The following is a 144,179-nucleotide window of genomic DNA, read 5'->3' as shown; positions in this document are numbered from 1 at the left end:
GATGATATTGAGGAATGCATGTCAAATGGAATCCATGCCTTGCATGGAGACTTGACAAAAGATTGCAGCAAGTTTGCAACAGCTACTAAAATAAATGGTCAGGACATTGCAATTAGTGCAGATACTACAGCAAATCACTCAGTAAAAGGGCGAGGTACCCTGAGGAATCACTTTGCACAAGTCCGGCTAATGAAGGGAAGGATCCTGTTCTACACACACTCGGGAGAGGTGGAGTGAACACAGTGGGGAATGAAGTGCACTGTGGTTAAAGGAAATCAGGAAACAGAGTTGTCAATAATTGCAAAAGGCTGTACCCAGAGGCTGACAGTGCTAGGATTAGGTTGGGTGAGGAAACTCTGTCTGAGAGCATATGTCTTCCATCTAATTACTATGCAAAGTAGAGCAGAGAGAGCCTGATTCTGATGACTACAGGACTCACTTGTGAATCCACTCAGTCAAATGGGAGAGAAAGGTGGAGACACAAGAGACTGCAGATGCTGGAATCTGGAGCGACACACTGCTGTTGAACTCAACAGGTCAGGCAGCATCCGTGAAGGGAAATGGACAGTTGATGTTTTGGTTTGAGACCCTTCATCTGGAAAGGGCCAGTATAAAAAGGTGGAGGGAAGGGGCGGAGCAGTGCTAGCAAGCGATATGTGGGTCCAGGTGAGGAGGAGGGATAGGCAGATGGAGGAGCAGAGAGTGGGAATAGAGACAGAAGCTGGGAGGCGAAAGATGGAAGCGGCAAAGAGCTGAAGCTGATGGAATCCGATAGGAAAGAAAGGTGGACCACGGAATCAAATAAAGGAGGTGAAGTGGGTAGATGGGACCAGTGGAGGGAGGGGGACCAGTGGGGGGAGGGGGACCAGTGGGGGGAGGGGGACCAGTGGGGGGGTCATAGGCAGATGGAGTTGGTGGAGGAGGGGCGAGTGTAGAAAGAACTGGGCAGATCAGGAGGAGAGAGAAAAGGGAGCAGAGGGGGAGCAGCTTACCTGAAACTGGAGAATTCAGTGTTCATGCCATCAAAGGGAGCAAGGTGCTAGGCAGTCCTGAGCTAGTGGATGCCGTAACACAGTTCACGGATGGAGCAGCAACAACAGATCAGTGACCAAGAATAGTTTGCACTGTTCATGACAAAGCTGGCCAAGCACAAGCAGCTGGAGGTAGAGGACACCCATTCTGACTGTAGACATTCACAGAAATTATGGGAAGTAAGAGAACTTGACTGTACAACAAGGAAGCTGACTCACTGGACCACTCAAATAGAGGGTGAGGCCGCAGAAGAACTGTGAGAGATTGAAGCAATAGCAAGTACCACAGCAGCATACGTGCAAGGAAGTGGGGAACACATGCGGAAACTTGGTGAATGTAGAGCACTTAATGCACTGGCACCAGAAACAAAGAAAGCCCAATTATGTCAGGCAGAGGAATTTGCTGAGGTTGTGGATACATTGACTGCTAAGCAGTTTGATGAGTTTGTTTAAGGTATGGACACATTGTGTGGCAGATGATTTGGTGCTAGCCCTATCAATGTAAGATGAACAAGTGACTTGCAGTGAGAATTGGTAATATGGGAGAGGTGTTCAGATTTAAAGTTTGAAGCATTAAAAGAATACTCTGACGGCAAAGGACTTATAGTTCTGGCTGTCAGAATTCCAGCCAACAAAACATGAGGGTATATTTACATTGGAACAATGGGTTGTTAACTAATGTAATACAGTTACAATGGCAGCAAGGAATAAGGATGGGAATCACGATACCCAAGCCATCAACAAGGAACTCAGGCAACGGGTCTAAGGTAACTAACATGACCAAAGAATGGAACCATGTAAAATGGGGGCAGGTGTAGAGATCACCCAATCAATGGAATCCTGAGACTGGAAACAGGACAGTGAAGTAGGAAAAGAGAGAGTTTTCATGACTAGAAGCTCATCCTGAAAGCACGAGTTCTGACAATATCAGATAGCTGGGATCATTTGCCAGCATCTGTGGAAAGTTGTTTCTCAGAGGAATCTGTGGTAAATTTGTCAACCTGTCAAACTTTTATCAATGCACCATAGAAAGCATTCTATCTGAATGCATAACGGCTTGGTGTGGCAACTGCTCTGCCCGGGACCGCAAGAAACTGCAGAGTTGTGGACACAGCCCAGCACATCATGGAAACCAGCCTCCCCTCCGTGGACACTGTCTATACTTCTCACTACCTCGGTAAAGCAGCCAGCATAATCAAAGACCCCACCCACCCGGGACATTCTCCCCTCTCCCATCAGGCAAAAGATACAAAAGCCTGAAAGCACGTACCACCAGGTTCAAGGACAGCTTCTATCCCACTGTTATAAGACTGTTGATTCCCTAGTACAATAAGGTGGACTCTGGACCTCACAATCTACTTCATTATGACCTTATTGTCTACCTGCACTGTACTTCCTCTGTAGCTGTGACACTTTACTCTGCATTCTGTATTGTTTTACCTTGTACTGCCTCAATGCACTGTGTAATGAATTGATCTGTATGAAAGGTATGCAAGACAAGTTTTTCACTGCAAAGTGACAATAATAAACCAATTCCAATTCCAGGTGTGGCTAGACAACAAAGATCCAGCAGTCTTGTCTAATTCAGAAGTCCCAGCAGATTCAGTGGAAATCAAAGTGTAGATTATGGATGATGTAACAAATGGAGCAGCTGAGGCCAAGCTGGCACAAGACTCAACTGTCTGTGGAAGGAGTGAACCAACTTTACCCAGAAAAGGATAAGTCGCAGGAAGAATGTATAGTGTCAGAGAAACAACTTGCAGACAGAGCCTGGTTGTGTTGAAGTCACAGAAATGGGCATCTGCATAGTGCAATGTGGCCAAAGAGCTGAAGTGAAGGACAAGTTTGCAATTTAAAAAGATGAAGCAGAAGGGGGAGAGGAGGAGCCCAAAAGGGTTCAAAACATAGACAGAGAGAAGAGGAGACGCGAAGCACAGCACAGCACTTGGAGAGAAAAGAGGAACCCAAAGTCAAGGCAGCACAGACTGAGATGCAGATGATCTGGAACGTCAAGAGACCAAAGAGTGAAGAGTTGCCTGCAGAAGAAGTGGTCGGTTTTCAGGTGATCCAAGTGTTCATAAGGATGAGAGTTTGTTACAAATCTCAAATGCTTTTGTGATTATGTTATAAAGGGACTCTCTTCTCCTTGTTAGAAGACCCCAGAATCATACCTCTTGTGCGCATGACCCTTTGAAGATTGTGCATTCATAAAAATTACTCCCCCATAGCCCTGAATGAAAGTAGATTGGGTTCCCCCAAAAAGAGCCACTTTTGCACATTTCTACATGGTTTACAATTTCTAGGGCATTACAATCCTCATCACAGCTGGATAGGAAAAGTTTAGAGGGATATGGGCCAAATGCAAGCAAATGGAACCAGCTCAAGTTAGGCAACTTGATTGGCATGAACGAGTTGGGCTGAAGGGCCTGTTTCTGTGCTGTATAGCTCTATGAGCTCACAAAGCCACCTAGGTTTATATTCTTAGCAAGTCTGGTTACATTACACACTGTTCTTTTCATCTAAGCTATTGATATGGATTGGAAATAACAGAGGGCCCTGTACTGATTCTGTGGCATCCCACTATTACCAGCCTGCCATCCTGAATATGGTACATTTATTTTTACTTTATGCTTTATGGCTTCAATCAATCTATAGTCGATATTTCTAAAATATCCTCAACCCTGTAAGCTATCACAACTTTCTGGTATCTTTATTGGCTATAGACAGACGGTAGTTGTGGGCATGCTATGTTGGTGCCAGAAGTGTGGCGACACTTGTGGGCTGCCCCCAGAACACTCTACGCAAAAAAATGCATTTCACTGTGTGCTTCGACGTACATTTGACTAATAAAGACATCTTATCGTAAAGTCCATACTGACTCTCTGTGGAACAATTCAGTCAGTCCCAATCCCCTGCTCTTTCCCCAAAGCTCTGTAAAATAATTTTCCCTCAAGTGCCTTTTTGATTCCCTTTTGAAAGCCCTAATTAGTTCTGTTTCTACTACCTTTGCTGGTAGTGAGTTCCAGATAATAACTATTCTCAGCTCAAAAAAGGCCTTTCTTCATCTCACCCCCTGTATCTTTTACCTATCACTTTGAATTTGCATCCCATGGTACTCGAATCGTCTGCTAATGCGATCAGCATCTTTCACTTCATCTAAACCCATCAGTATCTCTGTTATAGTTTCCAGAGCTAAACAAGATACCTATTTCCTATTCAGTGAGCAATGGCTCTTCTTCACTCTCTTTCTTCTTTGTCATTATTCCTGTTATACTTGTACCTTGCTTCAGCACCCATGTACTCAGTGGCCTGTTTATCCAGATCCCTGTTTCATGAGCTCTTTACATCATTAGTTTTCCCTCCTGGCTGTTAACCTGCCTGAAACTAAAGACATCCATTCTCACCTTGTCTCTTTTCTTAATTCAACTAGCTGTGAGGATGTGGTTCTCAGGAGCAAACATCAACTCTTCCTGTTGTTTTGTCCTGTTATTCTGCTGGTATGTGACAAATCCACAGCTTCAACATATGTTGACATAAGTATATTTCCATTAAGTATCTTGATTAACGCAGCCAACCAATGCAGAGGATCTCGCAATAAGTAACAGCAGGGCTTGCAATTTGTATTCACTGCAACATGTTTTAGGTATTTCTTAGATCTCACAGTATTGATTATATATCACTATGGTTTACTAAGAGTCACAGATCATGAAACTCTCAGTTTATAACAGGAACAAAACCCATCAAAACTGACACATGGATGGCATATTTTGGAATACACAAGGAGAAAGCATGTGGAAAAGATTTATGGATTTTGTCTTTGAAAGAGCAGGTTCAATTTACTATCCAATTCTTTTGTAAAATAGTAACAGTAATTCAATAGATACCAAGATGTTTTATTAAGATAGCTCGAACTTGGGATCATTCACAGGCCAACTGGGAATCCCAAAGTCACGTCAAGAGGGGAAAGTTCTTTTTCTATTTTTGTTGCACAAAATTTGTGCTGGGAAATAATGTAATTTTGTGCTAATTATTCCTGTTTGAAATTATAGATGGCACACATTACAAGATATAATGGGTTAAACCACTAACAATATTGCCAGCATTATCTTCAAAAGTAAATAGTCGTACAATGACCAGAAATGTAACTAAATTTCATTTTAGGTAGACATTCTCATTTTCTAGTTGATCCTAATATCAGAATTTTTTCAGCACTAAAGAAGATCATTTATTTAAAATGTTATTAACAAAAGATTTTTTTTACTTATTTAAATACTTTATTTAAGGAGTAAAATGTTAGCTTGACATTTAGAATGTCTAAGGGAACCATTTTTAACCTAAAAGGGTTAACCTGCTGAGTGAGAAACAAATAGAATCAGATCGGGTGCTGGTTTCATATCCCACTCAATCGTATTCGCCTTTGGCTTCATAGTTGGGGCAAGCCCTCCTGAATGTCAGCCTGCTTTGGAGGATAGGTGGGTTGCTGCTGCTGCTAGCCCATTTTCCAATAGGGAAGCAGTGTTAATTTCAACTAGTTGGTTTAACTTCTGCTAATTAATTTTTAATTAAAGATGGAATGACTAAGAATCTAAATGAAGAAAATGATTAATCTGGTCAATGGGATATGCAATAGATGTCACACTAAGTGAAAATTGAGGGAAAGGAAGTGGACTAAATTGAAGTAATGCTGATTAGAAGTGAGGAAAAGAAGAGCAGGAGTTAAGGAACATTTGCCAGATTAGTTTAGGTTGGCTGAAGAGTCTGTAACCAAAGGCCTTATATTTACCTTGGCTAGCAAAAGAACCAGAGATGACATGCGGAAAGGCTTTTTGCATAATTTGTATTTAGGATCCGAGACACTGAATGATATGTTGGAGAAAGGAGATCCAACAGTAACTTTTAAAAGGAAATAGGACAGAATCTCAAAAGAGGAAACATACATGAATATGGGAAAAGGGCAGGAGATCAGGACCACATGAATCATTCAGCCACAGAGCCTGTATAGAGGTGAGAAAGAATCCACCTTCTTTACCTTTTCCAAGTGATTAAAATGATGTCACAAGGTTCTGCTCAGAGACTATAATTGTTCACTGTGTGCATCAATGTTTTAGATATAGGGCTGGAATGTTTGATATCCAAATTTGGTTTTATTAGTCATTTACTGCACACAGACACCACAGGCAAATCTAAGCATGATCAAATGCAGAAGTCTGAGATGAGCTGGAGGTCAGTCACAGATATGACCGAGCTCCTACTCCACCACTGGGCATAGTGTTGATGAGTAGAGCAGAGAGGCTGAATATACTTCACATCAACTTTACACCCTGGAAGGCTGATGTACAAACTGTAGAACTGAAGACCACGTAGAACAGCTAATTCCAATAATACTTTGAATTACTTCACTGTATTTTAATGTTTTAATTATTAATATTTTAGCTCAAAGGCCATCAGGGGTGGTGCCTCAGGATTTACCCCCTCCCGCTCCACCTCATTCGGCACCTCTCAGTGTCTGCTTATCCAGCCCTTCACATCCAGTAAACGTAAGAGCAAGCAGGAGGAGACCAGGGTAGCGAGTCCAAGCAATGGGTTGGACTCACTACCTCATTAATTTTTTAATGCTGAAGATGAGTAGAAACTATTGTAGAATATACATTAATGGAAAAGTCTCATTGCCACTGTAAGAATCAATAAATGTTCTTGAGATAAACTAATAAAACAGCACTTTCAACTTTGTGGAGTAGAATTTGATTATTTACACATTTTAAAACAGAGCTGCAAATGATCATAGTAGCAGGGTTGTGCCCCTTGTCCAAAGAATGCCTGAGAATTATCCAAAAGTATGTTGTCCATAGACAATATTGAGGTGAACACCACTAGTGGTAGGGTACTTACCTACACCAATGATCGGAATAACATGTTTTGGGATTCTCCCATGGAAATTAGCTTTCCTCGAGTGAAGCAGTTCTGAGTTTTGCCTGATGTGATGTGGTCAAGAAAGCAGCTTACATCAAACTGGAAAATAATTTTAGTTTGGAGCAAGGAGATGCATGGATTCTCCACAGACATAGCTGCCGGGGGTGTCCACATGCCTGCTATTAGGTCCATATTAGTCCCACCTAATAGAAACCCAAGGCAAGGTAGCAGGAAGTCACAGAGCCCCTCAGGCATGTTCTGACATTCAATAATTTCATGACTGATCTGACTTTTGGCCTTAGCTCCACTTCCTGCCTGATCTCTATAATCCTTGTAGTTCACCTCTCTCAGCCTTGAACATATTCAATGACAACCTTCATATCTGTTAGGGTAGAGAATTCCAAAGTTTTATGACCCTCTGAAGGAAGAAATTCCTCTTCATCCCAATGGTCAACCCTCATCCAGAGACTAGTTCTATGTGCACCTACCTCCCTCCCACCCCCCATTAGGAGAAGCATTCTCTCAGCAGCTACCCTTTCAAGCCTGCCCATATGTTTCAATGAGTTCATTCTTCTAAATACCAGTGTAGGTCAATTCTGCTCCAAATTTCCTCAAGATAACCCCTTCATCCACTGGAACTCAGCTCAAGCCTCTGCCTACAGAATTGTAGCACGTACGAGGAGTTCACCCAGAATGTTTTGAGGATGTCAGAGGCCAAGTTCTGTAAGCTTCAAACCTCTGGCTACAAGTGCACAATATCAGGCCTATGCTCGGACAAATTCCTACCACAGTCAGGAGTATGTTCCAAAATTAATAAGGAGTTAGGGATCACTCAGTCAGATAATATCACACTGCATAATGCAGAGTTTATAAGAGAGTAGGAAATCAAATTAAATATGGAGAAAATAGTTAAAATATGCCTATAAACCACATAAAAACTAAAATCATGTTTTTCAAAAAGACATATAGAAGTTGGCAATGTACATTATAAAATATGGCAATGTAATTACTGTGGAACTGATACAGTGAGCCAAAGCTGCTTCTGTGATTCAAGAGGAATCATAAGCAGGGTTGACATAACACCATAAATCATCTCCCTGGGATATTATTAAACTAAGATAACACTTTTATTGTCATGGCAAGTACATATTCACATGTATAAATGGACTGCCAAATGTTAACGGTATGTTCTGTAAGACAAAAAGGGTTCCCAAAAATTCCTCATAGATGTAAGTCAATATTATTGAAGGCTTCGTCTTACCAATGGCACTGTGGTGCCACAGCAGTTAAATTATGTGGCTACTAATCCAGAGGCCCACTAGTGGTAGGGATCATTTCAGATCATTTAGTAATCTAGGAATTTAAAAAAACTAGTTAATAATAACAATGGCCACAAAACTATTGGATTATTGTAACAACACATCTGTTTTACTAATGCCCTTCAGAGGAAGAAATCAGCCATCCTTAGCCTGTCTGGTCTATATACAACTCCAATCATACCAATGTGGTTGACTCTTAAATAATCTCTGAAGGTAAACCACTCTGTCCAGGGCAAATTGGGGATGGGCAATGAGTGCCGGCCTTGCCAGCGATATACTGATCCTGACAAAAGTGTACAAGTACTGTTTCCCCCTTTCCTTCAAATCTGATCCTCAAAACAAAAATAAATGTTAATCTCTCTGTACCTCTGGACTATCTTTGCTCTGCAAAGTCCTTGAACTGACTCTTTCCTGTTCCAACTCCATCATTTCCCAGGTCTTTCAATTATGTTTGCATCTGCATGACAACTCTTATTAAAGTCAGACCTGATATCACATCCAAATTTCAACTTGGTAAACCATCTCTGCTTGTATCTCCTGTCCTATCCATTGCCTTTAACATAGTTGACCACATCACCTTATGCTTTGCACCCCACCACTACCCATGTTTCCTCGCACTGACTTAGAATGCTGCCCATCTGGTCAATACCTGTCGCTGTCAAACTTGATATAAGGTTTTTTGTTACATCATCTGTACTGGCAGTTTAGGCTTTGCTTAATGTAGTTTTGGTACCAATGTACATGATAGCTTAATGTTTTGTGATGTAACATAATAGTAATTTATCCCAAGTGATTTGGCTATTAATTTTGCATTAAGGTATCTTTATCAGTCACATGTACATCGAAACACACAGTGAAATGCACCTTTTGCGTAGAATGCTCTGGGTGTAGCCCGCAAGTGTCACCACGCTTCCTGCGCCAACATAGCATGCCCACAACTTCCTAACCCGTACATCTTTGGAATGTGGGAGGAAACTGGACACCTGGAGGAAACCCACGCAGACACGGGGAAAACATACAAACTCCTTACAAAACAGTGGCCAGAATTGAACCCAGGTCACTGGGGCTGTAATAGCATTACGCTAACCGCTACACTGCCGTACCTAACTTTTGTTAGAATGGAAATCTCCAGCTAAATCCAGGTAACATATCCTTCAACATTCCATGCACAAAGTAGTCAAGTACTGCACATGTGAGCAATAGTGATTAAAAATGCACTTAATTAAAATACTTCAGTTATCATGGAGTTAAAAGTGAAATGCAACCAAACAGGATTTCATGAAATTATTTTCTTTCAATGGCACATCCTGATGACACGCTTTAATGAGTATGCTGTTTATGTTTTTAACAGAGTTTAAATACATTTTTAAAGACCCACAAGGACAAAAGGATATGATATCCTTTCTCTGTTATGAACAATGCTTGTACTCAGTCAATCGAACAATGTGTGTACTGGCTCCACAAATAACATGTAAAGTATGGTCATGTGGAATGGAAAATACAAAAGCCAAAAAAATCTTTTGAACAATATTAATATTAAAATTAAAACATGTCTATACATGAAAATAGGTTAAATCTACATAGTCTTTAGAAAAGCTGAATATTCTTCTGTTTAGAAGTCTGTGGCTGTTATAGTGATCTGGTCAATAAGGACCATTCTAAGATTCCAATACCCTTATGGCATCTTGAACAAACTACATATCTCCCTTTTATTATAGATTGACAAGCTCTCATGGACCAAGGGCGACTATCCTGATCACAATGATATCCATTTTCACTCTCCTTTTCTTTAGGACATATTGATCGTACATTTAAAAAACAAAATCATCCCAGTCTGATAGAGGTTTTCAAGAACATAGTCCTTCAGGTGAAAGAAAAAGCAGCAAGTATTTGACAGGTTGCTTTATGTCAACCCCAGTGACTGCCTAGAGTGTAGAACTCTCTGTGGAAATAAGTGATTGAAATAAATGGCAAGTTTGAACCTTATGTGTAAAATTGTTTTTTTTAAGCCCACCATCTTGCTGTTAGCCTCTAGGATTTAAAATTGCAAGGGATCAAAACTAAATATCTGGATAAAAGAACAGTTATTATGACATTAGTAGAATAATTGCATTGACTGGAGTAAAATCATGAAAATTCTTGTAAGAACCACTCAGAAACACATACCAACATTGAGAGACTTATTTAGTGCCCTGAAAGCACATTGTGAATTAGGTGCCATGATTTGATGCCAACAATGACTAATGAAGCACTATCATGCTAATGAAAGTTACATTGCAATGTATTAAGTTATTATTATGCATGTCTTATTAAAATAATTTATTCAGAGTCCTTGGTTACTTAAAGCACACCATGACAAATTAACATTAAAATTGTGCTACAGAACTATGAAATTCCCTGAAAACAATGTGCCAAACATCTTTGGAATTGTTTCAGACAAAGTCAGCAAAGGGTCCAACCATTATTAGGGCTGACCACGTCTGCTCACTATAGATAGTCAATCCGATCAGGTATATCAGCTATATGACAGATTTCACAATCAATAACTGAATAATATACTGGTTGAACACATTTGATTATCTGTGAGGACACCGGTAGACAACTATCCCCAAAATTCATAAGGCCATAAGAATCTTAATAGGCCATTTGGCCCCTTCTACCTGTTCTGCCATTTTGTGACATCAAGGCTGATCTTTTACCTCAGAGCCATTTTCCTGCACTAATCCCATATCCCTGGAGCCCCTTCACAACTAAAGATCTATTGCTATTTCTGCTGAGCCTCTACAGTCCTCTAGAGTAAAGTACTTCAAAGATTCACTGTCCTCTAGCTGAAGAAATTTCCTGTCACCTCAATACCATTCTGAATCCTGAACACCAAAACCATTCAGACATCGACCATTTATAAAATATGCTACATTTCTAAAAGTTCTTTTCCCTTCCATATTCTGTGCATTGGCACACCATGCAAAAAAAGTGTTTCGAATGAAATGAGCATATTGTCACAGTGGTGGAGCTAGTAGAGCCACTGCCTCCTAGTGCCAGAGACCTGGGTTCAATTCTGATTTTGGGAGGCTGTCTGAGTGGAGTTTGCACCTTCTCCCTGAGATTAACGTAGGAATCATGTAACTGGGTAGGTCAAAGGGCCTGTTTCCATATTGTATGATTCTGTGGTAAGTTACTGGTATGTTACTGCAGTTTTATACAAAGGGCAGCAGAGTGCAAAGCATCTTTACATATGGAACCTGCGTGAGTGAGAACAATGGCACGTATAGAAGCTGTTTATGAAGGGGACATATGGCATTATTTAAGCAAAGTGTTAGTGGTAGATAAACAGATGGGGCTGCCATTAAAGATATGCTGGAAAGGTAACGGTGTGTGGAATAGTTCTTTCTACATCCTTGCTTTACTTGTTAGCACGTTGAAGTTCTTCCCACATGAAAATCTAGTCCTAGAGAATGAGGTGGGAGGTGAGGAGTAAACTTGGGTCATGACACTAGCATTGACCCTCCAGTTCTGCTGAAACATGAAGCTGGAAGTCTCCTACAGTTGCTAGGAGAAAAGAAGAAAGACAGACTTACATTACTTGAAACTAGCCCAACCCCCCAAAATGAAGTTACTTACCTTTAGCATATGGGCTTTAGCATATGTCCAGCAGACTGTCTTTCTGCCATTATATGAAGCTGATGGTTTCCATTCTGTATTCATACAAATGAGTCTTTCAATTAGTTTTAACTTTCAATCCACAACAGGTTTCTGCTCTCAGCTGGTGGATTTGCTATCCATATGTGGGCCTTTTCAAAATTATGATGATCTATTCACAGGATGCTTTGTACAAGCAGCTTAATTCACTTTAGGGGAGTTTTGCACTCATTTCACACCATTATGGAGCTGAGTGTAACATGGTGTCAACAAAAGAAGTTGGGAAAGAAGTTCCAACAGTGACTGTCTATTAGTTCCTTTTATTAGTAGAGGAGGAAATCGTTACCTATCCCCAGGTGATGTTTTAGGAATCCTTTGAGAAAGAGCAAATATATATATCTAAAGAAGTTAGAGATTTATTTACAAAATAGTGCACTAATTACCTACAAGTTAGATTTCTAAGTGATTGGTGCAAGCTGGAAGTCTGTAAACCAGCTACATTGTTTGACAAGTAAATACCACATGACTCTGTTATCCAATAGGATCACAATGTCTTCTCACAATTACAGAGAAAACAGCAAGTTCCATGCTTAAAGATACATCACACTCTGCTGCCCCTTTTATTTAAAATATCAGCATAGACCAGTAACCACCGAAATACTCATTTTATAAGCAACAACTATAAAATTAATCTAGCAACCAGTTTTTCAGTGAATTCCTGTTCTCCACAGTTTGATGTTGCGCGAACTTCTAGACTGTTTAGTTCTGGTTTGAACACAAAGGAGGTTTTTTTCCTTTGTCAGACTTGCTTGGATCTGCTACCTCACTTCCTGAAGTCTGCCTTGGATCCAAGTCAGATGCAACTTCATGATCGTGTGGTTCATCATCTGGACGATTCATCTCCAGCAGAGATTGTTTGATCTAAATGGACACTTAAGATTCTGTGACTAACGTCAATCAAGTGTTTCTTGGTTTCAGAGATGGTTTCTATTTGTGGGAGCACAAACTGCTGGGTGTGCTAAGAACAGGAAACTGCATTTTATGTGATCAGTGTCAAAAAGACACTCTTGATTCAACAACTTTTGTTCAATTCTAGATATCAAATTTGGCTCAACAAAGCTCAAACTTGTCTTCCCATCAAAAGTTCAGTTGGTGTGAATCCCATGGTAATGTGCAGAGTTGTTCTGTGGTTCAGCAAGAAGTTGGCTGAGTGAAATTTCATGCTGATTTTTCAATACCCAGCAACACTTGCTTCTTGTGAGCTTCCCAAATTCTTCTGATCAACTGCTTAGATGCTTTATTTGAAGCTGTATGGTGTAAAGGAAGGAAAGTGTGCTATTCTGTTTTATAAACCTTGTCAACAGATTAGATCAAAACTCAGGTAGACCATGTCATGCACATATAGACCTCAAGTCATCAATGCTACATTAATTCAATCAACCTTGACTCACCATCAGTTAGAACTGAGAAATTGCCATTCACCTTTTCACCAAAGTCCACAGGTATTCTTTGATGAGGTCCAGGATGCCATGACTATGAACATAGAAGGATCTTGATGGCTTGTTCCTACAATTTTGACCAATATTCCAAAGATGTACAGGTTAGGAAATTGTGGGCATGCTATGTTGGCACCGGAAGTGTGGCGACACTTGCAGGCTGCCCTCAGAACACTATGCAAAAGATTCATTTCACAGTGTGTTTCGATGTACATGTGACTAATAAAGATATCTTATCTTAACTTACTGCATTCAAGGTCATAGTTAAAATGCAGCCAAGCTTCTTGCAATTGCTGTCATGCTGATTATTTCTATATGTTCAGAATGAATCCAATCAAAACCTTTTCTCTCAAAATATTACCACCTTACAGCCCTACCATGTGCATCCTACTCACATGGTAACTCTTTTCAACAATTGTGAAATAGTTCCTCATCTGCACACTAGTCAAATTCTGCCCTTTTCAGCATCAGGCCTCTCTTGGTCTTGTCTGCAATTTCAAATGCAGTCACTAGAAAGTCCTCAGTAACCACATTTAATTTTGCAACATATTTTCACTTCAAGCCTCAGAGTTCTCTAGTGATAGCTGAGAATCCAAATGGTGTTCAGAATTCCTGTACTTGGTTGCATTTTTGGATTGCAGTAGAAGAATTGCCCATCTTCATATCCTTGTCACCACAATGGTAGATATTTTTGATTTGGGACCCTATATTGCTAGTAATGGCTTATGATCTCTTCATAGGGTAAAGCAGATGCAGGTAAAAACTAATGAAATTTCTTGATTCCAAGCAATGTTCCAAGTGCTTCATTTGTGCATACTTGTGCTCACAATTGTGCAAGCACAAGAAAAAAAACTGTAATGTGCCTTGCGATATATCATGGGCAAGAGAAATCCACCATGATATCACAAGGAATAATACAGTTTCTTCAACTTAACCTGATGCATCGCATGCCAATATAGTATTGACATAGTATTGACATATAGACATAGCAGAGCTTTACTTGCTGGTCCAGCATTCACAATGTGCACTTCATTGCTCCTTGCTCCACATCCACTTAACATCCTTTTTCAACAGCTGATACAATGGTACTCAAGATCTGAAAGGAATAATGCATAGTACAACACAATCCTTAGAAACAACCTTAACTCTGTCATTTTTAAGTATACTATTGGTGATGACCTCTACTTTTTCCCTCACTAGATGTGGGTCATTGACATCAGCCTTCAAATCAAGGTACAGTATTTCTCATTGCTAAAAAACACATCTGTTTCACTTTAGCTTGATGTTATGCTGCTGTGTTCTCCTGGACACTTCCTCTAAAATCACATTGCCTTGCTCTAAGCTCTTGGCAATCAACAAATCAACTTGGTGACACAATGATTCGCTCTTTGCAAAATGTCATCAGTGGTGTCCTGGAAAACCTTGGGCCACTGTCTCTATGAGGCAATGTGATGTATGAGTAGAGCCCTTAGTGCATTTTGACAGTTAGGTACTGTTTGCTGCCTTTGTCAACTTTAAATTGCATGTAGTCATAATCCAATTTTGCAACTGCCTTTGATTTTGCCAAGTCGGCATACAACTGTAAAGAAATGAATAGCTGATAGTGTCAGCTCCTTTTAGTGATACATTCTTTTCTCTATATACCTGCACTGTTTTGTCTGCCTTAGGCACAACCACTATTGGCATGGTCCACTCACTATTTGGTTTTCATAAGTACACTGTTTTGTTCTAGCCTATCCAATTCCTTTTCAGCTTTACTCTTTAGAGGATGGTCTCGGCTTACAATAGACTGGCTGTGCATCAAATCTGATGCACATGTGCATATTGGACCTGTTTGGCCTGTGGAAATGTCTTTGAACATATATTCATCAAATGACGCCCTCTATTTGTTCTAATGGCTATAGATGTCTGCCAGAGCAGGTTTTCAGTTTGATGGTGTTTTCTGACAGTGGTATTGATGAATCTGCTAAAATAGGTATTTTAACTCATTACCAGGCTATGGAAGGATCAATTTGCGCATCAATACACTGGTTGTTCAGAACATTGTTGTTTAGAACATAGAATATTTAGAGCACAGGAACAGGCCCCTCAGCCCACCATGCCTGTGCTGAACATGAATCCAACCTAAAATGATTTCACCTGCCTGTACATGGTCTGTATCCTGCTATTCCTTGTCTGTTCATATGTCTGTCTAAATGCCTCTTAAGCGTTGTTATCTATCATCTCCCCTGGCAGCGCATTCCAGCCACCGTGTATAAAAACCGTGCCTCATAAATCTCCTTAAACTTTGGTATTGGTTTATTATTGTCACTTGTACCGAGGTACAGTGAAAAACTTGTCTTGCATGCCGATTGTACAGGTCATTTCATTACACAGTGCAGTTACATTGAGTTAGTACACAGTGCATTGAGGTAGTAAAATAATAACAGTACAGAGGTAAAAACAATAACAGTACAGAGTAAAGTGTCACAGCCTCACAGAAAATGCAGTACAATAAGGTGCAAGGTCACAACAAGATAGATTGTGAGGTCAGAGTCCCTCTCATCGTATAAGGGAACCATTCAATAGTCTTATCACAGTGGGATAGAAGCTGTCCTTAAGCCTGGTGGTATGTGCCCTCAGGCTCCTGTATCTTCTACCTGATGGAAGAGGAGAGCAGAGAGAATGACCCAGATGGGTGGGGTCTTTGATTATGCTGGCTGCTTCACCAAGGCAGCGAGAGGTAAAGCCAGAGTCCAAAGAGGGGAGGCTGGTGTCCGTGATGCACTGGGCTGTGTCCACCACTCACTGCAGTTTCTTGCAGTCCTGAGCAGAGTAGTTGCTGTACCAAGCCATGATGCATCCAGATAGGATGCTTTCTATGGTGCATTGATAAAAGTTGGTGAATGTCAAAGGGGACATACTGAATTTCTTTAGCCTCCTGAGGAAGTAGAGGCTTTCTTGGCCGTGGCATCTACATGATTTGACCAGGACAGGCTATTGGTGATGTTCACTCCCAGGAACTTGAAGCTCTCAACCCTCTCGACCTCAGGACCGTTGATGTAGACAGGTGCATCTACACCGCCCCCTTATCTCAAGTCAATGACCAGCTCTTTTGTTTTGTTGACATTGAGGGAAAGCTTGTTGTCATGACACCATGCCACTAAGCTCCCTATCTCCTTCCTGTACTCTGACTCATCATTGTTTGAGATACGGCCCACTACTGTAGTATCATCTGCAAACTTGAAGATGGAGTTAGAGCAGGATCAGGCCACACAGTCATGAGTGTATAGGGAGTAGAGTAGAGGGCTGAGGATGCAGCCTTGTGGGGCACCAGTGTTGAGAATAATCGTGCTGGATGTATTGCTGCCTATCCTCACTGATTGCGGTCTGTTGGTTAGAAAGTCAAGGATCCAGTTACAGAGGGAGATGTTGAGTCCTAGGTCTCGGAGTTTGGTGATGAGTTTGCTTGGAATTATAGTATTGAAGGCAGAGCTGTAGTCAATAAACAATAGTCTAACATAGGTGTCCTTACTGTCCAGATGCTCCAGAGCTGAGTGTAGGGCCAGGGAGATGGTGTCTGCTGTAGACCTGTTTCGGCGATAGATGAATTGCAGTGAGTTGAGATCGTCTGGTAGGCTGGAGTTGATGTGTGCCATGACCAGCCTCTGAAAACACTTCATGATGGTGGATGTCAGAGCCACTGGTCGGTAGTCATTGCGGCATGTTAACTAGCTTTTCTTCGGTACCGGGATGATAGTGGTCTTCTTAAAACAGGTGGAAACCTGAGACTGAAGCAGGGAGAGGTTAAATATGTCTGAAAATACCCCCGCCAGCTGATCAGCACAAGATCTGAGCACATGGCCAGGGACACCATCTGGGCCAGATGCTTTCTCACATCTCTGCCCTCCGGTATTTGAATTTTCCACCTTTGGAAGAAAGACTCTGACTATCTACCCTATCAATGCCTTTCATAATTTTATATTCTTCTATCAGCCTCCAATACTCCAGAGGAAACAATCCAAGTTTGTCCAACCTCTCCTAATCGTTCATGTGCTCTAATCCAGGCAATATCCTGGTGAACCTCTTCTGTCTCCTTTCCTAAGCTTCCATATCCTTCCTGTAGTGTGGTAACCAGAACTGCACACAATACTCCAAATATGGCCTAATCAGTTTTATACAGCTGCAACATGACTCTTCAACTTTTATAATCAATGCCCCAAATGATGAAGGAAAGCATGTTGTCTGCCTTCTTTATCACATTGTGTTGCCATTTGTGTTGCCATTTTCAGGGAGCTATGGACTTCCATCCCAAGATCCGTCTGTACATCAAATTTTTTAAGGGTCCTACTATTTATTGTATACTTCCCTCTTGCATTTGACCTCCCAAAAGGCAACACTTCAGACTTGTCCAGATTAAACTCCATCTGCCATTTCTCCACCCAAACTTCCAACTGACCTATATCCTGCTGTATCCTTTGACAACCTGCATCATTATCCAAAACTACACCAATTTTCACGACATCTGCAAATTTCCATATAATGAATGTATATAAGAAACAACAGAGAGCCCAGCACTGAGCCCCTGTCAGAATAATACCCTTCCATCACAACCCTCTGTCTTTTATGATCAAACCAATTTTGGATCCAATTTCCCAACTCACTGTGGATGCTAAGTGACCTAACCTTCTGGACCAGCCTACCATGAGGTACCTTGTTAAATGCTTTACTTAGTGCATGTAGACAACATTCACTGCCCTACCCTCATCATTCATCCTCGTCACTTCTGCAAAAAACCCAGTCAAATTTGTGAGACAGACCCCCCTCACAAAGCCATGCTGACTATCCCTAACAAGTCCATGTTTTTCCAATAAGTCCCTGCTTTTATACAGTCATAAAGGACCGAAGCAAGCCCTTTAGCCCAACCTGTCCATGTTGATCATCTAGAAGCCATCTCTACCATCCCATTTACCAGCAGTTGGCCCATAGCCTTCTACGCCTTCTCATGGACTTGGACACAGGAAGGAGATAAAGAGCTTAGTGACATGGTGTCATGACAACAACCTTTCCCTCAACGTCAGCAAAACAAAAGAGCTGGTCATTGACTTGAGGAAAGGGGGCAGTGTACGTGCACCTGTCTACATCAATGGTGCTGAGGTCAAGAGAGTTGAGAGCTTCAAGTTCCTGGGAGTGAACATCACCAATAGCCTGTTTTGGTCTAAGCACGTCGATGCTACGGCCAAGAAAGCTCACCAGCGCCTCTACTTGCTCAAGAAGCTAAAGAAATTTGGCATGTCCCCTTTGACACTCACCAATTTTTATTGATGCACCATAGAAAGCATCCTGTCTGGATGCATCATGGCTTGGTATGGCAACTTGTCTGCCCAGAACTGTAAGAAACTGCAAAGAGTTGTGGACACAGCCCAGCGCATCAAGGAAACCAGTCTTCCTTCCATGGACTCTGTCTATACCTCTCACTACCTTGTTGAAGCAGCCAGCATTATCAAAGACCCCACCCACCCGGGTCATTCTCTCGTCTCCCTCTCCCATCAGGCAGAAGATACAGGAGCCTGAGGGCAGATACCACCAGGCTCAAGGACAGCTTCTATCCCATGAGTGATAAGACAATTGAACAGTTCCTTTAGACAATGAGATGGACTCTTGACCTCACAATCTACCTTGTTATGACCTTGTACCTTATTGTCTACCTGCAAAGCGCTTCCCTGTAGCTGTGACACTTTACTCTGTTTCCTGTTATTGTTTTTACCCTGTACTACCTCAATGCACTCTGTACTACCTCAATGCACTATGTAATGAACTGATCTGTACGAATGGTATGCAAGACAAGTTTTTCACTGTACCTCAGTATGAGTGACAATAATAAAAATACCAATACCAATACATCGCTATAGCTTGCCAACTATGGGCTGCAGCTTTACCGGTTGCTTGCGATGGACCAAATTATCTCATATTCTTGAATGTCATTGCCACGGACCCAGCAATTTTACATGCAAAGTCAAATGTCATGTTTTGCCCACTTAATAGCTTTCAACTAAGTCATTCATTCCCAGTCCACACATAAACCTGTCACTTAAGCCATACCGAAAATGCACCAAAATTGAAATGCGAGAACTATTCTTTTAATGAAACAATAGTTCATGAGCTCACTCATGTGTGCTGAGGCTCCTGACGTAGCCTGTCAGGAGAGCCTTCTATTTTCATTCCTTTTCAATAGTGACATGGCTAAATTTAGTGCGTATGATAGTCTAGTGATAAGTCAACACCATTGCTCCTCAACATTGTGGCTTGCTGTTCAATGCCTTGTCTGTGGGTACACAAGGAGGCCTTTGACAAACATGCTTCCATGAAATTGCAAATAGGAAAACTGTGAAAAATCAATTTTGGTGCTACAACCTTACCTAAAATTTGTGATGCAGGAGTCATCAATGTCATTCAAACAATCCTTCAACATCTTTCTCACCAATTTGTAATATCTTCAGAAGGCATTGAGATACAGCATGTATATATCTCCAAAGCTGTAGAGATCTATTTAAAAGCAGTGCATCATCTAATTATACCTTGAGTCTTGAAGCTCTTGGTGAAAACGATTGTGAAGCTGTTACATTGTTTGAGATGCAGCCACACTACATGAGTCTTCCATCCGAGAGAGTCAAATACGAACACACACAGAGAAAACAGCATGTCCTATGATTAAAGATATATCCCCATTCTCAATACTGCTAAACTGGTCCACTTAAACTTACAGTCATTGCTGGTGCTTTTTGGCTGTGAATGTTTGAGCGGTATCTCAAAGTGTGTGATCATGCCTAATAAGCTCTTTTGATGGTTAATTGAAGTGTAATTTACTGAGTATGTTTGGGAAATAGGTTCATTCTTAGAAAATATTAAATGAACTTTCTGGATATGGGGTGAATCAGGGAGTTAATGACATCCCACCGCTCAACCAACTCCATGAAACACATAAACTTAGCAGAACTTACTTAATTATATGCAATCCATTGTGCCCTCAGTAAGATATTTTCACATCATTAGAATTTCTATCTGCATCTGTGTAAACAATTCCCTACTGAATTCCCACCTACAGCTTGCCTGAACTGAACATATTTGCATATTACTGAATATTCCTTCATTTACGCCCACTAGGAAAACAATAAAATTGCATTTCAGCAGTCAGAGTGACAACTAATGGGGATTCCCTACAAAAATAATAAGCTTGTGAACTATAGAAGTAATTAGGCTGTCTGCTGCAGATGACAGTTCACAATAGTGACTGAGAGCTGGGCTGCAGTAATAACCACACACATATTGTCAAGCTAAACTGTAATAATTTTAAATGTACAGCAATAACAAACAAAAGGCAATAAGAAAATAATTGTTTTCAAACACAGAAATCCTTCCATAACAAGTAAGGAATTCCACCTCTCTTCACCACATGGCTGCCTTTGATTTGTCGTTCTGCTTATCCGACACCAATAGTGGAAGAGCATAAGTTTTATTCAAATAATTGTCCGGAAGACCAAAGTCATGGGGTCAAATCAAGCCGACAGTTTGCTGGCCGTCCCATAGGGAACCACCAGTAATCGTTTGTTCAAGGTTCAGCATGAATTAGACTTCGGCAGGAGCACAATGGAAGGGAAAAGTCTGATCTCCCACTGGTGGAGCACCAGCTCCTTGTCGAGGGGTCTAGATACACCTCACATCTGTTCCTCAACTTTCTATCAGGAAGGGCAGGCATTGGAATATTGACCCCATTATTCAAATAGGGTCACTGGCCCTGTAAAATAAGGGAAGTGCCGGTAAGTGTATTACTTATTTCATATCATCTTTGTTTTTTCTTATTTTTCTAAGTCATTTAAATGTATCTATGACATTTAAAAACTCATAAAAAGCTTTTGATAGCTGCTGAGATGTCAAAGGGCATCAGAGCATTCTGATGGTGAGGCCAGAACTTAACACCAGAACCCTACTCACCGTTTGGAGCTCATAGCCTGGCACTGGAACAGTAGTCAGATTGCCCAGAGAATGTGCTGGGAAATAAGATAAAAGATATTTATTTATTAGTCACATGTACATCGAAACACACAGTGAAATGCATCTTTATGTGTTACTGAGAATGTGCTGGGGGCAGCCCGCAAGTGTCGCCACTCTTCCGGCGCCAACATAGCATGCCCACAGCTCCTAACCTGTACGTCTTTGGAATGTGGGAGGAAGCCGGAGCACCTGGAGGAAACCCACCCAAACACACGGGGAGAATATACAATCTCCTTACAGACAGCGGTGGGAATTGAACCCAGGTCGCTAATGCTATAATAGCGTTACGCTAACCGCTACACTACCATGCCACCCTGTAGAAGTTCACTCTCTTCAATTGGACTTCAGATGCAATCAAGAAATTCCTGGTGACCAGCTATGCAGAAGTTTGGGACATCTGCCTTGGTACAGGAATCCCAAACCTCAGTAATGTTATGGAGGCAACAAAACTACATGTAATACATGGAATTGACATCAGGCCATGCACTGAACTGTCAGTATTTCTGCAGAAGTTTTAGGCTCATGATTATAGAACAAGAGAACTTTAGTATTATTAGGCCAATCACATAAAGCAAATGAAAGTTGGGGCTGGATTTTCCCAGGAAATTTGTGTCTTGATCTCCATCTGTCATCTTGACTTTGGCCCAGTTATTATTAGTGAGGGCCATTGACCTGATTTGAAATGTTTCAGTTGAGCACGTGTAATTAACTATTTTACAGGAAATTTTGATCTTTTTAAGGGGCATGTTGTAAAGTTCACTGTGAACAAAATCTTTTACTGAAGTGGTCTGACATCTAATCAGAAAGAAGTTTTGTTAGCATAACCTTGCTGGGTGACCTTTGAATACGACTGAGACAAAGATTTAAAATAATTGATAGAAAGATCAGATGGGAAATAAGGAGAAAAAGGATGGCAGGGCTCTGAAACTCACTGCACTACCATGTAGGCACGGTAGTGTAGCAGTTAGCGCAACACTATTACAGCGCCAGCGACCCGGGTTCAATTACGGCCACTGTCTGTAAGGAATTTGTACGTTCTCCCCGTGTCTGTGTGGGTTTCCTCCGGGTGCCCCGGTTTCCTCCCACATTCCAAAGACGTACGGGTTAGGAAGTTGTAGACATGCTATGTTGGCACTGAAAGCATGGCGACACTTGCGAGCTGCCCCCAGAACATTCTACACAAAAGATGCATTTCACTGTGTGTTTCGATGTACGTGTGACTAATGAAGATCTTATCTTATCACTGCCTAGAAGAGAGGTAGAGGGAGAAACCCCCATCATACTTAAACAGTGCCCAGTTCTGAACTTGAAGAGCCATGACTTGCAAGATTATAAGAGTAGCTGCTGGAAGGTGGCAGCTCTTTTTTGACCAGCACACACATGATGGGTTGAATGGAGGGCTACCATTGTTGTAAATAATGATTCTAAATTAGATTCCCTCGTATTAATTAGACAAAATTACATTGGGGACCTTCTAAATGCAAAAACTAAACTTAAAATGAAGCTACTTTATTGATGGAACTGCAAGACTGTTCATAAACATGAAGTTTATTTACTTTATTTATTCAGATGGAGATGTGGACACAGCTGGAAAGGCTGGTATTTGTTTTCCATTTGCAATTGCCATTATAATATCATGGGAAGCGGCCTTCTTTAACTGCTCCAGTGGTGAAGTACTGTCGCAGCCAAGAGGCGAATTTCAGGATTTTGATCCAGCAAATACAGATCATCAATATCTGCCAAGTCAAGAAGGTGGGTGGCTTGGAGGGAAACTTTGGGGTGGTGGATCTCCCATATGCCTGTTGCTCTTGACAGTGCATTCTTTTAAAGAAATCTTGGCAAGTTACTACAGTGCTTCTTGTAGATGGTACACAGGGCAACCATGGACTACCAGAGAAGGAAGGAGTGAATGTTTAAGTGGAAGGGTGCTGGAGGTGGATTGAGTGGATTGGTTTGTTCTTTGATTTGCTTCAGCAGTTTTGGAGCTGCACTCATCTAGGAAAGTGGAACATGTTCCATCACACTCACGACTAGTGCAAAGACTTCGGGGAGTTACAAGGTGAGTCACCCCTCCTCTGGAAATGTAACCTCTGAGCTCTGACCTGCTCTTGGAACCAGTCTATATGGCTGCTGCAATTAAGCTTCTAACTGTGGTGATGACCCCAAACCCACCCCAAGAATTTGATGGTGAGAAACTTGACGATAATACTGAACACCAAGGGGAGGATTTTAGACATCCTCTTGCTAGAGATGGTCACAAATATTACTAGCCACTTATCAGCCCGTGCCCTCATATTTTCTGTGTCTTGATGCATGCAGGCATGAAATTCTTCCTTATCTTTGTTGCTGCAAATGGAATGGAACATTATTCAATTATCAGTAAGTATCCCAATTGCTGACATGGCCATGACTGGTTGATCATTGATCCAAAACTAAAATAAAGGGCAATGCAGTGGTGCAGCTAGTGGAGCTACTGCCCCATAGATGCGGGTTCAATCCTAATCTTGGGTGCTGTCCGCATGGAGTTTCATTTTCTCCCTGTGACAGCAGGGGTTTCCTCTGGGTGCTCTGGTTTCCTAACACAAGTGGATTGGTAGGTTAATTAGCAACTGTGTGTAGGTAATTGATAGAATCTGGGGATAGTTGATAAGAATGTCTGGAGAATAAAAAAATGGGAGTAATGTAGAATTAGAGTAAATGGGTGGTTGATGGTCAGCACAGATTCGGCAGGCCAAAGATCGTAGCGATATGTTGACATAACTAACCTCCGACAACCACAGGACTTTTCCTTTGTGCTTGGTATGACTTCAGTCAGGAGAAAGTTTCCTTTTTAATCCCCATTCGCTTCACTTTATCCCAGGCTGTTCATGCAGTTCCACTGTTGAAGGCGTCACTGTCCCTTCACCACCGGGAATTCAGCTCTTTTGCCTATGTTTAGACCAAAAGTTTAAGGAGGCTGGGAATTGAGACAGTTTAGAAGCAATCAAGATGAGCATTGGTTAGTAATCGTCACTTGATAATATTCTGGATATGATAAGATGCCTTTATTAGTCACATGTACATCGAAACACACAGTGAAACACATCTTTCTCACAGAAAGTGTGAGAACACTTTACATCGGTTTATTAATGATTGAGAATCGCCTCATTATAGAAAGGATGTGGAAGCTTCAGAGAGGGTGCAGAGGAGATTTACCAGGATGCTGCCTGAATTGGAGAGCATGTCTTAAGAGGATAGGTTGAGTGAGCTAGGGCTTTTCTCTTTGGAGAGAAGGAGGATGAGAAGTGACTTGACAGAGGTGTACAAGATGATAAGAGGCATAGATCGAGTGGACAGTCAGAGACTTTTCCCAGGATGACAATGGCTAACATGAGGGGACATAATTTTAAAGTGATTGGAGGAAGATATAAGGGGGATGTCAGGGGTAAATTCTTTACACAGAGTGGTGGGTGCATGGAACACACTGCCAGCAGAGGTGGTGGGGGCGGATACATTAGGGAGATATAAGAGACTCTTAGATTACACATGAATGATAGAGAAATGGAGGGCTATGTGGGAGGGAAGAGTTAGATTGATCTTAGAGCAGGATAAAATGTCGGCACAACACTGTGGGCCGAAGGGCCTGTACTGTGCTGTAATGTTCTATGTTCTATGACTGACATGAGGGTGATTGGCTGTCATGCTTTTTGTGGGCTGGTCATGCCTTGATAAATTTCACTTTGTTTGGTAGATGCTGGATTTTTGTTGCTTTTTTGGAGCAGCTTGACTTAAGGTGCAGGTAGATTTGGAGCACCAGTCTTCAGTGCCACAGTTAGGATGTTGTCAGACCCTTGACAGGCCGTAGCCTTTGCAGTATCCAATACTTCTGCCATATTCTTGATATCATGAAGAGTGAATTGGATGGGTTGAAGACTGCCTTCTGTGATGTCAGGACGAAGCTAAGATGAATCGTTCACTTTGGCACTTCCAATTCAAAATGGCTGCAAATGCTTCAGCTTTGTCTTTTGGGTTCACATGCTGTGCTCTCCCATCACTGAGGACAGGGTGATGGTGGACATACCGCTTCCCATCAGTTGTTTCATTATCTGTAATCATTCACAACTGGATGTGACAGGACAGCAGAGCTCTGACCTATTGGTTGTGGGATTGCAGAGATCAGCTTCTGCCTTGTCTTGTCTGATGCTTAAAATGCAGTTTATTCTTCTTTTTATTTTGTTTAACATTTTCATACAACTGAATGTTTTGTAAGGCCATTTCAACCACATTGATTTGGGTTACCAGTCTCATATAGTCCAGACCATTATGTACATCAACTTTCCTTCCCTAAAGGATATTTTTGAACCAAATCGGGCTGCTAGTTTCACGATCACCATAATGATATTTTCCATTACTTGTTTATTTAATTAAGTGAATTTAATGCCCACTGCTGTTCTGCAGGGCTTTAAATGATGTCTCCCGATCATTAGGCCTGGTCTCTGGTTATTAGACCAATAACTTAGCTTTTTTGCCACTGTGTTCACATTTTTATCAAGTTAAAGTTTAACATGGAATGAGTTGGCCTACAAGATAACATAGGCAGAAAACAGAGCTAAATTTGAGCATGGTTCATGCAACATTAAGATGAAAGTGCAGACAGTTTATTCAATTACAGATATTTAACTGATTCCCTTTGAAGGCCCATTATACTCGTGACAATAACATGACTGCACATTTTTCTACATGAATAGAGCTCTGCTTTGCTCTAATCATACCCCGACCGGGTTAGTCACATGTTAAGTGGATGGCTACAGCAGTAAGCAATAATATCCTTGAACATTGAACACTTCAGCCATTGCATAAGTATATTTGTTCTTGGCCCCATCTAATAGTTGCAGTTCCTTTCCCATTGGATTAAAAAGGAAGGGGAGCAGAGGGAAAGGAAGCAAAGAGAAGGAAGGAAAGGACCGATGGAAGTGAAGGGAAAGAGGGAGGGAGGGAGGGAGGGAGGGAGGAAAGGAAGGAGGGCTGTCAACCTATTTTTTTAACTGCATGTCTCCAGAAGGAAGTTGTACATCTCCACTTCACTCCCACCCCTTACTTCCCTCCCAGACAACCTTAAAAGGTGGTAAGTAGATTGGCTGCATGTTCATGAGCTTTGGGAGGTAAACAAAACCCTTGGTCTGTCTTCTGCCCAATGAGTGTGCTCTTTATTGAACAGTAACCCTGTTCTCCAAATTAGGTTCCACTTCCTACAACAGGGCCTCCAAATCCTAATTATCAATAGGCCCCTGGTGCCTAAAACAAGTGAGCAGCCATATAAGAGCTGCTGCTAATGGAAATGCTGCTTCACGTGGTCACTGCTGTAGTGTTCTGATAGTTGGTTACATGCGAAAATGAGCAACTATTTAATCCAGTTCTAAATTCTCCAAGATTGATCTGGAGTCATAGAGTCATTGAGTTGTACAGCATGGAAGCAGCCCTTTGGCCCAACTCCAGGAATTAAAACTTAAACTCTAGGTCATTGATGCAAGAAACTTAGAAAGAAACATAGAAAAACATAGAAAACCTACAGCACAATTCAGGCCCTTTGGCCCACAAAGCTGTGCTGAACATGTCCCTACCTTAGAAATTACTAGGCTTATAGAAATTAGGGGAAATAACATTCAAAAGAGCTGGAGATAAACATGTTTTATTTTCTTTCCTCATGTATAGGTTGGAGATGTCCAGGCAAGATTAATGCAAATAGTATAAAAATGATCTGTTTCCTTGCCAATTAAAATGAGATGGGTGAACCAGCATTGGAGTTTGGGCTTGAGTCTGAGTCAACAGGTCACGTGACCAACAAACCAGAGTTGCAAGCCTCAGTAACAGACTGAGAAGTGGCAGTTCTCCCCACTCACCTTGCCCTCCTCCTTAAACTTCCTGCCCACTCCCAACTCTGATCCTTATCAGTACTCTGCCAAGACTGCTTCGTCAGCCTATAACCTGGGTACTTATCAACAGAGTAAAGAGAGGAGGACACCTGTAAGAAAGGAGCCTTGAACTAATATTCAGGAATTTTGAGGCAATATACAAAGGAATGTTTTCCTTTTAAGTTAATGCTCCTAATCATACTTTATAAAATGAACACATTCATATTTGTCTTTCTGTTAATGATACCGGTTTGTATTAGAAATGTAAATAATTTACTGAATTTATGCTGTCAGGGGAGAGGTTGAACTTGGGTCTGATTAGGACAGCTTTCTAAACTATCAGATCAGTAATGTGACTACTATGCTGCTGTAACCACAGTTTCATCAAGGTAAAGTTCAACATTGAATTAGTTGGCCCACATGATAATATAGTCATGGAGCAGAGTTGAATTTGATTGTGGTTCGGGTAACAGTTGGAGATGAAAACACAGTCTATTCAATTACACACAATTAACTGATTCTCTTTGAAGATCCACTACACTCGTGGCAATAACATTGGCATATACATTGCTCCACTTCAGTCAACCTCCACCCAGCTTATTCATACTGTAGCACAAAACAACAGTCATCCTTGAACTTTGGATACCTCAGCCATTAAATTCCTTCTCCCGTTGGAAAGAAGGAAGGAGGGGAAGGAGGGGGAAGGGAAGGACATGCAGGGTAAGGACTGCCTGTCTGTTCTTTTCTGGCATTTTATCACATGGAGCCAGTGGAAAGGCACAAAATCCTCAAATGACATTATAGAGCCTGGAAATGGACCCTTCGGCCCACCATATCTGTGCTGACCATCAAGCACCTATCTATACTAATTCTATTTTTCTTTTCACATCCCCCATCTTTCAAACCCCTTCCATAATTCTCCCACCACCTGCCTGTACTTCGGGCAATTTAAGTAACCCACCAACAAGTAAATCTGTAGCATTTGGGAGCACCCAAGAGAAACGCACAAGGTCACGGGGAGAATGTGCAAGCTCCACACAAACAGCACCCAAGGTCAGGATTGAACCTGGGTCTCTGGACCTATGAGGCAGTAGCTCAAACCACTGCACTATTTTCACCCAGCAATATTTCTGCGAAAGACGCATCCCACAAACAACATTGAGAAACAAGAAGAATAGTTAATGCATCCAGGTATAGCTTGGTTGAGAGAGGAATCTCAGATAAAAAAACAAGAACCATCCTTGTTCTATAAGAAATAGTTCTATAGATTCTTTTACCTTATTCCAGGCAGAGCTTTAGTTTAAGACTTTCAGAGAGCACAGTCCAATAGTGCAACATGGTACTGAAAGGTGTAGATTTTCCTCATTTCTTCATTCACATCAGTGGACATCATTGGCTTGGCCAATATTAATTATCCAACCTTAATTACCCCACTCTGTTGTCCTGAATGGTTTGCTACGCTAAGAATGGCAGATTTCCCTTCCAGATGCTTAGAACCAACCAGTCGTTTCTCAGTTGCCATTACTGATAGAGTCATGGAGTCATACAACGTGAAAACAGGCCATTTGGCCCACCACATCCATGCCAACCAGTGGGCACACATCTGTCTCTTCCATCTTGGCCCATAGCATTCTATGCCTAGGTGATTTAAGTGCTCATCGAGACGCTGATTAATTGCTGTCAGCAACTCTGCTTCCACCATTCCCTCCAGCAATGCATTTCACCACTCTCTGGGTGAAAAGGCCCCTTCAGATCCCCTCTAAATCTTTTTCTCCTTGCCCTATATCTATGTCCTTTCATCTTATCTACCTCTGATATGGGGGAGTTCCTTGCAGTCTACCCTAGTTATACCCTTCATAATTTTATATATCTCAGTCATGTCATTTCTTTACCTCCTCCACTCCAGACAAACAGGCTAGCCTCTCCAGCTTCTCCTTATAACAAAATACTTCATCCCAGGCAACATTCTGGTGAATCTACACTGCACCCTCTCCAGCACTATCACATCTTTCCTGTAGTGTAGTGACCAGAACTACATGCAGTGATCGAGCTGAAGTCTGACCAATGTTTTATAAAGTTGGAGCAAAATCTCCCAGCTCTTGTATTCAGTACCTCGACTAATGAAGGCCAGCATCCCATATGCCTCTCAATCACATTATCTACCAGCATCACTCCAGTCAATCAGGTTCCTCACTTATGGCCAGCAAAGATTTAATAATCTCAGTCAGAGCCCCAGAAATCTCTTCCCTTGCCTCCCATAACAACCTGGGATAAATCTCATCAGCCCTAGGGATGTATCTACCTTTTAAGCCCACTAAGGCATCGATAACCTCCTCTTCATTTACTAAACTTTTTTTTAAATTCCAGATTTATGTAGCTATCTATACATAAATTCCCCCAATACCATGGTGGGATTTGAACCTATGCCCCCAGGTCAATAATCCAAGCCTTTTGATATTAATTCAGTAATTCAGTCACTACATACAAGTCTTTGAATCCACAACATTTAGAACCAAATGGCTATGTTACAACAATGATCTCAAAAATATTTTATTGACTGTAAAGTGCTTTGGGATGTTCTGAAAGGGGTTATATAAATGGAAGTCTATTTTAAAAGTCGTTTGTGCTGAAAGCTGACTCAGTCTATGCTTCCCAGAATCAGGGATGAAAGATGTGTGTACACAAGGTTTTGACAGAATAAGTTAGTAGAAACTCCTTCACTGGCAGCATGGCCCTGAGCCAGAGGATGCTGATTTAAGATAATTGGCCAAAATACCAAAAAAAAGTATATACACTCAACAAGTAGTTAAGATCGGAAATTCTCTGTCTGAAATTGTAATTCAAGCAGCTTCACTGGAAACTTTCAAAGGGACATCAGATAAATGTTCAAAAATGAAACATCAGGGGACTGGAAAAATTAGTTGAATAGGTGAGACATCACTATATAATGTATTTGATTATGTGTGTATAGAGATGCATATGTCAGAGAAGAACCTCAAATAAACCAGCTTCACCCTTTAGAGCTCTCTGTTTCCCTTTTATTACTCTGGGCACTTGGCACATTACTTTGTCGATGACAAGACCACAACACTGGCAATGAGGAAGGGATGATAAAGAATGAAAGTTGCCTTAAGTAACAAAGATATCAAATGCATCAAGTGTTAGAGTGAGTCTGAATGATCACAATTAATCACAGAAGCTTCAACATGCAGGCTGGAAGCATTGCCACTCAAGTTCAGTCTCAACCACAGGAGGTGGAAAGGGTAGTACATGCTGGTCATTTAATGTGGCAAGACGGCAGCTCAGAACCAATCCAGTTATATTAGGAACCTTGGCATTTATAACAAAACACAGGCGCCCTTCATTCTTCTGCAGAACAGATGGGCTTGTTCTTCCAGACAAACAATATTGTCAAAAATTGAGAACGTGGGTTCAAGTGTGACTCGTTAAAACAGAGAGATGCAAGAGTGTAAGAAAACATTCTTACTGACAGAGAGAGACTTGGATACATTTGTCTCTTTGGCAGACCTCCTGGAGCTTCTCAGGACAAAAGATGAAGTGTTAGATTGAATAGCTACATTACTTTCACAGAGAGCTACAAATCTGATATGAAGAAGCAAAGGTCAGGAAAGATCAGTTGTGCATTGAAGAATCTGCTCCCAAACCATAATTTTGGCATTTCCTGAATCAAGCAGTGCTGGAGAGCAAATGATATGTTAGCATTCATAACGAGAGGATTTGATACAGGAATAAGGAAGTCTTATTGCAGTTGCCTGGGGCCTCAGTGAGACCACACCTGTATATAGTTTTGGTCCCCTTTCCCAAGGAAGGATGTATTTCCTGTGTGGGGAGTGTAGTGGAGATTCGTTAAGTTAGTGCCAGGGTTGGCAGGCTTGCCATATGAAGAGAGATTGAGTGGACTAGACCTGTATTCTCCAAAGTTTAAGATTAAGATTAAGATGATTAAGATATCTTTATTAGTCACATGTACATCGAAACACACAGTGAAATGCATCTTTTGTGTAGAGTGTTCTGGGGGCAGCCCGCAAGTGTTGCCATCCTTCCGGCCCCAACATAGCGTGCCCACAACTTCCCAACCCATACATCTTTGGAATGTGGGAGGAAACCGGAGCACCCAGAGGAAACCCACGCAGGCACGGGGAGAATGCACAAGCTCCTTACAGGCAGCGGCTGGAATTGAACCCGGGTCGCTGTCGCTGTAATAGCGTTACGCTAACTGCTACACTACCACGTGAGAGGTGATCTCCTGGAAACTTATGAAATTCTTGAAGGGCATGACAAGCTAGATGCAGGGAAGATGTTTCCACTCTTTGAAGATTCTAGGAGCAGGGGCACAGTTTCAAAATAAGGGGTAGGCCATTTAAGACTGAGACGAAGAAAAATTTCTTCACCTAGACCATGGTTAAGCTTTACAATTCTCTATCCAAGAGGGCTCAGGGGACTCATGTTCATTCAAAACACAGACTGATAAATTTCCAGACTTAAAGGGAATCAAGGTGTATGGGGACAGTGGTAGGAAATGCTGCTGAAGGAGATCAGCCAGATCTTAGTTAGTGGAAGCACAAGAGACTGCAGTTGCTGGAATCTGGAGCAACACACAAAGCACTGGAGGAACTCAGCAGGTCAGGCAGCATCTATGGAGGAAAACAGACAGTGGGCGTTTCGGGTCGAGACCCTTCATCTGGACCCATGTTAATGAAAAGTGGAGCAAGCCTGAAAGGTTGGATGGCCTATTCCTACTTCTGTTTCTTATTTGCGTATGAGGGCAGGGTTGTATGTTATATCAACACCTATTGAGTCTCGACGACCAACACAAAACAGTTTAAAGGTTGAAGAGGACAAAACCCAGTAAATCAGTTAAACTTCTTGAATTTGTAAACATCTTTAAACTACTTTCAGGCTTTCATTTCCTTTAAAGTGGGAAAGCAATATAGTCCATGTAAAATTGTGACATGAGTTTGGGAACCACAGGAGGAAAAACATTACAGATAATTTTTTACAAAATTGAATTGTATTAAGATGGCAAAATGGCCTCCTACACTGCGCAATATTATCATCAGATGCCTACTTAAGAGAATAAATTTCTTCTTTTTAGAATGCTCTGATCAGGCTTAGCTAGTTTTCAAACGTTAATACATGGAGCCAGCAGAGAAATTGGAAAGAGCTTCTCTCCTGCCACTGACATGTTTCTATAAAGAGTAACAGGTTCTTGAGAGAGATTTCGAAGTGGTAATCTAATCACGGTGTTCAAATAACATCATAAACCGCAAGAGCAAAACCCCAGTGGTTGTAACACTCATCCCATGATGAGACTGCAACTTTGGAGTTGTTTCGATTTCTATTACTCTTTAAAATATGTTGTTTCAATTTCAAGTAGGGAGTTCAGTCCATTTGTGGTCAATTTTTATGCTGTAGTTGCTCCTTGTCCTTGATGGCTGAATTTAATTTCTTTTATTGATTGAGGTGGCTTAGCAATAAAAGGACCTGAGCCAGTTGTGACAAGAATAGTTGCAGTGTGTTTGTCCACTGTGTTTGCAAATCAGAAACTTGAGCAAATATTTTCTGCCCATCTTCTGTTGATTTCCTCTCCTAAGTTCTTCCTTGCCTATCCATAGTCTCTCCTTATGGCCTCTCCCTTCTGATTTTGCCCTTCCCTTTCTTCACCCAGAGCTAGCACTTCTGCAGGATATTCTTACATACTGACTACCATGGGTCGACTCTGGATCCAGCCCTTTATTGGACTGGAGGCCTGTGACTAGTGGTGTACGACAGAGGTCGGTGCTGGGACCTTTGTTGTTTGTTGTTTATATAAATGATTTGGATGAGAATACACAAGGCATGGACAGTAAATTTGTGGATGATACTAAAATAGGTGATATCATAGACAGTGAAGAAAGTTATCAAAAGTTACAACGGGACAAGCTTAGGTGGTCACCTTGGTCAGCATGGATGAGTTGGGCCAAAAGGCCTGTTTCTGTGCTGTATTACTCCACGATTCTATCTTGAACAACCAACAATAGGAAGGAAGCACAGGTAGTCTGAACACCACCTACATTGGACTGGATCTGTCCAGACCTTGCCTGCAACTTGAATTCACCACCCATCTATCTATCTGCAGCCAATTTTGGGGGAGACAATTCCCAGTGCATTCCTGCATTTCTGGAGAACCCAAGCAAGACTAGGGTTTGTCGCTGAACTCCCTTGGAGTGCAGCAACAGAGCATAGTGACAGATACAGTGGAAGCTGCCACTCTGAATGTCTGGAACTCACAGCTTTCTTGACCTTCCTCAATTTAGCGGGCTGGATACCAAGGGCTTCCTTTAGAAACATAAGCCACAGTCAGTAAGTTTACCCAACAGAAGAATTGCACATGAAGATCTGCGCAGATCTACCTGAGGAATTCCCAGCCAAGTGCCAATACCGAGCATTGTGCGTGGGCAGTTTAATTTGCAGCTATGAAGAAGCAATAATGACTTATTGGATAAACCAAAAAGGCACAGAAAAACAATATTGAATCTAATGAAATCGATGGGAAAAATCTACAAAAGCATCAAGCACATCAGCAAATTTAGGTTTTACCTATGGTACTTCAATACATCAAAAAGACTGAAGAGTGTAGGGAGAACAAAAATGGATTAGTGTAAGATTAACGTAATGGGTGTTTGGTTAGTGTGGAATTGATGGAGCTTGGTTAGCATGGATGAGATGGGCTGAAAAGCCTGTTTTCCTGCTGTATCACCCTGTGACTCTATGACTCTAATCCTTCAAAGCCGTATTGCTTTCAATGAGACCTTGTACATCCTCAGAACATCTCTGATATGATACACATGAAATGCAACTTTACAATGCATGTACATCATTTTGCAAAGTCCTAATCTCAGAAGCTGCAACTTGGTGCCATCTAAGAATAGGCAGGTCCCCTCCTGTGGGATGCATGACCAACACATGCGAAGATGCTGATTCCAGTATCATAATAGATCCTTTGTGCAAGTTTGAGCTATGAAGGAAATTGGAAGCGATGTGCACACAGAGATCCAGTCCCTCTCTTGTGTGCTGAGTCAGTGGTATATTGTGGTTGAAAATTATGGGGAAACTCTGTTGACTGTTCTAATCCACCATTCTCCTTTCACTTCTGAGCTTGTGACCTAAATTAGGTCCTGGCTCCCAAAACCTCCACTATAAAATTACTGTCTTTGTTTTTAATATTTCACATAGACATCAGAGAATCACACAGCACAGTAACAGATCCTTCTGTTACCGTCAACCCTGTCTATGCTGGCCTCCATCGAGCACCCATTTATAATTATCCCATATTAATCCCAATTTATTTTCCCCACATTCCCCTCAACTTCTACCACTCACCTACACATTAAGGGCTATTTACAGCAGCCAATTAACCGACCAACCCCCACGACTTTGGGACATGGGAGGTAGTGGTTAGAGTAATGCTATTACAGCGCCAACGACCCAGGTTCAATTCCAGCCACTGTCTGTAAGGAGTTTGTACATCCTTCCCGTGTCTGCGTGGGTTTCCTTCGGGTGCTCTGGTATCCTCCCACATTCCAAAGATGTATGGGTTAGGAAGTTGTGGGCATGCTATGTTGGCGCCAGAAGAGTGGCGACACTTGAGGGCTGCCCCCAGAACACTCTCTGCAAAAAATGCATTTCACTGTGTGTTTCAATGTATATGTGACTGATAAAGATCTTAAAAAAGCCAAAACATCTAAAGGAAATACACACAGTCATAGGAAGAACATGCAAGCTCCACACAGACAGCACTGGAGGGCAGGATTGAAGCCTGAGCACTGGAGTCTATGAGGTAGCAGCTCTACAAGCTGTGCTACGATGTTGTCCTTATCTCTGATACCCCATCCAAGTTTACAGTCATCTGAAAAGATGTAGTAGAAGTTTAATCATTCCCGAAACCATATGTCAATGTGCAGGGGACCTGCAAAAATAGGTCTCAATGCCTTGGGCACAAGATTTCTGTCTGCATGCTTCATGTAATGATTTGTAAGTTTAAGCAACAGCATCCAGGGTTCTTTTTCGAGTTAGGATATATTAAGCATGAGTAATTTCAGGAGACCAGCACACCAGCTGAAACTGACCAACGCTAACATGTCTGCACCTCTTAAGAGAAATTGATCATTGGGCTGAAAGTACTGCTGGAAGTCATCACAATGCTTTATGTGAACTGTTTATGCAGTTCGATACAGACATGGGAGCAGACATCTCTGGAGGAAGTGGACACCCGGAGAGAGGTCCAATATGCTCAGGCACCTAGGACCTTTTCCAGGACAGAATTGAAGAGACAATGAGAGGTGGCCTTGGAGGTTAATGAACTCCTAAGATTAGTGCCAGTGCTACAATATGTTTCCTATCCTCTATTGTGCAATCAAGATCAATGTAAGCAGCAACAAATGTCATCCATCGGCACCTGCAAACCTTCACTCATGCACAGAGAGATATTAGCATGGGAATTCCACAGGGATTACCAGAGGGAATTGGATTTGCATTAATCCTTTATCAGTTGTGGGTAGCGATGCTACAAGCCAGTCAACATTTATTGACCATCTCTAATTGCCTTTGAAGGTGGTGACAAATTGCCTTCCTGCTCAGCTGTATTGAAGGAGTAGCCACAGATCTGTTGAGTGAGCAGCACCAACATTGTGAATGAGTGAGCACAAAGGATAAAAATTTATACTTCTGGATGAGAACAGTACATGCCTTCACAGGTTTATCTGTGCCAAATGACAGCTGCCCTTGTCTCTCTAACTGATGCAGATCACAGCTTTTCCTTGTCTTGGGGAGGAAGACTAACGCTGGACTGCATTTGAAGTTATTGTTGGTTAATGGGAGCTGACAATGCTTTGGACTGAATGAGTTAATGCTTCTTCGGTATCAATAAAACTCTATTCTCCCTCCAGTGCATGAAGAATCTTTTCAATCAATGCATTTACCATAGAGACAGTGCAGTGAAGATTCACTAGATTGGCTCCAGGATTGAGGGCGTGGAGGTGGGGGGCTTGCCATTTGAGGAAAGATCTCGTGGACTTGGACCGCACTCTATAGAAGTTAGAAGAATGGGAGGAAATCTTATTGAAACAGACAGAAGTCTTAAGGGGCTTGACAGGCTAGTTGGAGGATGTTTCTCTTGGCTGAGAAACCTGAGATCATGGGGCACAGTTTCAGAATGAAGGGATAGACCATTTAGGACTGAGATGAAGGAAAATATCTTCACTCAGAAGGCAGTGAACCTTTGGAGTTCTTTATCCCAGAGGTCCGGCAAGGCTTAAAAAAACAAATAAATAGATTTCTGGAGCTTAAGGGAATCAAGGAATATGATGATACTGCTGGAAAGTGGCACTGGGTGAGAAGATTTCCCATGATCTTGATGAAGACAGAGCAGACTCAATGGGCCAGATGACCTACTTCTAATCCTTTTTTTCTTCTTCTTACATTTAGTCGCTCCCTTCCCCAATTTCCTGGAGGCTCTCACTTTCCCCTACCCCACTTATCCTCCTGCACCTACTTCACAGAAATACTTTCCCTCCCCGACCACCCAATTCGTCTTTACTAATTTATATACTTCAGCTCCCGTCTGAAAAAGCTGCCTTGGTCGGGAATTGAACTCCAGCATAGCTTCCCAGTAGAAATTTCTGGCTTCCTAAACAATCAAAACTTCAGGAGTTCTATGAAAAACAAGTAGTAGAACAAAGAAGCAACACCAGGCCCAAGCTCTGGAAGTAACATCAGGGAGAAGGAAATCATTTTTAAAGGAGGTTGGAGGTAGATATCCACAAATCAGGCAAAATAATAAACATTGGAATGATCTTCTGGTGCCTTTGCCTCTGTGTGTTTTCACAATTCAGCTGAGCATTGTAAATTAAGTGATGAGGTATTCTAGTATCCTCATTAGGAAACATTTTTGGAAACTGTGAGTAAAGTCCATAATTTGCCATCCATTAAATTTAATTGCAATCAATAGATGGAAAATCAGTTTCTTTTACCACACTTGGCATATCCTATTCACATTTTGACTAGGCAGCCTTCTCCCAGACCTCTGCCTATGCAGAGGGTACAGTTTCAAAACAGAGATGAGGAAAAATTTCTTTAGCCGGAGGGTAGTGAATTTGTGGAACTCCTTGCCACGTACAGCAGTGGAGGCCAGATCAGTGGGGGCGTTCAAGGAGGAGATAGATAGATATCTAAATAGTCAGGATATCAAGGGATATGGGGATAAGGCCGGTAATTGGGACTAGAATAGTGTTTTTTTTTCTTCTTCTTCTTCTTCCCCCATTCCCCATTTCTCATTTCTATTTCCTTTTCCTTGGAGAAGACTCGATGGGCTGAATGGCTTGCTTCTGCTCCCTTGTCTTGTGATCTTTATAACGTCATGTATGTGGGAGGACTGGGCTAAGACTCTGATAGATTACTTCCAGCTCTCTATGGTGAAATGCTTGGCTTCCATCAGCTGCCTCCACCTGACAGCATGGTCGGATGAACGAGAATTCACTCCTGATGTTGCCAGCTTCCAACCCATAACTCTTCCGGCACTAAAAGAGTTTCCTTCTGTGATTAAATTGTTCAGTATTTTAATTCTCCCACAATGGGTAAGGGACCACTGGTTAAAGGGAAGTCTATACTGTACTTCCTCATTCATGGTCCATCTGGAAATGAACCCTCGCAGGGAAAGTGGCAGACTGAAATATTCCTTAAGTTCTTTTCTTTGATAGGTAGTTGCATTTCGGCTCTAAGGGGCAGGAGTTTTCACTTGGATGCATTGGATCTCATAGAAAATATTGCTGAAATCAGCCAACCATCAGAAAAGATTTGGAATTCCAAGTTCAAGTCACATTCACTGTACTTTAATGACCTAAAATGCAGCTTAAGAAGTATCACCCCAGAAGTAGGCATATCCACAAAACTGGCCTTCCCATAGTCTGAATTAATTGCCATTGAGAGTTTCCAGTAACAGCCAGTTTGCTGGCCTTCAAGGAAACTCCAAGAATTGAATTTTTTTTTAGCCACAAGGAGACTAACAGGATTAATTTCAAATTAAGAAACTCATTACTGCATTCCAATATAATTAACACAATTCAGTATTTTGTAAGTTGTTCTCTTTATTACACAGAGATTGTGGATTGACACTGATTAAAACTGTATATTTTGGTGATAATTATTTTCCAGCTCAAACAATCAAACTATCCTTACCACGCTTTGAACAATGTATTTTCAGTTTCCTTTTGAAAAATACCACCCCAGTAGCACCGCTTCAATAAGGCACAAATGAGTTTGGGCAGAATCTTAAGGACAAGAACAATTTCCACCTGGATCATTGATTCCACCCAACTCAGAAACACTTGGACAGAATGTTTGAAATTGCCTTTGTTCATTTAGGTTGAGAGGTGATTAGTCTGTGATGGTGTGGCACAGGGTGGGAGGGGAGAAGGGTATTATACATACCACAATTAGTCTGGGATGAGCCAATAATGAGTCAGACCCCAAGCCTTTGGATGGGTAAGAAAAGAGGGGTTGGAGAGCAGACATTTTTATTGCAATAAAGCTCAGAAGAAACAGTGAGTTTAACTTAAAATAAACTTGATATCCTTGCAATGCCCCTTTATACATTTTACTGCTTTCAGCATTGAACTGAGTGCTAATAATAAAGGCTTTTTGATCCAATTTCCAATTTTAAATACATGAAACATTCTGCATGTGTTGTACACAAAATACAGTGAAGAAATTACATTGGCAACAGGCTGATACCAGTGGCTGGAACCTTACCTGGCCAGAAGCACATTTTATGTACTATCAATCCTTAAAAATGGGTGCAATCGAATTTTTTTCCAATTTCATTTCTAGGCAGAAGTATTTGGATTTACACTTGACTGTAGTAATTAGAGAAATTATGCACATTAAGTCCCCTCAGACAGCAATGGTCCTTTCTAAATAGTGCAACCAAACCTCTCGTGCCTATTGAGAGTGCAGATGAGTTTATTGGTGTTTGGAACATTTGATAGTATTCCATCAGTACAGCTAATTATGGAAACTTGAAAGACAGTACATCATGACAGCAATCTTCTGTAGGGAAACATGACTGACCTTGAACCAAGTAATTATAGATTTGTAACTGCCTCATCCTGCTGATCATAATACTGCATGCTGACTGCAAGGTGGGTTGGGAATGGCAGGGTAGCAAGGAGTCTGTGAACCATAGGTCAGGTGCTTTGACCTGATACTCAGTCAGTTTTCTTCAGAAGTAATCCCATTATGACATGTCAAATCATTAATTGGACCAGCTCAATGTTAGTGAGGGCAAAACATTTAGAAATTAAGGCCATTTGTTCTGGGTGCTCCATTCTGACCTTCTTTGCATTATAAGGTGAACTTCTACATCCAGAGATCTCTCTGCAAGTTTTTTTTCCCCAGGTATTAAGTTTTGCATCCTAAAAGTGCTACATTAAGTTAAACCACATATAATCCATACAGATAAAGACTCGCAAATTTTGAAGTGCATGTTGAGTACTATATTCTTTTAAATGCATTGATATTGTAAATTTGTATCTTACAATAAATACATTCTGCAGCATATTTATACTAAATGTCTGATTATATAAGAACTTGAGAAATTGAGGAAGGAGTCAGCCTTGTGGTCCCTTGAGCCTGCTCCACCACTCAGATGGATCATAACCGATTCTGAGCCTCGTTCACTTTCCCACCTAATTCCCATTACTTCCTGACTCCCTTGGTGTTGAAAAATTAACAAGTTCAGCCTTAAATATACAGAAAAACATCCTCAGCTCTCTGAGGTAGAGCATATAATGGCTAATTTGGACAGATTTAGAATGAGGAATCAATACTATTTCTAATGTATATTCCAGTGGTGCAATTTATTCAAATGGTTATCTTTCCATCCACAAAAAGAGGAGACAAGTCTGCAAAAGTTGACATTGCAAATAAAGTGGGTTGAGAGAGAAGCCTAACTTGTAATTCTACTGCTTTTCTGCAGCTTTTATACTGGGTCTTCAACCCAAAATGTTAACTCTCCTTCTCTCTTCATAGGTGCTGCCCAACCTGCTGTGCGTTTCCAGCATGTTTTGTTTTCATTTTAGGTTTCCAGCATCCGCAGATTTTTTTTTTTATTTTCATTTTCTGTGGCTTTTAGCATTTCCTTAACAAGTGCTAAAGGAACACATGTTTACGGCAGAATTACATTTTCACTCAATGCATATTCACTACAATATTTTGAAATACATTCACCTATAGACCTGATAAATTTAAGGGAAGCATAATTTAAAGAATGTTATGATTGATTTGAAGGACAGTTTTGTTTGGGTAAGTTGATGTTTTTGATAAAATAAGTGCATTTCACAACACGTCAGGATAACATTTCTCAGTTATTACCAAAAGAACAAACAATCAAGACCCTTTGTAGTAGATTTAGCTGTTCAATATATGGCAAGGCTGATTTAAATGAACCCACAGCACAACAATCCGCAAAAAGAGACATTTCTTCCCACTGCCCTTGTCAATGACAAATACAGACTGTTAATCAATATACTGAGTGTATCTTTCAGGACACAGTTCAATAAATTACACCCAGTTCATTAGTAACTGTGCTGATAGAATGATGCAGGTAAGGTTATTATTCCTGCTTTGTTTGTTATATGTGCTGCTACAAGGAAGACACAATAGATTAACGTACTTTGATTTACCAGTACACTTAAATGGGTCATAGCTACAGAGTATGCTACATCAATTATACTGCAATATTGCATAACACGCAAAATGCAGAGGGCAGCCTAGCTGTAAAACGCCAGATGTGTTTACTGCAAATAACCATTGACTCAACAGTATTACATATGGACGCAGATTATATTCTTTCTGGCTTCACGTGGCATACCATGTATTGTCCCTTGTGTCAGCTACTTGACTTATCTTACATCTGACCATTAAATACACAACAATTTTTGATGAATAGGCTCCCAGAGGCTAAATTAGTTTTCTTGACATGATCTCAAAGGAAATCACAGACATTGTTTCAGTGTGTTATTTGTTGCTGAGGAGACTGGAAAATGAAAAAAAACAAGCACCTACATATCCACAGCCAGTCATTATTAGTGTTTCATAGAAGGGTTTAAGCTTGCATGATGTTTCGACTGAACAAACTGTACTCACAATGAATCCTTCTTCTTTAATGTAGTGCACTCTTTATTTGTAATTAATTCATGAAATGACCTTTTGCATCTTACCGTAGATGTTCAAGTTGTTTCAAGAATCTGCTCCAGATGAGGAGAAAAATGTCAAAAAGTATGAATTATTTATAAATTAAAAATTTATTATATTAAATTCCAGGGTGAATTTCATAGTGGTGCATGCAAAAACACATGCACATTATCTGAGTATACTTCATTGAATCTGACAACTAGAATCAATTATATAAATTACAAGACACTAAAAAGTATAAACTTTTTTATACATTCTAGAAACCTCAGACACTAGCATTACTATTGAAGAGGCTGATTTTAGTCAGGATAGTTGATTAAAATCCAATTGGATTGCTTTATTGGCCTTCCACTATCCCAGCAAACTACCCCTGAACAACTTTCACATTTTAGCTTGCCTTCCAGAAATGTCAAGGATTGTTTCTCCCAGTTCCTGCAAACTTCTTAATCACTACAACCTCCTGTGAATTCCCCATTCCTTCCTCATTTAGGCCCTACATTCTGAAAGTTTCACCACAAAAACCTCCACCTCTCTATTCCTTTAAAATTTCCCTTGAAACCCACTTCTGAGGTCAAACTTTCAGTTGCATAAATTCTTTCAATAAGCTTCAGTGAAGTGCAGCAGATTGTTTAAGTTTGAGGTAAAGGCTCTACGTAAGTAAATGTAGTTATACATTTAAATGATGTAACTCTCGCAGAAAAAATTAATTGGTCAAGAAAGCAGTAGAAGTGAGCAATGTAGCTGCTAAAGGGAGTGCCACCTTATAGCATGGTCTATACATGCTCGCAGTTCAGTTCAAGATCAATGGCCACAAATAAGCATTCTGTCTGCTCGAAGCCCCATGTCTAAGTGACTGAATAGTGACTTCCATACTCAGCTACAGGGCCATTTCAAAAGAACCTGCAATAGGGAAAGCACATTTGTTGCTTTATCAGGTACTTATCCCAGCGAAGCAAGCTAGATGAGCCTGATGAAGATTCTGTGAGGTGCGCAGCCAAACACTAGCTCTCCACCCAATTCTCCCACCATCCCCATCCGCTTCCTCCATGTCTCCAACATTGATCTTGGAAGAAAAAGCATAATGTTTGCTGTCAGGGAGAATCATCAATAATATTTTAAATTACTATGGAGTTGTTTGAATTATTTTTATTACTTTATGGAATATTTAGAAAAAACTTGCATTTATAGACATGGCATCCTGCATGGGCTCCAACAGCCAATGAAGAACTTTTAAATCTAGGCACTGTTGTAATGTAGGAAACACAGCAACTAATTAGTGCAAACAAGCTTCACAAACAAAAATCTGATAATGACCAGATAATCTATTTCAGTAATATTATTTGAGGGATAAGTACTGACCAGTCCCCCAGGAGGTCTCCTATTATCCTCCTAATCCTGATATGCAGTCTTTTTTCCACAAGATAACAGACGTTTCATCCTAAAGTTGACACATCTATCATCGTTGCAATCTTTTCTGCGGCACTGATGTCAGCCTGGAGTTTGTGCTGGAAATTCTGCAGTAGGACATTGAAATTAATTATGAAATAGGGATCTAACTTATTGCTACATGTGTGATATGGTTGAGATATTGTAATTATCTACAAGTTTGCAGATGATACCACCGTAGTAAGCCGTATCTCAAATAATGATGAGTCGGAGTACAGGAAGGAGAAAGAGAGCTTAGTGACATGGTGTCATGACAACAACCTTTCCCTCAATGTCAGCAAAACAAAAGAGCTGGTCATTGACTTGAGGAAAGGGGGCAGTGTACATGCACCTGTCTACATCAATGGTCCTGAGGTCTTGAGGGTTGAGAGCTTCAAGTTCCTAGGAGTGAACATCACCAATAGCCTGTCCTGGTCCAATCACATAGATACCAAGGCCAAGAAAGCTCACCAGTGCCTCCACTTCCTCAGGAGGATAAAGAAATTTGGCATGTCCCCTTTGACACTCACCAATTTTTATTGATGCACCATAGAAAGCATCCTATCTGGATGCATCACAGCTTGGTATGGCAACTACTCTTCCCAGGACTGTAAGAAACTGCAAAGAGTTGTGGACACAGCCCAGTGCATCAAGGAAACGAGCCTTCCCTCCATGGACTCTCTATACCTCTCACTGCCTTGGTGAAGCAGCCAGCGTAATGAAAGAACACACCTACCTAGGTCATTTTCTCTTCTCTCCTCTCCCATCAGGCAGAAGATACAGGAGCCTGAGGGCACATAGCACCAGGCTCAAGGACAGCTTCTATCCCACAGTGATACGACTATTGAACAGTTCCCTTACACGATGAGATGGACTTGTTTGACCTTGCACCTTATTGTCTACCTGCAATGCACTTCCCTGTAGCTGTGACACTTTACTCTGTACTGTTATTGTTTTTACCCTGTACCACCTCAATGCACTGTGTAATGAATTGATCTGTATGAACGGTATGCAAGATAAGTTTTTCACTGTACCTCGGTACAAGTGACCATAATAAACTAGTACCAATACCAATTTAACTAGCCCACGGGTACCAATTTGAACTAATTTAAATTTATTTATATAGGTTAATCTAAATTTAATTAATTTTTACTCATAAAACCAAAAGTCAGTATTGAGTTATTTTCAAATAAGCATTTATAGGACACAACTTTGTGGCCACTGATCCAGGATAACAAAATCTCTGTTATTTTCTATAAGGTTTTGCAGGTCTTCCACTGTGCCATGATCTTGATCAATAAAGTCCCGATGATTTTTGAGACACGTGCCTAGACCTTCCTGGTTTTGATGAATTTGTAAAATTCCTCAATCTTTTTCTCTGTTTTGTGATCTCCATCACAACTCCAACCAGAGAAGTAAGCAGGCTTTCAAACAGTGCATACATCAATTGCATAATCCCACAGCTGAGAAAACAGTTGCCAAGCAACAATTTATGAAGCACTTATCAACTGATTGTTTTTATCAGAGTCTGGAGACTTGAACTGCACAGGCGCATTGCTATACCATGAGAAATTGCTATTTCAAAAGCTCGAAAGCCATTTATAATCAGAATAAAATTATAATTGAATTTTCTTCGGATTTAAATTTGACTTCAGCTTTGAGGTTGCAAATGCTTATGAAAAGCTAAATTCAAATTTTAATCTTATATAATCCAATAGCTTGTTGGTTATTACAATGATTTAATTAGTAATAGCTAAAATGATAAACATCACATTTTTCAGTTGATTTCAATGGACTATATGTTCATAACATTTATACTAGGCAAGAACTTGTCAGCTGTGAACCATCTGCTCCCATTGCTGAGCTGCATGATAAGTGCATATTTACCTTTGTTATCCAAAGCTATCCTGATCCTAAATGGTTGGGCCCTGCATGGCAGCAGGATTTTATACAACCTAAAGCACACAAAACAATTTTTAAAAATATTTTGCCAGTCAGCTGAAACATGCCCTGGCTTAGTTTACTGTCAAATCCATTAATGACTTAATTGTCTCAGCCTGTTAGAAACATTGCAAACTATTCAAAAACTATTGAAAAATCAATGAAACAATTGAAAAATATACATTCCAAGTGTTTAAAATATTAAAAATATGCCAAACATTTAAAAAAATTAAAGGCTATCAAGTAGAATCAATTATTTAAAATAAAGGCAAATTATCTAATTCCTCAGTCCCTCACTGTCATTACTTTCCATTGAAATAAATAGACTCACAGTTCCTGTGCCAGGTATAACCTATCACAGGTTCAGTGGATTTCCTAGTGTATGTGACAGGTAACTGATGCATGTGTGCTCCATCCCTGGGTTCAATATGGAGCCCAGCTATGGAGCACAGTCATGCATAATCCAGGGGAAAATGCCCAGCAAATTTCCAATCCTTCATTCAACTTTTGACAGAGACACAAAAAATTCTGCAGATGCTGTAATCTGGAGCAATACACAAAAAGCGCTGGAGGAACTCAGCAGGTCAGGCAGCATCCATGGAGGGAAATAAACAGTTGCCGTTTCGGGCCAAGACCCTTCATCGGGACCGGAAAGGAAGATGGCAGAAACCAGACTAAGAAGGTGTGGGGAGGGGGAAGAGCACACACAGGCAGGGGATAGGTGAGTTCAGGTGATGGGTGAGTCCAGGTGAAAGGGGGAAGGTAGGTGGGTGGGGGAGGGGGAGAAGATGTAATAAGCTGAGAGGTGATAGGTAGAAGAGGCAAAGGGCTGGAGGAGGAGGATCCAGTATGAGAGGGTAGTGGACCATGAAATAAAGAATGTGGGAATGGAGGAGAGGAGATGGGCAGGTCATCAAGGCAGGGGAAGGGAGCCATAGGAATAAGGGAAGACAAAGGAGTCGGGGGGTGGAGAAAAAGAAAGGGTGGAGTTATCGTAAATTAGAGAAAGCAATGTTGAGGCTATCAGGTTGGAAACTCCCAAGGCGGAATATGAGGTGTTGTTCCTCCAACCTGCACCTGGCCTCAACGTGGCAGTAGAGGAGGCCATGGATAGACATGTCAGTATGGGAATGGGATGTGGAATTGAAGTGGGTGGCCACCTGCAGGTCCTGGCTGTTGTGGCAGACAGAGCGAAGGTGCTCGATAAAGCACCTTCCCCAGCTTTTATTCCTCAGCTGACTCAAGCCTACCTGATTTTGGGGGTTAAAACTACACTCATGATTCTCCTGTTTAGACTTGAGCAAGTTTTCCATCAAGAATGTTTGTTTCCATCATGTTCATTTTCCCCAAACTACAGTTTACATCTGTATATCAAGGGTTAACTCTTGGCACGTATATAGACATGGAATTGGTGCAGGTATCTCAATGGGCACTTGTCAGGCTTCTAAGGTTCCAACTTTTATTAAAGGAACTAGGGATAAGAAGAGACGACTACAAAATGTTCTTAATCTTTATATAATAGAAAATGCCAGAAATACTCAGCAGGTTTGACAGCAACTGTGGAGAAAGCAACTGTGGAGAAAGCAACTGTGTTAATACTTCAGTCAACGACCCTTCATCAGAACTGGAAGGTAAGACACAAAATGTAGCAGTTGTTGGAAATCTGAAGCAAAAGAGAATTATGCAGGAGATCAGGCAGCATCTGTGGAAAGAGAAAACTTGAGTGGGATGTCACTGTATATAATATGAATTGTTCCATGATTCTTGCAAGAAGGTTTGCAAGTGTATTGACTGCTTCTGATGTTCTAAATGGGGGGAAAAAAACAATCATTGAAGGTTTTCTGTCAAGTGCATTCCTGACTGAAACCTTCTCTACATTTCTAGCTCTGACTGTTTAGCTCCCTTCCTCAGCAGGATGTGATAGCAACAATTCACAGAGGAAGACAACAAGCATGGCAGCTCAATGATGCTCTAACCTGTGGAGAGCTGAAGGGCCACAATGCACCTGTATCAGACATAAGGGATATCTGAAACAGCTGGTCACAGGACAGACCAGGAAAGACTGCAGGGAACTGGCCAATACATGTGAATGCAGTGCAAATAAGAGATGACTAACTTTGGTGAATTGTATGGCATGTTTATTATTGTGAAATAAACACCTATGGTGGACACGTCCATAATTATACCAGACAAAAATAACCATCTGGACTTGTATAATGTGTTTAATAGGTGAATCTCTATGCGATGGGATTTGTGAACTTAAATTCTAATTAACGAAACCAGTGCAGTTGTACATTTTGTCACTCAAAAACAATCTTTTCCAGCTCTGACAAATTATTATGGCTCCAATTACTCTAAGTAAATTAGTAAAATATTACATTTTGTAAATCCATTTAGTAATTCTCAAAATAAAAGCAGGCAGTGGAAAACACTGATCTGTGAAGAATGAAGCAGAGTTAAAAGTTCTGATGAAAAGATTTTATGTCTTTGCATTGTACTGCTGCCGCAAAACAACATATTTCACATCATATGTCAGAGATAATAAATCTGATTCTGATTGCTTATCTTTCCACAGATGTTCATTGACCTACTGCATTTTTCCAACATATTCCACTTTTATTTCAGGTGTTGGTATTTTTGTCATCCTTAGTAATTTTGAAAAAGTAACAAAGAATGCATCACATATATAAAAGCTCATCAAATACAAAGCATCAAAGGCTAGTTCTGTGATTATGTGTGCTTGTAACAGTTGGCCCTAACCAAGTGACCAGATCATACGCTAAGATACTGAAAAGCTGAAGACCTCTCATCCACCCCACATGCCCTCTGTACAACTTGCAACCAGAAGGAATACCATAGATTATGCATTCCACAATTGATGGCTTAAGAATCCAGAAGTTTTGATTTGTTAATGGTGCCGTTTTGTTTGCATCATTGAAGTCTTTCAGAGTCCATTTAAATGAATATTTTCAAAATATTGTCAGCAACTTTTGAAATTGAACTTCTAAAGTGGAATATCACTGTTAAAGATAGAAATATGTTTTAGTGTACTACTTGCAAATTCTGCTTTTTTCCATTCTCACATTCCTTCTAAAAGTTCTGGTGTATTTTATGGAGATATTTTTGCGATTCTATGATGACACATTATTGTCTGTGTGTTTGCTGCAAATATCTACAATCAAATCTGCCTGAAATACAATTTCCACCCATGGATGAGCATTGTACTGGATTGACTGTTCCACTTTACTTGGCAGTTTTGTAACTAGGAAAGGATCTGGTTAGATGAACGATGTGTATTTATACCTGAGGTTGTTCATCACACCTACTGTTACTAAGCTTCTGTATCTCTGAACATAGGACTACTGAGACATGTCCAATTTCCCTTATGTTTCATTGAGGAAAATCTTATAAAAAGTTCTAATCTCTCAAATTAGACCACTAGGCAAGTTCCATCAAAAAAAAGGCTCTGATATTTACTTCCCAGGTAGCAAGAAGCTCAACTCCTATAGTAGAACCATCAAGCATTAACTGTAACAGGAACAACTTGTAAAAATATTTTCTTTAACATGGTCAAATGTCCCAAGTTATTACACAGAACTATAAAAAGGTTTGGGTATTCCATGGTGGTCAGTTGAAGAAAAATGTGTTTTGAAGAAAGCTTCTCCCAGCATTTAAAATAAGCAGCAGAAGACTAGTTCCAATTGCAAATTAGCTGACGCATTTTTAATTCCTGGAGCTCACCTGAGCAAAACAAATCAAACTGGTCTGAATTATTTAGGACAAATCTTCATGTTAACTGCCCCACTTCACCAGTGATTGTTATCATGTCCCATTGAAAATATAGGCCGCGACGTCCTTGGATAATGCCATGTCAATTAAAATAGTTAAGGGATGAAGCACACAATCTCTCCAGTCTCTGGGTTCTTTAAGAAAAGGATTCTTTATGCTTAACAAATTGGATTTCCAATAAGCGTGGACTAGAAGTGCTAAGGCCTGTTACTCTATTAGAACTTATGATAGTGTACGATTCTCAAGGCTTTAGATATTACAGATTAATACAGGATTTGTGCAGGAACTTAAATATGATCATTTTAGAGGGACACTTTACAGATGCATATTATACACATTTGTGTGTCCTTAATTTCATTAATGATTCTTGGTCCAGGATGTATTACATGGAGTGAGGGGAGGTATAGGCTAGTGGTACAACAGCAAGAGCATGTCCCTTCTGTTCCCCAAACCACCCCACATTCACCTCCCACCACACAAACCAACCGTACTAGTAAAGTCTAAATGAACACAATCTCTGCACCAAGTATTGTTTCCAACTGTCTCACTACAGTGCATTTTAAAAGGATATTGCTGCATTAGTTAAATTTGCAGTATTTCTTACTGTTAGTCCACCTCCAGCACCATTTGGTTGTGGTATCATCATCCGTTCTTCTAAGGAACCTCGGGAACATCCACATTGCATCTTTGGGAGTCATTTGGACCAGCCACCCTGCTATCACCATTAGCTGAGTAAGGCAATACCATAGTGGTCACCAGTAAACCCACATAGAACTTTGTTGGACAGTAATGAGAAAAAGGATCAACATTGTCAAGGACAAGAGTGATGTGGATATAACCCTCCTCAGTTACTCTGTACCCTGATCAGTTCAGTGAAAGGGCAGATCTGGCTAGGAAAAGAAAGTAATCATTACGTTCTTCAGCAAGTCCACACATGCCATTGTGGATCCAGCAACCTTCACTTCCCTATGTACAGTGGTCACCACTGTAGCAACAAGAACTCTCTGTACAGAAGGGGACAATGGCTTCCACTTTAGTCATCCCCTCTCCTGGCTACACCATATCCCCCCATATACTAAGGCAAGTTCCATTTGAAATATCAGGGAACTTAATGTTAGTGGCCATTCACAATTTTTCCTGGGAGAATCACTAGCAAAAAATCTGGACTTCAAGTGCAATCTGAAAATGCAGCAATCTGATATAACAGCTCTGATGAAATGTCTTTGGTCTAAATACATTAACTATTTCTCTTTTCACAGATGTGGCCTGACTTACTCTGTATTTCCTACGTTTTCTGCTTTTAATCCATTCATTTCACAGCCAAGTTTTTTGGGGGCATTTTCTTTTCATGCCATTCAGTTCATATTGCCCCTCACTTTTCTGCTTTTATATTTCATCCACATCTGTCCATGTTACCAACTACCCATGTCCTCCTAGTACCAAACTACTTGTTAATTGCGTTTCCAAGTTTCTTGTCATCTGCAGACTTTTAAAGTATGCTACAGGTCAATAATACATATGAAGGAAGAGTGTTACTGACACTGATCCCTGGTACGCACCACTACACACTTCCATCCAGTCTATGAAACTAGTGTTCACCCCTACTCTGCTTTCTATCCCTTAGCCAAATCCACATCCATACATACTGGGTGTCCTCTTCACCCCACAGATGTAATTTTGCCTCATGTCTATCATGTGCCACTTTAGTTTATATATAATTTTGTAATCTAAGTTATTTCTAAAATCACCTTGTAAACATGGGTTACGTTTGGAACACTTCAAGATGGAAAGATATCAAAGCACATCTAAAGAAAACCGCAGCTTCAGGGGGCACTTTGCACCCACATATGGATGAACCTAATTCCTATGTTTAGACAGTCTTGAGCTTTATTATTTTAAATCCTTAACAGTCACATGCTTCACATTTACATTAAGTTGTTGCAATGACTGTTTAGAAAAGGCACAAATAAATTGAAGTGATAACAATGCATTGAACATGGGGAAACATCAGATGCATTAGTGCTGATTAGATATACAACAGAATATTTTTTAAGTACTGTTATTAACAGCCTTCTCTGATTAATGTATATAATACAGGTATTATTTCCCAAAGGTGAAACAGTGCCATCTTTTGCAGATTTAGGTGAAATGCAATGTATCACATCATTCAGTCCATATCACTCAACTATACCATATATCCTAATTCTGTCTTAATCCGTAGTGTAACTTAAAATTGCTTATAATCCTGGTAAAACTACATTTTATGTCTCTGTCATTTTTACTTATGCTCTCCACAAACAGCATTGAGTACCAGAAATGAATATGAACGTTTGATATTCCTATACTCTTACTTTCCCAATACAGTTCCACGTTCACCAGCAACCCGTCCACTCCCCCAATAACAGCCCACCTTGGCTGTGGTGAATATTATCTGCAAGAAGCACTGAGCACTCAACAAGGCTCCTTCTAAAACATTTCGCATACCCCAAATTTCCTCTCCTAAAGGACAGGTGCACATGACTACCACAACCTGTGTCACCCTTCAAATCAGCCAATCTGACATGAGATTGGTCCTTCAACATCCTTCAGCAATTCAAGATATCTCACCTCTGGTTTCTCAAGGGCATTTAGGGAAGGGCAGCCTTGCCTGTGATACCCAGATCCTGTGAATGAATAAAGGCTGCATATAATGGCAATGCTGTTGCAAGAAAAAGCAGGCATGATTGACCCATTCTGTCGTTCAAGCCTGGTGCCCACAATGGTGCAAGTGACTGAGGTGGAACTACAGCACAAAATTTGCATGACTATCTTCCTCTGGCAATATTAATGTGACGTGTCCGACTTGGATTAGAAGTGAATGCACTTTTATTTCCCCACAAACCGTTTCTCCTCCTCAATATGTTGCAATTCCTTTGGAAAGTTGTCTGCGGCCAAGTATCAGCACTTGCTACCTCCCCTGCAAGATGAGTATAACACAGATTTGCACCCCTCTTGAAACATTCAAACCAGACATGGCTCGCCTTTACCAAGACTTGCAGAAGATCCATCATACCTTCAATGTTCTTTCAAATCTCGCAGTAACAATCTTTCTCCCACATCATCATCAAACTGCGATGCACACACTGTTGATTCTGATCTTCTAACCACTTAACACCTTTCCAATTCTCTCAATTATAATATCACTGCCCTTCATAACACACGATAAATTTCTGGGGTAACCTTCTGTAACAACCAAGAGACTCACTTCTAATAACCAATTGCGTCAGTAGGCAAATATGTCAATAGGCTGAATTTTATTTCAGTATGTACTTATGTCAATGGTCAGTGTAATTATTGATGTATTGCAAAGTGGAGAAATCTAAGTTTGAACAGCTTTGCTATGTTATGTTAAACCCACATAATACACATCTGTCCGTAACAATTATTTGGAGAATAGGTTACCCCTCCTGCTCCCTTTGTTGGCGTACCCATATTTCTATTAATAGACTTTGCCTTCCTATCACCAGGAAAATATGGCCTTGGAACAAAGCCCTATTACTCTTCAGACCTCTTCCAAAACACCACTTAAATGGCAGTGTAGTCTGATATCTTTAATTGTCACCCAGCCTTTTTGAACAGGATGCAACTGAATTTCACATGCAGTCCAGTATAAATCATTGAGATGTGGACAGAATACATATGACATATTCTGTATGTTATTCTGAAGCACCCTGGATAGTATGCAATGTTGGCTGTAAGTTGTCAAACTTCTGTGAATGTATATGAAGGGCATATATTAATATATTTCTTTTAGCTCCTTATCTGTTGAAGGGGCTATTCAAATGCCTAATGCTCCTGCGAGGTTGTTATCTTGTACATGAAGTGTAACAGGAATTATTCAATCTAATTATTGTTTGCTTTTTTTGGATGGCTCATGTTGGATTGCTCAATATAGCAGGGAACTTTCTCATTTCTTGGACTAATGATGTAGTTGAAATGTTCCCAAATGCTCAGAAGATAAAGAGCTAAAAGAAATATATTAACATATGCTCATCATATACTGTATATTTACGCAAATCTGACAAGCTCCTGCCAACATTTAAGTCAGAATAAAGTAACATTTCATATCAACCAATTTTTCTTCCTGCATCAATAAGTTCAAAGGGATCTGTATAATAACAAAAAAAAGATGAGTGGAATCTTGTTAATTCAAAATGCCTACAGAAACATATGTTTGGAATGGGGCCCATTTTGTAGCCAACTGTCAGAAATAGAACCAGAAAATGATACAGACATGATTCAGTCACTGAAACCGTTCAAATCTATTGTCACGAGTCATTGAAATCAGTCAATGACACATGAAAGCAAATTTTAACCCTCCATCAATAATTTTAAGTCTTATTTTCAGTAACAGGTTTCATTTCAAAATGAAAATAGTGTGTTGAAATTTAAGCAGCAGACCTTGTATATTTGTGAAAAGCAATTGAGTATTTTGAATGTCAGGTCAGAAATTCTGATTTGAGCTAACCGTGTCACTGTGCACCCATCAGACACAATAAGCAATGGTATTAGCTCTGTGGAGAATCTGGACAAATAACTGGCAAGTAACATTTGCACTGCACATGCCAGACAATGAATATCTTCAACAAGGAGGTCTAGTCACCTTCCCTAGAGAGTTAACTGAACGCAGTCACAGAGTCCCCCAAAAGCAATATCAGGGGATTACCACTGACGAAAAGTTTAACTGGACCACGCACATAGTTATTGTGGCTGCAAGAACTATTCAGAGTTTGGGTCCATTCCAGTAGGTGACTCATTTCTGAATCGCCAAAGCTTTTACATTATTTATGAGGCACAATAGAGAGTGTGATGGAATACCCTTCATCTGCTTAAATGACTGCAGCTCCAACAGAATTCAAGATCATCCAGGAAAAAGCAGTGTGATTGATTGACATCCTATTCCCTCCAGAACATTCACTTTCTCCACCAGGGTTCATACGGCTGAAATGCGTACATTCTACAATATGCACTGCACCAAGACACAAGGCTCTTCCACCTCCCAAATCTGTACACGTTTATTACACTGAAGTACAAGTGCAGCAGAATCAAAGGTCCTTGTCTTAAGAGATACATCAGCAATTCTTTATTGTTGCTTGGCCAAAAACCTGGAACTCCAAATCTAATGGCACTGTGGGAACACACGGACTGTGTGCATGGTGATTCACCACTCCCTTTTCAAGGCAATCAAGGCTTTCCTGGTGACATCGACACCGCAAGAATTTCAATTTGGATACTACTGTAAAGCCTGAAATGCTCTGAAAATGTTAACTAGTCAAAATCAAATAGTGTAAAATTAACTATTACAGGAGCACTGGAAAATATTAATTCTCCAGTTAGTTTCATTAGTCTCAGAGTTTGACTTTTATACTGACATTCCCTGGTTTCAACCATTTCATCAAGGACCAGTCAATGATCCAGGGAAAAAAAAAGGCAGGTCCCAAGAGGTAAAAACATCATTAAATTGCCCACACCCCCCTCCCCACAACTACCACCACCAAAGAGTTGACACGGCAAGGTTTTTATTAAAATGCAGTTCTTTCATGTTCAGATGAAGACTCTCTCTCCCTACTTTGGAGATCTTCCAAATTTTAAATGCACAATTGAGGGGAATACTTTAGACTGACAGTACTACTAACAAGAAGACTGCACCCTTTTTGAATTATCTGCAATGCAGATCTGCTTAAAAAAAACACTAGATTATCAGCTCATAGAAAATACCTTTGCTGTTTATGTTAATCCTATAGACACAATACTATATTAAGATAACTACAATATATTTACATGAAAATTATACTTTTCAATGCATCTCAAATGATCACAGCCATGCCAGTAGAAGGGAAATATTAATCTTTCATTGTAGGGAAATTCTGCCAAAGTTCTCTGCTACTCATTGTCCAACAATACCTACCGGATGTGCATATATCTAGACATGAGGCGAGGGTGATTCAGTCCAACACTCACTATCAAGAAATAAAAGCAGAAAATGCTGGAAACACTCAGCAGGTCAGGCAACATCTGTGGAATGAGAAACAGAGCTTACATTTCAGGTGCGAGGCCCATAGTCAGAACTGAATCTTTAATCTGGTTTTCTTTCAACAGATGTTACCAGCATGTTCTGTTTCTGTTTCTATTTCAGATTTTCAGCATTGGCAATATTTTGGCAATGTACCTGTGCATTTGACAATAAACTTGACATTGACTGATTTTCACTCACTGTCAAGGATTACTTACACTTGTCTGTAAGAATGCTCAGTTTCAGTAAGAACTTGGGGTGAATTTGCAACAAGTTAAACGTGGAGTTTTATAAACAATTTAATTTTCTTGGATTTCAAAACTAAGTTACAATTTATTTGTAAACAATCTCAAACAGCATTTTCTCCTTTACAAATGCAATGTAACTATTTACAATATCTGTGTGTCAATGAGTCCTGCATTTATATAATATTACAAAAAACTGATAACCAACTTTAATAGTCTTATATTGTATAGGGCGAGTAAACCAATATCTCCACCAAAATGCATCTCAGTACTTTGGAAAAAAAAGTAAAAACTTTAAAATTGTTTTAGGCTTCTCTTGGTTGAAAAAAATCACCTGCTTTTTTTCTCTTCTATATAATAGGTTAACTTAGTTTTACACAGTTTGATAAAATTACAGCATCCCAAAGCTCAAGCTGCAGTGTTATAATCATGTAAACAGGTGAACTAAGTATTGCAAACACATTTGTTCATGTACTCTGTAAGTCATGAAATGTACTCTAAGTGATCACTAAGAAATAATTTCTAAAGGAAACTAGTGAAGAGAGAATGTAATCTTATGTTTAACAGAGCAGACTGGAAGTACACAAATACAAATTTGACCTCAAATTTCTTCCAGTGGCATGAGAGAAGAAAACCAAATACAAAGAAATATTATACTAGATAGAAAAAAGCTCTAGATTTTTCACATCACATCTATGCCTTCCACTGATCTAGAAGACTCCTGGTGAGTAGAATTGATTTTTTTCAGAGAATTCCATGAGTTATACAATTGCATACTGATCATACAAAAGGTCCCTTATTTTATAATAATCTTCACACAAACATCCTTCCAATCCAATGCGTCCTGTCTCGGTCTGCAAATAAAAGAGCAGCAAGAATTTAAAGATAGATCCAAACACTTACTATAACCTCACCCCTTAACAAATACTGGAATTTGGAATTTAATTGGGTCACTATTGCAAAGTAGTCATGTGGAGAAAGTCAAAACACTATTTGAAGGTCTCTTAATAATTCGCAAACAAATGAAACATTGATAATAATGTAGCAGTTCGTTTCACTGCAAATCTGCCAACAAAATTTGGAAATTTTTTTTTTAAGAGAAATTACATCACAATGCTTGCCATTATATTTTAATTATAAATGCATTTTCTATTTAATATCAATATGCAACTAAAAAGCATCCCAGAACCCCAAAATTCAATATACTTTTTTCTCTTGGATATTATAAATAATACCTTAAACCAAAACAACAAAGAAATGGGAGACAGGTACTCAGAAGTTTGGTCAATCACTCCAGAATTCTCACTTCCAAATATTTTTAAATCAAGGAAGTTATGTTGCAGCTTTATAAACTCTGGCTAGATAGCATCCAGAGTATTGCATTCAACTCTGGTTGCCCCATTATAGGAAGGATGTGGAGGCTTTGGAGAAGGTGCAGAAGAGGTTTAACAGGATGCTGCCTGGATTAGAGGCCGTGTGCCATAAGGACTGGTTGGACAAAAGTAGGTTTTCTCTGGAGCGGTGGAGGCTGAGGGGAGACCTGATAGAAAGTTTATAAGATTATGAGAGGCATAGGCAGACAGCTGGTATCTTTTTCCCAGGGTCGAAATGACGAACATGAGAGGGCATGAATTTAAGATGCAAGGTGTGTGGGGCAAGTTGTTTTTTTTTTTACACACACACACACACACACACACACACACACACACACACACACAGAGTGGTGTGTGCCTGGAATGCACTGCCAGGGTGGTAGTGGAGGCAAATACAATGGAGGAGTTTAAGAGGCTCTTAGGTAGGCACATTAATGTCCAGAGAATGGAGGAATATGGACATTGTGTAGGCAGAATGGATTAGTTTAGTTAGGCACTTAATTACTAGTTTTAGTTCAGCACAACATCATGGGCTGGAGGGCCTGTTTCTGTGCTGTACTGTTCTATGTTCTATGGCACAAAAAACATTATGAGCAAATATTAATTACCCTAACACATAAGTGCTTAATTTGCATCTCAAATGAAAAAAAATCTCCCTTTCCAAATGGATCCTCGACTTCCTGACCAACAGACCGCAATCAGTAAGGATAGGCAGCAACATCTCTGTCACGATTATTCTCAACACTGGTGCCCCACAAGGCTGCATCCTCAGCCCCCTACTCTACTCCCTATACACTCATGACTGAGTGGCCAGATTCTGCTCTAACTACATCTACAAGTCTGCAGATGACACCACTGTAGTGGGCTGAATCTCAAATAATGATGAGTCAGACATCAGGAAGGAGATAGAGAGCCTAGCGAGATGGTATCATAAGAAAAACCTTTCCATCAATGTCAGCAAAACAAAAGAGCTGGTCATCGACTTCAGGAAGGGGGGCAGCACACATGCTCCTGTTTACATCAATGGGCTGAGGTTGAAAGACTTGAGAGCTTCAAGTTCCTAGGAGTGAACATCACCAATAGCCTGTCCTGGTCCAACCATATAGATCGCACAGCCAAGAAAACTCATCAGTACCTCTACTTCCCCAGAAGGCTAAAGAAATTTGGTATGTCCCCTTTGACCCTCACCAACTGTTATTGATGCACCATAGAAAGCATCCTATCTGAATGCATTACAGCTTGGTGTGGCAACTGCTCTGCCCGTGATTGCAAGAAATTGCAGAGAGTTGTGGAAACATCTCAGCACATCACAGAGACCAGCCTCCCCTCCATGGACTCTATCTACACTTCTCGCTGCCTCAGTAAAGCAGCTAATATAATCAAAGACCTCACGCACCCCAGACATTCTCTCTTCTCCCCCCTCCCATGGGGCGGAAGATACAAAAGCCTGAAAGCACGTACCACCAGGCTCAAGAACAGCTTCTATCCCACTGTTATAAGACTACTGAATGGTCCCCTAGTATAATAAGATGGACACTTGGCCTTACACAATTTATCTTGTTATGGCTGTGCACCTTATTGTCGACCTGCACTGCACGTTCTCTGTAACTGTAACACTTTATTCTGTATTCTGTTATTATTTTTCCTTGTACTACCTCAACACATTGTTGTAATGAAATGATCTGTACGGATGGCACGCAAAACAAGTTTTTCACTGCACCTCAGTACATGTGACAATAATAAATCAATTTACCAAATGAAAAATGTGAAAACTATTTGTCACAAAGGAAATGAATGAAGTGCTTAAATTATTTTGCTTCATCTAGTTTTGTTCAATACTATGAGAACCCCTGGTTGCTTTCCTGACCTTGCTTAGCGATGAGGTAAAGGAAAATTTTCTACTCATGAGAAATATATATTGATCGAAACCATCAAATTTTGCTTCCAACCTATGTCCTAACATTGCTAATGGTCTCTTAATGCAGTAACGCACCAAAATACTTACTCTTCGAACAGCTACCAAATTGTTGCAGACAAGTACACCTCCAACAAATTCTGCCTGAATACCTTCCCGCAAAAGAACTTGTTTAAAATCAGATAATCTTGGTTCATTAATAAAGACTGCTTGATGACCAGGAACCTAAAAATATTAAAAATATTAATTATTGCTCAGTAAGTGGACTTTAACATTTTATAGTTATCACATTCAATACGAGATCATCAGATTAATATGACTGGTGGAATAAAGGGCAGAGTCAGAAAGAATTTCAAAAGCACACATCTCCAGGACATCCAAGAAATGTTTCCATATAGTGGAGATAATAGTTTCCTGTTTCTTGATGGTTATGTCACTGAGCATTACAGCATTGTGTTTTACTTGCAGAACAATATAAAACAGAAAATGCTGGAAATACTTATCAGGTAAAGCTGCATCTGTGGAAAGACAAACAGAATTAACATTGAGTTGAAGATCCTTCATGAGAAATGGAAAGGAGAAAAAAGAAATTTATTAAGCTGCAAGGAGGGATGTTTCTGATAAAGGCAATCCAGGGTGACCATGGGGATAAGTTGCAAACAAGGTTATCTGATCAATGAGTGAGTTAGAGACTGAGAACGTAGACAAAAGAATGTAGGAGTTGCAAAATGCAGGGTAGGAAGATGTGAGGCAAGTTATAATATAAAATTCCTTATACATTATATTTCCCCAGTAACTAGCAGACATGGAGCTACAGGTACTTGACTGGTAAAATAAAGAAACAACCAGAAATCATTCTTCAAATTGTCAATGTCATGGTCCCCCACTGAAATCACAGGGAGATCAGCTATCTGAAGGTCTGATAAAAGATCGCCAATATGAAATGTTAACCCCATGTTTTGCTCTCCATGGATGCCACTTGACTTGCTCAATGTTTCCAAAACTTTCATTTACTGTTACAGTTTTGGGGCAATTTCATTAAATTCATTAGTTTTGGGGCAATGTGACTTGTTAGGTTTGACTCTAAACAATTCTTCTCACCAGCTTATTTTCAATATTCATTCTCAGGATGTGAGCGATGCAAACGGAACAACATTTATTGTTTATTCCTATCAGTTCTGAGGCAATAGTAATGGTCAATCCACATTGTAGCGCTAGAGGACATTAGATAGAGAAGTTAAACACTTCACTCCAGTCATAATGAAGCAGCAGCATCAGCTGCAGTGGAGTGCAGCTTGGGAAGGGATTGCAGGAGCTGATTCTCCTGTCGAAAGCTATTGCTTTCCTTCTAGGTAGTAGATGTCAGGGGAGCTGGAAACTGATATCAAAGCAGGAATGGTAAGTTTACGAAACAAATTGTAAACAGCAGATAGTACGTAGTGTCTCAAAGATGGATGGGATTGCTAATAATTGCAAATGCAACAGCAACTTGTATTTATGCAGCTTTAATATAGTTAACATCCCATATCACAAAGGAATTTTCAAAAATGATAATGACCCACATCAGGGCAGATGACTAAAATTTTGATCGAACCATGTTTTTGAGCAACTCAAAGAACAAGAAGATGGAGAAATTTAGGGAGACAGTACCAGATACACAGATAAACAAAAGGGCTGCTTATCTTTGATCACGTTGAGCTTCTAAAATGCTGCTGTGGCTGTACTTGTCTAGTTGTGTTAGCAATATTTCATCAGATCTTTGAGTTGAACTTTATAGCTGTTGTTTTGATATATTTGGCTCAATTTTACTTCTGATCTATGCAAACTAGTGCTACTGAAGATCAGACAGAGGTGGCTAGCTACTTTCTTGCTGAAGATGGCGGCTGCATGGCTGTTAATGGCATGAATATTTCTCGCCCCTTTTCAGTTCATGATACTCAAAACATGCTGTAGACTGACACATGACTCCATTGCCGTGAATGAAATTGAACATGTACAATAATTCTCAAGCAGGCCCATCTAATTTTAAAGTACAGAAGTACTCATTAATGATGCAGCTGAAGACTAGAATGCCAAGCATGCTGTTCCAAGCAACTGGCAGCCACGTCCCAGGGCTGCAGTGACTGGAGTTTTCCTATGTGACAGGAATACAATTTCTCAGTTCTGCTAAGGTTCTTGCTGCTACAAACAGTTGAGTTGCCTTAATGTCGAGTATAGACAATCGCAGTTCTCTTCCATCAGTCGGGCTGCAACAGTGTCAAAAGCTGAGACTTTCTGGTAGAATCAAAAATGAGCATCAGCAAGCTGGTTATTGGTGATTTGTTGCTAGATTACTGTTGTACAGTTATTACTTTGTTCATTGCCTTGCTGATGTTTGTTTGGACCTGATCAAGAATTCACTGGTTAGGTCTGAATGCTGTTTATAACCAATAAGTGCAGACTCCACCACTTCCAGTTAACTTGGGGCTTAAGAGTTAACTTTCCAACAGCAGAGTATCACTTTTATGTTTAGGTGTTGAACAATAAAAGAGGACGATAAATCTCACTGTAAGAAACTGTATTCATGCATTTTACATTATAAAAAAGTCAAGCTTGTTTGCTTATTGTGCTCAACCCACTGGAGTGTTTTACAGTTTATCACACACAAAGGTAGGAAAATGTTTATGGCAGTAGCTGCAAGTTCACACAATGGTGGTTAAATCTAATGGGCCCAAAGTCAAACTGTAGTTTAACTGAATAATGGATAGTAAAGGGGTTGCTATGGTCAAACAAGTTCACTCTTAATCAAAAGTGCCAAGTGTGCGCAAGAGCGAAAAAGACAGATCCCCATTTCTGAAATACAGTTCCACTGAAGTCAAGCAACTTATTTGTAGGAATTTTAGAGTTAATGATGCACCATAGCACAGTGAATACTTACCTGAAACACAAATAGAAATAAGGAATAATATGTACATAATAAGAGTTAATGACCTTGACAATAAAAACACACTAATCCTTTGACATCAAAATTTCTCTTCCTCCCCTCAATGAAAAAAGTCAACATTTTTGGCTTCTGGCAAGGGCAAAGACTAAATAATAATTAATACTTAAATTTTAATTAAGTTCACATTACAAACTATCAAATTTTGCAGATTTCATCTACAAGCTTTAATCTATTGTGCCCAAATACTCAGCTTAATTACACGCTGAAGAGGAGTAAAAACACAAGATAAGCCACTCATAAGAGGCTTTTGATATCAAAGTCTTTTGAAAAATAACCTTGCCTAGACAGTGATCGTTGTCACTTTACTAACAGCAGTGTGATGTATCCTGCTTTTGTAACTCAGTTCCTTGCGATTAATGGCATTGAATTTTGGAAGCCGTGTACAATGAGTTGTTGATACATAATGTGCTTGGCACTACTATTGAAGGTGAGTTTCTAACCACACAGCCTTGACACTTTAACTTTAAATATAATGTCATTTTCTTTTGTCAAGCTAGGCAACTGAGGTTTGCTGTCAAAGAGACATTATCCCCCCTTTAGGTGCTTTAACCATACTATTTTATTGGTATGAAATGACTAATTTATGATGGTTCACAGGTGCGAGAATCCCAAATTTGATCTTTAACAAAAGAAGTTGGATTTCCGGTATTACCAGTTATACGTTTTTACAATTTCTGCAATAAGAAATCCAGAATAACAATAATGCAACATTTATGTTAAAACAGATACAAGATAAAAATAAACATTTTTTTAAAATGGGAATTTAATTTTTTTAAAACATATAAGATGTTTTTAACCAAAAGGTCATTATTATTATAAAGCTGCAATAATTCCCATTATTTTCAAAGTCTAATCAAGCTCGATAATGGTCTGACTTGTAGGGAAGTGCAAGTTTGCAGAGAATGAATGGGCAGTATTTAGGTATTATTTCCATACCTCATTGGGTGACAATGGTTCCAGAGTGGGAATTACATCAAGATCTTCATTGGTCTCTTTTTCATCATCATCAAAAAGGCTCTTCATTGCCTTTTGTTGAGCCGCAACTTGATCTGAGCTATGTGTAGATGAAGGAGCATCCACTTGCATTTCTCCTTCTTCATCCTCTCTTAACTCCCCCTCTTCCAGAATGACCCCTGTATCTACTTTTGATACCCGCATGTCCAAGATACCATCTATCCAGGCTAATTCTGCATCCTTTGCTTTACAGAACTGAAGAGAACTGACCAAAGAATCCTTTAATCTAACCTGTGAGAATGAAATATATAAATATTAGGGAATCATGAAATGATAAGCACAGGAGGCAGCCACCGGGCCCCTCTAAATAATTACAAAAAGGCAACTAAAGCAGTTTAGCTAGCAGCAACTAGGCAATTTAGTATTTTAATATGCAATATCAAATGATTCAAATTAAATACTAAAGGTCACAGTTTAAATTAAGGGGTTTCACATTTAAGATAGAGATAAAATGTTTTCTTTTTGATAGGGTCAGAAGTCTGGAACTCTCTTCCTCAAAGGGCAGTGGAAGCAAAGTCTTTAAATTTTTTTTAAGGCAGAGGTTCATAGATTCTTAATAAGGAAAAGGGTGAAAGGTTACCATGGATACACTGAAATGCAGAGTTCAGATTACAATAGATTAACTATAATCTTATTAAATGATGAAGCAGGCTCAAGGAGTGTTTCTAATTTAAAACCTAGTAAATATGCATTCAGCAATTTTTGAAACATAAAAACTGAAATTAAGTAGGTTCATATAGAGTTTTATGGTATTTTTATTAATGTCTGCTGAGAATATTTTTCTAAATATATTACTGTACATTTTCCCATTAATCAGTTTTATCAAAATGTTGTAATATATCTCCAAGAAATTAGTTAGTGCTTTTCTCCTCCCATTTATACTTTCAGCTAATCTTATCACATTCTTCACAGTAAAAAGATTTTTGGTGCTATTTCTCTACAGGCTACAATTTTCTCAATTGCTAAGTAGGCATCTTATTCTTTTGTCACTCTAATTTGCTTTGGAAAGCATCAGATTTAGGTCCACATATGCAAAGACTCTAGCTTATGACTAGACACTTAAAAGTCTAACAATATGAGGATGTTAAATTCATAAATCTAATTTTTACAGAACAGATGAGTTGTTGTTTCAGGCTACAAATTATTAGTAATTCCTATTTCAGAAAATCTTACCAAAAGACAAAGGAGCAGAATTAGGCCATTCGGCCCATCGAGTCTGTTCCACCATTTGATCACGGCTGATTTACTTTTCCCTCTCAAACCCATTCTCCTGCCTTTTCCCCGTAACCTTTGACACCCTCACTAATCAAGAACCTATTAACCTCTGCTTTAAATATACCCAATGATTTGACCTCCACAGCCATCTGTGGCAATGAATTCCACAAATTCACCACCCTCTGGCTAAACAAAATTCCTCCTCAACTCTATTCTAAAGGAACATCCTATTCTGAGGCTATGCCCTCTGGTTGTAGACTCTCTCACTACTGGAAACATCCTCTCCACGTCCACTCTATCCAGGCCTTTCAAAATTCGGAAGGTTTCAATGAGAATCCCCCCTAATCTCCAGTGAATACAGGCCCAGAGCCATCAAACACTCCTCATACGTTAACCCTTCCATTCCTAGGATCATTCTTGTAAACCTCCTCTGGACCCTCTCCAATGCCAGCACATCCATCTTTAGATATGGGGCCTTAAACTACTCACAATACTCCAAATGTGGTCTGACCAATGCCTTAGTAAGCCTCAGCATTACATCCTTGCTTTTATATTCTAGTCCTCTCAAAATGAATGCTAACATTGCATTTGCCTTCCTTACTACCGACTCAGCCTGAAGTTAACCTTTAGGGAATCCTGCACTAGGACTCCCAGGTCCCTTTGCACCTCCAATTTCTGAATTCGCACCCCACTTAGAAAATGGTCTATACCTTTATTCCTTCTACTGAAGCGCATGACCTTCCCTATGCTGTATTCCATCTGCCACTTCATTGCCCATTCTCCTAACCTGTTCAAGTCCTTCTGCAGACTTCCTGCTTCCTCAACACTACCTGCCCCTCAACCTATCTTTGCATCAACCGCAAACTTGGCCACAAAGCCATTAATTCCGTCATCCAGATCATTAACATATTATGTGAAAAGTAGCAGACCCAACACCAACCCCTGCAGAACTCCACTAGTCACCGGCAGCCAACCAGAAAAGGTCCCCTTTATTCCCTCTCTTTGCCTTCTGCCAGTCAGCCAATCTTCTATCCATGCTAGTACCTTTCCTGTAATGCCATGGCTCCTATCTTGTTTAGCAGCCTCATGTGTGGCACCTTGTCAAAGGCCTTCTGAAAATCCAAGTAAACAACATCCACTGACTCTCCGTTGTGTATCCTGCCTGTTACTTCCTCAAAGAATTCCATCCGATTTGTCAGGCAAGACCTCCCCTTAAGGAAACCACGCTGACTCCTGCCTATTTTATCATGTGTTTCTAAGTACCCCGAAACCTCCTCCTCAATAATAAAGATGTTAATCTTACCAACCACTGAAGTCAGGCTAACTGGCCTATAATTTCCTCTTGTGTCTCCTTCCCTTCTTAAAAGGTGGAGTGACAGTTTTGATTTTCCAGTCCTCCGGAACCATTCCTAAATCTAGTGATTCTTGAAAGATCACTACCAATGCCTCCACAATCTCTTCAGCTACCTGTTTCAGAACTCTGGAATGTAGTCCATCCAGTCCAGGTGACTTATCCACCTTCAGACCTCCCAGTTTCCCAAGCACCTTCTCCTTAGTAATAGCGATTACACTCACTTCTGCCGCCTGACTCTCTTACCTACAAGCTACTTTTCCAAAAATAGAAGGCATAATCACCTTTGAAATACACTACCATATATTTGTCTGACCTATGAGGATTAGAAGACTTTCCTTTATGTCATACCTCAACAATGGGATAATTTTGCTGAAGTCTAGATTAGGGAGCATCAATCTTGGAAATTGTTATTCAGCCTACAATATTATTCACAATTTAAGCAAGAAACCTACAGTAAGCAATTAATATCCATCGAACATCATAACCTTCAAGTTGCAATACCTGGTAAATATGAGTTTCACTTGTAGCATCTATTGTTTCTTGAAGCTTTGGTGTGTAAACTTTGATGTCCTTTCCACCAAATGCTTTGCATGATTCAGCAAGATCTTGGCTGGACTCTGGGGGTCCATGAACAATAATTAACTGACGGGGTTTCATTTGATTAATAATTTTTTTAATGGAGTCACCATCTGAACGCCCTTCATAATCAATATAGGTCACTCTTGCCCTGTTTGAGAAAGGCAAATTATTTGATGAATAGGTACATTCCAATTTAAAAGGAGAAAAAAAAACAGATTTTCAAGTTACAACGCATATTACTTTCAAACACTATAGTCTCACTAACCTGATTTCTATGGTTTCTGTTGCTGAAACACACTTCGTTGGAACATCAGATAGATCCTGATCCATAGGTTCTTCTCCATTACTCAGACCAGAATCAAGTTTGCTCTTTTCTTCTTCTGTTGCCTGAAGCTCTGGAACTAAAAAGTCCTCGGCTCTGTAATAAAACAGCAATAAACACAAATAAGGAATCATAGAAAAAAAAGCTCATTTTTGGATCTTGCATCTGCATAGATATCAAACAGAATGAAAAAAAATTGTTGCAAAAATAAAAGGATGCCTTAAGAGGAAGAGAATCCAATAACCTATATACAATGAGAATTATGGCTGCCCTGAATGAAACTCCAGAAGGTTCAAGCAATCAATAATCTTGGGCAATATTTATACTTGTTCAGATCAATGAAGCTACCAGCATAGTGCAGAGAGGTTTAATAGTTCATGAATAAAAGATCACTACATACATTGAGGAGGGAAGGACAATGGTAAGTTGTCTGCAAAGATCTTCTCCCTTTTTCCTTCTTTCTAGGGCTCCTTACATCAAATAGCTCAATAAAGGTTTTACTGAGAAGCTTTGACGTCAGACAATTTGTAGTTACAGAGACCTTTTAACAAGAAAAATAACATTCAAAAGGTACTTCATAGGAGTGTAGTCTAATGAAATGGACTCAGACAAAGGAGAAAATAGGAAAAGTACTTAAAATCCTGGTCAAAAATCTTGAAAGAAAGCCGATTAACTGTGTCAAAGGTCGCACATAGTTCAAAAAGATGAAGGACAGAGAGTACAATGTGTAAACAATCACAAAATGTAATGTGTGATTTTGGGGTTGACAGGATGCATGGAGAGGAAAGAGATAGGAGGTGAGGATGTAGCTTGTAAGGAAAAGGAGGATCATCTATGGAATTCTGAGGAAGGTGATCACAGCAGCTTTGAAGAAGGGATCACACCAGGTGACAGAGAATGATTTACATTGTCACCCAGCACGGGAATCAGGATAGGAAGTTCATTAGCTGTTTTTTTTGGAATAGATCACTAAAGCAAGAGATGGATTTCATGGACAACTGAAACCTAGAGAGGGGATAAGTGCAAACAAAACTAGAGAAAGAAGTTTGGGGGGAGGGTAAATGGGTCGAACAAAGGGAAAATCTTTGATAGGGTAAGAACCTAGGGTAAGAGTTTGTTGGGTCAGTTTTTTTTTCCCTCTCCATTAGTATAAAGTGGCCTGCTCAGCATGTCCATAGCCCTGCTATTAGCAATGCATAATACAGACAAAGCAGCATAACGTGCATCCAACTGCCACGTTTAACTCACTTAATTTCATCCTATCAGTGATATTCCTTTTATTCTTGCCATCCCTCCTCCATCTTCCCTGCTACTGAAAACTAACTTTCCCAGTTCTTAGAAACATTAACTCTGTTTCTCTTTCTACAGATGCTGCTTTACTTGTTGAGTGTTTCTGGCATTTCCTGTTTTCATTTTAGATTTACAGCATTTTCAGTTTTTTTTTGATTTTCAATCTGGAAAGGAAGGGCAAGTTGAGGGGAGGGGGTGTGGTGTGTGTGTAGGGTTAGGGAACTGGAGTCTAATAGGGCAGCTAAATGACTAAACTCAATGCTAGAGGAAACTTTACAGTATAATGATATAAATGATGTATGTTTAAAGAATAGCAAATGAACCCGTCTCCTATAAAATAAAAATGATACAGTTGATTCAGCCTATGAATGAAAATAACATATTACCCTTCTAATATGCAGCACAGCTTGCTACTAAGACTCAGCTGGAAGTAACCCCAATGCTGACACTACTCTTGATACAATTTTCTCCTCAATTAATTTATCAATAGAGAACGTCTTTCTTTTTCCCCACAAATTGAGTAGGTGAGGATTATGTTTGCCTGTCCAACCTACTCATTGCATTTAAAAGTGCTTACACATTTTAAAAAATAAAAAGATTCCATTGCCAGACAGTTGGATTCCAGCATAACAGCATATGCTCTCAATTTCCTTTAGACTACTTCTTTGACTAGAATGCAAAAACCCTTAATTTTAGAAGATCTGGCTTCCACAATTCAATAGTTCTGAAGTAATTATCAATCACAGAATCTCTAAACAAGCTCGATGCTGTAAGGTGAAGTGCTGCATTATGAAACAAATATAGTGAGGAATGACAAAGCCTAGCAAGGAGCTGCTGTAAGAATAGCTGATGCAAGCTTGAAGTGAAATACTAATTTTATGGTGCAACTATTGTATGACTATATGGAAAATACTGGTGTTCACTTTACGGCATTTTAATTGTCTAAAAGACATTGTGGTAAAAATTCATAGGCAGTGGAAAGCACAGGCTAAAATGGAACTAAGCAAGAGAGCCAAGCAGGGTTGTAGAGGAACAATTTCTTTAAACATACAAAATGCAGAAGATTGTACATACAAGTTTCAGAACTCCACACAGCAAACATCCATTGCTTTCAAAGTCATATAAGACCAAACATAAAAGTACAATCTCCCACCATGGTTGGAACACTTAAAGCAGTTGATCACAACAGGAGTCACTACTTCAAGAGGTAGAACTGACTTGGGGCAGTTTTGGTACCACAAGGTGGTGGTCAATGGGATGTACCTTATTATTTCTCCATATTCATCCCACTTCACCCTCTCTTCTGTTGCCGGGAACATGGGATACGATTTTTTAGCTTGTTTGAAGAAGCTTCCTTTGCGACTACTCTCACTTTTCATCATGAGATCATGTTTGGCTTTTCCGGTCAGCGGTTGGTCTAAGTCTTCTTCAACGTCACTCTCATCACTGGAGTCAACATCTCGCCTGCAAGGAAAATACAATCAGAGATCCTATTGATGTAATTTTAAACAAAAATGTAATGTAACAAATGTATCTTAAACTAGTATTACATTGAAACATTAGAAATTTAATCAAACAGTAAAATTATAAGAATTCCACCTAAGCTCTGAATGTGCATGGGTCCTATTTTGTTACAAAGTTATCTTAGTTCCATTAAAACTTTATATAGTCATTAATCTATAATTAGAAAAATGCATTTATTTTATGAAGAATTAGAATGAAAATTTCCTCATTCAGGTCATTCAAAAAATAAATGGCAGCATTTTCAAACAAGAATGTCTGCATTTGGCCATTTAAAATAAAGTCTGGAACTTCCACATATGCACTAACAAATGCAAAAGTCCCAGACATAGTTGCAGATTCTGTAAGCTCCACTGTTGGACTCTTGCAGCCCATCCCAAAGGCAACTGAGTTATCAGTTGCACGTCATTTTAATCTTCCCACTACCACTCAGTCTTTGTTCTCCGATGCTGTTCCAACAAAACTCAACCTCAGCTCCAGGAACAGCACCTCTTCTTCTGACTTTCCAAGTTACTGCCTTCGGGAATCTACATCCAAAGAGAGCAGAGAAAATAAAAATCTAAAACATGACCTTGTTAAGTTAAAGGCCCCTTCCACTTACTCTTTCTCTTGTTCCTGCTTTTTAGCTGCCTCTTTCTTGAGCTTTTCCTTCTCCAAATACTCTTCTAATTCCTTCCCTTCCAATTTTACACGACGCCTAATCTATTAACAAAACATTGATAGTCAGAATAGAATGGCACAGAAACAGCGACCGATTTCAAGACAGGAGAAAGAAAAATATTCAAACATGTAGCCAGCAAGAAATATGAGCCCCTGCCCCCCCCAGTGGAAGAGATAATAAAGCTATTAACAGGCTAAAAGAAAATTAATTCTTCAAAATTTGATTGAACAGATATTACTCAAATTTCCCCTATTTTTTTTTTACAAATATCATCATGAAAGTTTCTCAGAGTGCTTAAATAGCTAAGGTACTTACAAGAATATATATGTACTTAGGTATTTAAAGATAAAATGAATACAGATACCACTAATACTGAACAAATATAAAAAGCAATGCAAAGCGCTTCCAATGGATGCCACAAGGCGCCATTTACCCAGAATGCCAAGTCACTGAATAGGGGGATGTAGAATTTGGCAGCCCTGTGAATCCCACCATGAAGTGGAACCAGAGAATAAAGAAAAAGTTATTTCTCCTATGGAGGGAGAAAATATAAGGAAAATCCGATCACTTATTTTTGCGAAACCGTTCAGAAGCCAATGAATCACAGGTATGGATGCGTGGGAGTTGATTACCTTCCTGCTTGAAGGCAGAAGATACTACATGCCTGCAAAACCCAGGGGGATTTGGCTTTGTTGAAATTTCATCATCAACTGAAACTGCCTTCACTCGTTTACAATGGTTACATTACAATTCAGAATTTTTCATCAACCAAAAGAATAACAACTCTAATTTTAACCTGCAGCCTTTTTACCTTGCACCCTTACCTCTATTTCCATTTTTTTGGTGAGAGGATTGTCTATCAAATATCTGGCCAGTGTACCTGGTGTTGTTCTGTACGTGAGAATTACTGAATTCTTTGGGTCCTGACACCATTGTATGAATAGGTCACGTGAAAATCCACATTCCATATCAGACTGACTAGCAAGCACCACCTTTGGACTAGGCACCCGCGCCAAATCCGAAAGGCTGTGGCACAAAGAAAGGTGACGAAATTGAAAGGGATTGTTTCGCTTGTCTTCAAAGCATCTCATTAACTTGTCGCTCATCCATTCTACCTAAAATTAATGGAATTAAGACAATATTTTATCATTGCATCCCAGTGCCAACTCAACATATTCCACAGCGAGGGTTTCTAACTTCACAAGTTAAATTCTTTAAAAAATAGCCATTGAAGTCAAATTGACATTTCAATGATAGAACATTTACAAACATACAAGTGAATATTCCCAAGAAAACTCTTTTTAAAATGTCAAAATGCTGGCTGATAATAGTCATACCATATTTCTTTCAAAATAAGGTTACTGATTAGCAAAGTTTTGCATAACTGAAACAAACTTTTCATGATATACCAATAATGAATGAAGTCCAAGATGAAAAGTTATTACTTTGTTAACATTTAGTAAAGTGGCATGAAATCAGCCTATACATGGTCAAAGGAAAACCTCCTCCATGTTTAAATGTGATTCCATTTAAAGGATGAAGGGAATAGATTTGGAAAAAAAAAACTCATTAGTCATGAAGAATAATTGATTGTTTTTCAGCTTCCATTCTAATCAAGAAATGCCACGAACTGGGCATTTCAAAACCCTCCATTTCATATTTTTTGGCTGGAAGTATGATAACCTTGCACTTATTCACCAACAGACCTGCTTTAAAGCTAGCTGAATGGCTTTTTCCTGAACTTTGCACCATAAATTTTTTTTGAGACTTAAGATGCATAAACTTCTCTCACTAGAGATTTTGTGTGAGGTAGTAGCAAAAAGGGAGAAAGAATTTTGTGTAAAATGTTCAAATGGTATATATTGTATTCTTCCCTTTCCGAAAATATGATAACTCTTTATGTAATCGTGCCTGAAAAGGAAACAGAAGCTGAACTCTGATCCAATAAATCAACAAACCTTAGCCTGTAATGTCAACAATAGCATGAAATGAAAACTTTCAGACAAACCTGTGATTTGGAAAACTCCACCACATTATAGCTAACGTTATTGAGTAAAGCAAGAGAGTACACGCTCAGCCCAGCGTCTTTTGTCCTCCAGATTTGGTCCAAAAGTTGAGCTAGTTCCAGCACTCTGCCAGCTGTATCTAGAGCAATCAGCACGTTTCCATCACCACGCAAAGTCTCCAGGACATTGGCTGCAAGGCAAAACCATTGCGATTGAAAGAAACTTTGACAATACTTATTTTGACATACCAATCGACTTGTAGAAATAAAAAAGGTTACACTCTTCTGCTGAATGCATGTTCTTAATCCAGCTCAGGTCTTATCCATGTACTTCAACTCTATTGAGAGCCAAAAGAACTCTTGTTTTTCCCCTAAAGGGATCCACAGAACAGTGATACTTTCCTATTTGCCATTCTCCCTTCCTATTTGCCATTCTCCCTTCCTATAGTTGATGCCACCTTTGTTTCTATATTCTCTGTCACAAATTTACTTAGAAATAAAATAAAAAGGAATGTTCTTTCAAAAAATTAAGATGCTTTACTAATTTAAGATTTAAATGTTTTTGTCCATTTCTACAGGCTTATTTTGCATCACCATGTATAAGGACATGACCTTCAAAAGACAATACAAAGTGGGAAGACTTTAATCAAAATAAGCATTCATCTCAATAGAATTCTACATTATTATGACAGAATATTTAAACTCTAATTCTGGGAGCTTTAAACAAAATCTACCAACTTTGAGCATAATGATTATGACTTGTCATTAGTACTCAGCCATTTATAATGGCTTGGCTCATTACAGTAAAACTTTAATCATCTGTTATTTGATTATTCAGAAATCTCAGTGTTCCGGCATCTGGCCCATTCATTAGTCAGAAGTGTGTCAGGTGTCCAGTGCGCAAGCGGAGTGTGGGTTGGATGCATGGTTGGAGCTGGGGTCTGGACTGTGGTCAGGCCACGATCCAGAGTGTTTGTACACTTCAGTTTGTTTTGACAAGATGCAGCTTACCAGCTGAAACTCACCAGGTTCTATTTCCTGCTCCCTTTAAACTCACTGTGGCTCAGTTTTACACTTACAACCTGAAACTCACCAGGTTCACTGAAAAATTTACTATACTACTGTGCAATATGTAATAAAAAAGTGAAACAAAAGTGAATTGGGATATTAAAAGGAACAGCAATAGTCCAGGAAATCCCTTAGTCCAGCACTAACAGAACCCCTAGACTGCTGGATTAATAGGTTTTTGCCATACCTTAAAAACACTAGCATTGTTAAAATCTAACAATACTATCCTCCATTACTATGAAGTATAAAGTCAACCATGATGGTGCCAAGAAATAATGAAAGCAATGGTAAAATCAAATCAGTGTATGGGTTTTAATTAAAGAGAAGACTAATACAAATGAGCAAGTCTACCTACTTTGAATATTGCCAAAAATAGCAATGAATACAAGTATAACTAGAATTTTGTCTAATTCAAAGAAATATCCCCATTCCTTGTTAGTTCCACTTGCCCTTATATGCCAACACCTCTTTTACCCTGGTAAAAAAGAGCTCTTGTACAACTACTTGGCTAGAAAAACAATCAGCAAGTAAGGGTTACCAGATTCACAATTTGTGGCCATTAATACTAGTTTTCTTGGAGTATTAAAGAAGAGATCAAGCACAGCTGGCATACATCGCAAAATCTTCAATCTTACGGTTTTTAAAAAAAGAAACAGGTTTTGATGCAAACCAACAATTTCTTCACAGTGAATATTAATGGACTAAATGATTCAGAAATACAGCAGAAGTGGGTGGAAATGTAAACCTTACAAATATTCCCCTGTAAGCCTCCAAATTTTTGTTTAAAATCAAAGGAATACGGAAGCTGTTCTAAAATACACTAACTGCTGTTTGAATATGACAATTGTACTCGTCTGTTTTAATGGAAATCCATCTAATTCTGATTTTGATATCAAATGTTGTTGAAAAATACATACTGAGCAATTGTTCATCACGTTGTTTCCTTCGGGGTTGAACATAGGTGGCATTGAAAGAATCTGTGATGAGTAATGAAGGCCGGCTAATCATTTCCAGTGAACATCCATTCAGATGGCTAAGAAGTAAAACAGATAATTAACTTCGAGGCTGCACCTACAAAAACTAGTTCTGAATCTGATCTTACACTGGGTCCAAATGCAAGAGTCCATGGTATGAGCAACATGTCGGTGATCTAAATCAAAGTTTAAAGATTTCAGAACTTATGCCTGTAATCTATCTTGTACAAGAATCATTTAACATTAAAAACACATTGCTCCATAAATAGCTATGTCTGGATTTCTTGAGATGAGTTTTAAGATATTAACTGATGCTCTACACAAGTTTTGACAAGTAGCAAATGTTGCGTAATCACATAAAAGTGAATCTAGAAGCGTTACTCACATTTCTCTCTTATGGTTAAAGTCAACTGCATACACAATCTCCTCTTCGCCATCTTTCACAATCTTCCAAATTGTTCCTCCAATCATGTGACCTGCAGGTAACGGAGTTATGGACAGACCATGTCCTTTACCTAAATACAAGACAGAAATTAAAAAGTTCAACAGATGAATGCAAGTGAACAGCTCATTGGATTTTTAAATACGTTGAATCCGTAATTTGTTGCCATTTTTTGGTCCCATAACTCAATGCATAGCATCAAAGTATTCCAAACCAAAAGACTTGAGGCTCAGAGAAACTGAGCCATTTTGTGTTAATAATATAGAGCTTCCTCCAACCAAATCTCCGGCGATTTGCATTACCATAGTGATGTCACTTCAAATTTAATTCATTGGCTGTAAAGATCTTTGAAACATTGAGTGAAAAGAATGACATCATGCAATTTTTTTCAGACGAGGCCCCTAGTCTTCATAAGATACATCTCCAAACAATCCACTTGGAGTTTAAGACCCATGTTACAGATGGGTTGGAGTTATATATCTAAAGGTCATCATGACAGTGATGCCATTCTAGTCTACCAATAAAATAAAATCCCATCATTTGCTTCATGTCAATAAATTGAACAAGGGTTACTATCCAGTTCTTGAGATCGCACCTTTTAAGTTGACAATCTGAGAGTATTTCAGTTGCTGAATCTTGTCAAATGCTGCATCCACATCATCCAAAGTAAATAAGGAGAACTCTTCAGTATTGTGCCGTGACTTGTAACAAGAAATTAAATTGATTTACAACTTCACAGTAGGAAATTATATCCTAATGAGCCTCATTTTTAATCTATTAACCTATATTAGTCTTACATTCTTAAGATATTATTAATTTTAAATCAATGTACGATTTAAGCAAAAACAATAATACATTCGACGAAGACTTGCTGCACTTGGCTGCTCCTTTTAATCATCACTGGCTGCTACTATCAAGGTTAAGATGTTTGAACACAAATGAATATTAACTACATCCTTAATGATATATTTGAGACCACAGATTGCTACTAATGAACTCACCTGATAGAGATCATACATAAACATCTGCCCCATCTTGTAAACAGGAATAGTGGCATAAATTGAGCAGTTTAAACCCAGCCTCCCAACAGCATAAGGGAGTGCTCCCAGGTGTAGGGGATCAGGATGAGAAAGTAGGATTGCATCAACCAAATGAACATATCTGCAAACAAAAAAAAACGCATTTCATTATAACACAGCAAAAAGTAATCATCTTAAAATCTAACTGGATCAGATTGTACAGGATCTGGTTCACTGCCCAATGGTGCCTGCCTGTCTGCATTATCCAGGTACACAGGGCCAGCCAAGTTGACACTCCAACATAAAAGTCCACCTGCAAAGCAGAGCAGGCTGCAAGTGGTGACACAAGAGACTGCAGATGCTGGAATCTGGAGCAATAAACAATCTGCTGGCGGAACTCTGTGGGTCGAGCAGCATCTGTGGGAGGGAAGGTATTGTCAATGTTACGGGTTGAAACCCTGCGTCAGGACAGGTCCTCCAGCAGATCATATGAGGCTGCAAGTGGTGACTAGGACTAGGCCTCAGGTGGTGCATCCTGAGTTCCCACATCTGGAACACCCTGATGGCCTTTGGACAACCCACTCCTATCAAACGCCTCTGAACCATTTTCAAATGTTTCATAATTGGAAGCATTTAAAAGCAGATCAACCCAGCTTAAATGATTTAAAAAATTATAATTAAAACTAATTCAAAAGTAGCTTAAAGTCTGAGAAATCAATTAAAAGCATTAAGAAAGCAAAATAAAGAAAAATAAACAAATCAACTGCCTGCACTTTTACTCAGCGTTGGTGACCCTGCTGAAATGAACGGTGTCCCACTACTTGTGCCAAAGAACAAGTGAGTGAGAAGTTAGATGTGCCAGCATCCGTCATCCAGCACATTTCTGACTCTGTGTTCCAATGCTGAGGTGCAAAACACAATCTCAAAGCATAATGAAATTAAAACCCTACAACACCTCGGGAAATACTTATGGTTTAAAGTTCATGGCTTGATGTACATCACAATATTCCACTGAACACCACTGTGGGATTCCATGTATGAATTCTGGAACTGGACATTACATAAGTTTATTAGATTTCTAAATTGGATCAGGAGCTCAATAACATATACAAAAAAAAGATACAGATAAAATAAATCCAATTTAAGACTTCAAATTAATCCAAGGAAATAAATCCTCAGGACATAAATGAAAATAAGAAAACAGAAATAGGAACAGTAGGAGGCCACATGCAAGCTTGCTCAGCCATTTATCGAGATAAGACTGATTTTGTATAATGGCATTTTCCAGCCTGATCCCCAAATCCCTTAATTCCCTTCATGCCCAGAGATCTATTGATCTCTGTTTTAAATGAAGACAACGACTGAGCTGCCTCAGTCATCCAGGATGAAGAAATCCAAAGGCTCACCACCATCTGAGTCAAGAGATTTCTTCTCTTCTCAGTCTTGAATGGCCTGCCCCTAATTCTCAAAATATCCCCCCAGTCTGAGTCCTGAGGTCAGGAGAAATATCCTCCTGCAGCTAACCTGTCAACCCCTTTAATGTGATTTCAATGTGACGAACTTTCATTTTTCTAAACTCTAAACAATACAGCCCCAGTCTATTCAATCTTTCCTCATACAGCAAACCTACTATCTCTGGAACAGTCTGGTGAATCTTCACTGCACTCCCTCTAATGGCAAGCATATCCTTTCTCAGGTCAGGAGACAGAAACTGTACACAATATTTCAGGTGCAGCCTCACCAAGGCTCCATACAATTGTAATAAGATGTTTTTACTCCTGTAATCAAATCCTTCTTGTAATAGTTGAAAAGCAACCTTAAAACAGATATACTGACAAATATATTGATTTGATACTCATAAGTATTTATAATAGCCTAGCAAGATCATAGATGCAAAATACAATGTGCAATTGAAAATGCAGTTTGGCACTCCAATGTTAATACGAGAGGTAAGAAAGTCATTGAATAGGATGGTCCTTGCTCATCTCTGACTCCTTGCAGAAAACATTTTTGTACAGAAAATGAACTAACACTGGAATCATGTTGATGTGTCAATAAACAATCAACAAACCAACAATTAGCTTTTAAAAAGGTACCAGACATTTCTTTAATCCAGTAACATAGTCCTCCATACATGATAGGGACTAGAACAGGCCATTCAATTTTAGAGCTTTCTCCACCATTCAGTTGATTTTATCCGAGTCGATTTTATCCCAGCTCGGTTTATCCATTTTCCCTCTGTCCTATAACATTTGTACCCATTAAAATGGTTATGAGCTTCAGATTCCTCCAAAGAAAACTAAAGATGTACTCTTCAGTTTTTGCCACAAGCTCTGTCCCAAGCCATCAATTCCATCCCCCTCCCTGCTCAGACAGTTAGCAATCTGAGCTGAGCTTTGGGCCCATATCTTCTGCACATCTATTATGGTAGTTGAATTAATGGTGCAAAGTGGGATAAATGGACTTAATCTGGTGGTCGTTACTTATACAAAATTTCAGAGTCATCAATGTTAAAAACTAAATACCCAGGCTACTTGAAAATCAAAGAACTATAGAAACTGGAAATCTGAAGTTTAGCAGAATGAGAGGTGATGGCACTGAAACATATAATATTCTTAATACGGATACAGGGAGGATGTTTTCCTTGGCCAAGTCTAGAATTAAGAATCACAGACTCAAAATAAGGCATCAACCACTTAGGACTGAAAAGGACAATTGCTGGAATTTTCTACCTAAGAGGACCGTGGAGGTTCAGTTATTGATTAACATTCAAAATTGAGATTGATAGATTTTTGGATATCGGAGGAATCTATAGATTTGGGGATAGGTTACAGCAATGGTGCTGAGGTAGAAGATCATCAAGGATCTTATTGAATGATGCAGCAGGCTTGAGAACCCTCTATCAACTTCAGTATACCAACACTACAACGATTCCTAAACTGTACCAAGTGAATTTTGTCTTTCAACACAAAATTTGTCAACCAACAACTCAGATTTAAAATTTCCATCAAGTCCTTCCATGGCCTCATTTATCAGAATCTTTGTTACCTTTGCTATCCCTGCAACCCTCCAAGATCTCTGTACTTCTCCAATTCTTGTATTGTCTATACCCTTGATTTCCTCCAAACAACAACAACAGCCTCGCCTTCAATTATCCAGCTCTAAAACAAGTTGTTATAGATGATTTTTCACTTACTTTTTCAGGGCATCTATTATATCCATGGAGAAGCTTTCATCCCAGCCACAATCAAGCAGAAAGCGGAATTCATCCACCTGCAGCAAATAGCAGAGGGCAGATTCCTCCTGTACTCCCGAAATGGCGGTCAGCTTTATGATAGACGTCATTGTTGGTTTTCAAATAAACAAAGACCACTGGCAAAATTTAAAAAAAAGACCAACAAATGAAAAAAAAAGCATTTTTTATAGTTTAAACAAAACAAAACGTTACAAGTAAATTGTTCTTTTGGAAGGCTTATGAACAGATGGTAACTCTGTAGATGACCATCTAACTGGTTAAACCCAATGGGTTTCAGACTATTATGCCCTCTCTGATGGCTCTCTTGTGGCTGTATAAACTTGGTCTTTCAGATGGGATAACCAACAATCTGAAGGAAGTAGTAGCAGGTCAAGCTGCATCTAAGGGAGGAAAGGAATAGTCGACGTTTCGGGTCAAAACCTTGCATCAGGACTGAGAGTGGAGAAGCAAGATGGCCAGTGTTAAAGGGGAGAAGAGGAGAGTGGTGAGAAAGGAGTCTGAATTGATTGGGGGACTGAGGAGGGGTGCGATATTGTTTCCTTCACATCAGTAGTGGCTGCACTTGAAACCCCAGCACTGCCTGTGAGGGGTTACCCCCACCCCAGCACCGGCCGTGAGGAGTTACTCCCACCCCCCCCCCCCACCCCCGGCCGTGAGGTGTTACCCCCCCACCCCCGGCCATGAGGGGTTCCAACCCCCCCCCCCCACACCCGGCAACTGCAGTGAGGGGTCACCCCCCCCCCCCACCGGCCGTGAGGGGTCACACACCCCCCCCCCACCCCCGGCAACGGCCGTGAGGGGTCACACACCCCCCCACCCCCGGCAACGGCCGTGAGGGGTCACACACCCCCCCACCCCCGGCAACGGCCGTGAGGGGTCACACACCCCCCACCCCCGGCACCGGCCGTGAGGGGTTACCCCACCCCCCCCACCGGCCGTGAGGGGTCACACCCCCCCACCCCCGGCACCGGCCGTGAGGGGTCACCCCCCCCACCAACCCCCGGCACCGGCCGTGAGGGGTCACCCCCCCCACCAACCCCCGGCACCGGCCGTGAGGGGTCACCCCCCCCACCAACCCCCGGCACCGGCCGCGAGGGGTCACCCTACCCCCTACCCCCGGCACCGGCCGCGAGGGGTCACCCTACCCCCTACCCCCGGCACCGGCCGCGAGGGGTTACCCCCCCTACCCCCGGCACCGGCCGCGAGGGGTTACCCCCCCCCTACCCCCGGCACCGGCCGCGAGGGGTTACCCCCCCCCTACCCCCGGCACCGGCCGCGAGGGGTTACCCCCCCCCCACCCCCGGCACCGGCCGCGAGGGGTTACCCACCCCCGGCCGCGAGGGGTTACCCCCCCCCCACCCCCGGCACCGGCCGCGAGGGGTTACCCCCCGCTACCCCCGGCACCGGCCGCGAGGGGTTACCCCCCGCAACCCCCGGCACCGGCCGCGAGGGGTTACCCCCCGCGACCCCCGGCACCGGCCGCGAGGGGTTACCCCCCCGCTACCCCCGGCACCGGCCGCGAGGGGTTACCCCCCCCTACCCCTGGCACCGGCCGCGAGGGGTTACCCCCCCCTACCCCCGGCACCGGCCGCGAGGGGTCACCCCCCCACCAACCCCCAGCACCGGCCGCGAGGGGTTACCCCCCCTACCCCCGGCACCGGCCGCGAGGGGTTACCCCCCCTACCCCCGGCACCGGCCGTGAGGGGTTACCCCCCCTACCCCCGGCACCGGCCGTGAGGGGTTACCCCCCCTACCCCCGGCACCGGCCGTGAGGGGTTACCCCCCCTACCCCCGGCACCGGCCGTGAGGGGTTACCCCCTCCCCCCAAATCCCACCTGCTGGAAACACCGATCCGTGTGTGATGAAGAGGGCGGCTGTTCACGATCGACACGCCGGCTGAGGATGACGGTGAGACCAAGGTTGTTGGCGGGGCTGGGGGTGTCGGTGAGGCCGGGGCTGAGGCTGAGGCCGAGGCCGGGGGAGACGCCGGGCCCGCAGCTCGGAGCGGCCGGAGAACCGACGGCCTGACGTCAGACGGCGGGCCCACCACCTGCGTGCAGCGTCACCAGGTCACAGGTTAACGGACTCCACCATTCATCCTCCACTCCCACCGTGAAATCCGCTGTATTTTGTTTCTAATCCCGTTCTCCGGCAATAATTAGTTTTGGGAATGGAACTTCTGTCTAATGGCAGTGAAGTGATGTGTCAATGTCTGTATGATATTCACTATCCTCCCCCCACCATAGTAAAGTGATCCGTTTCCCTTTGCTCCGGAAGTAGTTGTAGTCCCCCCTCCCCCCCGTGTCCTCGGTTGATCGAGAGGGGACATTCGGCCCGTCACCGGGTGAGTGACCGCGACCCGGTCCCCGGGGCGGTGGGTGGGTGACCGACCGGGACCCGGTCCCCGAGGCGGTGGGTGGGTGACCGACCGGGACCCGGTCCGCGGGGCGGTCTGTGGGTGACCGGGAGCCGGTTTCTGGGACGGCCCCCTGGGGGATGAGCTCGGACTGATTTCTGGCCGGGTCTTCCAGTGTTGGCGAGACCTGGTGACTGCGCTCTCCTCGCTGCTCGTCTCCCGCGGTCTGTCCTTAGCGGCGGCGGTCGGTGTGGGGACGGTGCTGCCGCCGGGACAGGGTTTGGTTAAAGTCACCTCGGTTTTGATAAAAACAATGCGGGGAACAAAATGTCGACAATTCCTCCCTCCCCTCCTCCCTCCCCCCCTCTCCCCCCTCCTCCCCCCCTCTCCCCCTCCCCCCTCTCCCCCTCCCCCCTCCCCCCCTCCCCCCCTCTCCCCCCTCCCCCCTCTCCCCCCTCCCCCCCTCAACCCCCTCCCCCCTCCCCCCCTCAACCCCCTCCCCCCCTCTCCCCTCAACCCCCTCAACCCCCCTCCCCCCTTCCCCTTCCCTCAACCTCCCCCTCCCCCCTCCCCCTCTCCCTCCCCCCCTCTCCCTCCCCCCCTCCCCCCCTCCCCTCCCCCTCCCCCTCCCCCTCCCCCCTCTCCCTCCCCCCTCCCCCCTCTCCCTCCCCCCCTCCCTCCCCCCCTCCCCCCTCCCTCCCCCCCTCCCCCCTCTCCCTCCCCCCCTCCCCCCCTCTCCCTCCCCCCCTCTCCCTCCCCCCTCCCCCCCTCTCCCTCCCCCCTCCCCCCCTCTCCCTCCCCCCTCCCCCCCTCTCCCTCCCCCCTCCCCCCCTCTCCCTCCCCCCTCCCCCCCTCTCCCTCCCCCCTCTCCCTCTCCCTCCCCCCCTCCCTCCCCCTCCCCCTCCCTCCCCCTCCCCCCTCCCTCCCCCTCTCCCCCCCTCCCTCCCTCCCCCTCTCCCCCCCTCCCTCCCTCCCCCTCTCCCCCCCTCCCTCCCTCCCCCTCTCCCCCCCCTCCCTCCCTCCCCCTCTCCCCCCCCCTCCCTCCCTCCCCCCCCTCCCTCCCCCTCTCCCCCCCTCCCTCCCCCTCTCCCCCCCCTCCCTCCCCCTCTCCCCCCCCTCCCTCCCCCTCTCCCCCCCCTCCCTCCCCCTCTCCCCCCCTCCCCCTCCCCCTCCCCCTCCCAAACAGATTGTTTGTTGCTCCACATTCCAGCATTATCTTATGTCTCTACATGTAGGGGGGTTGTAAGCACAATAGATAGGAAAATAAGTATTTGACATTTAATGTGGAGAAGTGACTGTAAGCCAAATAAAAATATAAAAAGGGAAGAGACACATAAATGATTTTAAGGCAGCATTGATGTTGATTTAACATAAGAAGAAATAAGAGCAGGAGTTAGCCATTTCACAAGATCACATGACAAGGGAGCAGAAGTAGGCCGTTCGGCCCATCAAGTCTGCTCCAAAGAAAAGGGAAAATGACATGAGAAATGGAGGAAAAAAAACTATTCTAACCCCAATTTCTGGCCTTATCCCCATATCCCTTGATACCTTGACTAATTAGATATCTATCTATCTCCTCCTTAAACGCCTCCAGTGATCTAGCCTCCACTGCTGTACGTGGCAAGGAATTCCATAAATTCACTACCCTCTGGCTAAAGAAATTCCTCCTCATCTCTGTTTTAAACCTGTACCCTCTAATTCTAAGATTGTGCTCTCTGGTCCTGGACTCGCCCACCAAGGGAAACAGCTTGGCCATATCTACTCTGTCCAGTCCTTTCAACATTTTAAGTGTTTCTATGAGGTCCTCTCTCATTCTTCTGTACTCCAGTGAGTACAGTCCAAGATCCGACAAACGTTCATCATATGTAAGCCCTTTCATTCCAGGAATCATCCTCGTAAATCTCCTGAACCTTCTCCAACATCAGCAGATCCTTCCTAAGATATGGGGCCCAAAACTGTACACAGTATTCCAAATGAGGCCTCACTAGTGCCCCGTAGAGCCCCATCAACACTTCCCTACTTTTATACACTATACCTCTCAAAATGGAATGCCAACATAGCATTCGCTTTCCTTACTGCCGATCCGACCTGGTGGTTAACCTTTAGGGTATCCTGCACGAGTACCCCCCAGGTCCCTTTGTACTTCTGTACTTTGAATTTTCTCCCCTTCTAGATAATAATCTGCCTGTTTATTTCTGTTTCCAAAGTGTACAGCTGCACATTTCTCAACATTGAATCTCATCTGCCATTTCCTAATGAGATGCAGAAAGACCTAGAAAAACTATCTAGGTCTCTCTGCAATCTTCCTGTCTTCTCAATACTCTCTACTCCTCCACCTATCTTGGTGTCATCTGCAAACTTAGCCACAAAACCATTTACTCCATCATCCAAATCACTAATGTACAGAGTAAAAAGAAGTGGTCCCAACACCGACCCCTGCGTAACACCACTAGTAACCGGTAGCCAACCAGAACAGGATCCTTTTATTCCCACCCTTTGCTTTCTGCCAAACAGCCAATGCTCCACCCATTCTGTTATCCTACCTGTAATTTCATGACCTCTCATTAATCAGCCTCTTGTGTGGCACCCTGTTGAAGGCCTTTTGAAAGTCTAAATACACAACATCTACACCCTCTCCCTTATCCACCCTACCTGAGATTTCCTCAAAAAGCTCCAATAGGTTGGTCAGGTAGCATCTTCCTTTCATGAAACCATTTTGGCTTGGACCTATCTTGCCTTGCACCTCTAGGTATTCCATAACCTCATCCTTGAGGATTGATTCCAATAACTTTCCCACCACCGATGTCAGACTAATAGGTCTGCAATTTCCTTTGTGCTGCCTCCCATCTTTCTTATACAGCAGCACTACATTTGCGACCCTTCAGTCCTCCTGAACCATGCCAGAGTCTATCGATTCCTGGAAAATTATCACCAGTGCCTCCGCAATCTCTAAAGCCACCTCTGGGGATGCACCTCATCCAGTCCAGGAGACTTATCAGTCTTTAGTCCATTTAGCTTTCCTAGCACCTTTTCTGTAGTAATCTTAACTAAACTCAGTTCCATCCCTTGAGACCCCTGACTATCTGGTATATTGCTGATATCCTCCACAGTGAGGACCGATGCAAAATACTCATTTAGTTCCTCTGCCATCTCTTTATCATCCATTATAATCTCTCCTACACAGTTATCGATTGGTCCTATATCAACCCGTGTCTTTCTTTTACTCATATATTTAAAAAAAACTCTTAGTAACCTTTCGAATGTTATCTGCCAACTTCCTTTCATAATTCATCTTTTCTTTCCTAATGACCTTCTTAGTTTCTTTCTGCAGTTTTTTTTAAAGTTTACCAGTCTTCTGTTTTCCCACTAATTCTTGCTTCCTTGTAGGCCCTCCCTTTTGCTCTTATTTTAGCCTTGACCTTTCTCGTTTATCCACATTTGTGCCTTTTTTCCATTCAAAATCATGTGGCCATCGAGCTGGCTTCGCCATCAATAAGATCATGGGTGATCTAGTCGTGGACTCAGATCCACCTACCTGTCTTTTCCCCATATACCTTAATTCCCCTACTATGCAAAAATCTATCCAACTGTGTCTTAAATATATTTAATGAGGTAGCATCTACTGCTTCCCTGGGTAGAGAATTCCACAGATTCACTACTCTCTGGGAAAAGCAGTTCCTTCTCATCTGTCCTAAATCTATTCCCCTGAATCTGGAGGCTATGTCCCCTCGTTCTAATCTCACCTGCCAGTGGAAGCAACCTTCCTGCCTCTATCTTATCTATCCCTTTCATAATTTAATATGTTTCTATAAGATCCCCTCTCATTCTTCTGAATTCTAGTGAGTATAGCTCCAGGTGACTCAATCTTTCCTCATAGGCTAACCCCCTCATCTCGTGGGAAATGTATTGTATTCATTTACAAGATGTGGCCAATTTGCTGTTTATTATGCACCCCTAATTGCCATTGAGGTGACGTGGGGTGAACTGCTCACAAATGTGTTGGTACCAAAAGTATTTTCACAGTTCTGGTGGATGGAAGATGTAGAATTTATGACAGAAAAGTTTTTTTTAACCCCATTGTATGCTTACTGGTTGGAAAAAGAAATTGCCCAACCTAATCCCATCTATGCCTGTAGTCCTGCCGGTCACAGCTCTTTGAGAACATATTCAAGTACTTTTTAGATTATCTAGTATTTGGACCAGGTGATAATGAAGGTTCAGAGATTTCAAAAACATGGTGGTGTGTGATTTTTTTTTAAGGTGGCATCTTGCTGATGGTAGCATTTAAATAAATGACTAGATCATTATGGGGAGACAATGCATTAAACTTTCAAGTAATATGTAGAATATTTCTATTTTCCAATATTTTCTAAAATAATATTTCTAAAATAATAGAAAATAATATTTTCTAACACTCGCCTACTTTGAAGGGGGCATTTTACAGCAGCCAATTAACCTCTGTGGCTAATTAACCAATTAAAAATGTGGGAAGGAGCAGGAGCACTTGGGACACCAACAGAGTTATGGGAAGAATGTTCAAATTCCACAAAAACTACATTGGAGGTCAGGATTGAACCTAGGTTACAGGAACCTTAAGGCTGCAACTGTAGTATCTGTGCCACAGTGACGTAAATATATTTTTAACCTGGTAGTTGTAAACTTCATATAAATAAAGAAAAATCCTGTTCCAGTGATATAGTTTACTAGTGGCTGTCTCCCCGGGTTACGAATACTTGACTTATGGACACCCCTCATATGAATGAGCTGCCATAATATTACATTCAAAGATCCAACATGCGTTCATTCCTATGGATGGCAGAACTAGTTTCCTGTCTATCCACTTTTGGCAATTGTTCTCATCAGTCTTGCGTTATTACAATACTGTAGAGATTTGATTACCATATTGAGTGATTTTTGTGTATTTTCTGAATTGTGGACAAAATTAACTTATGAACATCTGTAAAAATGTGGAACGCATTCGTTACCCAGGGATGGTCTGTATTGTTTCATTTCAAACTGACGTTCTTGTTTCATTATTTTTTCTATAATAATTGTAAATGATATCACTCTTGTGCAGATTCATTTTGCTCTCAAATGGGCCAGCTGAGATTGTTTTGCCTCCTATGAGTAAATGTTATGTACCCAACTTTCTTTAGACCAAATTATCTTCATTATAGTTAAGATAAAATGGAGAATCCAGATCTTTGTATTTAGGAGTATATCATTGTTTGATGTCATTAGTAATTTATTTTGTTTTCCTCCTCTCAGCACAATGAACCTGATTGGTATTGTACGTGATCACTGGTATAATATCCTTGTCCCTTTGGGTTTTGTATTGGGATGTTATCTTGACAGAAGGAATGATGAAAAGCTTACAGCATTCAGAAACAAAAGCTTACTGTATCAACGGTGAGTATAAGATTTGCATTTTGATTTTGCAGCCGCCCAAATTAAATATAAATAAGAGCCAAAATGAAAAGTAAGCTGAATGGTGGCCTCCTGAGTCATTTCATTGCTGTGAAATTGACCTACTCTCTTAATTTTAGCAATCAATTACAAAGTTAAGATTTTAACAATGTAAAAAGATATTTACTACTGATCTACTTCTGTCATGAAATGCTATGTATTTAAATTATTTGTTATCTTTCCTTTCTAGGGAACTGAAACCAGGTGAAGAAACCACATGGAAATGAGAGTCAAATGCTTTGCTGAGAAAATGAGCATTAAAATTCTCACCACAACAGTTTTAGTCTTGTTGAATTTTCAATTAAGAATTGAATTAAATTATATTTAAAAATGCTATTTTGTTCCATTTGTATTTTGATCCACCACAAGAAATATCTGCAGGTAGCAGATGATAATTAGTTTAAAATCCATAAATTTGCCAACATTTTTCTCTCCTCTCACTGGATTATAAAATTTTAAGAAAACATGGTGAACAGTTGTACTTGTTGCTTAATTAAATTGGCCATATACAAGTTGCTGTATAGCACTTAAACATTGTAGGATATTTTTGTTTTTCATTTTTAATTTTAAAATAGTGAAATGTTAAATAACAGTAGGATATAGATTGTGCTTTCCATTCTCTTGCAGGGGAAGATGCATATATTAAAAAAAAAATCAATTCCAAATGATCACACTGCTGGTGATGGAGTATCCTTGATGATGTTTCATTAGGGTATCTACCAATTTTAAGCAGTTAATAATCCAATTTGAATATGGCTGACATTCTTTTGTGTAGGAGTGAAAATTTGCATTGCAGTCTTTTGTCAGATTGAATGTTTATTAAACTTGCAGTATTTTCTCTTCATTTTAAAGTGTCTTTGGTTTCCTATATAATTCTGTTCTGAAAGGACAGAAGTTTAACTTGTAAGGCATTTTTTCTGATAAAACATCCAAGCCAAAGCAAATAAAGGAAATGTTTCTCAAGTTAAATGTTTACTGAGGAAGTGGTGAATTGTCTTGAATTGTCATGGGTGAGAATAGTCCACAAACAGCTTTTTACTCTTATTCTTGCATCTGTAACTCTTTGAATTTTACATAAGCTGTTTTGAAGCAAGGTGAAGAGTCATTTTATTGTAAATTTGTGGATATTCTGATATGCTTTTGGTTTTTAATGCTGTTGCCCTACTATTGGATTAATAGAGAAAGATTTTAGGGATTTGAAATTTCAAAACTAGGTAAATCATTTAGTTTAAAAAAATCCCTGAATGGAATGTGCTTTCCTGCCTCATTTTAGTAAGATACTGATCTTCAGTTGACTTGAAAAGTGATGGTCTTCATTTGTCTTTGAGATGTTGTAATTTTCTACCCAGTTATGGATCTTTATGAGAATCCTATTAACTTGGTGTGATTTTTAAAATACTTTTGAAACTATTTTTAAAAAGTGACACATGAAAAGATTATATTGTGCCATTTTCAATGTTTATAAGCCATCTATGGTGTTGGATCACAATGAGGTACACACGTTTATATGTTTTTTTTGAAAAACAAAGCCCAACATTGCATTCTGCTGCTAGGGTGAAACCAAGTCTGTGAAACGCATACTGCATTGGGATGCCAGCCCAGATACAGTACTCAGTCTTTAGAATAACACTGAATTCACAATTAACTTACCTGGAGCCAAGTACAATCATGGATAAATATGACTATATTTGAATAATATATTTGACAACTTCCACTGACTGACAAGAAATTACAAAAGTGGTTCATGGGTCTTACTGGTTCAATAGAAATTTTACAAAACCATTGAAATCCCATTTGCTGTGGAGGTTCCCTGGAATTTAAGCACAGGGCTGGGCCTTGCACAAATAGGGCGAAGCTTTTAAATTTACCATCGCTGACAGTGTCCCCAGTACGGAGTTCATCCTTCCCATCACCTATTGTGTCCCCATTGCGGAGTCCTGCCCTCTCATCACGCACTATGTCCCCAGTGCGGAGCTCGGCCCTCACCGACTGTCCCCAGTGCATAGCTCAACCATCCGCTCACCGAACGGTGTCCCCAGCGCGGAGCACACCCCCCCCCCCCCCCGACAGTCCCCCCAGCGCGGAGCTTCCCCCCCAGTGTCCCCAGCGCGGAGCCCCCCCCCGACAGTGTCCCCAGCGCGGAGCCCCCCCCCGACAGTGTCCCCAGCGCGGAGCCCCCCCCTCGACAGTGTCCCCAGCGCGGAGCCCCCCCCCCCCCCCCGACAGTGTCCCCAGCGCGGAGTCCCCCCCCCCCGACAGTGTCCCCCAGCGCGGAGCTCCCCCCCCCCGACAGTGTCCCCAGCGCGGAGCTCCCCCCCCCCGACAGTGTCCCCCAGCGCGGAGCCCCCCCCCCGACAGTGTCCCCAGCGCGGAGCTCCCCCCCCCCCCGACAGTGTCCCCAGCGCGGAGCTCCCCCCCCCACAGTGTCCCCAGCGCGGAGCTCCCCCCCCCCCGACAGTGTCCCCAGCGCGGAGCTCCCCCCCCCCACAGTGTCCCCAGCGCGGAGCTCCCCCCCCCCCGACAGTGTCCCCAGCGCGGAGCTCCCCCCCCCCCGACAGTGTCCCCAGCGCGGAGCTCCCCCCCCCCCGACAGTGTCCCCAGCGCGGAGCTCCCCCCCCCCCGACAGTGTCCCCAGCGCGGAGCTCCCCCCCCCCCCGACAGTGTCCCCAGCGCGGAGCTCCCCCCCCCCCCGACAGTGTCCCCAGCGCGGAGCTCCCCCCCCCCCCCCGACAGTGTCCCCAGCGCGGAGCTCCCCCCCCCCCCCGACAGTGTCCCCAGCGCGGAGCTCCCCCCCCCCCGACAGTGTCCCCAGCGCGGAGCTCCCCCCCCCCCCCCCCCGACAGTGTCCCCAGCGCGGAGCTCCCCCCCCCCCGACAGTGTCCCCAGCGCGGAGCTCCCCCCCCCCCCGACAGTGTCCCCAGCGCGGAGCTCCCCCCCCCCCCCCCCCCGACAGTGTCCCCAGCGCGGAGCCCCGCCGTTCCCATCCCTTCTCCCAGCTACTCGCTCTGTTGACGCAGTCAGGACGCCAATGAGGGCTTCCCGGCCGTTGATTGGTTCGTGGGGTTTGACCCGGTGGGGGTCACGCCGCGCAGGACGATGGTCCATTATCCACCATGGAGGCGATATTTCACGAGAAAGTAAGTTGATGGCGGAAATTGTCTTTTAACACGTCCCCGGCGGCGGGGAGACGCAGGGAAGCAGCCGCGGCCCCGCTGCCGGCGAGGGGCGGCGCTGATTCCCTCCCCGCAGCTCAGGGCTTCGTGCAGCGGGAGGCGGGAGCCAGGCGCCGGGTGTCTGAGGTCCGGCGGTGCGGGACGATGAGGAGCCACAAGGGCCTGAGGATGAAAATCTGGAGCGACGCACAAAGCCTTGTGAGGGGTGGGTGGGGGTGGGTGGACTCGGCGGGTCGGGCAGCATCTGTGGAGGGGGCTCGGCGGGTCGGGCAGCATCTTGGGGAGGGGGCTCGGCGGGTCGGGCAGCCTCTTGGGGAGGGGGCTCGGCGGGTCGGGCAGCCTCTTGGGGAGGGGGCTCGGCGGGTCGGGCAGCCTCTTGGGGAGGGGGCTCGGCGGGTCGGGCAGCCTCTTGGGGAGGGGGCTCGGCGGGTCGGGCAGCCTCTTGGGGAGGGGGCTCGGCGGGTCGGGCAGCCTCTTGGGGAGGGGGCTCGGCGGGTCGGGCAGCCTCTTGGGGAGGGGGCTCGGCGGGTCGGGCAGCCTCTTGGGGAGGGGGCTCGGCGGGTCGGGCAGCCTCTTGGGGAGGGGGCTCGGCGGGTCGGGCAGCCTCTTGGGGAGGGGGCTCGGCGGGTCGGGCAGCCTCTTGGGGAGGGGGCTCGGCGGGTCGGGCAGCCTCTTGGGGAGGGGGCTCGGCGGGTCGGGCAGCCTCTTGGGGAGGGGGCTCGGCGGGTCGGGCAGCCTCTTGGGGAGGGGGCTCGGCGGGTCGGGCAGCCTCTTGGGGAGGGGGCTCGGCGGGTCGGGCAGCCTCTTGGGGAGGGGGCTCGGCGGGTCGGGCAGCCTCTTGGGGAGGGGGCTCGGCGGGTCGGGCAGCCTCTTGGGGAGGGGGCTCGGCGGGTCGGGCAGCCTCTTGGGGAGGGGGCTCGGCGGGTCGGGCAGCCTCTTGGGGGGGGGGGGGGCGCTCTAGGCGGGTCGGGCAGCATCTGTGGAGGGGAATGGACAGTCGACGTTCCGCAGTCGAGACCCGGTCCAGTTTCCCTCCGCAGATGCTGCCTGACCCGCTGAGTTCCTCCAGCGCGTTCGTGTCTCGCACGCAGGACGATAACTTCGTCTGTCCAAGGCGGCAAGAGCGGAAAACCGGTGACACAGGTTCAAAGCAGAACGGCCTGGGAAAAAAAAATGAACACTAGTTTGGAAGATAGACACCAGAAAATGCCAGGATAGACGGGCAGAATATTCATCAAACAGGTTTTAAGGATTATTTGAAAAATAAGGGAAAAATAATAGCGAGACAAGAGGAAGGTGCAAACCGGAAGGGTTTCACCTGATTAGGAATGGTGGGTGGGGAATGAAGGGGAACTTTAGAACTAATTTGGCAGGTGAATAGGATCCAGAGTAGGAGATGAGGAACAGCCAAATGTAGAAGGGAAGCTAAGTTTCAGGCACATAGGATGAATGAAAGGCTGAATTTCATCCATAATAACACAAGGAATCCGATACGTAAGGCTGATAAACTGAGGATGATGATTATGGGTATATTAGATGATCTCGCAACTCAACATTACTAGGTTTAGAATCCATGCAGGAAGGAGGAGATGCTAAAGAGGAGGAGGAATAGCAGTGTTAAACAAGATCATTATTGCATTCAGGAGGAAGGATATCCTAGAGGGTTCTTCTGATGAGGTTATATGGGTGGAGTGTAGAAACAAAAAGCAGATATACCATAGGTGTCCAAATAGTTAGCAGTAGTTGGAGGAGCAGATATGCAGGCAAATCACAGAGAAGGTTGTTGTGGAAAACAACAAGGATAAATTTGAAATTAAGTTCTTGATTTGGGAGAAGACTGACAGGCACATGCAAGCAGATTAGTTTGTAATGCCATCATGGTTGGCACAGACATTGTGGGCCAAAGGGCCATTTCCTTTGCTGTACAATTCTATGTTTTATTAGATACCAAAGTTGCAATCTGTGCATGGAACCAGAAGGTCTCAAAGGCATACTTCTCATTGGTATTTACTGTGGAGAACATTGTAGTTGGAAAATTTGGATGGGGGGGGGGGGGGTGGAAATGGTGGAATTCTTGAACAAATTACCATTGAAAGAGAGGAGATGTTTTAGTGAACTTAAAGGTGGATACATCCCAAGGGCCTGATGAAATGTATCACTGGGTTCTACGAAAAGCAAGGAAAGAGATTGCTGGGGCTCAGATGACAGGTATCTCTATTCAAAAAGGGCAGTACAGTTAAGAATTGAATTCTCCCACTTTAGGTAATCCCCACCCCCTTCCCCTCACCCCCACCCACCGACCCACCAGTAGCGAAGAGGGTAGAGTACAGAAAGATATTATTGAGTTGATAAGATGGGCAGAGCAATGGATGATGTGAGGTGATACACTTTGAGAGGATGGATAAGGCCATGATATACACAATGAATCGCAGGACCCTGAGAAGTAATAAGGAACAGAGAGATCTTGGTGTACAAATCCAAGAATTGCTGAAGGCAGCAACACAAGTAAAAGGTGGTACTTGCCTTCATTAGCCAGGGTATAGAATTTAAGACCAGGGAGTTTATGGTATAATTTTATAAAACATTTAGGCCACATGTGGCAAAGAGTACAGTGCTAAGGAAGGATGTGCTTACCCTGGACTGTTATTGTTTTTACCTGTACTACCTCAATGCACTCTGTACTAACTCAATGTAACTGCACTGTGTAATAAATTGACCTGTACGATCGGTATGCAAGGCAAGTTTTTCACAGTACCTCGGTACAAGTGACAATAATAAACCAATATCAATACCACTGGAAGAGAAGCAGAGGAAGTTCACCAGGATGTTGCATGGTATGGGCTATTTCAGCTATAAGGAGAGACTGGATAGGTTGGGTTTATTTTCTTTGGAATGGAGGAGCTGGGTGGGGGAGGAGACGTGCTTGAGGTATACAAATTTATGAGGGCCATAGACAAATTAGCAAGTGAAAAATATTTCTCCATGGCAGAGGTCTCTATGAGTAGAGGGCTTGGGTTTAAGGAAGGGGTAGGAGATTTCAAGGTGTTTTGAGAAATAATTATTTCACTCAGATGGTAGTTGAACCTACTGCTTGAGGGGTAATGAAGACAGATACTCTTACAGCATTTCAGAAGTATTTAGATGAGCATTTGAAACGCTGGCACAATGGTGCAGCTAGTGGAGCTACTGTCTCACAGCTCCAGCGACAGGGTTTCAATCCTCACCTCAGGTGCCGTCTGTGTGGAGTGTGCACATTCTCCATGTTACTGCATGGATTTCGTTCAGTACTCTGGGCTTCCCGTCCCAAGTGCAGCTTGGTGGATTAATTGGCCATGTAAATAGCCTCTAGTGTTTATGTGAGTAATAGAATCTGGACAGTTGATGGGAATGTGGGAAGAATAAGATAGGATTGGTGCAAATGGCTGCTCTGACAATCAGCGTGGGCTGAAGGTCCTATTTCTGTGCTGTATGACTTCATGACTCTAAAAGGCTGAGGGTTGAGTGCTAGGAAATAGGATTAGTATGATAGGTTGATATGCCACTGTGCTTGCACAGTACCTGAGAGACCTGTTTCCGTGCCGTATAACTCTAAGGCGGTTTGGGAAGGGCATTCCAGAGCTTAGATGTGGGTATTTAGGGATCTGAATTTGAGCAGTGTTATGTGGGTTAAGAATTCTTGAGGTGGAGGGGAGCAGGAACAAAGTCTGATAACATGAATAAGAACTTTACAAATTGAGTTGTGTTTAACCAGCAACCGTGGTAGTTCGGTGATTCCAGGGCTGATGGTTGAACAAGAGTTCATGAAATTAGCAGATGGACAACAGAGTTTTGGATAATCTCATTTACAGAGGGTGGAATATAGAAGATTGGCTTGAAGGGATTCAGGAGCAGATAATCAAAGGTGGAGATATAGTTCAATCATCTGTAAACTTAAGATCATTCAAAACCCTGCTGCACGTGTCTGACTTTCGTCAGGTTATGTTTAACCATTGTACCACTGCTTGTGACCTATGTTGCATTCCAGTTAAGCAACCCCTTGATTTTAAAATTATCATTCTTGTTTGCATTCCCTCCTTAGTCTTTCCCTACCTATCTCTAGCTTCCTTCATTTCTATAACCCTCTGAGATAATTGTGCACCTCAAAATCTGAATTCTTGATCATCTTGATTGCTTCACTACTGGCCTTCTACTAAGGCTCCAGTTCTGAACTTTCTACCCTAAATTTCTTCACTTCTCTGCTTATGTGACATGTCAGTTTAATCAAGCTTTTGGCTACCTTTCTTCATGTTTCCATGGTGGTGTTAGATTTTGTTTTATAGTGCTCTAGTGACATTCCTTGGGTTTGAGGGAAAGTTCAAACTGCATCACCACCACTCTTGACATTAAAGGACAAATACTTGGCTTGCATTCCAGCTATTGCTTGTGCAAAGATCAGAAGGAAAAAGTACATCCTCCTTTTCCATGGCACAGCCTTTAGGACACATTATTTACCTTGTCTCATTCTGAAATAAACAATATCCACATGGGAAAACACATTGGACTTTGGACTTTGTTGACTGATATTCTCACTACATGTCTTTGTTCCACCTTTAACTGCTCTTCACCCAATTCTACTGTACTGGGAAGATCTCCAAAAATATTGTTATAATTTACTATGTGAGGTCAACATGTCTAGCAGGCACCTTCTACTTGTACGCACAACCCCAATACATATTGTAAATAGCTGAACATTCAGAGGAATTATTTGAATCAAAAAATCTTGGAAACATTTCAGATCTATTCACTATATTAATAGAAATCAAAAATACTTTTGAATGTAGAAGAAAAACAAAATGCTGGAAAAATTCAGCAGGTCAGGCGGTACCTGTGGAAAGAGAATTTTTAAAAAAAAGTCTTCAACCTGGAATGTTAATTACTTTACTTTCCACAGATGCTGCCTGACCTGAGTTTTTCTAGCTTTTTCTGATCTTGCTTCAGATTTCCAGCATGTGCAGTCTTTTTTCAAATGTCAGTTTGGAAATCTAGCTCTCAGGAGGTTAACATATTAGGAAAACCAAATTTCTTTTTGCTGAATTCTGAGTCTTGAGTCTTAATTAATCAGTTTAATTATTTTTATTTGATCTTATTTACCTTTGCTCTTGCGATCAAGTTACTGTTCAGTTTGTGATATTGTCTGAATGTGAAAGATCACTGAGCAGAGTCCTTTCCGAAACCTTTTTGCAATAGAGTTCCTGATATTTCTGGTGCTGCTGTGGAATGGTGCTGAGTGCAGATTTTTCATGTTGTGGAAGGAAAATTGAACTTGTCCCTGGATGCACATTTTTGTTTTTTTTTCTTGCATGGCTTGGAAGTTTATGCTATGATTGGCTTGGGATTGGAATGGTTCCATGATTCCATTTGACTTTTTTGCTGCAGTTCTTAAATGAATCAATTCATACACTTTGAAAAGCAGATTCACTGTCAGAATTGGATTTTTAATTTCATTGCCACTGTACAAAGACTTTAAAGGTCAAACACATACATTTATCATCCTGGCAGTAGAGTGGTATCAGCTCATCTGAATAAGAAATGATTGTTCCCTAACAATCTTGCAATTTGGTCAAGCTCAGATTTATTTTAAAGAAGCAGCAGTGCACACTTAACAAGAGCATAAGAAATAGAAGCAGGAGCAAGCTATTGAGTCCCACAACTTTTACTCCACCATTTAGTAAAGTCATGGCTGAGCTTTTACAGTGCCTCTTTCTTGCACCAACCCCTTATCCCTTCACTCCCTTGTTTTCTAGAAATCATTCAATCTGTGTTGATGGAGAGTTCCTCATTTCATATATGTAGCATTAACGTGTATTTTCATCTTGTCAGTAAAATGTGGTAGTTGGGGGACAGAACAGCCTTACCTCGGGAAAGAGAGAGTGGCTGGTAGCTGGGGAGTCTGGGGAGGCCTGTATTTATGTGTCAGGGTTGGGGCAGAACAGTGGAGAAGGAGTAGAAGGGGGAAGGAGCTAAGAGGAGGGAACTGAGTGAAAGGAAGGGAACCAAGAGAAGGGTGAGTAGAGGGGAGGGAGTTAAGGGTGGGCTGAGCAGAGAATGCAAGGGGAGGGAAGGCAGAAAGAGGAAGGGGATTGGGGGGAGGAGGGGATGCAAGAGTGGGTGTCAAGAAGTATGTGTGAATGAGGACGTTTGTGCATGTGCTTGTGAGGATGTTATGTCTGTGCAGTAGAGCTTGGTCATCAATTATTATGGACCAAGACTTAATGTAAATTGGTAAAGACTGATGATGGGGAGGAGGCAATAGAATTTCAATTAATTTGATCTTGGGATGGGTACAAAGGACTTACAAGGAGTGCACTGGGAGAAGTTTCATCTGATGATCAGGTAAATGATAGGCAGTGATGGAAATGGGTTACCATAGTTACAGACAAGACATGGGTTTGAAGCTTAGCTTGTTGAAACAGGCCAATCAAGATGTTTGTTTCAACCTGAGCAAATGGACAAACAAAAACATTAATCCAGAGAGTGTAGAGTTGTTCAGAGAAGCATGTATGGGAGCTAGCTATGTCAGAGCAGTGGAAATGCCCCACTTGTTTGCTGAGCTATTTACCTCCATCGTGGGTTGGAGCCTGCTCCAGAATCTTGATTGCTAAACCTTTGATAGCACCTTTGTGCAGTACACAGAGTGTTATACTATTGGAAAGGCCACTGTTTCAGAATAAGCATTAAAACTGATGCTTTGTTTGCCCTCAACAGTGCCATGGCACTGTTTGACAAAATACATTGCATTGTTCTAGTATCCCAGTTAGCATTTATTGCTCAACTAATATCAGTAAAATAGATTATTAGGTGATTTTACCATTGCTGTTTGTGGGAGTTTACAGATTGATTGTTACATTTTCCTAAGTTTCAGCAATATTTGCATTTCAAAATTGTCCAATGCCAATGAAGTCCTTTGGGACCGCAAGGTTATGTAAGAGGTACTTTATAATCCAGGTTCTTTCTTCAATGTCAGGTGATATTTGTGGAGTCCACAGGGTAATTCTGGAGATTCTGATACCTGTTGGAATACAGGTCCTTCCCAGGTTACAACATGGTTCCATTCCTGTGAACTGTTCATAACTTGAGCGGTTCACAAGTTGGAAATGCGGCCGTGAACCGAGTTTCCACCCGGCAGAAGTTGCCTGCAGCCCCTCAGGCGTTCACAAGCTGGGAGGATGTGTACACAGCAAATTTAGACAAGCTGTCACAATGGAGCATTCCATGTCTCAGGAGTATTACAATGTGAAATTTTTTTGGAAAACTCTTTGGCACAGACTACTTGGATTAAGTGGCCCATTTCTCTGCTGTATATTGTGCTCTTCTTTGTTCAGATATCTCACCATTTTCAGTACTGCATTTCATTTTTTCAAATATCAACATATGGTCTTCAGCACCAATGAGGACTTTTTTTTTCAAAAGCTAAATAACAACAGATGCCAGAACTCTGAAATAAAATAGAAAGTGCTGGGGATACGAACCAGGGCAGTTAGCATTTGTGGAGATAGAAACAGTGTTAATGTTTCTGGTGAATACCTTTTTATATCAGACCTGAAACCTGTATGCTCCAAATTTGAGGCCCATGACCTTCCCAATCCTTGTTACATTGGTCTAATTTAGTTTTTGATATTAGACATTTATTTGGTACTATCTTAATGGTTATGTAATAAAAATATATATATTTCAGTGTTGTAAAATTGCTTAGAATTTGGTTTATTTGCCTTTGTAGTTGTCTATAACAAATATTAAGCAGCAGTCTGAAGTGAGGAATATACAGACCCTGCCTCAAGTGTAGGAGGCAGATTTGAAGGGAGCTGACAGGGTTCTATTTATACAGATTGCTAACTGGAAGCCTCTTGCCAGAACAAAGATTAGATTGCTTCTTCAAATGGTACTGATAAGTTTAACTACTGCGAAAAATATTAGATGTTATCTAAGTTGTCTGCATTCTTAACTCTTGTTTGTAGAGAGAGATTTGTTTTGATCTGGAAGTGCGGGAGTATCAATGAGTTTGGTTGGTTTGCTTGTCCATTCTGTCTCCAGGGACAGCACAGGCTGGGAAAGGAATGACAGTTGTTTAACATTACTTTGGTTCACTTAATTCATCTCGTTGGCCTATGCCTTTGTGATGTAATTCACCTCTACGGTGCTTACAGTTCATGTGCAATAACCTCAATTGAATAATTGCAATTAACATGACTTTGGGAATCTCAAAACAATTTTTTCTATTTGGTTCAGAGAGCTGGCTAATGTACCAAGGATAATGTCTGTGCTGTAATCTCATTGCTAATTTCCTTTGTAATTATCCTGTTAAATAATGAATTAGTGGAATGTGCTGCTCTATATGGTTGATCACTGTAGTGCTTCTGCTACATCTAGCACATTCCCTAAGAATATAAGGAGTAAATTTTCATCATGCAATCTGCTATTCCAGATAACTAGTGCAGAATGCCAGAGTCGTCATCGTTGTTGTTCTTAGCTGGTCCCTTAGAAATGAAAATGACTTGTTTTCGCCGGTTTTGTGAGTTCTGAGTGACTTATGAGTCTGGGAACTGCAGACTGTTTCACAGAGAGGCAGGTGGTGGCTGACAGGGAAGGCCTGTTGGTAGTTTGTGAGGTGGTGTGCTCTTTCTGCTGCTTACTTAGGGTTTCTATGTATTCCTGATGCATGACCTCAAAGCTCTCAACCTCATTCGGTGTGCTGCTTCTCCACTGGAGGGAAATGGGCCAAATGCAGGCAAATGGGACGAGTTCAGGAAGGCACCTTGGCTGGCATGACAAGCAGGGCTGAAGAGCCTGTTTACGTGTTGTATAACTCTATAACTTTGTGACTCTATGACACTGAGCAGTCATGGGCCTGATGTTCCTAGGAGTCCATGAAAACGTTGCACTTCTTCAAGGAAGATTTGAGCACTTCCCAGCATATAGACCTTAGGAAATATAAAGCTGAGCTTTAATCCATCTTGGTAAGAAGATCAAATTGCAGTATGGCTATTTAACCTCCACTGTGGGATTTAAAACAAAAATTAAATGCATTTTTTAATCACTAATCAATGAGTCTTTTCGAGAAATGTTGACGTATTTTCACAACAGTGCAAGAAACTGCTGTCAGGTCACCAACAGTTTACATGACAAATTTATGGTCTTTGTTTTGATTGGTCTTGCAGCAAGAAGGGTCTCTCTGTGCTCAACATTGCCTCAACAATTTGCTTCAGGGTGAGTACTTCAGCCCCATAGACCTGTCTACAATTGCACAGCAATTGGATGAAGAGGAACGAGCAAGAATGGCAGAGGGAGGAACTACCACAGAAGAATACAAAATATTTTTACAGGTAAAAACTGCAGCTTGTATCAAATTGTACTTACTTCTATTGCTCCTTTTAGGCTTTTGCAATAACTCAGTAGTGGCAACTCACCTCCAAGTCAAACAGTTGTGGATTTGAGTCTTGGTCCATGAACTGAAGCAAGCAACATTAGTTCTTACTGAAATGCTGTATGAGAGTGGCACTCTTGGAGGTGCTGCCTCAGATGGATGTAGCAGATTCCAGAACACTACTAAAAGAGCTGGTGAGGTCTTCTGGTGTCCTGGACAATGTTTTATCAGTCTGCTAGCACTCCTGAAAGATGATTTGGTTTTGGTACTTTGCTGCAGGTTATGAGGTACTGAGTTTGTGAATGACACCATAAAATTGCAGGTTCTTTCTGTGTACTACCTGGAGGAGTTCAAACGCAGGGGCCCTATTTTAGCCAATGTCAATGTAGTTCAAAAGACCCATCTCACCAGTTAACTTTAGTTTGAGAACAGGGAAGAAAACAATAGTATTTTCCAAAATGTATCCACAATAGTATTTTCAGATGTATCGGTATTAGAGTTGAGGGGCATGAGAGAGGAACCGTAGCAGGGATGATGGTAGAGCAGCAAAGGCAGGAGTTTCTGGGAGTAATTCAGAAGATGCAGGATCAGTTCATCCCAAAGAAGAAGGAGCATTCTAAAGGGAGGATGAGGCAACTGTGGCTGACAAGGGAAATCAAAGCCAGCAGAAAAGCAAAGGAGAGGGCAGACAAATTGCAAAAATTAGTGGGAAAGTAGAGGATTGGGAAGCTTATAAAAACCAACAGAAGGCAACTAAAAAAGCAATAAGGGGAGAAAAAATGAAATATGAAGGTGAGCTAGCTGATAATCTGAAAGAGGATACCAAACGTTTTTTCAGGTATTTAAAGAGTAAAAGAGAGGCAAGAGTGGATATCGGACTGCTGGAAAATGATGTGGAGAGGTAGTAATGGGGAACAAAGAAATGGTGGGCAAACTGAATAAGTACTTTGCATCAGTCTTCACTGTGGAAGACACCAGCAACATGCCAGAAATTCGAGAGAGTCAGGAGGCAGAATTGAGTGTAGTTGCTATTAATAAGGAGAAGGTGCTTGGGAAGCTGCAAGGTCTGAAGGTGGATAAGTCACTTGGACCGGATGGACTACACCCCAGAGTTCTGAAAAAGGTAGCTGAAGGGAGTGTGGAGGCATTAGCAGTGATCTTTCAAGAATCACACAGGGGCCCAGTTGGGAGTCTGTGGGAAGTGGACCACACTGTGTGGGACGGGGTGGGGGGGGTCACGGGGTCTGCAGAAGCTGAGGACACAGGCCAGTAGCTCAGAACCAGGGGAGGCGAAGGTGGACACCCTGCAGAGTTTGTGTCGATCGAGGGATGAACTGAGCTCTGAACTTCACACGGACGGAGCCCCCGCGCTCCGAGAAGGCTGTGCTCGTGCTGGGGGAGGGGGCAGGTGGGGATTCACTGGAACGTTGTCTGGGATGGAGTGTTTCAGCCGTGAGGAGGGACCGGAGAGGCCGGATCCGTTCTCCCTGGAGTGGGAGGGAGGTTATGAGGGAACATTTGGAAGGACAAACTCCAAGGCAGAGTACAAGGTTAATGGCAGGATTCTGGGCAGTGTGGAGGAGCAGAGGGATCTGGGGGTCCAGATCCACAGATCCCTGAAAGTTGCCTCACAGGTGGATCAGGTAGTTAAGAAAGCTTATGAGATGTTAGCTTTCATAAGTTGAGGGATCGAGCTTAAGAGCCGCGAGGTAATGATGCAGCTTTACAAAACTCTGGTTAGGCCACACTTAGAGTACTGTGTCCAGTTTTGGTTGCCTCATTATAGGAAGGATCTGGAAGCATTGGAAAGGGTGCAGAGGAGATTCCCCAGAGGGCAGAGCCTCAGAATAGAAGGATGTCCCTTTAGAACAGAACTGAGGAGGGATTTCTTTAGCCAGAGGGTGGTGAATTTGTGGAATTCATTGCCACAGATGGCTGTGGAGGTCAAATCATTGGGCATATTTAAAACAGTGGTTGCTATGTTCTTGATTAGTAAGGGTGTGAAAGGTTATGGGGAGAAGGCAGGAGAATGGGGTTGAGGGGGAAAAATAAATCAGCCATGACGAATGGTGGAGCAGACTCGATGGACTGAATGGCCTAATTTTGCTCCCATGTCTTATGGTCTTAAAACGTTTGGTTGATTAATTAAAATTTTCTCTTTGGCTGTAGGGAAGCCAATTCAAAGCAGTAAAAAATGAAATATAGTTTCAAAAATCCCTATGATTTTCATAAAAGGGGAAGGTCACTTTTTTCAGTTCCGTATAATTGCCCAATGCATTCAGAATCTTTTGGGATTCATCCAAATAGGGCAAAATAAGCTGCAGTTTTGTGGAATTTTCTGAATTATAGCAGTTATGAAGCCATAGTAGCCAATGCCTCCAGCTACCATCCTGTTTCTAAGGCTTTTCCAGCAATATCCTCATAGCTGTCTGTGATAAGTACTGGTGAGTGCATCAAGTGGCTTTCAATCCCCTGCTTCCCTGATTTCTTCTCTGCAAAGTGGCTGAGACCAGGAATACATTACTGAGGGATTGTAGATAGAGAAAATGTCCTCACCACCTTACAGTTTAGAGTATTATAGTTTCCATTTACCATTCTAGCAAATGATTGCGATTTCCAAATAATTTGATTTGAAATTCTTGCTTATCTAAATCATCATGTGACACTAAACACGCACTTAAAATAAACAAATAATTTTGTGATCTTGCATTATTCTGTCAACTGAGGGCAGCAGTCTAAAAATGTCTTACTTCAAAAAGAATGCTTCTACTTGCTGCCAGGTACTTGAGAACATTTTCTGAATAGAGAGTTGGATTCTTCCAAGTAATTTGTGTTTTTAAAATGGAATTTTAACTTGTGCAGTCTGGTGCTGAACCATATTCTAAATTTGCAATAATAATCTCTTTCAGGCGTAAAGAGCAGGTTTATAATCACAGTGTTATTCTGGTACATTTTTCCAACCTTGATGCTTTTAGCTCTACTTGATAAAATAAATCAGATATTCTCTGTTTGGCATTTAGCACTGGGCATTTTGGGCCTTTTAGTCAACGTACTATGAATGCTTGTATTATCCCATCTTTACAAACTTCCTTTCATTTTAAAGCAACCATCAGGGAATATGGATGATAGTGGATTCTTTTCAATTCAAGTAAGTATATGATTTTAAGCTTGTAAACTGTTACTTTTGGATATAAATTTAACTTTCTGTTAACATCCTGACCCCTGACTCCCCATTTTCTGCATGCTACTTAAAAGTGATGAGAAAGGATTATTATCATTCTTATATTTTACTTTTATAATTGCTAAATTTGTTAAATACGGTTATCACAGAATGAATAAACTAGCAAGTTGAAGTTAGTTGTATGCTTTAATTTGCCCCTTTTCATTGCTTGTTTGCATAGTTCTTTATTTTTCTCATTTTAACTTCTGATCTGTTTTCCACATCATTTTCTTCTTGCATTATGGTTAGCACTGTTTTTACGTCAATTCTTTGCTAAGAGTTTCAACCTAAAACTTGCAGTGAGTACCACCTCACTATATTATTGGATTTTGCAGAATATGAATTTCTATCTTTTGTTATAAGTTTCAACCTGCAAATGATCTTTAGCCACATACAATGTTAAAAGTAATTTGCAGCCAAAATAACCCAAAGGAACTGAAAGTGTGGTTGGGTGGGGTTAGCAGTTTTGATAATTCCTGTTGCAGTTGTTAATGTTGTGTCAATAGTAATTCATCAGTGTTCTCAAATATACTTTAATGCACATAAGTAAAGGACACAATTGAATTAATCAAATTTAGTACATCAAAAATGGAATGACTTGTGGCCAATATTTATTTCCTTATCCATTATGTTAACACTTTGCAATTAACAATAGAGAAAAATAATGTTTTTTAGTGGAAAGGCAATGAGGCAGCTTAATAACTGCATTAGTTCATTTCAGAGTCAAAACAGCACAGTAACAGGGCCTTCAACCAACTGTATCCATGCTATCGAGTACCCAGCTTTCTAAAGCTCGTAACTTTCTTTGCTTCGGTAGTACACACAGGCAGACCACACAGCTCCTGAAGGGCCTTCCCCTTTTTCACTTCTTTATACCTAACATATGCTCAGTTGTTTTTCTTTATCTAACCCTTGACACCCAGTATTCATTGGACTTGCTGTCCTTACCTTTCACCCTTTTGGGAATATGTTGGCCTTGAACTCTCACTATTTCATTTTTGAATGCCTCCCACTGATCGCTCACCTGTTAATAGTTGCCCCCAGTCTACTTTTGCAAAGTCCTGTATCATCATCTTGAAATCAGCCTTTTGCCAGTTCAGGACCCTAATTTCTGATCTGTTCTTGTCCCTTTCCATAACTGCCTTGAAATTAACAGAATTATCAGTCTTCACAATGCTTTCTCACTGATGCTTTATTACTTGCCTGGCTACATTCCTTAAGATTAGGTCTAGCACTGAGACATCTCCAGTAAGATTATCTAATTGCTGGCATAAGATGCTCTCCTGGTTGTACTTTAAAAATTCCATCCCCATCTAATCCATTCATATTTCAGCGATCCTACTTAGTATTGGGGAAGTTGAAAATCCCTATTACTCTTGCACTTCTGTTTGCATTTTTGCTCCTTGCTCTCCCGCTGACTGTTAAGGAGCCTGTAGAATAGCCCAAACAAGGTGATTGCCACCATTTTGTACTTAAGCTCCACCCATGTGGCCTAATCTGAAGACCCTTCCAGGAAATCATTCCTCATTACTCCTTAATCAATATTGCACTGCCACCTCTTATCCCTGCCCCAACCCCAGCCTACCCTTACTTAAACTATGTCTCTGTGATGGCAACAATATCATATTCCCATGTACTAATCAATGCTCGCAGTTCATCTGCCTTACTTGTCACATTTCTTGCATTAAAGTAAATGCAGTTTTGTCTTCCATTCCTCCCATATGCCTTATTAAATCCATATCTGTTCTGCCTACTAGACTGACTTAATTTTCCTTCTATATTTGACTGTATTTGTTGCCCAGTTGTACATATATTCTGTGTCCTATTCCCCTGCTAAATTAGTCTAACCTCCACCTGCCGCGCCCCCCCCCCCCCATAGAGGATAAGCAAACCTCGTCACAAGGATGTTGAACTGTTCCAGTTAAGATGCAACTCGTCCATCTCATGTATGTCCTACGTTCTTCCGAAACGGTCCCGATGACCCAAAACACTCTGTCTTCCCTCCTACACCATTCCTTTAGCCACACATTTATCAACCTATTCTGCTATTCATATACTCATTAGCACGTGGCACCAGTAATAGTCCAGTGATTATAGTCTTGGAGATCCTGTTCTTTAATCTACTTACTAATTCCCTAAACCCATGATGAGGAACCTCATCCATCTTCTCACCTATGCTGTTAATACTGATGTGAACCATTAGTTCTTGCTATTTACTCTTCTCCTTCGGAATGCCCTGCATCTATTCTGTGACCCTGGCACCAGGGAGGCCACACACCATCCTGGATTTACATTTACAACCACTGAAATGCCTGTCTATTCCCCTCAGCTGTGTAGCTGAGCCACCTACGGTGCTGTGATCTTGGGTCAGGCTGGACTTGTCAGAAAACATTTATCCCCACCATTTTCTATCACAGAAACAGTTTGGGAGGGAGGTGCACTCTGAGGTTTCCCTGCCTTCCTCTGCCTACCTGCCTATCTCCCTTCTTCTGCCTGGTGGTCACCACGTCCTTCTCTGAATATCTCTCCTAAAGCTGCAGGGTGACCACCTCCGAAAACATGCTCTCCACATAACTATCACCGTTGCTTGTCCAGCCAGCACTCCAACTCTGAAACCCAGCACTCAAGCGGCCAAACAAAAAGCATTTCCCGCAGATGTGGTCACCCAGACCACAGAAAGTGTTCCCAAACTCCACATGCTGCAGGCTGTACAATGCATGGGGATGGGCTCTTCTGCAATACTTAGAAAATTTAGAAAAGTCCTGTTAGAATGTAATCCAATCTCTGCTACTATACTGTATTTGAAAGTGAAAGTACTAACGACCTACCTAACTGATACCCATGTCACACTGTCTAACTGAAGACCAATGTCCTATTTATGATCTAATCTGTACTTCACTTGAAAAAGACAAAGGTTTTCTCCTTGCCCCTTTTCCCTTGTTTCTCTCCCCCCCACCCCACTTCCTCAATTCTCTTAAACCTTTCCTTCCTCTAATTCCCCTCTCCCTCAGTCTCCTTCCTCCCGCCAAGCTACACACTCATCCCATTTCACATACCCTGCCCCTACATCCATCTTTTCAGCTGACCTTGCACTCTTCTTCCCATCAGAATCAGGTTTATCATTGCTGACATATGACATGAAATTAGTTGTTTTGCAGCAGCAGTACAGTGCAATGACATAAAAATCTATAAATTACAAAAATAAGTAGTGCAAAAAAGGAATAATGAGATATTGTTCATGGATCGTTCAGACGTCTGATGGCAGAGGGGAAGAAGCTGTTCCTAAATCATTGAGTGTGGGTCTTCAGGCTCCTGTATCTCCTCCCTGATGGTAGTAACGAGAAGAGGGCATGTCCCGGATGGTGAGGCTCCTTAATGATAGATGCAGCCTCCTTGAGGTGCCGCCTCTTGAAGATGTCCTTGATGGTGGGGAGGGTTGTGTCCATGATGGTGCCAGCTGAGTCTATCACCCTCTGTGGCCACCTTGTTCCCCCCCCCCCCCCCCCCACCCAATCTCCAGTTGCCATAGAGTAAATAGAGTAAATTTATTCACTCTGTCCAAGGCAAGCTGCATCTACAGAAACAATTAACATTTCAGGGCCAAAACCCTTCTTCAGAACTGGGAAAGATGGAAAGTAAGTTGATTTCAGTAGCAGAGGAGTTGGGGAGGGATAGGGGTAAGAGTGGAAAGAAGGGAGTATCTCTCGTGGAATGAGACTCGATGATCTAATGTTGCAGTTAAGAGGCATTAAGTGAATCTTAGTCTGTGTAATGTGCTGCTGATGAATCGTAGAATCACACAGCATGGAAACAGGCCCATTGGCTCACCGGGTCCACACCAACTATCAACCATCAACCACCCAACTCTACATCAATAGCATTTTTATTTGCCTCTCATTCTCATCAACTCCCAGGTTCTACCACTCACCTACGCGTTAGACAATTGGACTACACAATACATTACACAGTTTACAGTGTCCAACTAACTTACCAACCTACACATCTTTAGGGTGTGGGAGGAAACCCATGCACAGGGAGAATGCAAACTCCACACAGACAGCACCTGAGGTCAGGATTGAACCTGGGTCTCTGGTGCTGTGAAGCAGTGGCTCGACTCGCTGCACAGCAATGCTGCCCACAGTGGCGCAGTGCCTCCTCTACAATAGAGAAACCAAATACAGAGTGGGTAATCATTTTCTGGAGTAGCTCCTCTCAGTCCTTGGCCTTCCGGTTGCCTGCCAATCTAATTTACCATCTCACTCCAACTCTTGCCTTTCTATTTGTGGCCTCTTACACTGTTACAGTGAAGCCCAACACAAACTTGTGGAACAACACCTCACTTTCTGTCTGGGCAAGTTGCAGCCTGCAGATCTCAATATCGAATTCTGCAACCTTACATAACTCACTCTTTCTACTTGTCTCAGAATTGGACATTTCTGTCTGTCTCAGCATTTTGGGTGGCAGTTTTCCTTTTTTCTTTTTGTATAGTCTGGTCTGCTGAGCATGTCCCACAGTCTTATTATTAGCAACACATTACACAAACAAATAAGCTTAATGTGATTTTAACTGCCTCATAAAGTCATCCAGTCTCACCCTGTCAGAAATATTCTCTTCGTTCCGCCCACGTTTTGTCCTGCTCCACCCTCTCACTACCTAAACTAACTTGTTTTCTCCCTTTCCCTGTTCTGATGAAAGGTCCCAGCCCTGAAACATTAATCCTCTTTCTCTTTCCACAGAAAGTACCTGATATGCTGAGCGTCTCCAGCATTTTCTATTTTTATATATTATTTTATCGTTAACTTGGCAGGAACCTGTTTTGATCCTTAAGTTTTTTGCTTAAACATAATAAAGTAAAAAAGGCACTGTTTATTTGGCAATAAACATTTTTGCACTGAAGGCTATTTAACAGTTGGCTTGATCTGTTGAATGCTTTGAGAATGAGGGTAGTTAGATGGCACATGTAGGAAATCACCTCCATATTGAATAATGATAAACAATTAGAAAATTCCATAAGCCAGTTGCATAAAAATTTTAAGCTACTAGTTTCATTTGCTACTTTGACATTTCAGTTATTCCCAAAGTATGTTGAATTTATGTTAGGAAAGCAATATTTTTAATCCAAGTTTATTTTGATAAAAATTTACAGGGGCTATATTAGAACTGGATGGAAAGTTAAAATGCCATGATGGCTCTGACAGGGTAGTGTGCCTATGGAACAAAACAAACTGAACTGTAACATCACATATTGCTTTCTTCTGTAGATTGACATAAAAATCTGAATAATCCAGCTCAGAGCAATAGAAAATTTTAAAATGCATTCTTGATAATAACCATAATAGTGCAGAATTTGACTGTTTCTTTAGAATTAAAACAGAGGAGTTATAAAAAATGCTTTTTATTTTCCTTTTTAAAACTTGTATACCCACCATCTACAGTATGTATATTTTTTCCAGTTACATCACTTTCCTATTAATAGCTGATTATTTCACACTGAGCACAGCACTGCATGATCAGTCTTGTGACTCCTCCATGGCCATCACATCTCTGTGATTCAACCAGTCATTTGTGTGTTGTACTTTGGGTATCTCATTGAGTTCTTCTGAAATAGGTCCTCTCAATAGGTACCAACATTTTATATGAATTCTTCTCCCTATAAACTACCACAATTGTCCTCTGACTGCTCCTGCTTTCTGTTGCTGATTTCAGGGAAGATTTCAAAATAAATTTTCATTCAACTGTTTGAAAGCCTCAAATATTATAAATTGGACAGTAAAAGACCATTAGGTTCATTAAGTCTTGCTCTTCCCTCCCCCATCTGGTGAAAGAGTCAAATGCGGGCAAAGGGGATTACCACAGATAGACATCACAATTTGCATGGATAAGGAGGGTGGAAAGGACCCGTTTCCAAGTTATGTGATTCTGTGAAATTTTCATGTTATTGCTCCACCCTTCAATCATGCTACCTCTATTGAGTCATTGAAAGAAAAATTCCAGGGAATTCTTCCAATTTCCCGGGCAATCAAGCAAATCCCTGCAAGACCATGATTTGTCGTGGTCTACTGTAGACACAATGAGTAATAATCTAATTACCACAATTACAAATGAACTCTTGCTTCTAAATAATTGCACCTTGAAAAATACCAATCCAGTAAATGTTGCACCTTGATTTTATAGGTGTGATCTTTGACTTGCCTTCATTATCCAATTCACTCAACCAAGTAGATAAGCTTTCGCCTCTTTAAATAAAATGTAACAAAGAGACATAAGATTGATATCCTCCTGTTTTCCTCTCTTGCAATGTCTCTAAATCCTCTTGATTGGAGTCAGAGGATCAAGCTGTGTCAGTAAGCCTTATTTAAAGGTCTTAAAATATTTGATGATCAAATGGATGGTGACTTGATGTTGCATTGATTTGATGTTCACCCTAAAATGGAATTAATAAGGTAGATGCACCACCTCCTTCAAGTTCCACGCTGAGTTGCATGCCATTCTAACCTGGAAATATTTTGCAGTCCCTCATTGTTGCTAGGCCTAAATTCTGGAACTCCCTACCCAATAGCTTTGTGGGAGTACTTTCACTGAAAGGATGCAATAGTTCAAGAAAGTGGCTGACCTACTTCTCAAGGGCAGTTAAGAATGGGCAATAAATGCTGGCTTTACCAGTGATGCCCACATTCCAAAAAATGTATAAATAATTAAAAATAAGTGAAACTTTGTCCTGGTAAAGGTACATGGTCTGGACAAGTAGTTCACTTCCGGACTAGCAGCCAGAGTCCAGGATGATTGATCCAGAGATGAGTTTGAACCCCATCCAGAGCAGCTGGGGAATTTAAATTCAACTAATTAAGCAAAATCTTCAATTTAATAAAAAAAATTTGTAGTTTTATGGTAATGACAATCACAAAAGACCTGGATTGTTTTAAAAGTCCATCTGATTCAGTAATGTTGTTTGGGGAAGAAACTCTGCCATTCTTGTCTGCTTTGGTCAATGTGTGATTCCAGTCCCATTAATGTGGTTGACACTCGACTGTCTGCTTAAATCAGGGTAGTTAAGGATGGACAGCATATGCTAGCACTTCCAGTGCCATCCATGTCCTGCGAGGGAATATATAAAAAAAAGGAGGACAGAATTTGAAATGCAGAAATACACCATTGGGGAGTGAAAACTAGGGGAACCTTTGTATACACAGTCTGACAGAAACTTAGATATATAAGATCATGAGGGGTATAGACAGGGTGGAAGTGCATGTTCTTTTTCTCAGGGATGGGTTGCTAAAAGCAAGAGGGCATAGGTTTAAGATCAGAGGTGAGAGATTTAAAAGGGTCATCAGGGGCAGCTTCTTCGCACAAAGCGTGGTGCGCATTTGGAATGAACTGCCAGAAATAGTGGTTGAGGCAGGCACATTAGCAACATTTAAAAGCCATCTAGATAAGTACATGGATAGGAGAGGTTTAGAGGGCGATGGGCCAAGCGCGGGCAGATGGAACCAACTCACTGGGCAACATAGTCAGCATGGATGAGTTGGGCTGAAGGGCCTGTTTCCATGCTGTATGACTCCGTGACTCTGGATCTTTTTTTTTTAACCACTCTCTCCCCTTCCTTCTCTCCAACAAGTCCTGCAGCAAAATTGTGTCAATTGAAGATTAGGGTTTAGGATATCAAAGAGATTACAACAGACTCAAGAAACTATTCTTGTGTACTCTTGCAAATATGCAAAGGGGTGCTGAAGGGGTACTGGGAAATGAATTGAAAATTGCATTTGGGAAACTTATACTTGCATTGTTCATACATTTGCAAAAAATTTCTCTGTTGGCCAGACCATTTACAACATGTTTACAGAATGGTCATCCTAGACAATGAAGTCAATTCCACAGGGAAAATGACTACAAATACTGCACAAGTTGCAGTCCTAATTGTTATATGGTAGGGAGAGAAGGGGCTGATGCATTAAGCTGCAGAAATATGAAACCAATAGAAGTTTGTTGATAAATATCTTTTAATTACTGCATAGATATGTGCATGTGTTAAAAGCAGGTGTTGCTTGTAGAATTATGTATTTTAAATGGGCTCCGTTGTATTTCTGTAAAATCCAAAGAGCTTTCAAAGAAATTTTATTTCTGCAGGTGATTAGTAGTGCCTTGAGAGTCTGGGGTTTAGAGATTACCCTCTTCAACAGCCCAGAATATCAGCGATTAAGGATTGATCCAGTGTAAGACGCATTATATATACGTACATATAAATAGTGTGTTTTCATTATTTTTAGATTTAAATTATAATTACTGTTTATGTGGATCTTAATTTTCAGATTTTTCAAATTATACTCTTAAAACAGTCACAAATAAACAATAACTATTTTGTTTGGAATTAGGCATTTTGAAAAATTAAATTGATTCTTTCAACAAATTCCTTGTGAAACAGTTTAAGGTCTATCCACATGTTTGTTGTCTCCACAGAATTGAAAGGGCATTTATATGCAACTACAAAGAACATTGGTTTACAGTACGAAAATTAGGAAAGCAGGTAGTTTACTCTTTAACATTAAAGAATTGGTATGGAATTTTGAATCTCACCTCCACGGTAGGAGAAAAATTAAAGCACTCCCTTTTTTAAAAAAAATATTTCCAGTATTTCTCATGCTTGTTTCATCTCTATTTGAGTACAAAAAAAAACTTCAAAAAGAAATACACTCTGCAGTATTCCACTAATGCAGTTTGTTAGATATACTGTACAGTGCCATAGTTGCAGTTACTTCTATCTCAAGAATCCTCAATTAACAAAACAGGCTGGAGCAAAAAAAAGTTCCTTTGTGAAGATAAAGGATTTTAAAATATTGCTACAGAATTGCAGTATAGGTTCAGTAGGTTATGTCTTTTCCTGACTGAGCCAGGTTGCTCACTGCCCACACATCAATATGGCCACTAACCAAACTGACATGTTTGTTATCTCTGCAGCCTTTGACGTAGTCAGCCACAGAAGTTCAGCACTTCCTTGAGGTCCACACTATACAGCTCCTCCCCAGGTTACGTCAAGGTTCCGTTCCTGTAAACTGTTCGTGAGTCGGAAATGTAGCTACGAACTGAATATCCATGCAGCTCCACAGTACCCATCAAATCCATTCCACTGGTCTCCCACTCGATCGTATGTACAGGCTGTACATAAGTCGGGTGTTCGTAACCTGGGGAGGACCTGTAGCCAAATAGATGTGAAAGGAACGAAGCAGTAGTATCCCCAGCAATTCTCTTCCATCTTTTTCCCTGCCTTTACTGCATTAATTCTGAATTTCAACCCCCTTCCCCCACCACCCCAGACTACCTATCTCTTCTTCACCAACGCACTGTTGCTTGGTGACTTCATCTGCTCATACTGGATAAGTCTGCTAGCGCTAACAGTACCAGATGTAGCAATGTACTGCCTACCCCAGCCCCTCCATAGCCGGAGTACGGTAAGACTTCTTGTCAGACATCTAATGAGCTGCAGTTTTCTGAGAGGATCAAAGCCATTTGTTTTGGTCTGCATCACAAGTTCTGTGCCCTTGCCAATAATTCTATCTCCCTCCCAGGCTACTGCTTCAGATTGGACCAGACTAGTGAATTTGACAGCTAAACTGGATTGTGAGCTGAATCTCTGCTACCCCTTGTCATCATCAGCACAGACCACTTGTCACCAGCCTTGTGTCAGACTATCAGCTACTGAAACCCTCACCCTTATACCTGGCACCTCCTACCTTGATAATTCCAGCATTGTTTTTGCTAACTGAATCCTGCACCTTTCATCAACTTGATCTGCAAAACCTGAAGACTTATCAGATTTTAAACTTGCTCGTATGTCTGACCACCACACGCACCATCAGTTTCCCATTGCCTCAGGGATGAACTTCTCATCCAGTTGTTTAAGCCCTTTCCTGATCATTCCATCCAACATCTTTAACTATCATCAGCCATACATTATCTGCTTTCCACACTTTTATTGTTTATCCATTGGCAGTTCGGTCTGCATTTACCCAGGTCGTTCGGCCTAGGTTTTTGCCTTGGTTCCCCGGTCTGATATTGCTTATCTAAATTTGTCCACTTCACTCTCTTTGTTTTAAAGCACTTCTTAAAATGTGCATCGTTGACTTCCATTGCCTCAATATTTAATTACATCTCTGTGAACCAGCATAGAATGTCTTTCTGTATTTAAGAACACTCTATAAATATATGTTACTAAATGCAAGAAAGCCAAGCTTTATATAATGACTCTAATTTTAGATGTTTGCAGTGTTGAATTTGTAATCTGTTTTAATAAGTTGGATAAAATCAAATTTCCTGCTCCCCCAACTGGCAGATTTTCTGCATGGTGAAACATTCGATCTTTCACTCTCAGTCTCCAGCTGCTGTGTTGGCTTTGACGGTTGTGACAGTACTTTGTTTCCCCCATTGTTGGAGGGTTTGGAAGTCAGCGGGGGAAATTTTGCAGTCAGCAGCAAGCCTCATTGACCTCAAAACAAAGTGTGTACTTGTGCAATTTTCTTTCCTCCATCCAACCACTCTTTTACCCCCCCCCCCCCCCCCCCCACCTCTCCCAACCTTGCAGGCATAAGCTGATCTGGTCCCCAGTAGTGTGATACCACATGTCGATAAGCCCCTCTGCCATGTAATGTCATCACGTGGTGGTGTTTGGAGGTGACAGAACCAAAAGAACCACTGACAGCTGGCTAAACTACCCTGATTTGGCCAAAACTGCCAAACTTATTAAAATAATTCAAGATAACTCAGAAATATTCAAAAACTATTAAAACAGTTTTTTAAAAAAACAAAAAATTAACACCTCCTTAAAAAGATTCAAGCAATTAAGTCTAAATTAACAAAAATGTTATAGTACCTTGCAGACAGAGTTTACCACCAGATGGCGCACTTTATGTATTTTCTGGTAGAGATATAAACCAGTAAGGAATAATTTACACAGACTTTAAAATAAGTTAATATGAAGATTATACTTCTTTCCAATAAATATATCATAGATGTTAAGAATAACTGATGCTTTCTTTTCTGGCCAGTGGTTTAACCTGAATTCTTTATTGACGGGTCCAGAGTTGATCTCCGACACTTACCTCGCCTTATTCCTGGCTCAGTTACAGCAAGAAGGTATCCCTTATTCAATATTCCTGCAAGTTGTTTTATTACTAATATGTATAAAGCAAATAGCACTTTAACCTTTGATGCAAGGGGCTTGGAATATGAAATTAAGGAGGTCTTGCTGCAGTTGTGGGTTTTGTTAATACCACGCATGGAGTACTGTAGGCAGTTTAAGTCTTCTAACTTGAGGAAGGATATTCATGCCTTCTGAGTTGGTGCAGAATAGATAGGCCAGATTGATTCCTGGATGAGAAAATTACCTATAAAGGAACTGTAGTTTTGGTCTATACACTATAGAATTTAGAAGAATGAGATGTAATCTCTGTGAAACAAGATTCTTAGAGGGATTGACATAATAGATGTTGAGAAGCTTTCTGAAAAATCTAGAAATAGGGAGTTTATTCTCAGAATAAGCAGTTGGGTGCTTAAGGCATTCCAGCCAAGGGTGAGAGATTTCTTTCCTCCAAGGTCTTTAAATCTTTGGAATTCCCTATCCTAGAGGGCTGTGGATGCTCTATGGGTGAGTGCATTCAAGCTGAGATCAATAGATTATTAAACACAAAGGAAATTAAAGGACATGAGGATCACTGGGAAAGTGTGACTTGAAAAAAAGCTTATAGTTGCTGTACGTGTTCTTTTAAGATCATTATATTACTGAACAGCAGACCAAGCCCTAGTGACCTAATGGGCTATTTCTACTCATAGGTTTAATTTTTTTCATTCATTCAATTGCCATGGACTTTGCAGGCTGGGTCAGCATTTGATTGCCCATCTGTAATTGCCCTTCAAGGAAGTGATGGTGAGCTGCTGCAGTCCTTGAGGTATGGTATATCCACAATGCTGTTAGGAGAATTCCAGGATTTTGACCCAGTAACAGTGAAAGAATGGTGATATATTTCCAAGTCAGGATGGTGTGTGACATGGAGAACAATTTCCAGGTGGTGGTGTTCCCATGCCTTTGCTGCCTTTCCCTTTCTAGCTGGGAGACGTGGTGGGTTTGCAAGGTGCTGTCTAAGGAGTCTTGGTGAGTTGCTGCAGTGCACCCTGTAGATGGCACAAACTACTGCTACCGTGTGGCAGTGGTGGAGTGAGTGAATGTGAATGGGGTGCCTATCAAGCAGGCTGTTTATGTCCTGCGTGACGTCGAGCTTCTTGAGTGTTGTTGAAGCTGCAATCATCCAGGCAAGTGGAGAGTATTCTATTGCTTTACATTTAATGTTCTTATTTCTAGCTCGATAAGTAATAAAAGATAAAATGTTAGCTCACATACTATTAACCATTTCACAGACAATAGATATATCATTATACTCTTCTCCTGATTCCCAAAAGCCTTACTACATCTGCAAGAGACGAGAGATGTTTGGAAGGGTCCACTTCAACAACACTTGAAGCTCAAAGCTATCCAGGATAAAATAACCCCCTGGACTGACATCCCATCCATCACTCTGTACATTCACTTCCACCAAGGCTAGCACACCTGGCAGCAGTATGTACCATCTGCAGAATGCACTCCAGCAACTTCCTACAGCTACATGAACAGCACCACCTAATGCAGTGACCTCTGCCACCCAGAAGAACAAATGTAGCAAGGACAAGGGAATATCACCATCTACAAGTTTCCCACACTGTCACACTATCTTGACTTGGAAATTTATCACCATTCCTCCATCATCATAAAGTTTAATTCTAGAAGTGAAGTAACACTCTGGGAGTTCCTTCACTGGACAGAATGCAGCATTTCAAGAAGATGGCTTGCCACCATCTTTTCAAGGGCTTTTAAGCATGCTGAGTAAATACTGGCTTTGCTAATTGAGACGCAAGAGACTGCAGATGCTGGAATCTAGTGCAACAAAGAATCTGTTGAAGGAACTCAACAGGTCAAGCAGCATTTATGGGCAAAGGAATTGTCAAGGTTTGCTGCTTGTCCCGCTGAGTTCCTCTAGCAGATTTTTTGTTGCTGGCTTTGCTAATGTTGCCAGCACTTTGCAAATGAATTTTAAAAAATGGAAAATTTCCAGGTGTTCTTTCAGAGTTCATGCAAATTATACCTCACGGTTTTACATTGACTTCATAAATGAAGACAATGACTCATTTGTTTTAATGAACATGGACACTCAAACCAAATTAAACTTTGCAAATGATTACTGTATCTTTAGATGTAGAAAAAGACCTGCTTTTCGTGACTGATAGAAATTACCTTTAGCAAAGTTTTAAGGATTCAGCAAAGCTTTTGTGATCCAATATACTGCTGGAATTATCGGTTCGATACAAACATGGTAAATTACCATTTAAGCTGTGGAACCATAGTTGAGCAGGAAACTGACTCTCAGAAAATATCAGCAGAAGATTAAGTAGGGAAATGGAAATGTAGGGCAGGATTAAAGTTCATAGTTAAACTACGTAAGAGTTGTTGAAGGTGGAGATCCCATTATATCACATTAAATTATTTTGCAATAAAAATACAAAAATAACTTGCATGATTCTTTAAAAATAATTATAACCTTTTAAAATCTCATTCCACAGAAAGCTGAAATGACTCTTAATTAAAAGGTGTGCAAATTTAATTCATTCTTTTCCACCTTTAGCTATTTATTGCTTCTGTGAATTTAGTGAACACTGAGATATGAAACATTTTCCACTGTGGTATCAACATTATCCTCTTCCTGTAGTGCCATTGCTTATTTAAATATTAGTAATGTTTCCTTCACTCAGTTTCAACCTTTGAATAGAGCACCAGTCTGAAATTTTCCATTTCCCTTTAAATTTTATTTATTAAAATGCTTCACACTAAGCAGGCAATGAATTGGAAAATAAGTAATCTTCTTATCAGAATCAACATTTCCAGGGGTGAGAAAAAACAGTCACCAAAAAGGCAAATTCAGCATTTGTTCCATGCCAGCACCATTCCATAAACTGCAAGGAGCTGAAAGATGTGTTCATCTTTGTTAGTTTTATTGATTGCAGGAGAAATGTTGGTTGCAGCACTTCCTTGGAAAATAAGTCATAGTGCATCAGTCATTTAGGAATGATATTGAATGTGATGAATCAGGTAGAATGGAACTTCTTGAGCTATATTAGGGTAGGCATAGCGGAGATATTCCATTCCAATACTGCATTCTACCTTGTAGACTGTAGGAAGGTGTTGAAGAGCTAGGAGATGAGTCAAGGAAATCAGGAAGGCAAAAAGAAGACATGAGGCTGCTTTGGCAGATAATGTGAAGGTAAACCCAAAGGGTTTCTACAGGTGTATTAAGAGCAAAAGGATAGTAAGAGACAGAATTGGTCCCCTAGAAGATCAGAGTGGTCGTATATGTGTGTGGAGCCTCAGGAGATGGGGGAGGTCTTAAACAGTTTTTTTGCATCAGTATTTACTCAGGAAACTGGCAGCGTGGATATGGAGGGAAGAGAAACAAGCACTTGTGCCATGGAACATATAGAGATTAAAAAGGAGGAGGTACTTGATGCTTTACAGCGAATAAAGGTAGATAAATCCCCAGGGCCTGACAAGATATTTCCTCAGACCTTGAGAGAGACTAGTGTAGAAATTGCAGGGGCCCTGGCAGATATATTTAAAATGTCCTTAGCCACGGGTGTGGTGCCAGAGGACTGGAGGATAGCTCATGTTGTTCCATTGTTTAAGAAAGGCTCAAAGAGTAAACCAGGTAATTACAGGCCAGTGAGCCTGACATCAGTAGTGGGTAAATTATTGGAAGGTGTTCTGAGAGAGAGGACATATAAGTATCTGGATAGCCAAGGGTTGATTAAGGATAGTCAGTACGGCTTTGTGCGTGGTAGCTCGTGTTTAACGAATCTTGTGGAGTTTTTTGAGGAAGTCACTAAGAAAGTAGATGAAGGTAAGGCTGTGGATGTTGTCTACATGGACTTTAGTAAGGTCTTTGACAAGGTCCCACGTGGGAGATTAGTTCAGAAGGTTCAGTCAATTGGTATCCATGGAAAGGTTGTAAACTGGATTCGAAATTGGCTGAGTGGGAGAAGACAGAGTGGTAGTGGATGATTGTTTCTCAGATTGGAGGCCTGTGACTAGTGGTGTGCCTCAGGGATCTGTGTTGGGGCCATTGTTGTTTGTTGTATATATCAATGATCTAGAAGATAATGTGGTAAATTGGATTAGTAAATTTGCAGATGACACTAAGATTGGAGGTGTAGTGGACAGCGAGGAAGGCTTTCAAAGCTTGCAGAGGGATCTGGACCAAATGGAAAAATTATCCAGAAAATGGCAGATGGAATTTAATGCAGACAAGTGTGAGGTGTTGCATTTTGGAAGGACAAATCAAGGGAGGACATACACAGTAAATGGTAGGGCACTGAGGAGTGCGGAGGAACAAAGGGATCTGGGAGTTCAGATACATAATTCCCTGAAAGTAGAGTCACAGGTAGACAGGGTTGTAAAAAAAAAAGGCTTTTGGCATCCTGGCCATTCATAAATCAAAGTATTGAGTATAGGAGTTGGAATGTTTTGGTGAGGTTGTATAAGTCATTGGTGAGACCAAATTTAGAATATTGTGCGCAGTTCTGGTCGCCAAAGTACAGGAAGGATGTCAGTAAGACTGAAAGAGTGCAGAGGAGATTTACAAGAATGTTGCCGGGTCTTCAGGAGTTGAGTTACAGGGAAAGGCTGAGCATGTTAGGACTTTATTCCTTGGAGTGGAGAAGAATGAGGGGAGATTTGATAGAGGTTTACAAAATGATGAGGGGCATAGACAGAGTTAATGCAAGTAGGCTCTTTCCACCTAGATTAGGAGAGATAAGTATGAGAGGACATGGCTTTAGGGTGAAAGGGGAAAGGTTTAGGGGGAACATTAGAGGGAACTTCTTCACTCAGAGTGGTGGGAGTGTGGAACAGGCTGCCATCTGATGTGGTAAATGCGGGCTCGCTCTTAACTTTTAAGAGTAAATTGGATAGATACATGGACGAGAGAGGTCCAGAGGGGTATGGGCTGGGGGCAGATAGATGGGACTAGCAAAATAATGTTTTGGCACAGACTAGAAAGGCTGAATAGCCTGTTTTCTGTGCTGTAGTTTTCTATGGTTCATTTACTGAAGATGCCCAAATTCTGATCTAAATGTTGTAAGCACAGTATTTATTTGACGGTTCAGTTAAGTTTCTGATCAATAGTGATCACGCAGACTTTGTCATTACCACTATTGCTTCTCACACCATTGAACATAAGGGAAATGTGGTTAAACTCTCTCTTACTGCAAATAGTTATTGGGTGACAAAAAACGTGTGCCACACATAGAGCCACAGCTTGATTATCGTTCATGTCTTTCTGCCAATAGTCATGGGGTGAAAACATTTATGTACAGCAAGAGATTACTTGCCTTTTTTTTAGAGAGAGAATCAGAATTTTACTGACAAAATGGATTCTTGGAATTTTTAATAGGTGGCACAGATATAAGATATGCAATTATTTTAGAAAAAAATGTGTAGTACTTAATGTTTAATTGTGACTCTTATGCATGTGGCTTTTAATCAAATGTGGACCATTTGGTAGTTACACCATGTGAACCTGACCCATAGTTTCAAATGATTGCTGATTCTTGGTCTGAACCAACAGGGTATTTTACAACATTCTGTCACAGTTGATGTAAATTATGATGAACTGTGGATGCTCAACTGAGGAGAGGTTAGTGTTTATATAAGATAGAACTGGTTTAAAATAATTTGGTATTGGTTAGTTTGAAATAAAAGGAATTAATATTGTGTATCCCCCAGGTTATTCAATATTTGTAGTCAGAGGAGACCTACCAGAATGTGAGGCTGATGAGTTACTTAAAAGGATGAGAGTGGTGCAGCTAGAGAGACCAAAACTAATTGGAGAAGAGGCAAATCAACGAACAGAAATTGGTCAAAGGTACCGTGGATGAAAAGGCTAAAATTCTTTTCTCTTTTGTAAAATAGGCCCAGAAGTGATTTACCAGCTGTAAATTATTTCTGGTCCTAGAGTGTCGTATACTTTTTTGGCAGTCATCCTAATGCTGTTCAATTAAGAAGGTGGGCGTTGATTGATTTAACTCTGGTTACTTCCTTCATTTCCCCTTAAGGACTCACTTCCACAGAGATCAGAAGTGTTACAGAAAAGACATGTGCATGTCTATTGTGAAATATTAACAAAAACCTAAGCACTTGAAAAGACTAATTATTGGGGGAAAATATCCTGTATTGTATTTACCGGACATGGAATATAATTAAAGGGCAGTAAGAATAAAACAGTAATGGAAGGTTTATGCAAATACATTCACCAATGGCATGTCCTGACCAATTATTTTGAACCTTTTCTAAAGGGTACAGAGCAATGACTGGGAACAAGTGATTGATGTGAATAAATCGATTACAAATGTTTTGGATGATGATGAGGATGAAAGTCTGCAGCAAGCATTGTCACTAAGCCGTCAGCACATGGAGACAGAAGATGAAGAAGCAGATCTACGAAGAGCAATTCACCTCAGTATGCAAGGTAAGTAATGAGGTACAATCAGAAGTATTCCTTGACCAATTTAAAGCTAGGCTCTGATTATCTGTTTAGCTGAACATTTTTAGTACAGTCTTAAGATAAACTGTCATTGTTGTCACCGTGAAACCTTCCCATGGTTGGAAATTTCCTGTCAGTTGTATGTAAATCCATCCATAAAAATACTGTTTGTATGTTTCTCTGTGTTTATTGCAAAGGCAAGCACGCAAAAGACATAGTTCATGCTGATGTTTTCCTGCCAGTAACTATAAACCTACATTGCAAAAAGCATTTGTGCTGCAATTTAACAAAAAAGGTTACTTGTTTTTATTTTTTATCACACGACACCAAGTTGTGCAGTGAAGTTGAGCTGGAAATCCTCTGTTTATCATGAAGTGCTACTTCTAAAGACACATATTTGTGCTGGAAGATATCATGTGGTCAAGCATTGAAGTGGAAAAGGCTGGATCGGATACAGCCTGGTCATTTTGAATCAGTTTGGAGCAATTGACTTGCAAACTGGGTGCAGGACATCCTACTAGGAGAGTGTACTGGATTATTAAAATGCCAAATATCTTAGAAAAAGTGCACATTATACATCTACCTGTTCTTAAAGGAAGGCTCGTATGGTGAACCTCCTTTATTCTTGTACTCCAAACATAGGCTTATAGGCTTGATTGGCTTATGAAGTAAAAACATTGCATTATTGTTCAATGGTAAATTGGTTTATTATTGTCACATGTACCAATGTACAGTGAAAAACTTGTCTTTCGTACCGTTCATACAGATCAATTCATTACAACAGTGCATTGAGGTAGTACAAGGTAAAACGATAACAGAGTGCAGAATAAAGTGTTGCAGTTACAGAGAAGGTGCAGTGCAGATAGACACTAAGGTGCAAGGTCATAACGAGGTAGGTTGTGAGGTCAAGAGTCCATCTTATCATACTAGGGAACATCAGGATAGAAGCTGTCCTTGAGCCTGGTGGTACGTGCTTTCAGGCTTTTGTATCTTCTGCCCGATGGGAAGGGGGGAGAAGAGAGAATGTTGCCATAACCAAGTCATGATGCAGCTGGATAGGATGCTTTCTATGGTGCATTGATAAAAATTGGTGAGGGTCAAGGGGGACATGCCAAATGTCTTTAGCCTCCTGATGAAGTAGAGATGCTGGTGAGCTTTCTTGGCAGTGGTGTCAACGTGGTTGGACCAGGATAGGCTATTGGTGATGTTCGCTCCTTGGAACTTGAAGCTGTCGACCCTCTTGACCCTCTCGACCTCAGCACCGCTGATGTAAACAGGAGCATGTGCACCCCCCTCCTTTCCTGAAGTTAATGACAATACAATGGGAGCCATCTTTTCCAGGAATGCCTTGCAGAAAGATGCTGGAGTTGATGGTTGCTTGTGAAACTTTGTAAAACATTTTCAAATTCTCATCCCTTAGAGTAATTTTTCTATTCTATTAAATCTGTTGCCTCTGAGTCGTAAGGCTGTGATTAAAGTCCTATTCCAGAGATTTGAACATGTAATCCAGACTGGCATTTTTGTGCCAAGTGGTATTTGGGATGAAAAATCAAGGCTATATATGCCCAATTAACTTGAAGGGGAGTGGTGTTCACTTAGTGTTCTGGTCAGCATTAACCCATAACTATTATCTAAAACAGATTGTTACTTGTGGGAGTTTGCTGTGCGCAAATTTACTGTTGCATTTTCCACAACACAATTGACTATACTTCAAGAGTACTTTTCTTATAAAGTATTTTGGAACAAGTTGAGATTGAGAAAGATGCAAGAAAAATACAGGTGTTCCTTTTTTGCTTTAGCTGTATGTAAGGAAAACCACCAAACCTTTTTGGATCACTCATATTTTGGCATGTCGTCTCTCTGCTTCAATCAATCTTCAACTTATTACAGCTTGCAAGTTTTCTCTTTTGTTTGTTACATCAGGGTTGTATAAGTTGTTGATTATTGGGTGCCATTTCTTTGGAGGGAAATCAAAATATGGTGAGTCACCACAGACTTTCTTTAATGAGAATAAATTTAGATTGCTGATCTTCTGCAGTTACATTATATATACAGTTGTGATATTTGGATAGATAGAAGATTAAAATAGCTTTTGTCCTTTGAAACAGAAATGTACAAAAGAAGGTGATAGACTTCACATCCCTGCATGGCTGGAAAGAGAGCAAAGCTGTACTGTGTACCGTATGTACGTACAGTCTCGAGGGAGCGATTTCATTACTGATCTGTTCTATAACTGGTTCACAAATAAAACATGAAAACCATGTTTTTATGTTTGTAGTTTACAAAGAAAATGAACTGCATATAGAGTTTTAAAAATGTAGAATAATGTGTTTTTATGTGATCACATTGTTGATATGTCAATATAAGGAAATATTTTTCTGGGTACTCAGTGAAACCAACCCCTTTAAACAAATTGTGTACTTCTGAAAATTATTGCCTTATGAATGAACCTATTACTCTAAAATCAAATTAGATATCTAGTTAATTGCTGGTAGGTAACAAAGGAAAGCAATTTCTCTTCTGAATTGCCCCCAAGCCCATAAGTAAAAATCCCCATGACGAAATTGCATTGTCAGAAGATGCCAAGCCATAAATTTACAGTGTGTTGGGATTAGATTTATAGAATTCTGCACTACAAAAATCCAGTCCGTGAACATACACATGGGCTCTTGAGCAGCTGCTCACTTTCTCCATATGCTTTTTATGAATATACACTTTACTTTTACTCCTTACTGAGTTGCAGTTATAGAGCCTTAGTGAAGCTGCACCTGGAATATTTCATAAGGGAGTTGGGATATACTTGTGGTAGAGTAAGTGTATCAAAGGTTTACCACATTGATTCCTGGACTGATGAGGTTTGTCCAATGAAGAGAGTTTAAGCAGACTGGGCATGTTCTCTAGAATTCAGAAGAATGAGATGTGATCTTGAAACATTCATGATTTTTATGGGGGTTGTCTTGATGTGGCAGGCCAATATCTACATTCCAAAATCTAAAGGTGGCTGGCCTTGGATGGCAGAATGAAGAAGCCCCTCCCCTGAAGTGTCCTGACTGACTGTTTGCAAAGCAGGGCTGGAGGCTTTTCCAACTGAGAAGTAGTATTTGAAATTAATTTTTAAGTATTTAATTTAATTCAAATCGTAAATAATTAAAACAAAATTTAATAAGTTAACTAAAAAAAACTCAAAAAAAGCATATATAATTAAATACATTGATGCCAAAAAAGTAAAATTAGTGAAATTTCCCCCTCCAGTTTTTGATCTACTAATCACTTATCCCTTATTAAAATCCACCATAGTTTTGAGCACTTCAGTAAAATCCACCATAGCTTTGAGCACTTCAGTAAACTCTCTTATCTGAAAGAAAATGACAGCAATTTCTGTTACCTACCCTTATAAATAAATTACAAAATCATCCTTCATGCAAATTTTAAAAAAGATGATACCACTGTTGTAGGCCGTATCTCAAACAGTGATGAGGCGGAGTACAGGAAGGAGATAGAGAACTTAGTGGAATGGTGTCATGACAACAACCTTGCCCTCAATGTCAACTAAACTAAAGAGCTGGTCATTGACTTTAGGAAAGGGGACAGTGTACATGCACCTGTCTACGTCAATAGTGCTGAGGTCGAGAGGGTTGAGAGCTTCAAGTTACTGGGAGTGAACATTACCAAGAGCCTATCCTGGTCGAATCACGTAGATGCCACGGCCAGGAAAGCTCAACAGCGCCTCTACTCCCTCAGGAGGCTAAAGAAATTTGGTTTGTCCCCTTTGAATCTCACCAACTTTTACCGATGCACCATAGAAAAAGCATCCTATCTGGATGTATCACAGCTTGGTACGGCAACTGCTCTGCTCAGGACAGCAAGAAACTGCAGAGAGTTGTGGACACAGCCCAGCGCATCACGGACACCAGTCTCCTCTCCTTGGACTCTGTCTTTACCTCTCGTTGTCTTGGTGAAGCAGCCAGCATAATCAAAGACCCCACCCACCCAGGACGTTCTCTCTTCTCTCCTCTTCCATCGGGTAGAAGATACAGGAGCCTGAGGGCACATACCACCAGACTTAAGGACAGCTTCTACCCCACTGTGACAAGACTATTGAACAGTTCCCTTATACGATGAGGTGGACTATGACTTCACGATCTACCTTGTTGTGACCTTGCACCTTATTGCACTGCACTTTCTCTGTAGCTGTGACACTTTGTACTGTTATTGTTTTTACCTGTACTACGTCAATGCACTCTGTACTAACTCAATGTAACTGCACTGTGTAATGAATTGACCTGTACGATCAGTATGCAAGACAAGTTTTTCACTGTACTTCGGTACAAGTGACAATAATAAACCAATACCTTAAATTTGACCAGTCTTGAAAGCTGCCTTTTTTAAAATTAACATTTTAATTGAAAGGTACAGTTTACGCAGTTAAGCACTCTCTAGTGTATGTAGTGTTGGAGCAGTAGCACATAAGAGCTACAAGATTTTGGGATACATTCAGGAATCCTTGCATATCCATTTCAACCAGGCAAAAATAGACATATACCAGGTGGAAGCTGGTTACTTTATTATAGCTTAAAAATTCAGAAGCCAGTCAGTCAGTCCTCTCTTAAATACTTAGTAGCAATCAACATCAGCAGGGATGGATATAACTTGGAAACATTGAAAAGAAAAACTAGTTATTGAACAGTGCTTGTTGTTCTTCCCCCTATTGGTGATGATGAGCTAGCTTTTTCCAATGTTAACTGTTTCATATTATATGGGAAATGTAGTTAAGAAAATAATATCATTTCAGTTATTCAGTTTGTCCAGTTGATTGTTACAAATTACTTGGGCTTTCTGAATTTTACTTGAACTGTAAAATCAAATTTTTAAATTATGTGGTTTAAGCAAATTGCATTTCCCAACAATATTCTTTAATTTATCCACTGAATTTTCCTTTAATCCCTTCCATGAAGTTTTTATTTGAAGACCTCAACATATCCTAGGAGGGAGGAGGAGATCAAGTAACCACAGAGCCATCAGTCTGATATAAGATGTGGAGAAGATACTGGAAACTATCAAAGCCATAATAACTGAGCATTTGGACACATATGAGCAGATCAGAGAGTCAGCATGGATTTGAGATGGGTGTGTTGTGTTTGAAAATCTAGTTGCATTTGGTTGAGGAGGCCACAGTATTGTGGATAGGGGAGTTTCTGTTAATATTCCCTATATAGACTTAATGCCTTGGCCAATATTTATCCTAGATAATTTAGTTATTGCATTGCTTGGTGTATGCAAATAAAGCCATTTTATTTCTTAATTGCAATATATTACACTTCAGAACTGAATCATAGAAATGTTTTTGGATGTTCTGAAGTTAGGAAAGGCACTATATAACTACAAGTCTTCCTTTTCCAGGTTGGCTTGATAAAAATTGAAAGAGCACAAAGAATAAGTAATTGATTAGCAAGAATGAGGCAAATTAACAATAAAGGATTAATTCCCAAATTTCCCAAGATGTAAAAAGTGGTGCCACTCAAAGCTACATATTTTCATCATATTTTTATGATTCGGGTAAAAAAAATGAAGGTGTGACCTAGTTAGGAGGTACATTTTACTGTGTGGATAGGAGCAGAAAGTTGGAGTAATGTGGAGGGAACCTGACCCAATTAAGTGACTGGGAAAAGGTAATGGCAGATGGGGGTAAGTGTGGGCAAGGTGTTAGGTTATCCACTTCAGAGATGAATAAAGTGCATAGACTTGATTTGTGTTCCCTTGAGGTGAGAAAGTTGAACGGAAATCCTATTGCGGTATTTAAAATAATTAATAGATTTGATGAATACAGGAAACATCTTTCCTCTTAATGGATAATGCAGAATAGAACAGGTGTAATCCTAAAATTAAGAGGCAAAGCTGTTAATTTTAACATGGATAGGAATTCTGGATCAACAACAAAAACAATACCTTCCATTTATATAGCATCCCAAGGTGTTTTGCAAGAGCAGGTTTTAAGGAGAAGGGTGAGGGGGAGAGGTTTTGGGGATGAACTTTTAGAGCCAAGGGCTTTGGAAGCTGGTGACATGCAGTAGTGAATAATTAAATTTGGGCACGAACGAGAGATCAGAATGAGAGGAGCACAGATAACAGTGAGAGTTGGAGGATTGAAGTCAGTCACAGAGATAGGGAGGAGCAAGACTATGGAAGGATTTATGAACAAGGATGAGAATTAAATGTTGCTCGACCAGTATACAGGCCAGTAAATACAGGGATGATGGGTGAATGGGACTATGGGAGTCAGCAGATGTGCAAGAGGCTGTGTTTGGTGGACCATTGAAAATTTTGAAGATTCAGATTGATAGATTCCTGTATGTTAACGATATGAAGAAATAGGAATCCAATTAAATGGATTGGGGGGGGAAGGGGAAAATATGTGTCCTGAGGGTTACTTTTTATTTTACAGTTGCCACCTTTAATCTCTTGTCTTCATTTCTTAGTGAAGTTTTCTCTTCCCATTCATTTCATTGGGAAGGAAGGAAGAAAAAGACAAACAATTTCTAGAAAAACAAAAGCAAGATACAAGGGTGTGTTTGTGTTTGGGGAGATGAAAATGGTATTGAAAGATAGAGCAATAGTAGATAATGCAATGATGGCAGAAGCCAGCAAGAGCTTGACCATGTTACCTGATATGTTATACGATTGGTTGGATATTGTTTCCTTACACAAAAGTCTGTGCAGTAGCTGACAATGTTATTTTTGCAAAATCCTTCCCCATCTTTTTTGAGTTGCAAAGAGATCCATTTATTTTATAACTGGAATCCAGGGAATATTGTTGGTGAATTTCCTGGTGAGTTTTTATCATGTATCTGGCTCTGTTGGTTACCTTTTTATGGTTTGTTGAAATTATCGCACAGGGATTGCTGTGTAATTGGTGATTATTGATTATTGTCAAATGTACTGAGATACAGTGGAAAAACTTTGTTTTACATGCCATCCATACAGATCATTGCACAACGTAAGTACATTGAGGTAGTCAAGGGAAAAGCAATAACAGAATACAACAGACTGGAGATGTTCTCGAGTTTAGGAGTTCATTAAGTCCGAAAGCTAAAGCATGGAGAATCAGATGTGCTGACAGAATCAGACAGGCTCTTTTCAGACTGAGAAGCAAATAGGTGATCAGATGCTGAAAGGAAGCTCAGTTCATGCTGAGGCTTATGTTACTGAGTAATGTATAGGGAATAAAATGTCTTGAATTACTTTTGGGTTTTAAATTACCAGATTTAAAGAAGAAACATTGTTCTAGCCCAACATGAAGTGCAGAATATTTCCTTTGTGTGTGTGTGTGTATATGTGGTTTAAATGTCTTACATTTTTGCAAATTAATTTATTTTATAATTAGATATTTCCATTATTTTGAATATTACTGATTTTTCTATTACCTTTGTAGTTTGTAGGAAGTTGCAGCAGCCTCAGAGGGATTTTAATGTATTAAAAAGCTTAATTATATTACAATTGTTGCTTAATATCTGTACTTAAGTTTGAAGCATGATTGTGTGATGTGGAGTTCAATTTTATTGAAACAATAATAAAAATTAGGATAGTTAAAATAATTTTTCAGTGTTTTACTAATATTGAAAGCTAAGTTGTGGATTCCCTGAGGTGTTGGAAAAATAATAGGTAAGCAATTAAATGTTCAGTAAGATAATGGAATATTTGAAGGTACACTATTTGATGTAATAGAATACAATAAAGGAGAAAATTGTCTCCTTATGAATAATTAAAGCTTAAACAGTAGCACATAATGTTCTCCAACAACTCCGGATTGTAAATACATTTTGATTAAAGTAAATGTAAGGGGTACTATAACAGAAAATTGCAAAGCTCAAACAATAGCTGCATGAAATGGTTTGGGCAAGAATAAAAATTGTAAATCCAAGTGGATTATCAAAAGAAAATTTGTACATGTTGAACATTTTTAAGGTTTTTATCTTGTTAATAAATATGTAATTTGTTGGCTGTTTTATGCTTTGGTATTAAAAAGGAACAATTGGTAAAGATTCCCAAAGTCACTTTGCTGAAATGAAAGCGTTTAAAGTTTTGGCAAAAGTTATGAACTATGTTAACATTTTAATCAAAAAATAGGAAACAAAGGGAAGCCATCAAAGTCAATAATGCAAATGTAGTGTCGTGCTTATCTTCAGCAAGCCTAAAGTGTAAATTACAACTCAGATTACTAATATTCTAGTTAACCAGTAAAATTTTATCTCAGTGCAATCAGCACGGGACTTTGCAGTGGTTCCTATTGACACTACGTAGAAATGTGTTTGGAACACTTGCAGCTGCCCATAATATTCATCTGGATTTTAGAGTACTTTAAATGAAAATTCTATATTTTCAGATATTAAGTGGTCTCAATTTTGAAAATTCCAAAGAAGTGGATATTCTTGAAGATGATAATCAAAAGCTTAGTAACTAGGCAAAGCAGGCTTAAATTAAAACAGAAAATACTGGAACTACTCAACTTCTGTGAAAAGAGAAACAGAATTCATGTTTTGGGTGAAAGACCTTCTCAGAACTGGGAAAGAGAAAACCACATTTTGTTTCTAAGTCAGAGATATTGTAGAGGGATGGATAAGCAAAGGGAATATCCCTGATAAGTTAAGTAAAGGGTTGCACGGGTATAAGCTGTAAACAAGGTAAGCTGATTAATAGAGAGAGTCTGAACAATAGCAAAGCTATGAAAAGAGGGCAGTTTAAACAGTGAGAACACAAAGGAACATAAGAATTGCAAAATGCAGAGAGCATTTTAACATTCTTGGTTCGTTACACTGGGCTAATGAAGAGAGGAAAACTGAGCCAATATTACAGATGGACTGGTCAGTCTGATACAGAGAAAGAGAATTACCTGAAGTTGTAGAATTCAGTATTGAATCCCAAAGACTGCAATGTGCCCAGACAGAAGATGTGCTTTTCGTCAAGTTTATATCAGGCTACAGACAGACAGCTCGAAGCGGGATGGAGAAATTAAGTTGCAGGCAGAGGCTTAACATCAGAAAATATAAATAAGAAATATTGGTGCTGAGTATGCTCATGTGAACAATACGTTGTTCAGCAGACAGCTCAGAAGAAGTGTCTTAACATGACGTGGTAAGAAGAACAAGGGCAGTATTTGAATATGTACATTGACCTGCAGAATGTATCTAAGTAAATTTGGTAAGACAACATACACAGAGTTTATGGCATTTGTTATTTTTAAAAAAGCTAAAGGTAAAATACATAGGCACTAAAAATTATTTTGATTTTTCATTATTAAACTGTGAAGATATGCTATATGAACAGCTAACTCTCAGTGGGAAAACTAAATATAATCCAAGGTAGTTGCAGTGTAGACTTCTGTCATATTAAACACAAAGAGAAGTAGAAAGTTGTTTCAAAATGACAGAAACAGAAATGTTTGTTCCTCTTTCAATGCCACATTTATACCTTCTCTTGTAAGGAATTGACTTTTCTGTGGTGCAATATTTTTTCTAAACATCGTACCATAGAGAAGTATTTCCTGTATCCTTTAATGAGTGCTCAGAAGCCATTCTCCCACATTTTCTGCTCGAGTTGGTGACAGTCCTTCCCTCAACTGACGTTTTATTACATTCATCTCTGGCAACATTTGATCCATGGCTGGTCTTCTCCCCTGGAGTGTCCTCTTTCACTGACTAATATGAACCAATTCAATATAAGCTAAGGCTCTTACTTGAACACTTGATGGATAAATTTGCTTTTCCACCAGAGGACCTCAGTAATTATAGTCTAAGAAAAATAAATTTACCTCCACTTTTTCTTTCCACATATTAAGATTAGTTACAACATCCAACAGAGTGAAAATTGCAAGGTATGCCCATAATTTGCATTGTTCACTGCAGCCTTTTGTGCCTATATACAAATCCTGGAACTTCAGATCTCAATTTACTTTCTCTAGTTGCACCCAAGAAGAACTATGTTGCCTTCCAATTCATCTTTCGAATGGATTTGCCACACCCATCAAACTAAAGTGTCACCACAGCCCATTTACTGCAGCTAAGAAAATCTCGGGGTTACTGGTCGCCTTCTGTGCCTGCTGTATGAGTTTTTAATTTTTTTTGCTCTTTACTCAGCAATGCTGCTCTTTACCAAGCAAGATCTCTGACCAAAAGGATAGGCAACCTGGCAGCAAGGGTTTTTGAAAAGATGTGGAGTTTTAGTTGTTTTTTTTAATCATGGATGAGTTTGTGGTTTAATTCTACCACTGCTTTCTACTTCGCAGAATTAAGTTGCTTTTTTAAGCAAGGTTTGCCGTTGTGGATATGCTGGTTATAAATTTCCACTAGGAATTCTGTTTATTATTCAATGAAATTTGACAAACTCGATGAGTATTCTCGAACTGTTATTGTCATTCAATTTCGTCACTTATTTCAGATCCTGCAAACAAAAGGTGTAAAATAAATATTTAAGTTTATGATTTAGGAACAGGTTGAATGATTGGGAAACTAATTTTGATTGGTCTGATTAATTACTGTATTTAGTGATCTTGTTGGCATGACAATTTTTACAAAGCTCACAGGGAGATGAAGATGAACCTAAATAACGGGATGGATAGACCACCTGGCCTTTTTTCACAATACTGTGGATATTCAGCCACTTTTCTATGACTGCTAAAAATGGATATATTTAAATTGTTCCACAATTTCAACAGGCACAACATTTTTTCCTATAATTACTGGAATACATCAAGATTGTCTGCTCTGCAGTCATGACAAAGTAATTAAATAAACTGCTGGAAGAATTCAGCAGGTCAAGCAGCATCTGTGGAGGTACGCTTCTACCTCACTGTGATAAGACTATTGAACGGTTCCCTTATACAATGAGATGGACTATGACCTCACAATCTACCTTGTTGTGGCCTTGCACCTTATTGCACTGCACTTTCTCTGTAGCTGTGACACTTTACTCTGTACTGTTATTGTTTTTACCTGTACTACATCAATGCACTCTGTACTAACTCAATGTAACTGTACTGTGTTAATGAATTGACCTGTATGATCGGTTTGTAAGACAAGCTTTTCACTGTACCTCGGTACAAGTGACAATAATAAACCAATACCACTACGCTTGACCTACTGAGTACTTCCAGCAATTTATTTTTTTCTCCAGATTCCGGCATCTGCAGTCTCTTGTGTCTACAAAGTAATAAAATACCTGCTGAAATGTGAAACAAAGCCTGTTATTTAGGATAATTTTAGCATGTATGGCTTATACTATCATGTTAGCCAGATCACTGAATACCTGTGATCTAAGTAATTGATACGCAGTGATACCTAGACATGGTAATTCCTCCATTATCAAAGGAATTACACTCCAAAAGCACTTTAGGACGCCCTGTGTTCATGAAAAGTATAAAATAAAAGCATTTTTTTCTTTTGTGTTAGTATGTCACTCTTGAAAGTATGTATATTTTTTGGGGGTGGGGGGGGGGTGGATCTTAACCTTAATGGAGATTGTTTAGTATGGATTCTGTGGTATTTATTTCACATTTGTAAATTTCAACAAATTATATCCTGATTGTTCTTTGTGCTGCTTCACAGACCAGGAAGATTCTAGCTTCAGTCCTTCACTTAGTTACCTGATCTGAACTAGGGCTGATTTTATTGAAGAAATTGTCCTCTGAATGAGGAAAGTGGAAGAGCAGTCAGGTTGCAATCCAGTCACCCTTAGTGAAAATTGGATACAGCCCTACATTTGACAGTGTTGCTTTGACCATGTTTGACACTTGCTCCGTGATTATTCCGTTCAGCCATCGTTTTCAGGAAGGAAGAGTAAAGATGAGGGATGTGGACAGAATGTATCTTAAGTACAATTTGTAATACAGTAACAGTTCCTTGTAACAACTGGCCACCATACAGGCTAATCAGTGGACAACTGGCCTGTAACACTTGGAATCTGGATTGCAGCAGCTCTTCATCAAATTTTACACCATAATTTCTCTTGTGGAAGTTATCCTTATTTGGTTGATGGATGTGTAATGCAGTGCAGGGAAGACTGTTTCGATCTGCACATCAGATACATCAGCACAGGTCGTCGACCCACTCTACAGTCGAGAATTTTACAGAGGAAGTTGAAAACATATGAAATATAACAGCAGAAGTAATAATGGGGGATAACGTAAAGCATTTTGTGGATTTGCTTAATCCTTCGATATGACATTTGATGAATATAATTTTAAGCATTTGGATATGTTCTTTTTAACAATATAATAATGAATCTTTAGGTTTTGTACAAGGAACAGAAAGTTCAGAAGTGGTCACTTCCCAAAATGAAACTATGGATACTTCAAGAACAATTGCAGCTGAAACTCCTACAATGGAGGAACTCCGAAGACGGAGACAAGCATACTTTGAGAGGTCAGCAAATCCCATAACTCTGTACTGCTACAACACATGATTTAACATCCATAATAGAATGTGTGACTTTTATTCTAAAAGGATTGATTTTCATAAATCTCTATCTCCTTATTTATGATAATGAAAGAGTGATCATACACTCACCTTTGGGATAAAGAATTCTGAAGACTCACAGCCTTTGAGTCAATTTTTGATGTCTTAGTTCAAAATAGCTAAGCCTTTCTTCTGACTTGCCAACCAGGGTAACGTTCTCCCAGTATCCACCCTGTCAAGCCCCTTATAATGTTATGTATTTTGATGAGACCTTCCTGAACCCGAGATCTAATGTACCCAGATCCACTGGTCGTCTCTAAATAGTATAATCTTTTCATCATTACATTAGTCTAATGAAGCTTATCACCCTCCCTCTACAACACCAGGCATGGTTTCTTTGAAGTCAAAATAATTATAGTGATTCATCTTAACTCTTATACCCCAATCCCTTTGTAATAAGGCAAATGCATCATTTTCTCTTCTAAGTGATAGTTCAGGTTTAGTCAGGAATGAATTGTGTGAAGAACACCTGGATCCCTTTGAATACTGTTTGAAAAAAAATTGTACCAAAATAAGTAGCATATTTTTCCAAATTATGTTTAATCTGCCATGCATTTGCCCACTTAGTTACCTTGTCTGTATCCCTTTTATGCACTTCTCATATCATAAGTTTGTACTGACCTTTACATTCTCAGCAAAATCAGTTCTCTCATATAAGTCACTTGCTGGTTTTCACTAAGGCCCTCACTCTGACTCTTCACTGGTGACAGGCTGTCAGTTGGGATCACAGAATGGTTACTGTACAGAATCACTAGTAAATCCAAATCTTTAAATGTTTTCCATAAAAACTGACATATTACACACAGAAAACTGTTTGGGAACTTATGATGGCCGTACTGCACTCAGTGATAAACATCAATACTTTAATTTTATTAGACTAGCTTGGATTGACCACAAGTCTCTTTAAGTAAATTGACAGTGTGCAAACAAAATATCTTAAAGCCCTTTCAGAAAATGAGAAAGCAGTGTTTCCAGCATCCTGATCACATGCAAATTCTCTGTCTATCCATGTTTGCATGAGCATAATATAAGAGATCACTTAAATAAATCAAACCACTCCAATGGTGTAAACCATTGCTTACATTCATCACTTTATGCATATTAAAATAATATTGTTCCTAATAATATATTCCGATGGAGAAAATTAAGCAACACTTAGGAGTAGCAAGAAAAACTACGTTGCAATTACTGTTAGTTTTATTGTGCAATATTCTTTGTTTCCACCAGAAAACAATTACAGCCTGAAAATTCAGATCATCCAGAAAAACAAAGTTGTGTTGCGCTAAAAGCAAATTCAGGTCTGTTTCCCAATAAGGTAGTGTTAATCCTATTGAATAAACAGTACTGCTTCTGAAATATGTATTAGTTTCCTTTATATTGCTGCCTAACCATAGCTATGTGTTTTGTGTTGATTGTAATCCTATTTAATAACATCCTGTGCACAAGAATTAGCTGAACTTTAGTTTTTATTTCCTGTTGAGGGTGGGATGATTGTTTAAATGATCTCCATCTCAAAGAATCTGCCATCCTTGATATTGCAGTGGTAGTTTATATAAAATAACAGGGAAGGATTTACTACTTTTGTTGAATTCTAATCCAATGTGTGGATCAAAGGGAGAGAATTGCCTGTGGTCAGGATACTGGGAATACTACTTTTTCTTAGACCAAAAGAATTTATAAATATTTTGTTGTACTGGATTATCAAGAGTTTAGTTACTTATAATGACACAGAAAGAGGCCATTCAGCTCATTGGGCCCATGCTGGTCCCCAACAGAGCATTCCCATCAGTTCCATCTCCCTCTCCTTATTTTCCCTGTACCCCATCACAACTTCTGTCCCACATACCCATCAATTCCCCTTAGATTTTTTTTTACTACTTGCCTACACAAAGGGGTAATTTACAGTAACCCTACTTGCCTACACAAAGGGGTAATTTACAGTAACCAGTTTCCTACTGGCACATCTCGGAGATATGGGTTCTTAAAGAGACAGCCTTGGTGTTCAATCCAAGGGTGTCTAATGGGATAAAGCTATTAATACTCTCCATTGAAAGCAGTATTCTCATCAGGAAACCCAGTCAATCTTGAATAGTTTTGGATTTATATCATAGTTTTGTTTAGGGAAAGTTTGTAAAGAGTTGGTATCAATCAGTCATAGTTTTAAGGAGAGGACTGCAAATGTTACCAGTTATGTTAACAATAATGAACCTGAAAAGAGTATTATATCCTTGTAGCCATCCTTTCTTCAATGAGTTGAGACATGTAAAACCAACAAGTTCTTTTATCTTTTCTATCTGTAGCTAACGTGACTGAAGGAGAATTGCCTCAAGCAGATGTGTTGAAACCATTGGAAGCTGAAGCCGATAATAATTCAAAAGGGGAAGGAAGTTAATTTGAGAACAAATATACCAGTAACAACTGTACTCCCATTTCTGATCTGCGTGAATTATACTCCCCTTGTACATCAGCCACAAAAAATATGCAGATGTTTTCAGAGAGAGCAAAGATAATGTTCACTTGATGCAAATGGCATTTGTGGTTGTTTAATGGGATTGTTTGTGGTATAGAACTACAAGTTTTTGGTCTTCAATTGTAGCACCTTATCTGCTGAAAAACTTTCTTCATGCACATCCTAGTTAAGTAAATTACAGGGAAGTGTTAAAATACTTTGCACCCATCGGTAAACATTTGTCTTTTGGAAAAAGGTTACTGGTCAAGCAGTTAATGGTTTAATTGTGCAACTGGACCTTGGAAGACAAATTTTGAAATGTTAAGTTCTTTGCTTTTTAAAACTAATATACGTATTTTAAACCTCTTGTCTGGTGTATTTCTGAAAATCAAGATCGTTTAAATTTTGGAGGCATCAAGCGATACAATATATAGAAAATGCTTGAGGTTTGAGGATTTTATGGATACTTGAAAGTTTTTAGGATTGTTTATATTTGGGTATTGATCTCGTGCTGGCACTTAAATGCCTTTTAGTTGCTCTAAAACGAATCGCCTTTGTTTACTGTGTTGTACTGAATTATGCAGGTTCTATTTATACCCTTGAATTTATATTTCGTTCATTTAACTTTGAAGGTCAAGTGTGGGAACATAAATGCAGAACATTGAATTACATCAAATAAGAGAAACTATTTGAATAATTAATCTGATGTCCATTGAGGCCTCTGTTTAAAAACTGTAGCTGCCTATCAAGTTTTTGATTGTTATGTAGGAATAGATGTGCCACTGTTTATGCATTATTCTGTTTTCCTATGATTGGGAAAACTATGGACTCAAATTTGTTATCAATTGAAATTTCATGGTACTTGCATTACAACATTAACATACAAAGATCATGTGTTTGTCAATGTGGACCAAGATAATATGTTGCAATTTGTGTCCTACTTAATCTTTGCAAATGAGTGTGGTTATTTCTCCATGGCTTAAATTTACTTCCTCTGCCAAATACTGTAGCTTAGTGGTCGATTGTTGTGGTACTGGGTCCAAAGATAAGGGAATAAATACTGCTCAAGGAGAGTTTGAATTGTATTAAAAAAAAATCAGTTAACCAGGAATAGTTGATGATATAAATTGCTGGATTACCATAAATTAATCTATTTCATTAATCAGAGTTTACCTCCAGTCTGATATATACTTGACTCCTAACTAACACTACTATTAAAGCTCATGGAGCAGCTAGAATAAGCAATAAATATTGCTTTGCTTTTGTTGCCTGCATTCCAGGAATAATTCTGTTTAACTTGTAAAATGGTCTTTTTTGTTGAATGTAAATTTGAAAAGTGAAAAGTATTTGTGTTACTTTCCCTCATTGACTCTATCTTTGTCCAAAGGTTTTGACTCAGTAGAATAGAGTTTATTATCATTGTGTCAGGAACATTCCTCTCTCTCTTCCTGGACTAAATAGTATTGTAAAGTGGTTATTCTAACGTGGTGGTTGGGGTCAGGATGGCAGGGTGGGTGTGCAATTATGAAAATGTGACTGAGCTCACTTATCTAAAGAGAAGGAAGCACATATTTTTAAGCAGAAGCATTTGGTAATGGATGGAGATGGACATCTTTCACCATCACCCACCCTTTTTCCTCCCCTCTCCTCCCTCCCCCCTACTCATCATGCATCATCGAAAAATAAAATAAGACCAGTTGTAGAAATCCCATTCTTGCCTTGACTGAGATCAATTATCTCATTCGAAATCCAGGAATGGAGCATGAATACTTAATTTTTTTTGGCATATCAAGCCTTGTGATAAACCATTGGCTTCTGGAATGAAAGAAAAAAAAGTCACACAAAATTCTGTAAAATAGTGTCTTTGAAATAGGAGGCCCTTTAGGTCCCTAAAGCCCATTTTAGATCAGAGGCCCTCTATATTTCAATTCCATCTATCTGCCTTGATGTTGTAATCATTAATATTCTTGGCTAACAAAATTCTATTGATCTTGCTTTTGAAATCTGGCCGAGGCGCAATATCCTATTTGAAGAGAGTTTTTACAGATTTTCACAGCCCCAGCTCAAGTTTTAAGGTAAAGGTTCTCTCTAACTAACTTATCAAGTCTGTTTATAATCTTACTATTCAGTTAGAATATCTTAAACTTCTAAATGTGAGAAATGCTGCAGGGTTAGATTCAGTTGCTTGTCTGGAAATAGTTACTTTATCCCAGTTGAATAGGGAGCGGTACAATAATTGGCCTCCATATACTTATAGTATCCAAATAGGCTTTCTGCTTCTGATTGCTGACTTGACCTTCCATGCCGCTAACTGTGTAGGAATGGCCAGTTAACAGCATCTGGGTTCATGTGAAGAGTAATGTCTTGTGCAAGGAACTAGGGTGATCGATGCCTGTAGAACCTTACCACAGTTATAGTTGATGCTTTTGGGAGGGAGGCTTGAATGGGAAATGAAAAACAAAACTTGCTAGTGTTTCTGCTTTCAGTGTGCTTCTAACAGTGTTTTCTCAGAACCATTAGCGTTATTTGAAACTACTTTAATCTGTTATTGTTTTCTTTCTACCTTTTTTAAAAAAAAAATTTAAATGGGTCCTGAAACACTTGCAGTGCCTCTGTTAGTTAAGTATACTTTAATTTCTCCAAGTTCTAGGAGTTATCTGCAGAATCAAATTTCTATTTGAATGCAGTTTTTTAAAGGTTAAGACAAAATGGTAAAGAATGTTAATTGAAATAATATCTTACTGCCTTGTTTTATTTTGGCAAGGAGACAGGTGACATAAAATATGTTTATCTGTGTTTTGCAAGGCTTTTTTTCATGTGCACACTGGAGATAAAGATGTGTTGGTCTCTAAAATAGTATTCATATGGCTATGTATCAAATAAAACTACATTTTGGTTTTGGAAGTAAGTGTCTTTCTTGAATATGTCGTAAGTTACTGAATGAGTCATTTTCTGTTTAGTAGGGCTGTGTTGACATAATGAACTGATAAACGTAATTGGCATATTCACATTTAAAATGATAAAATGTGAAATTCTGTCTGTTGAAGATAACAGGATGTCTGTATATCAAGAGTCTGGAATTTTCTGACAATTTCTAGTGCAGCTGTAACCTTAATAGATTTTTCAAAAACATTTTGTCACACCAATAATGCTTTAGAGTCAGAGTTATACAGCACAGAAACCGGTCCTTTGATCCAATTTGTCCATGCTGACCAAGGTGTCTTCCTGAGCTAGTCCCATATCCCTCTAAACTTTTCCTATCCGTGAACCTACCAATTAAATGTTGTAATTAAACCCAACTTTACCACTTCCTTTGGCAGCTCGTTATATATACTCAGCACACTGTGTGTATATTAAAACAAAATGCCCCTGAGGTCCTCTTTTAATTCTTCCACTCTCATCTTAAACCTATGTCCTCTAGTTTTAGACTCCCCTGCCCTGGGAAAAAGACTGACCATCCAACTTATTTATGCCCCTCGTGATTTTATAAACCTCAAAGGTCACCCCTCAGCCTCCTTTGCTGCAGGGAAAACAGTCCCAACCTCTCCAATCTCTCCTTATAACTCAAGTCCTCCAGTCCTGGCAGCATTCTTGTGAATCTTTTCTGCACCCTCGCTTAATCACATCTTTTACAACAATAACATCAGTTAATTAACAGTATATAAAATTTTCAGATTCTGAGTCTGTAAAATGTTAGGTTTCATTATCTAGCACATAATTCAACACAAGTATAGTGTTTCAATTGTTAATAATTAATGTTGACGCAGGAGACTGCAGATGCTGAAATCAGGACACTGAAGGAACTCAGCAGGGCAGGCAACATCTATAGAGGGAATTGCCAGTTGACGTTTTGGGTCAAGACCCTTGATCTGGACTGAAAGACAGGGGAGATAGCTCGTACAAAAAGGTGGAGGGAAGGGGTGGAGCAAGTGTTGGCAGGCGATTGGTGGATCCAGGTGAGGAGGGGTGATATCACCCCCCTCCCCTCACCTGGATTCACCTATCGCCTGATAATTAAATGTTATCTGCTTACTACTACCAGTGATTATGGTATTAAAATTCTAGAAAATACTGAAGGCTTTAACTTTCCTTGGCAAAGCCTAAATTTTTAAAACCCCTTTTTGGAGTTTACTTTTTGCATGTTCAGAGATACCCACAGAAACCTAATCACCCATGTCAGAAGGTCTTAACAACAGGCATATTTAACATTTGATTAACTCCTAAAATAGTTAATAGTAAACTCATAATTGTACGGGCTTACTCATGGCTTTATCGTGCCCTGTACAAATGTTGTTTCTATAATGTTTGTAAATAGTAGAAGATCCCATTCTGAATATTCATAGTCTGAGAGGCCAAAATTCGGAATATTCATGCATTCAGGGTTCCTGCCATTATGGGTCATTTCCAGAGGTGGTCATTTGGTTCTACATGCACTGGGGGATCTCGTATTACAATATATTAAAAGTTTTAGGAATTCTAGTGCATCCAATCAATTCTAAAGGTAGAATGGAAAAGGAGAAAGTGATAATCCCTGTATAATGACCACTTACAAACCCAAGAGCTGTCTTTTACAGAGTTCTAGTATATCTGTGAGAAAATGAATCATGACACTTCTGAACAAAAAAATCATCAGATTAATATTCCATGTCTTGCATGTTAAATTAATTGCAAAAATAGTAATTAATATTCTAGAAATTTAAGAGCAGCAGAGAATTTACCATATTTTTTCTGCAGAGAGCAACATATAGACTCATGAAATGATAGAGTACAGGAGGCCATTTAACACATCTTGCCAGTGTCTGTTCTGTACAAGGACTATCCACATAGGTCTGCTCCCCTGCTCTTCTCCATAGCTTTGGATGTTTTCCCCCTAGGTATTTATTCAATTCCATTTCGAAAGTTATGTTTCAATCTGCTCCCACCAGACTTAAAGCAGTACATTGCAGATGGTAACAAATTACTGTGAACATTTCTTTTGTGCTCATCTAATTTCTGCATACTTTGCCAAGTACCTTAATTCTGTCACACTAATTATTGACCCCTTTGCCTTTGGAAACAGTTGTTCCTTATTTACTCTCTCAAAATCCTTAATAATTTTCAATAGTTATCAAATTTCCCCTTTCACTATTATGTTCCAAGCAAGACAATTGCAGCTTCTTTAGAATTGCATGCGGCTGATGCAGGAATAGGCCATGTTACTTCTAAAGCCTGTACTGCCGTTCAGTTGGGTTTTGAATGACCTGTAACCAACTCCTTGCCTTTTTCCATGTCTCGTAACATCAGTTAAAGAAAATCTAGCAATCTCAGAATTAAAATTACAAATAACCCACAGTCAACTTCTCTTTGGAGAATGGACTTTCAAACTGCCTTACTATGAACATTTTAAAACTGTTTCCCTGCCTCAGTGCTGGGGATATTGACCTGAGACAGGATGCTAACGTTGGTTCACCTATTCTGCCGGAAAGTTGTAAATGCATTTTCAGAAATTCTATATCCCTGGTAAAAGTCCAGTAAATATCCCCTGTGTGCTCTCTGAGGCCGATTTTGGAAAGGTGCAAAAATAACAGGGTTGTTGTCATGGGTGATTTCAACTTCCCTAATATTGATTGGCACCTCCTTAGTGTAAAGGGGATAGATGGGGCAGTTTGTTAGGCATGTCCAGGAAGGATTCCTGACACAGTATGTGGACAGGTTGACTGGAGGAGAGGCCATACTGGACCTGGTACAAAGCAATGAGTCTGATCAGGTTTCAGATCTCTTGGTGGGAGAGCATTTTGGAGACAGTGACCATAACTCCTTGACCTTTATCAAAGCATTGGAGAGTGATAGGAGCAGACAATATGGGAAAGTATTTAATTGGGGGAGGAAGAATTATGATGCTATTAGGCAGGAACTTGGGAGTGTAAATTGGGAACAGATGTTCTTGGGGAAGTGCACAACAGAAATGTGGAGGTTGTTTGGGGAGTACTTGCACATGCATGGGGTTCTGGATAGGTTTGTCCCATTAAGGCAGGGTAAGGATGGTAGAGTGAAGGAACAGTGGTTGATGAGATGTAGAATACCTTGTCAAGAGGAAGAAAGAAGCTTACCTGAGGTTTAGAAAGCAAGGATCAGACAGGGCTCTAGAGAGTTGCAAGGTAGCCAGGAGGGATCTTAAGAATGGACTTAGGAGAGCTTAAGGGGGCATAAGAAGTCCTTGGTGAGTAGGATTAAGGAAAATCCCAAGGTGTTTTTTTTCAACAATAAACAATATTGTTGGAAAAAAAGGAAAAATAACATTTGCAGTTTGATGCATTCTCTCATGTCTCTTCTAGTCAGTTCAGTTTTATAAGTTTAGGCAATTGTGTATGTTGTATTCTTCACTTGTATTCTCTACATCATGATCAACTAGTTATTGTAGCATAAAGGTGAGGGAGGGGTGGGGGGAGGATGTGGTAGAGCAGAATCATGGCCAAATATAATTATCTACATAGAAAGCTAATATTTTTGAGTAGGAGATTTGTGATGTGAACAAAAAGGCAATTGTAGCCTGTACTTTGTTGGTATCAGAGAGGAACAAAAAGAAATCTCCATAATGTAGGAAAATCAAAACCTGTACGGATGGGTCTACATTCAGTTATAGTTGTCAGGAGTGTTGATTTTTGTTTTCACCACCATCTCATCTACTGTCCTCCGCCCAGCCTGGGAATGAGGCTAATTGTAGTAGGCTCATTCTCCCCAGACAACAAAAGCCAGGAATTAAACATGAGAACTTCCAGATTCATGGCAACATGTTTTGTATTAAACCATTTATTCTTCAGGAAACAATGTACTTTCACGTCAGCAAGAAAGATAAATGTCAGAGAGAATTCAATAGCAACTTGGAAATTGGAGTTTGCCATTAAACTCCACAGGTCTGGTCTGTCACACATTTTAGATCAGGACCTTTCTGTAGCTTAACTCCAACTGGCCTTCCTATTTCTGTATCATACTACTATTACCAAAGAAAAATCCATTGATCTCACTTTTGCAATTTGACCCAAGTAGCTACTATATTGGTTGATAGGATAGTGAGCAGGGGAATGAGGTCCATACTTCTGCTACCTTCATTTGCTTTCTTACATCACCGTTAGTCCTAATTTTACTCTTTCTCATAATTTTTCTCTAGCTACTTAATCAAATTATTTGATCATCTTAAACACAAATGTCAGAGGAATCTCGGGAATCTGGATTGCAAAAAGTTTCCCAATCTCAATTACAATGGCAGCATACACATTTATTCACTCCCGAATACCTGGGTGTAACAAAAGACACAATCAAACCAGTCATCCTCTTTTGATTGCTATCCAGTCCTCCTTTCTCAGTGGTCTCTCCGGTTGTTAACACTCAAATATCTCGGCACATGAAAAGAAAAGCCTGTTTTAAAAGGGAATTGATGCCTGTAGATCTTTACCACAGTTATAGTCTGTGCTTTGAGAAGGGTAAGCGAGGTCTCTGAAACAAAAAATATAAAACTAGACCTTTTTTTGTTTTGTAACTTATAGCAATATCTCTGAGCTGTTGTTTAATTTGAAACTAATATCCATTTACATTCTTCTTTAAAATGAAAACAGCACAGCGGTGCATCACAATATTTTAAATATGCCTAGTTGGTTGTATGAGGTTTGGATCTTAACTACTTTGTGTAATAGAAGATTTGTACAGAAACAAATATCGCAATTTGAATTCAGTTTTTCCAAAATTTAAAGACAATTTTGGTTGAAATAAGAGTCTCTTGCTATCCTGTTACACTTTTCCTAAGAGGTAAATGACGTAAAGTGTGATTGCGTTTTGTAAACCTTTTTGTGTGTGCATACTGGAGATAAGATGTGTCATTCCTAAAATAGTATCCATAGAGTCACGTCACCGTATATATAAAACACCACATTTTTGGTAAAGGGAGTATGTTTTACATGAAAAAAGTTTTACGTGCTGAGTTACTGATTTAGTCAGTTTAGTCTGTTTAGTCAGGGGGTTGACGTAATGAACTGATAAGCTGTTTTTGCAATGCATGTTATTTTCTGGTAGAATATGGAATTTTGTCTATCTAGAATACTGAGTGTTTGCCATGTAACCATAAATAGAATGAGGAAACAGAAGATAACGGAAGGCATTTTAAACGTCATTCATGATGATACAGCCTAGGAAGAGATCATTTCAGCCTATTGTATCTCTGCTGGCTCTTTGCATGAGTTACTCAATTACCACCATATACTCATTCCCCCAGCCCCTCCCTTACCTCTTTTCCCAAAGTAACGTTACATATTCCCTTTCCAATTTTTTTTATTAGCTTACACATTTGTAAGTTACAATGCGTCTGTTTCCTTCAGACTCTGCATTCCAGACCACCACAACTTACTGAGTGAAAAAACATGTTTCTCATGTTGCCTAAATTATCCAGACTTCCCTATATGTTAAGGAAGTCATGGCTGTACAGATTCATCCATTCTTAACATCAAGCAGTTTTAATATTTTATAACACCTAAAATATTTAGTACTGAGCTCACAATCATGCAGACAATCCCTTACAACACATGACATTGATTGGACAGTTAAGATGATCTTTCCAAATGTTTTGCTGCCTTATAGTGCTGAAAATGTTGTTTCACAATCCTGCACTTCCCATTTGTACAAATTAATTATATTTTGGCCAGCTGCAAGTTTTGTTGTATTTACATTGTCTGATCTTAAAACAATAATTGCTTCAATTATACCTGTTTTACCCATTGTAAAATTCTGTCTAATGCATCAATCAATTTTAAATATCCCAAGGTTTGCAAACTTTGTAAATCTACTAATAAACCTGCCAAACATAACATTATTCAACAGAAATCTCAACTGCTGTTCTCATGCTCTTTGCTCCTCCTTGTTTCTTGATAAGTGAATGTGAATAAGCAGAAGAATAACCATATAATAATCAATTCACCATTGGCAATGATACATTTGTATTTGTAAAGGGACTATTCTGTGGGACCACTTGTTTACATAAAATACTGCATTATCATGCCTTCCAACAGTCTTTCCTTTTAGTCTTCATAGCATCTGTGATGATATCAACTGGAGAGGAATCCAACATTAAAAACTACAAGTTTTTATCTTAATAGATCTGCACACAGTTGGTGACACGAGTCTCTTCCTTTAATCTGGAGATATTATGAACGTTAATTGATTTGAAATGCAATTCTGCAAATTTAAGTGAGCTACCGTTCAACAATGTTTCTTTAAATACCCCTAAGAAGCAATTAAACCCTGAACAGCTGTTTCTCCTGTCTGTTTTTTTATGTTTGCTTTTCTGTTTCTGACAACTACTTCTCCAAATTAGATCTAGTGGCGCTGAATCCCATATATCTTTGCAGAGAAATGCAATGTTTATGCAGATTCTTTACCCTCGATATTCCCCCACCCCAAAGTTTGAATGTAGTGTGAAGTTACAGTCATTGCACACTATTGAGATGGAGGGAGTTTCAGTGAAGCTATAACTTACATCAACCAATATAGGGGCAACTCTGACCAAACTTCATTTTATTTGTGAAAGTAGTGTTGGACTTCCTTGTTTTTGTTTAAGGTTTGCTAGTCCTCTTCAGATTCCAAAAACCGATGGACATCAGTACTGAATCTAACCAATGACTCATCATTTTCTGCCCCAGGGCTAAAGAATTCTAACCATTCACAACCCTCTGACAAAAGAAATTTCTCATCTGACCTTTAAATGTTTGATCCTCAACATGAGACAACATAGAACACTATAGGCCCTTCGGCCCACAATGTTATGCCGACATTTTATCCTGTTCTAAGATCTATCTAACCCTTCCCTCCCACACAGCCCCCTATTTGCTATCATTTATGTGTCTAACAGTCTTTTAAATGTCCCCAATGTATCTGACCCACAACCTCTGCAGGCAGTGCTTTCCACGCACCCACCACTCTCTGTGTAAAAAAAAACTTACCCCTGACAATATAGCTGGCTAGATA

The 144,179-nt window shown here is 40.6% G+C and overlaps 3 protein-coding genes across 5 annotated transcripts; 2 read left to right on the top strand and 1 right to left on the bottom strand.

Annotated features, from left to right (window-relative positions):
- Positions 1-54,608: 54,608 nt before the first annotated feature.
- cpsf2 (cleavage and polyadenylation specific factor 2) lies at positions 54,609-80,110 on the bottom strand. Its single transcript, XM_052026282.1, has 15 exons — positions 79,846-80,110; positions 77,951-78,126; positions 74,737-74,896; positions 74,331-74,436; positions 73,679-73,808; positions 73,237-73,352; positions 71,255-71,442; positions 70,071-70,361; positions 69,187-69,287; positions 68,328-68,528; positions 65,718-65,870; positions 65,375-65,600; positions 62,227-62,535; positions 58,398-58,532; positions 54,609-55,873 (listed from the first exon to the last, which is right to left on the bottom strand). The coding sequence occupies exons 2-15, from the start codon at positions 78,097-78,099 to the stop codon at positions 55,781-55,783; spliced, it is 2,358 nt and encodes a 785-aa protein (XP_051882242.1). The 5' UTR covers positions 78,100-78,126; positions 79,846-80,110; the 3' UTR covers positions 54,609-55,780.
- A 99-nt stretch (positions 80,111-80,209) lies between these two features.
- LOC127575977 (NADH dehydrogenase [ubiquinone] 1 beta subcomplex subunit 1-like) lies at positions 80,210-86,166 on the top strand. Its single transcript, XM_052026296.1, has 3 exons — positions 80,210-80,354; positions 85,635-85,775; positions 86,023-86,166. Exons 2-3 carry the CDS (start codon positions 85,639-85,641, stop codon positions 86,057-86,059), a joined length of 174 nt encoding a protein of 57 aa, XP_051882256.1. The 5' UTR covers positions 80,210-80,354; positions 85,635-85,638; the 3' UTR covers positions 86,060-86,166.
- A 2,749-nt stretch (positions 86,167-88,915) lies between these two features.
- Positions 88,916-137,091, top strand: atxn3 (ataxin 3). Of its 3 annotated transcripts, XM_052013201.1 has the most exons (11): positions 88,922-88,969; positions 98,200-98,364; positions 101,509-101,553; positions 109,750-109,835; positions 110,080-110,146; positions 112,662-112,749; positions 118,478-118,616; positions 119,047-119,219; positions 131,515-131,647; positions 132,968-133,038; positions 134,041-137,091. In XM_052013201.1, exons 1-11 carry the CDS (start codon positions 88,946-88,948, stop codon positions 134,130-134,132), a joined length of 1,083 nt encoding a protein of 360 aa, XP_051869161.1. In that variant the 5' UTR covers positions 88,922-88,945; the 3' UTR covers positions 134,133-137,091. The 3 variants fall into 3 exon arrangements, with proteins under 3 accessions (XP_051869177.1, XP_051869161.1, XP_051869169.1); XM_052013217.1 differs by lacking the exon at positions 109,750-109,835 and having other exon boundaries at positions 88,916-88,969; XM_052013209.1 differs by lacking the exons at positions 109,750-109,835; positions 110,080-110,146.
- Positions 137,092-144,179: the final 7,088 nt, after the last annotated feature.

Source organism: Pristis pectinata, chromosome 1, assembly GCF_009764475.1.
Source record: "Pristis pectinata isolate sPriPec2 chromosome 1, sPriPec2.1.pri, whole genome shotgun sequence".
Taxonomy (NCBI): domain Eukaryota; kingdom Metazoa; phylum Chordata; class Chondrichthyes; order Rhinopristiformes; family Pristidae; genus Pristis; species Pristis pectinata.
This window is presented reverse-complemented; position numbering and strand designations above follow the sequence as displayed.

Coding starts and splice junctions, on each gene's coding strand:
- cpsf2 (XM_052026282.1), bottom strand. CDS start 78,099: ATGACGTCTATCATAAAGCTGACCGCCATTTCGGGAGTACAGGAGGAA. Junction 73,809..74,330: donor TCAGATTGTCAACTTAAAAG/GTGCGATCTCAA, acceptor TCTTGTATTTAG/GTAAAGGACATGGTCTGTCC. Junction 68,529..69,186: donor AAGCAGGAACAAGAGAAAGA/GTAAGTGGAAGG, acceptor TTTTCCTTGCAG/GCGAGATGTTGACTCCAGTG.
- LOC127575977 (XM_052026296.1), top strand. CDS start 85,639: ATGAACCTGATTGGTATTGTACGTGATCACTGGTATAATATCCTTGTC. Junction 85,776..86,022: donor AAAAGCTTACTGTATCAACG/GTGAGTATAAGA, acceptor TTTCCTTTCTAG/GGAACTGAAACCAGGTGAAG.
- atxn3 (XM_052013201.1), top strand. CDS start 88,946: ATGGAGGCGATATTTCACGAGAAA. Junction 119,220..131,514: donor AATTCACCTCAGTATGCAAG/GTAAGTAATGAG, acceptor ATGAATCTTTAG/GTTTTGTACAAGGAACAGAA. Junction 133,039..134,040: donor TGCGCTAAAAGCAAATTCAG/GTCTGTTTCCCA, acceptor TTCTATCTGTAG/CTAACGTGACTGAAGGAGAA.